We start from the raw sequence: 144,179 nt of genomic DNA on the forward strand, positions 1-144,179 counted from the left end.
TTAGAATAAAGCTTCCACAGATAAAAAAAAATTTCTGTTTTTTGTTGACACTGAACCATTCTCTGACAGTATTACCTGTCTGCATGTTTTATCTCCTCTATCAGAAGTGTAAACTCCTGAAAGCCAAGATAGAATCAAACACAAATTTGTATTCTCTACATTAAATGCATTCTCTACTGCCTTCCATATAATATGTGCTCAGTAAATGCTATTGAATGAATGATGGTAGGATAAGTGAATAGGTGTTGAGATATAGCTTGAAGGAAGAACTGTGTAAGGTAATAAGGACAACCACAAATTGGTATCCATTGGCTCAGTCTGTCTACTGCTAAGATCAGCATTTTAAATCAGATTTTGGAAATCTGGAAAAGGTGAAGAGAAAATGAGGACTGATTTCAACCTTGAGGGAATAGGCCATGTAAGAAGAGGCTCAAGGTAGTAGTCTTACCTAAATCAAACAGATTATTTGAAGAAATAAGGACTACACTCAATTATGTATGAATGTGTGCTATTATCGCCTTTCATAAGGGTAGACAAAATTAAAATTTGGTTTATGGTAAATATTTTTGGAAATATTTGAATTTCATGTCATATATTAACTCAGGCTGAAAATGTGTCACTGAAATCTTATGCTTTCAGTTCACAGCATGCTTTTGTATATTTCATTTGTTCTCATTTTATTCTCAGAAAATATCCAGAGAGGCAGCAGAATAGATATTCTTTTCATTTCAGGGAAAACAAATCTTCAGCTCAGAGAGGTCTAGTACTTTACCCAGTGACTCATGATCAGCAAGGGGCAGATGGAGCCAGGTTTCCTGACTTTCACTGTAGTGGGCCACTCTGCCTAAGAGGTAGGAATGGAGTCACTTCCTGTTTAAAAACTTTAGGTTCTCAAACATTATGTGGTACATCCTTCATGCATAATTAAATGTTATATCTGTATCAGTCTTTTGGATCACATCTGGTTAGTATTAACAATATCTTGTATTTATATAACTACACTAAATGTACAAAACAAGTTTAAAGCCATAATTATGAGATCTCTTAATCTGAATTCATTTTCCTAGAATTCACTTGATTCTGAATTTTTGAGAATAAAGTTGTGACAACAGTCCACATTGCTATGCTGATCGGTTAATTCCCTCTTTCTGCCTTTAAATGCTTTAAATTTGTCAGGAAAGGCACTTTCTCTCGCTGATTTGCCTCCTTACTTCAAAAGAGGAAGCAGGAGCCCCTTGAGAGAAATGGCTTGGGTGCACAGCATGAGCTGTCCGATCTAGCTGGAAGCGGCAGTTCAGGCAAAAAGAAAAACTAAGAATTTCAGTTGCCATCAGGAGCCCCTGAATGGAATTAACAAGAAACAGATAAAAACTATAGATTATAATTATATTCTATCGAAAGGATCTCTAGCAGACGTTTCCTGAAGTTACCATCAAAAGGGAAGGAAATGGCTAAAAGTGTAATTTTCTCCTGTATCATTTTTTGCCACTTTAGTGATTAGAAGAAATTAAGCAAGTAAACAAAGAAAATTACCTACTGGGTCAATGAAAACCAACTTCTTTCCTCAAAGGAGTGGTAATGTAGATGGATTTTCTCCCTTTCTAATTATGAAATAATCTTTAATGAGCATCTTACTAGAATAATTCACATACTTGCACAAGTCAAAAATTCAGTGAATATTTGTGTAGCACAAGGCAGTGATTGGGTGTTCCAGTCCCGTCTCCAAAGAGTTTGCAGTCTAGTGGAGCTTGCACATGATAAATAGCTCTAATGAATGGTAGAAAATGACAATCTTGATTTAAGAAGTACAGGAAAGGAAGGATGGGGATTCAGAAGCAAGAGAGATTATTTCTAGTTGGAAGAAATCAAAAAGAGCTTCTTGGAGGAATTAGATTTTTGCTAAATTCAGAAAATCTCAAAGATTTGAGTATGTGGAGATGGTAGAGGCATTAGTAAAATATTCTAGGTGTAGGAAACAGCGTGAAAAAAAAAGGATCCCATGTGTGGCAAAAAAATTACAGAATGTGTCAGATCACACACAGTTCATTTTAACTAGAACACAGGGCATATGAAGATTAGTGGGGAAATAAGATTCGAAAGTTTGGCTGGAGGCTAAAAGGAAGTTGGATTTATTCTGTGGGCAACAGAAAACTACTCAAGATTCTTGAGCTGGGAATGAAATGATCAGGGCTATGCTTCTGGAAGATTAATCTGGCAGTGAATTGTAATATGTGCTAAAGGGGGAAGAGACTGGGAGGTGGGAATTCTAGTTAAGGAGTATTGCAGTAGCCTAGGAAAGTGATAATGCAGGTCTGATTTTGGAGCGGCAGTAGGAATGGGAAGAAGTGGATGAATAAAATATGCTGTGCTTTCATTCAATTAATATGTACTGGATACCCTGGACTCTACTAGGTTCTGAAATAATCCTGGTGAGCAAAAGAGGAATGGTCTTTGCCTTCATAAGGTATATGATATAGTAGTGGGCAAGAAACTATTCAAATAATTGCATAATTATCTAATTGCAAACACAGGGCTATGAAGGGAATAAACTTGGTGCTGGAAGAGCAAGGAGTAGGAGATCGGACCCAAGCTTGTGAGTCGGTAAGGTTCCCTGAGGAAGTAATGTTAGATATGAAATCAGGATGGGTAAGAATTACATGTAAAAGATGGGGAGGGGGATGGAAGAGTATTCTAGGCAGAAGGACCAGCTTATTCAGAAGCTCAAGGTGAAGGAGAAACTGGTGTTACATTCAGTCAACTGGGCGGAGACACATGAAGTTGAAGCAGAGGAATGGAGAGAGAGCAGTATGAAAGGAGAGCGAGGCCATGAAGTGAGGCCAGATCATTCAAGGTCTCAGAGGTCAGATTAAGCCTTTGTGCTTTAGCCCAAAAACAAAGGATTTAAAGCAGCAGAGAGACATTTGGTTATAATTTAAGGTGAATACTCGGACAGTTACATGGAGAATGATCTTGTGCTGGGCAAAATGGACCTGGGGAAACCGATTAAGAGGCTATTACACTAGTCTGGGTGAGGTGATAGTTTGAGCCAAGTTGGTTTCAGGGGAGAAGAGAGAAGTAAATTATGTAAGACGGATTAATCAACCGTGTGTGGGGTTAGAGAAAGGGAGTTACTTTTGTTGTTGTTGGTTTATGAAGCCATTCAAACCATTGGGGGAAAACTGTGACTTTGGATTTGAGAAAACAACTTAAACGTCCTTTGAGACATCCAAGTGGAGAAATCTAGTAGGCAGCTGGTTATTCAGGCCTAGAGCTGGAAGTAATTTGGGAATCATCGGATGGATTATGACATGAGTTAGAGGAGATCCCCAGAGAGGTCGATAGATACATCCTCTACAGTGAGAGGTGCTAAGCATGGCACTTGAAGATATCCACATTTAGTGGCTAGCATGGGGAGAGGGAGGCCAGTGAGTTAAGACAGAGAAGGCAGGGGCAGAGATTTTTGAAGGAAAATTAAGTGAGGGGTGTCGTGGAAGCCAAGGAAAGAGAATGTTTCTAAAAGGGAGTAACCTGCCGTGACAAGCACTGTTGAGTGTCAGGTAAAAGGAGCCCTCAAAATATCCAGTGAATTTAGTTACTCAGATACCATTGCTGACCTTGGAGGGAGGCTCTTCAGTGGTGTGATTGGGCCACAACAGAGCACAGTCAGATTACAGAGGTTTGAGGAAAAAGGAAATTAGTCAGTGAATATAGAAAATCCTTGGGAGAAGTTTGAGCGTGAAGGAGATGAGATAGGCTGAGAGCTAGAAAGAGAAGTAGAATGGAGAGATTTTTTTTAAAAAATAGTTACTTCCTTTAGAAAATAATTTGTGTCATTTTGTGAAAAATGTTAAATATTTGATGCTGCTAAACATAAAATAAAAAGGTAAAATTTTGTAAAAGCCAACTAAGAAAATAGTCTATTCACGAGGGGTAATTTAGTTAGTATAATTAAAGGTTAAATTTTACGCAGGACTCCCTGGAAGCCTAGGCAAATAGGTAAAGACTGTCTGACATATATACTTCATTATCTGAGCAATAATAAAAACAGCTAATATTAATGAGTGATTTCAATCACACGTGTAGTATCTCATTTAGTCCTCATTAAAGCCCATGAAGTAGTTACTACTATAACATTAATTTTCCACATGCAGACACCTGAGCTAAAGAGGGTACATCTAAACTTCTTCTTTCGGAGAAGAAGACATTCCTTTTGGTACTAAACTAGGAAGGATTGGTCACATGGGGTCTCCTGTAGGGGGCAGTGAACAACTTGCTGGAACATGTCTTTATGCTTTAAGCAGTTATAGTAGCCATTAATTTTTTTGACACTAATGAATGTCGAGGTGGATTGGAACCTTTGACACCTGCTTCCTGGTTCATGCCTGCTGCATGTAATAATAACAGCTGCAGCTCCCCTTTGTCCCGCTGAGGAAATTTGTCCAGGTTCTGCTTCCTGCTCTCAATCTTTAAAGCCCTCACTTACCTGCCTTGTAGAATTTTCATTCTTGTTTCCTATAAATGCTTCCCCTCTGCTGAGCTTCTTAGAATTGCTTACTTTCTGAGATAGTCAGAATGAGGTTTTGTTGTTGTTGTAGTTTTCTTTTGAATTGCAATAATAATATCTGTTTATTATATAAAAGTTGGAGAATTCAGAAAATTATAAAGAAGAATGCAAGGATCACTTGTAATCCCTCTACCCCGACATAACCATTGGTAGCATTAAACATCCTTACTGTCTTTGTTCTTTGGATTTACATATGTTTAACAAATATCATTTGATTTAGGCTCTGTGCTAGATACTTTGTACCAATATTTATACAGGTGAAATAATACTATAAATAACATTTTATAAAATGCCTTTTTTACTTAAATATTTTGAATAATTTCCCATGGCATTGAATATTTCTCTTCGGCATAGCTTAATCGTATTTCATCAAAAGGGTGAATATTTTATATTTACCCAATTCTACATTTTCAGGCATCCAGGTTTTCTTCCCACTGTTTTGACATTATAGGTAATGCTGCTATAAACACTGTATATAAAATTCTGTGCATAAATTGATTTTTTCCCCTAGGAAAATTTCTAGAAGGTAAATTGCTGTGTGAAAAGAAATTTTAAAATGTAATCTGCTTATTTAGGAAAAATTGGCTTTTCTCCAGGGTACTGTGTCTTATTATTATTTTTTTTCTTAAAACCATTTTGTTGAGGTATGGTTGTCATACAAAGCGTTGTACATATTTAATGTTTAATACTTGATGAGTTTGGAGATAAATATACACCCATGAAACTATCATTATCAAGGCCATAAACTTATCCATCACTTCCAAAAATGAGCTCCTGCCCCTGTTATTTATTTTAAAAATATTTTTTTTCTTTTGTGGTAAGATCACTTAGCATAATATTTACCTTCTTAGCGAACTTTTAAGTATACAATACAGTATTGTTAACTATAGGCCCTATGTTGTCCAGAGCTTATTCATTATGTGTTACTGAAACTTTGTAGGGGGTATCATGTCTTAGATTAAATGTGAATGTATATAGTAAATAATATAGTGTTTGTACTTAGTAGTTGCTCAATAAATGATGACTATTATCATTCAAGATAAGCCAACTGCAGTTTGACACTGAGCTTCATTTATAGGGAATATTAGTATGAAATGGGAATTGTTTTTAAATTAACCATTTTACTATCTAATTTTCTTACACAATGTCTATGTTTCTTCATGGTTTTCCCATAAAATAATTATGATGATGATGGAAAACACTTTTTAGGGTTTTGAAATGTAGCAGGTACTGAATGAAGCATTTTATGTGCAACATATCACTAATCTTTACATGCACAGGCACTGTTATTATACCCATTTCACACATAAGGAAGTTGAAACTGGAAGGGGTTATGTGATATGCCCAAAGTTACATAGATTGCAAGTGGTAGAGCCAGGCTTCAAAGCAGGCACTCTAATGCCAGAGTCTGCACATTTCACCACTGCTCTATGAGAGTCGGCAAATAATGTGAAAGTATTACCAGAACCTGCGATTCTCTTTCTTGTTACTAAAAACCTAATGCTGACCTCAAAGTTAGGCAGTAGCAGTTTATCTGTCGCATGTCAGGCAATAATTTTCCTGTATGTTTTCCTCTCTTTTTATGTTTTCCTCTCTCTTTTTTTTTTTTGGTCATTTTTTTTTTTAATTCATCCTCAGGTTTCTCATGTTTGTCCTCCACTACTGCTATTAAAATCTAGTCTTATAAATGGATCTCATAAATCATTTAAGGTTTCTCAGAGTTTGCAGTTGTATTTCAGTAGGAGCTAGCATTTTAATTCAAACTTGTCTAAGTCTAAAGATGGCATTTTCAACCTTAGAAAGCTGGTGGGGTAAGGAAATTTGTGGGGCGAGGAAGCCTTTCTGAAAGGACACAAGGTAGACAGCCACACCCAGTGCCTACTCAAAACGCCAGCCCTTGACCTTGGTCTCTTATTTCTCTCTCTCTTCTTCCCTCTTTCCCTCCTTCCCTGACTTCTTTCCTCAGCTATTTCTTGAGAGCAATTTAGGGAAAGTGTCTTTAGGAAAGCAATAAAAATGAATGCACCAGTGCTTTTGGAAGCAAGCAAAGTGATTGAGAAGTGATGTTTATGTTCATTACTTTCCTTTTTTTCAAACTTATGGCTTTTGACTTCAGAACCTTTGGTCCACAGGAAGAGCATTATGCTAGACTGGTTCAAATGAGGAATAATGGAGACAGACAACAACAGTGGGAGGGCAGGGGTGAAGCAGCTATAGATATTCAGAACCTTCACTGTGTCTTTGTTTTAACTGTCTGTGTGGCTCAGTGTCAAGGATCCTTAATGGAAGGATCTCCTTGAACTAAAGGAAAATGTTTAAGAAAATGATGGATGTACAAGATTTTCTCCCTCCCATCGGCTGTGAAACTGATAAAGCTTTTGCCTTGATTGTTCTTTCAAGGAGAGAAAAATATTTGTAAAAGTGGAAATTATTCGAAGACATCACATTTTTGATTTTCTCATTTCCTTCTCCAGGTGTGGGGAGGATAATTTTGTGAGGTTGGGAGACATGCTAGTAAAGACATAATAGTTGGAATATATATGCAGTGACCCTGATAATATCTAGAAACAGCCAAGGACCATTCAAACCATGTTTTGACTTCTACCTTAACCAACCTCCCAGCCAAGCGGACCAGCGAAGGAACTTCACTGGACAGAGGGGGCAAGTTGACAGTTTTTAAATGTTATCAGTAAAAGTTTTCTACTAGAACTTTTAGACAAATTACTCAGTTACTCTACAGTTATTAGCTTAGGCTCAGCAATATCATAAATATCATGATTTAAGACCACCCCAGAGTTTACCTGGTATACCTTAAGGATTCATCAATCCTTGCCTATATTTTGAGGCCATGGATCTAACCAACTGAGCTAAAAGGCTCAGAATTGTCACTGATTTTTAGTGAAGGAAGGTAGTTGTTAAAGAGATTGAGAATTAAATTCTTCTGTTTTTTCCAAGGCTGCTCTGTTCCACTTTCAGCTCCCTTTTTACATTAGTTTATACAGTATAATAGGAAGAACTGAGGTATAAGTAAGACTTGATTCCTTCCTTCAGCTCCATAACAGACAGACCAGAAGGAAAGAACATAACAGACGGACGAGAAGGAAGAAAGTTCTTTCAGTTTCAACCCTATAGTGTCTATAGTCCCATTTTGAAAACTGGGTTCACTTTTGAACAATTTAAATCAAAAGAAGGAGAGAAGTGATAGGCATCTCTGAAATGTGGATAGAAAAATTTGCTTTTCTGGCCTGTACAAGTGATCTGCCAGTTTGGTTTCCAGGCAGCTTCTTTTTTTTTTTTTTTTTTTTTTTTGCGGTACGCGGGCCTCTCACTGTTGTGGCCTCTCCCATTGCGGAGCACAGGCTCCGGCCGCGCAGGCTCAGCGGCCATGGCTCACGGGCCTAGGCGCTCCGCGGCATGTGGGATCTTCCCGGACCGGGGCACGAACGCGTGTCCCCTGCATCGGCGCCACCAGGGAAGCCCTCCAGGCAGCTTCTAAAGTCTGCCTCCTCCACACACTTTCCCCTCCCAAACCTCTAATTCTAGCTGTACCACAGAAGCACTCCAGCCTTTATCTCACTATCCCGGTGGTGTTGGGACTGATGGTTACACAAAATTGTGAGGTCAAATATGAAACTGAGATGAAAAAAATCTTTTCAGTTCTCTGATATGGCTTTGTTGAGGAAACTTGAAAAAATTGTGAGGAATTCTGAAGATGGATGGGGGAAACAAAGCTTCTAGAACAAAGTATTTGTATGCAAAAAAAAAAAAAAAAACACCAACAGTGTAAACAAAAAAGAATGCAAAATGGTATAGTGGCACAGATCTTCCAAGTTCATTTGGGCTGTTTGGGCCTCTTCTGCTGATGTTTACACAGACTCTTGACCCTTGAATGTGTCCATGCATGTCCTGGTCTGGACACATGGAAACATGTTTATAAATTCTTGACAAGCAGAGGCAGGGGAAGGGAGCCATCTGGCGTGGGAGGCGCATGCTGGTTAACTCTATCCGAAGCAGGTGGCTGAGCTGCAGGAGGTTTCCGGGCTGAGAAGTAGAGAAAGGGCAAACTTCCTTGGTAGGATGGACACTGAGACATCAAAGTAAGAGAAAGACACAGACCTAGGAGAAAAAGTTCAGAAGGAGACACTGCTCCTTTTGCTCTATTTTCACATTGGCTAGCATTCAATTCCATTCCGCAAGCATTTGCTGAGTGCCAACACATACAAGACACTGTGCCTTTTGGGAAATAAATAAGAACTGTCATGGAAGAGAAGGAAGAGAACAATTGTTTAGGGAAGAAACAATTCTACTGGGCTTGATGCCTCATAACTCCCTAAGTGCCTGTGAGACCATAACAGGCACCGTGCAGAATCATTCTGAAGCAGGATTCCTTCTCCTTCAGGAGGTAGCAGTGTAAATACACAATTCAAATAAAACTAAAACCTGGGTTTGTTTTAGAAAGAGGTATTCATTTATCTTAAAAACATATGTATTCTTTCAGGCGTGAATTCTGTGTCTCTCTTTCTCACATATACAATTCTCCTTCTCAAATACAATTTATTTTAACCATTTAAAAATGTGTTACTCTAAGTTTCTGAAAGGTTGGAACGAAGTGAAAGAGATGGGTATTGAAAGGGTTACAGAAATAAGCACAGAACAAATATAAAAAATTATATATACACTACCAAATGTAAAATAGCTAGCTAGTGGGAAGCAGCGGCATAGCACAGGGAGCTCAGCTCGGTGCTTTGTGACCCCCTAGAGGGGTGGGATAGGGAGGGTGGGAGGGAGACGCAAGGGGGAGGGGATATGGGGATATATGTTTACGTATAGCTGATTCACTTTGTTATACAGCAGAAACTAACACACCATTGTAAGGCACTTATACTCCAATAAAGATGTTAAAAAAAAAGAACAAATATAAAAAATTACAAATTTATATATAATTTTATATATTTATATTTTAATAAAATGAATAATAAGCATATTTATATTAGAATAAATGTAATGTTATAATAAAATTATAATCGAAATGATCAATCCCTTCATTGAATAAATTTTTTAAAAGTTCAGAGAAATTGGATGGCTTGCCCTAGGTCATACAACCCATTAGAGGTAAAACTGGTAAAGAAATCAATTCACTTTTTAATCTAGAAGTTATAAAAATGACAATACATTACTTCTTGAATGTGAGAAACCAAAGTACATTTTATTGGAACATGTAGATGAGCTTCATCTCTCACCTTCTTTTCTTTAGTATCATCTGGGAAACTCACTAAGGCTCAACCAATTCCTTTCTTGCCTTGCGTTGTTGCCCTTCTGCAATGTATGTGCTTCTAGTAAATTAAGCTTTATTTTTGGAAATATGTGCAGCTTTTAGTCAATAGTCATTTGATGAAGCTTTAGCATTTTTTTCTTTATTCTTTCACATTCTACTAACAGATTAAACTTTCGATTATTTTCTAAATTAGCTGTCTATTCACGGTTAAGCTTTCTGGAATTGCATTTGGACGGAGGTTGGATCTTTGCACAACATTCTGCCAAAATTTAGCATGATGCCTTAGCCCCAAATCACTAAATTCCTTGGCTACCCCGTACAGTGAGTTGTATTGTCATGGGAAGTGCCACTTCAAAGAAAATCAGAAAGAACCAGAGCATTCTTGATTATGTTTCCCGGTAATGTGGCATAACTTCCTCTGTTTAAATCTAGAAGTCTGTAGTGTAGAATCTTCAAAAAAATTTGCTTTGGTACTTTGTGTGTGGTGAGCTGGGGGAAAATATTAGAAAGAATATTTTTGATATGGTGGAAAGAATGTTAATTCTTGGTTTTAAGGATGAGTATAAAATATGTATTTTTTTCTTGTAATAGTAGAGTTTTTAGCAGGAAAAAAATGACAGAAAAGCTAAGGAGATGGAATCAATGTTTCAGGACAGATTTAATTAGTTATAGCAGAAAAGATCTGTTCTTATTTGTATTTTATTTATAACTTATTCTTACAAAAACACATTACATGAACAATGCTTTCTGGTGATGCACTGGGTAACTGTAATGAAATCATGACTCTATTCTCCTGATAGGCTATAAATGGTCAGTAAGGCCCTGGTGAAATAATGTAGTTTATTTCTGCTGAACCCTTCATGCACTTCTGCTCTGTAGGTTGTACCTTTGATTTGAGTCTACCAACCACAGGTTAGAATTCTTTATACATAGGTGCTTTGGTACTAGACTTGAGGTTTTGAAAACAATTCTTTAAAATATTCTTTATGCCCCTTTAACAGCTAACATTTATTGAATGCCTGTTATATTCAAGGGACCATGCTAAGGACCTTAAAGAATAATACCAGTTATAATCCTCCCAACAACCTTGAAGACTGCTACTTTTATCCCCATTTTACAGATAAGAAACCTAACACTCACAGAGATGAAGTTAATTGCCAAGGTCACCCAAACAGTAAGTGGGACAATTGAGACCTGAGTCCGGTTCTGTTACATTCAGAGGGTATGTTGTCTATCACTGTGCTCTGGTGCCTCAATGCAGATTCAGATGGTTCTGCTCCTTCACTAGTAAACTCCTTCACTAGTAAATAGAGAGTTAGCATGCTCTTTGAGATTGGTTTCTGTCGTCAGTGGGCTTACAAAAATGAGTGTTAAGTAGTGAAATGAAGAAAAGGTAAAATCCACCTAGGCATTAGAAAAGACCTTGAGATCATCTAGTGACTTGTTAAAAGGCCAGCAACATTAGCACCACCTGGAGGCTTGTTAGAAATGTGGACTCTCTGCCACCCTACCCACCCAGCCTCTCAATTAGGATCTAACGATGGTTTTCACATACTTGGACCAAAGAACTTTATAGACTCTGAAAGAGGGTCTGTCAGGGCTGTAGAGAGCCTGAAGTGTTCATTCTGCCCTCTTCAATCAGAGAAGCTCAGGTCTGACTTTTTTCCCCTTTCATTTCAAGCTTCTGTCAAATCTGAGACTCCAGTATTTCATTTGAACAATAAATTTTGCTGCTTTAAAAAAAAGGTTAAAAATCATCGATCTATATGTGACCGTGAAGTTTATACACGAGGAAACTGAAGTTCAACTAATGACTTGCCCCAAACAAATTATTGGCAGATCCAGGACTGGAACCCAGAACCCAGAACCCAGCTGTCCTGCCTTTTGACTAAATATATTTGAGCAGTATGCTATACAGGGATGGTCAATGGTTTTAGAATCAAAAGACCAAGTTTCTGTTCATGGCTCTGTCTAGAGTCAGCAGGATGATCTGGAATAAACAATGTGATTTCTCTCTGACTTAGTTTCTGTGGCTGTAAAAAGGAGAGTATGGTGTTGATAATCTTTATGTTCCTTTCAGGCCTTTATATTTGATGTAAATATCGTCACCCAATTGCTTAAAATGTCTTATGTTTAACAAAAGTTTAAAAATAATACGAAAATAATGCAATGGTAAAAAGAAATCAAGTAGTACACAAGGGTCTAAAGAAAAATTAAGAGTCTCCTTTCTCCCCTGTTCCCACCACTGGTCTGTGTCACACAAACAAGCATTAATGGTTTCTGGTTTTCACTTCTTCCAGTGATTACCATTTAAACAATATACTTGTGGCTTGATTTCTAGTTTCACTACCAGAAAATATTGACTACCTTTATAAAAGATGAAGAATCTATTACATTAATGTCTTATTTTTAGTTTTTCCAGTGGTTACCTTTATGGTTTTAAATAACATACTGTTCATTTATTCATTTACCTACTTTAGAAAATATCTTTTAATATTTTCCATCTCTCCTGTTAAGAACTTTATAATGACTATTAATAACCATACTTTGTAAGTTGATTCTAAAAATTAAAACAAATTAATTTATGGTAATATTATGGTATAAATATTGTTTATACAGGTAGCAGACAGACCCTAGGATGGCCATCATGTTTATGCCCTGTGGCTTTATTCCACACTGTAGACATTTAGCATTTTTAAACTTTTTATTATGGAAATTTTCAAAGATACATAAAAGTAGAGAATATTGTTTAATGAACTCTCATGTACCTACCACCAGCCTCAATAATTTCCATCATTTTGCCAATCTTATTTCAACTGTTATCTACTCTTTTTTTTTTTGCTCAAGTATTTGAAAGCAAATCCCATGTCATTTCACTTAACATGAATCTCTAACCGAAAAAAATATTTTAATATAAGAGCCACCTCATTATAATACCTAATTACCATTCCTTAATATCATTTAATACCCAGTACATATTCAAATTTGCCTAATTATCTCAAAAATATCTTTTAAGAGTTATTTTGTTGGAATCAGGAGCAAAATAAGATCCACCTATTGCATTTGGTTATTATGTCTCTTTGTAAGTTTTATTCTGTGAAAGTGACCCTAACATTTTAAATCTCACTAATTTGTACTGGGGAACATCCCATGTTCTGTATTTGTCTAATTGCTTATTTGGGATATCATTTAACTGGTTCTTCTGTTCATATGTTTCCTATAAGCTCATTGTTAGATTGAGGAGCTTTATTAGATAGAGGTTCTACTTTTTTGCAAGAATATTTTATAGGTGGAGGTGAATATTTCCTAATGTATCATCTCCATATCATGAAGCATATAATGTCCAATCGTCCCATCACTAGTGTCCCACCGTATTTGGAAAGGCTCCATTGAAGAGGTTGCATTCGAATAGAGTCTTGAAAGACTAAAAGAATTAGTTTCTAATTGTCTAAATCACTCTCTCTAAGGAGAGAGGTGATTTCCAGTTGGAGGGAAGGGCTAGCACAGAGGCATAGAATCATCACACATGGGCATGATGTTAAAACTAGCAAGTTTTGTTTTTATTTTTATCTCAGATTTAGAATTGATAATGCCCTTCAATTTTAAGATTGAATTTTAAACTCAATTTCATTCACCATTACTTTTAGGATAATTACTTTTGAGACTGGGACATTCTATACTCTTGCTAAACATAAGTTTTTCTACTTAAGTCACTCTTAACAATCAAATTTTGTCTTTTCTGCCTTAATGGAGAAGGTTTACTATTTTTATCTTGAGAGATATTTTCTGGCCTGCGGTATGGAGGTCAACTCTGAAAAGAGACCTTCTAGTTTAATATAATGGTCTGATCATTTAGTGGCACATAAATAAAGCTCTTAGCAATGGAATTTGCTAAATATTGCTCAATTAAATCTCAGGCTTTCCTTTATGAAGTAATTGATTTCCTTTATGAAGGGGTCAAGAAGATACTTTATTGAATGAAGAACACTGTAGAATTCATCAGGTACATCCTGAGATGATGTTATATCTATTTTATTGAATTAGTGAAATTGACATTTGGTTAACAGGAAACAATAGGACCTATAGGAAATCTAATTACTGGCAGTGATAGGAGAGGCTGTCATTCAATGGATGCTTAGAGTTTAGTCCTATTGATCACTTACACTTGGGAAGACTGAGGACTGAGGGTAGGAGGTCAGTCCATTTTATGTAGAGGAGCTAAGTAGTTTCCTGTGAGAAGAGTTTCTTCCCTGGAATATCTCCTCTTAATTTTGTTGCTGATGACTGAGATTTGACCATTAGTAAACAATTGTCCATCACTAGAATGAAGCTACTCTAATAAGTTTTTCCATAATAAGCTTTACCAGCGTTAGCAACTTAGTATGTATTAGTTTTAGTGGGAGAGTCTGTCCTTGAGAGGATAAGTAGATGTCAATAGAATACTGAGACACAGATGGTCAAAATGGAGCAAAAGGGAACTTCCAAGGGAGGTGAGGCTCAAGAGTGGAATCTGACCAAAGGAGTTGTGCTGTGAGGTCATTGCTTGGGTTGAAGTGAGGTCTGTTAATCCTTGAACAACAGTAAATCAGGATGGGTGTGGTCACAGGTGGGTGTGTTTATTTTTGCGGCTACAATATTTAGTTGACAAAGCTGGCAAAAGGTGAGAGTTGAAAGGATGAGCTTCATATTATCTATTTGATTGATTATTTGTCATGCTGAGAAAGTCTATAGTTAAACGTAATTTATTAGTGCATATAATAATAAATGATTTGTATGGTACATTCCATTGTAGATCAAAATATTGTACAAATTCTTTCTGAAATTTGGGGACAAACCTGATGAAAACTACCCCCTGGGGTGGTATATGGGTCCGAGAGTTCTAGTTTGGGTAGAAACAAAAGTGCTTTGTTTATGGGATCATTTGCTAAAATGGAGAGATGGAGCCATAACAAGAAAATAGCCAAGGTCAGCAAACTAGGATTGACAGGATTGTGTGTCAAACCAAGGTGTCAGCTAGTTCGTGAGAGTCACCCAGGGAGGACGTGGGTCTGGATGCCCCCGTATGTGCTGAGTGGCCAGTGCTCCTGGGACAGGCACACTTGCTATAAGGAGACATCATGGGGAGTGTCCAGTAGTATAAGCAGTGATTTTTCATGTTAGTATTCAGGAGAATCACACACTGGTGTGTTAAATAATAAAACAATGTGAATGTCACCTAGAAAAAACAGATTCACAATGTCATTTAAACACTCAGTTTAAAGTGTAGCTGTGCTTTAAGTAATGACTTACCCTGTGTTCTGTTTTGAATCGGTGTTTGGGGACATAAAACCTCCCAGAAAAATAGCCACAGAACACATTTGGCGGTTGATGAGGAGGAATTATATCTACAGATTGGGATTTGAGCCAATATTTTTCTTAATTATAAACATAAAATGTGACTAGAATATATTCTCAAGCCATTCCACAATCAAATGGGTGCCATGAATTTGTGAGCTTCACGAGTAGATAAGGTAAATGTAATTCTGAATATGCACAACTTTGATATAGAAGGAAAACTGAGCTGCCCGTAGAGCAAATAGGCAAAGAAGGTGAGACCATGGTTGAGGTATGGATGGTCTAGCCTCTAGTAGCACCATTTGAGAAGATACTGTAATAGTTCAAGAAGGAATTTTAGGTTTCTGCAGTGATTAAAATATAAAAAAAATATGAAGTACCTTCAACCTCTTTGCACAAAATGGCTTCTGTTTAGGAATCTCATAAAACTTGAATGGTGGAGACAGTAGCTAAAAGACAAGGGGTTTCTCAGGCTGTATGTGTCTCTGCTCCTTTGCGTGTGGTGGTCACTGACAGATGATATCTTCCATGAGCTAACTTCCTGTGTGTCTGTATCCTGCTTGGTTGTGCTTCCCTCTTACTAAAGAGCTGCATGGTCATTTATTCATTCAATAAACATCTATCGCCCACCTTCTCTGAGTCACATACTGTGTGCTGGCCGGGGATAAAGATATAAAGAAGACACAGACCTTGTTCTCCAGGAGCTCGTGGTCTAGGAGGCTAGTTTATAGTACATTTCTTAGAAGGGCCACTGCTTGATGTTGCCTATTTCAGATAAAAATAGAAAATATGCTATTCCTTCTCTCTCTTTTTCTCTCCTGTCTGCCTGTGATGCCAGCCTTCAATCAGCAATAGTTACATGTTTCCAAGCTTCTATCACAGGCTATTTCTATTTTTATGCTAGCCAAGGCAACCACCCTACTCGGTTCATCCCTTCTCTCTTCCTTTTCCCTCCTAATCATTAGCTCCTAAAGGTAAAGTTTTCTTTACTGAAGTGAGTAGACCACTGATTTCAAAGTTGCTTCTTTCTTCCTACCCTTTCAAACACATTTTTTAATATAATGAACACATTTTATTTAAAAAGCATGATTTTCTAAGTGCTTTTTTTTATCATCCCTATTCACCAGTATAGATCAGGGGTACCTAATTTTCTGAAAAAGACATGTGAGATGTGTAAGCTGTGTACTCTTACTTGATTCAAGCAAAGGAGTCACCATCACATTTAGAAGAGTTTTATAAATTTCTCCTATGGCTGCCTCATTTAAATGAAGGCTGCATTGGCAGAAGGGAAATTCATGTTCTCAGGGATTTGGTGACTTTCTCAAAGGCAAGTGTGTCAAAAACTGAAAAGGAAGCATACGCCATAATCCACACAACTTTCCACAGAGGAAAACAAGATGGATGTGTAGCTACTTCCCTAAAATGGTAGACATCTGCTCACTCAGTCTTAGGTCTATTATTTGTTGTTGGTAAGACATCACCACCCCTGTGCTGAGATTTCAATTGATATTCTCTGAGTGGTGTTACGTTGGAACCTGCTTAATGAAAGCTTTAAGGTTCTTTAGCTTTAACTGTATCTCAGGGAAAACAACTTTAAAATATCCAGTAGAAAATTTATTTTGAAAGGCAAGGGAGCCTAATATTTTCCTTCTTTGAGTGCCTGTACTGTTGTGAATTCTTCATTTACTCTGTTTGGTTGTAATGACCTATGACAAGCTGCCAATGTTTGAATGCCCTGTCCTCAAGTTGGACTGAATATCTACAGTAACCCCCTTTAGGAACTAGTACAGCCTCTCTGGATCCTTTGAACATTTTATTTATGAAAATGTAATTCATTTCCAGTGTATCACTATCATTGAGCTTAATTAGTACATATATCTGAAAGCTTCAATTGAATCAACTGATTCAATGGAAACAAACAAAACCTCCTTACTTCCTGTAAGTTAGGTATGCATAATCTGATATCCTTTCAGTCTTCCCTGCTAACGCAGTAATTCTCTTCTTTTGATGGTGTGACCTTTTCTTTACTCAGTAATCTAGAGGTGATGGAACAGTATTTTAAGAACTATCACTTCTTTTTATATTGTATCCTCCAAAAAATGTGTGTCTTACATGTCCACTTTAGACAGAGAAGGAATTGGTAAAATAGTAAGCCTTCTATTCTTATGTATACTCATGCTCTGCAATTTTAAGAACAACATTCCTCCCTTTTAAAACTTTGACTTGAGAAAAAAATTTTAAATCTGTACTATAAAAGCTTTGTTGAAGTGTGGAAATATTTCAAGCTTAAACAATATACTTTCAAATTAAAGCTTATGAAAAGCTTCGTGGAGTAAAATAACTAGAAGAAAAAGACTTTCAAGTATACTTAGACAGTTTTAGTGGAATGCATATCTGAGAATTATAAAAGAAGCAAGACTAGGAGAGCAACATTAAAATATTTTATTGCAGGTACAAATTAGGACCACTCATGTATGGAAATACAGTCCTTAGGTGGTGAAACAGCACACACATGTGTTTCAATTTGTGGAGTTCCTTTCCTAGAGGAGTGACTCAAAATATTTAGTCTTAGCTAGGGATCCCCAGAAAATAGAGCCCGAGGCAAAACTTTTTGTCTTGGTATCTTACTGGGAAATGTAATCCCAGGTGTCAGTAATGAGGGGAAATGCAAGGAGAGGCAGGGGAGGAGAATCAGTCAATGTGAGATGGTTCATTACCAAACTTGCATGACTCGATGAAAAACCACAGCTATTTGTGGATGAGGTGAACTGTGGAGCCCACTGCACTCCAGAACAGTCTCACAGAGGGAGGAAGGGAGAGGGATCAGTCAGCATCCTCTCATGGTCCTCTCCTGTACTTCCATGTTTTGCCACTTGAAAGATGGATCCTACATCCCATGGCATGGCACTTCATCTGAGTATGGAAGAGTGGAAGAAGCCAAAATCTTGGGTTGGGCTTGGGGCCTGGAGCTGTGGCAACTCCTGCCCCAGTGGGTGTAATAGAGGCTGATATAGCCCAGCCGGCACAGGGCGGGTGGTGGTGGCAGAAGCAGCCATATGATCTTGGACACTGTTTTTTTCTGCAAATCTTTTTTGGCTTCAGAGTCCTTACCTAAAATGAGGGGTACAAATCTTATGAGCTGTCACTAAAGTCATATTATGGTGGCAAGGCATGCCCTCTTTAGGCTCATTACTGCCTTCAGGCTCATTTCTGCAAATTGAAGGAACTGATACAAGGCGGAGAAGGCACTTGGTGGTGAGTGCAGACTGGGGCGTACAGGCAGAAAGTTGGAAACATATTAAAGCAGATACAGATAAAATTAAAAAAAAAACTTTTTGGAATGAATGAATGAAAATTCATGGAATGAATATGATTAAAATAAACACTGCTACATGAAGCTGATAAATATGGACATATACAAGGAACAAGAGTTGAAAGCAACAAGAAACTAGGCTCAATGCAAGGTCTTTTCAATACCACTCATTCTCACTGTCTTTCAGTTAGGTGCTAGAGGCATTAATTCTGAAACTACTTCTCTTATGAGCTGAAGTGTTCGGGGGGTCAACTGAAGGGGGCACCTCTGCCATTGTTTGGCAGCTGAGTGCGTTGGCCTAGAGTCCCTGCAGTCTTTCTCCCTGAACTGCCGCCTCATTATGAAGGAAGCTGTCACTTCAACCCTCAGGTTCTGTTCTTTGAAACAGCCCCTGATGGGACATCATAGGTTTGGCCCATTGCTCATTACATATTGAGGGGAGTCTTCAAACTACCTTTTAGCTTCTCATTATCATTTAGTATTTCCTACTTCCAAGTGAAGTCAGGCTAGAAAGATGGAGAAAAATTATGCAGGGACTCTCTCATCTCTTTCTATTGCTGAAACTCCTTGGATTCATCTTCCAAGCAAGGTGAGTCACAGGAATGATAAAGTAACTGGGCTAAAGTTGTTATAGACATTCTTTCCTCACTTCGATTTCACTGTTTAGGCTTCTAGTTTTTCTAGCTTCTTAGTGAAATAGATACTCTAGCATTAAACCAGACTATTGCTTCTTCTAAACTCTGAATTTGTTTGATTTTTAGTATTTTATACCCATTCTTACAACTCTCAGCTCCTTTGGTTTCTTTCCAGTGATCCACTGAATTTTTTTTTTAAAGTAAGCATATTTTTTAGTTTGTTCTGGTTCCCTGATTGTTCCTTTTTTGTTAAAGCTTATTTTTGACTTATAGGTACAAATTCCTCTGAGGATAATAATTATATATATATATAATTATATAATTTTATATATAATTATATATATAATTATATATAACTATATAATATATGTATCTTATTTTACTGAAATGTCCCTCTTTCTAACAGGGCCTTTGATTCTTTTTGGATCCTGTGATGTGTTGCCCGGATCCCCCTCAAGGAAGAGCTTATTACCCTAATTGTGAGAGTGTTGTCAGCAGGCAGCCTTTCAGCTGTCAGGCCCTGTGATGTTCAACTTTTAAATTATAGTGAGTTTAATTTCACTGATCTGTACTTATGGTAAATATTGGATCCTAAAACCTCCTAAGTTATAAAATCACCTCCTTTGTGATTTTATAATTTTGTTTGCAGTGGATTTCCAGAATGCTAGTACTGCTATGTCTACTACTACCAGCTAACATTTATTAGTCACTTACGTGCTAGAAGCTGTTCAGAGAACTTCATATGCTTCAACTAATTTAATCTACATAATCACTCTACCAGGTAGGTATTATCAGCAGCTCCAGTTTTGTGGATGAGGATACTAGGGCTTAGATAGATTGCGAAATCTGCTCAAAATCACAGGGTCATACATAGTGAGGCTGGGAATCCATCCTAGGACGTCTGACTCTAAGCACGTGTTTTTAGCCATTTCACATTCTGCCTCTTGATACTTAAAGACAGAATTATTTTCCAATGAAAAGTGTTTTTTGTGTGTGTGTGTGTGGGAGGAAGGTTGTGTACTATTTTGATTTATCTATGATTGTGATTTGTTTCATTAATATGAAAAATAAGAACTAATTAAACTAGACATAGAAAACATAGCTACATAATTATGGGAATACCCAGAAAATCTGCTATATTCACAAGAGATAAGTGCTAGAAATAATGTGTTTAAAATTTTACTTTTATCTGTATATAGCTGGGAAGTTACTCTGTGTGTGTGTGTGTTTTAAAGACTAGAAATACCAACTTTTTACTATCTATGGCTGGCTTAAAGAAAAAAAAAAGCCATATATATGGAATCAGTCTTGTTAAAACAAACAAAAATAACACCGTAAGCAATTTTAAGTACTTTATATTTTTAAAGTGCTAGATTCAAATCTGAAACTGAAATAACATTTTTATTAAAAATGTCTTGATGCTTTGTTTTTCATGGTCAAGTGGATGACTGAATTTTCAAGATTTATTTTCTTGTGAGATTCTTGCTATTTAAGGAAATTTTTTTTTTAATTTAAAGAATGTTTGCAGTAGAAGAGATTCTGATTGCTTTGTCCCTATGTGTCCTTTTCTAAACATAATTTTGAATAGCAGATGGTTAGATTCAGACAACATAGGATTTAGTCCATTTCTTTGTCATTACTCATAGCTTGAAATTTAGAAAACTTGAATTCAGGGAAGGAAGGAAGATAATCAGTTTATAGTAAATTTGATCTCACACTTCCCCCTCCATGTGAATAGGATTAACCATATCTTTATAGTGTTGAGATGCATTTTACATCTGTTCTAGGCATATGAAATGTTTTGGATCAGGTTGTTGGCCTGCCCTCAAATTATCACATACTTTCCAAGCTGCTTTGACTTCAGAGGAGCTCAGTGAGCTCTCATTTTTGAAAATGGAAATGAGGCAATGGTTTAAAATATTTAAAATTTCTTGTAGTTTTGTCAATCAATAATACTTATTTCAAAACCACTCTCTTCAAAGAGATTTTCTTGGTAGCATAAAGTATTAAAGGGGGAAAGTAGAACTGTTACTTTCATTTAATGTTGCTGTGATGTATACATGTATGGAGACCTGCTATTATCCAGCATTTTCAGAATGGATTAGAGACAAAGTCAACATCATCTTTTATGACATCTATAAAATCTCACCTCTTCTCTGAATCCTTTTTCCAGTTAAGAAACAGAAGTGATACATTCATTCTTTTTTAAAATTGAGATATAATTGACATATAACATTGTATAAGTTTAGAGTGTACAAAGTACTGATTTGATACATTTATACATTGCAATCTGATTACCACCAAAGCATTACCTAACACCTCTATCACTTACATAATTATCATTTCTTTTTGGATGGGGAGAACAATTAAGAACTATGCTCTTAGCAGTGTGAAGGATACAGTACGGTTGGCTGTAATCACTACACTGTGCATTAGACATCCAGAACTAATTTATCTGTTAGTTGTAAGTTTGTACCCTTAAACAAGATCTCCCCAATCCCCTTTTCTCCCAGCCCCTGGTAATCACCATTCTATCTCTGTTTCTATAAGGTCAGCTTTTTTAGATTCCACATGTAAGTAATATCATACAGTATTTTTCTTTGTCTGGATTATCTCACTTAGCATAATGCCCTCAAGGCCCATCCATATTGTTGCAGGTGGCAGGATTTCCTTCTTTCTCGTGGCTGAATAATATTCCATATTTCCTTCTTTCTCGTGGCATAGAGAGAAGTTGAGCTGTGATGGAGGCCTAATGAGAGCCTCAGCCAATGATAAGGGGAGCTCTGGACTGCAGTGACCCTTCAGAGTTGTCCCAGGTTAGGCCAGATCAAGCCCTCATGAGATGTGGGAAATCCTGGGAAGGGACGTGACCTTGTGGAATGGGGCTCTCTGCAGCTGATGTGGCTGACAGCAGAATACTTTCACAGTTAGGGTAACAAGCTCTTCCTGTATGGGCATGTGGGCGGCACACCACAGTATCCACCATCAAGGCTCAAAAACTCTGTTAGGAAGGGAGACATTTCAGTTAAATAAGAAATACATATAAAAAAATCTAATTATTAACCTCAGAAGAATTGTGCCCATAAATCAAGAATAAACCTGAATGAAAAAGAAAGAACTTAAAATTATGTTTCCTTAAATAAACACCATTCAGTGGATGAATGAGAAATAAAATAGACTTGTGTGAGTACCAAGCTTGTTATTTGGAAGATAAAGTTGAGAACACAGAGCTAGGCAATAAAAAGTTTAAAAAAATGAGAAAAACTAAAATACATGTATGAATATTTTAAGAGATGCAATATTCTTCTAATGTGAAGTTTAAAAATAGGAAATAAAGGGGGAATTCCCTGGCAGTGGTTAGGATTCTGTGCTTCCACTGCAGGGGGCATGGGTTCGATCCCTGGTTGGGGAACTAGGATCCTGCATGCCATGAGGTGCAGCCAAAAAAAAAAATAAATAAAGTCGAGAGAGGAGAGGATACTAATGAGCCATTAAATAGAAAAAACAAAATGCCAACTCAGGTCTGAAGAAATAGTCTTTAAATGGAAAGGGTCTGCCAAATGCTGAGTGTGTTTAATAAAAAGAAAAATAAAAACTGAACAAAACCCCCAAACCACACCTAGATACAATATGGTGAAATTTAAGACCCATATGACAAAGAATATTCTAAAGCCTTTTGGAGAGAAAAAGCAAAAAAACAGGTCACTTCAAGGGGACGAGAACTACTCTGGCATCAATGGATATCAGAAGATCATGGAAGAATTTCTTCAAATTTTTGAGGGTTTTAATCCCAGAATTTTATATCCAGCTAAGTTATCAGAAAAATAAAAAAATTTGGACACAATAGTACTTGGAACATTTACTGTTCATACACTCTACGTGTAAAATATCATTCTCAGGGAGTAAGTCAGTAAAATGACCAAAACAATAAAATGAGTAAAGAAAGATGGAACAGGATACAATAAGTAAAGGTAGGTGATTATATCTAAGAAAAGTGATGAAATTCAGGAAAAAATTAAAAGAGAATTCAGAAGAACTATATGCATGGTTGCTTTTCTTTTAAGGGGAAGAGAATTATAATTATTTCACTTCAGGCCCAGTCTCACTACTTACTATTATCATAAATAGTGGGAAGGTAATGAATAATGTCTCACAATGGTGAATCAAGAATTCGAGGCTTCAGTGTACTTTTTACACGTAAAAGAGAAACCATTAGAAGAACTACATATAATAACATAGTGAAACAAAGTGAAGAGGTGGCAGGAGTGATAAAATATAGTATAAATTTATCTTTAATAAGTATCAACAGATACTATTTATATTTATAAACTATGAAAATAAAAGTTCAATTACATTATTTAGAGTTGTAATGGCAGTTCCCCCAAAAACCAAAAAACAGACAATATAAAGTGGTTACCATTGGGACCTAGAAGTCAAGGAGAAGTGTAAGGGAGATGTTACTTATTTTATATTCTTCTGTGTAGTTATTATTTTTTATATCATATGCAGAAATTATATACATTACATAAAAGCTAGTCTAAAATATATAGATAGTGATTTAGCTAAATAGATTGTAGTATTTATATATATATTTGAATAGTATCCAACAATTGGTTTACAAATATATATGAAGGCAGTAACAAAACAACTGCAGGTCTAAAACCCACAGTGTAAAACATATTAAGTGGATTTAATGTAAAGATGTGGACACTGGCAAAGGTAGATTTTCAAAATACTTATATTTATTATAGAATTATTTAACACAACAAAAATATTATTCAACATAAGATTATCTAATTTATATAAATTTAACCTCTTTTCCCAAAAAGGGGGAGGTAGTATGGGCAGAAGGCCACAGTTCCTTTCTTATGTCAGTTTCCCTGGAAATCAGACTCTGGAACAGAGGTTTACATGCAAGTGATGTATTGGGAGTGCTTTTGGGAAAAACACCTGTGAGGGAGAGAGGGAATATGGACTGGGCAGGGGGAGAAGCTGAATTACCATGCAGTTGCAACACTCAGTGGACCCCATGGGGGTCTCTGGGGCTGGTATGGACTCTCAGAGTTGTCCTGACTTGAGGCAAGGGTATTGGGCTTATGTACCCCACACTGCTCAGTCATTGGATATAGGTTGCCCCTGGGGAGGGCATAAGCTTGGGTGAATCGACTCTCTTTGGTTGAGGGCAATGCTTACTTATAGTGGGACTCAGCTGTGTACCGTTGTTGGTGAACACCCCTGGCAGCTGGAGGAATAAGTGCCTCAGTCCTAAATGGGTGATCTGCATGGGATACCAAAGCATCCCCTCCAGTACCCCAACCTCTGTGTGGTTTCTGTGCTGGTCCCTCAGTCCCGTTGTAGTGTCTCTCCCAGGTGGCTGCCTAGATTATCACTGTAAGGTCCTGCTCCAGGATGTCTGGTCTGAGCAGGGTCCAGACCTATGTCTAGTCTCAACCTTCAGTCTCAGGAGACTGGAAGGGCATCACATAGTCCTACAAGTGTAATGAGTGGTGAATTCTCAGGGTTTTATGCTTAACAAACCCTAATATGTTGGGTCTAGATGTGAATAGTGAACATTAGACTCTGTTACAATCTACAAATTATGACCACAAAGATACTGATATCCAACATATATCTGAAGTTTCAATAAATTTTTTCATGAAATGGGAGAGTGGAAAGAAAGTGGTGATCATAGTAGACATGGTGAGAATCAGATCCTTCATAAACATTTTGAATTTTTATTTTATAGCTTTCCTACTGAATTCAGTATAAGATGGAGAAAAGATGTCAATTTCTCTTGCAAGTAATTAATAAGGACCGTGATATATTGTGTGTAGAATATTCTATTGCATACATGCATTAAAGACCATTAGGTCTGGAAGGACTTGCACAGATCACTGGGTGCTACTTTCTTATTGCAGACCTCTTTTCTTAAGCCAGTGATTCAGAGAGAGGGCCATATGACTCACCCACTGTCACAGAGTGACCTACTGTTTGAGACAGGAATTAAAGTTATGAAAGCTGCCATCACAGCTGGTCCAAATTTGTGTTTAAGTCTTAATATTTATATCAGATCTCTATGTGATTTAAGGAAAGTCACTTGCTCTTCTGGATCTCAATTGCTTATAAAATTAAAGTTGTATGAATTAGATAATCATCAATTATCTAATTATGAATTTGATTGGTCCAAAAAGTGATCCTTTCCTTCATGTATAGTATGTGATAACCATATTTCAGCAGTTCTAAGACTCCTATTTTTTCACAATTAACATCTTTGAAATGAAGATGTGGCATACAGTTGGCGGTGTATCATAGTTTAATGTCCATTATCAGTTTTTAAAATGGTATATAAAATAATTATGTGACATATACTTGATAGTGCCTTACTATGAATGAAATGAAATACAATATAATAGAAGCAGACATTCAGAGTCACGCAAAATTAGTAGCAAAGTATTGGCTTATGTGTGGTGATACTTGAATTCCTGATCTTTTGCCAGGTTGTCCTGTATTGTTTAGCTTCTTCAGACCTTAATTTCTTGAAAATTAAGCACTTTGGCAACTTTATCTCTAACGTTCCTTCTAGTACAAACATTCTATCATTTTAGAGGATGATGATGATGATGACAATGATGATGATGACAATTGACACTATGACTGAAGAAAGGGATGATACACCAGGAAGTTGACACATACAAAACCAGCGAACCATTATTATCCGATTCTATCCTTGAATCTACTCTATTTCAGAAATGATAGGAGATAGTTTAATGTTTGGTTAAAGGCCTATATATTCATGCTACCAAAGAGGAATGATTTCAACATGTACCATGACTCATGGATGGCATTCCAAAAAAGTGTGGTTACCTAAGTTTAGTAAAAATAAAATGTCACTGAATGCTATTTTACATCCTGTAAAGTTAAGTGCATGCATCAGATCAATTATATATTGAATATTATGAAAGACTAGTTTAAATTTCAAACCTCTCTTCTTAAATGTATTTTTAGCTTTCATTATTCCATGCTTTCAAATCCTGTGTGTTAATGTAATTTTGGTTAGATTCTTGATTACTCTTTAGAACTATATCTGGGTTTAGGATTTAAAAACAATAAATTTAATATTCCCAAGGAAACTGCTGAAAGATGCTGTGTATATATAGGATTGGGACGATCTTTTTTTCCTTCGTCTACCACTTGTCATCAATCTTGTGTAAGCAGTAAGTGAAAATGGAAACTGTCATCCAGACCTCAGTGTCTGTTTCAGAGCATTCAGGCAGCACATTTCCATTCACTTTTCTTAAGCACTGAGCTTCTTTCTGTCCTTTCTTTTTTTTTTTTTGCGGTATGCAGGCCTCTCACTGTTGTGACCTCTCCCGTTGCGGAGCACAGGCTCTGGACGTGCAGGCTCAGTGGCCATGGCTCACGGGCCTAGCCGCTCCGCAGCATGTGGGGTCTTCCCGGACTGGGGCACGAACCCGTGTCCCCTGCATCAGCAGGCGGACTCTCAACCACTGCGCCACCAGGGAAGCCCTTTCTGTCCTTTCTTGATAACCAGAACTTGACTTTATCTGTACCTGTCACTCCAGCCAGTACACAGATTTGCTCACTACACTTGTCTTCCATATTATTTAAAAGACTTATCTATGATTGTGGCTTGCTTTCAGAAATACTTCCTTCTGGTCATAGCTCTATATATCTTCTCATGCATAAAAATATGTAGACATGAAGGCCCTATGGCAACAGAAAGAGTTCCTATAAAATGCTGAGGATACAGTCTAGTGTTAATGCACCAACTCAAGGTAATGGAGGTAAACCTAAAATCTCAAGACTACCTTTATGCCCTTGAACCCAGGAATTGAGAAGAGTCTATGTAATGCATGTACAACAATAATTTGTACAGATTATGAAAAATGTGCCTTCTGAGTTTTTCATCCTAATAATAAATGTGATCCAATCAAACCATTAAAATGACTTAAATGCAGCTGAATGTCATTTGTTGCTTGCCATAATATTCTAAGAAAAAATAGTCATTATGAACTCTTAAAAAGGTCTCAATTGCTTTATAATCTATGACAGCTCTAGGTGACTGGCAATAGTTATTTAGCTTTTGTGGAAATTGTGAACTATGAAGGTCTAAATGTCATGTCTGTATGAGGTATAAAAAGTGTTTTTTTACTTTTTCTCCTTTTTTAAAAAAAATATGTTTTTATAATTATCTAGAAAAATCCAAAGAAGTCAGAAGTTGCAACAGCCTAATGACTTGTTTCAGCCAGTATGGTGTCTTATGCTATGACCTAATTTAGGACATTTTAGGTCAGTTATCATTGACCAAATAGATGGAAGTGGTCTTGGCTCTGTTATCTCCTGGGTCAAAAATAGTTTTTATTAAGGAGAAAAGACCCCAGTCTAAAAATGTGCCACTTGTAATTAAAATTTTTATATACTTAAGTTGCAGAATATTGTATTTCATAGGTTAGAAAAGAGAACAGCAGTATAAAATCATGGAAAATATTATGCAGAACAAGTAAATAGAACATCATATCATTAGATGTGTATAATTCAACTCTATAGTGAATAAAAAAGCAGGTTGATTTTCTTTATCATTCATCTGTGCACTGATTCAGCAAATATTTATTGAATTTCTATTATGCTTAAGATGTTAGAATGTATCTTTTGGATGTTTGTGGTAATAATCATTTAGTTTTTGTTTTTTAACTGGCTTACAATTTATAAAATTATACATGGCACCTGGTGTTTTCCTAAGAAGTTTCCCCTCAGAAGAATAGGGGTAGAGCAGACTAAGGTTTTATCTGAGTCTTCTTATTTCAATGAGTGATGAGCAGCAAGCAGCTGACAGAAGGAGGGCACCTGTCTTTCAGCGACTCTCAGTGAGGACAAGACCAGAGGAAAAATGTGATACTTAACTCAGATTAGGAGAGAAGACACCACAGCAGTTTTTCAAATAGAGTTGGGGCAAAAGAAAGTAGCTGACACTGTAAGGACATATATGGCCCTGGAGCCTTGAAATATTATATGTTTCAAAGTAAGCTTTTATCTTAGATTTATAGATCTGTTGATCTTAGGTCTACAACACTGTTAATTTTGTCAAGCAAATAAAATTTTAGTCACCATTATGTTTAGAGGTTTTGCAGTTATAAATCTTGCTCCAAAGTGCAAATAAATCCAAATAAGAACATCAGCAGTGTGTGTGTTGGGGTTCAGAGGAGACCACACGTTCCATGTGTGCTACCAGAAAAAAAAAAACCTGTTGCTCTCATCAACTGAAAACTGACTCTTTATATTATGAAATATAAGTCATGTTCTAACATACAGGCTGGTATAAAGCATATTTCTCCAAGAGAAAAATAAAAACAAAGGAACACAAGTGCTTTGGCATCCCTCAACTGATGATAGGCTTTAGTTGTGACAGTCGAACCCAGCAGTTATCGGTCCTGCTTATTTGCTCATGTCGACTCTTGCCATTTGCTCTGCATTTCTTGGTACTCACATTTCTTACGTTGCTTCAGTTATATAATATTTTATCAAGGACTACTAAGTTCTATGTCTTGGAAGGTATTATTTCAAGTATTTGAAATTGATGTCATTAATGCCTGGACCGTGGTCTGGCATGTTGTAAGCATTCAGGCGTTTGTTGACTCAGTGGATCAAGTCATGTTTGTCGATTCAGTTCTTTCTTTCTCTCTAGCAAACTCCAAGGGACCCTGCCTGCCTCTCCTAAAGTCTCAGACCATTAATTCTCCCTTTTCCCTCTCAATTTCTGCTCCATCACTATATCCCCCTCCCCCTTCTACTTCAGAATTCTCTGCAGAGATAGTCCAGCAAGTCATCAATGTTCCACAGATGGGTAGCATTGATTTAGGCTCCTGGGTAATTGCACATGTATGCTACCCTGCCCTTTGTTTTTTTCAGCGTAGGGTTCTATTGTTTTTCACTTCAAGTAGTTGTGCAAACTGTTGTTTCAATAATGAATTTCATTTTGTCTATTTTTAAGAAAAACTTTTTTTCTTGATTACTGAGGTTACAGCAAATGAAATATTACCTGAGTTTAGTTTGGATTCTTGGATTAAATACAATCTTTGTTAAATTCAAATGTAATTATTGAAATTTACTTTTTCCCCTAATACTAAGATCGAGGATACATATGAAAACTATTTTAATATTTCACTTAACTTCTTCGTTTGCTATGCATATTTTTTTAATAAATTTTATTTATTTGTTTATTTTTAAAATACCACCAATTTATTTTTTCCCCTGCTTCTGTGGATTGGCTGGGAAATCCTAAGCTGGTTTATCTGCCCTTCCTTTTTTTTTTTTAACATCTCTATTGGAGTATGATTGCTTCACAATGTTGTGTTGGTTTTGCTGTATAACAACGTGATTCAACTATATGTATACATATATCCCCATATCCCTTCCCTCTTGCATCTCCCTCCAACATTCCCATTCACATCCCTCTAGGTGGTCACAAAGCACCAAGCTGATCTTCCTGTGCTATGCAGCTGCTTCCCACTAGCTATTTTACATTTGGTAGCGTATATATGTCAGTATTACTCTCTCACTTCGTCCCAGCTTACCCTTCCCCCTCCCCATGTCCTCAAGTCCATTCTCTACTTCTGCATCTTTATTCCTGTCCTGCCCCTAGGTTCATCAGAACCATTTTTTTTTCTTTTAGATTCCATATATACGTGTTAACATACGGTATTTGTTTTTCTCTTTGTGACTTACTTTACTCTGTATGACAGACTTCAGGACCATCCACCTCACTACAAATAACTCAATTTCATTTCCTTTTATGGCTCAGTAATATTCCATTGTATATATGTGCCACATCTTCTTTATCCACTCATCTGTCGATGGGCACCTAGGTTGCTTCCATGTCCTGGCTATTGTAAATAGAGCTGCAATGAGCATTGTGGTAAATGACTCTATTTGAACTACGGTTTTCTCAGGGTATATGCCCACGAGTGGAATTGCTGGGTTGTATGGGAGCTCTAATTTTAGTTTTTTAAGGAACCTCCATTCTGTTCTCCATAGTGGCTGTATCAATTTACATTCCCACCAACAGTGCAAGAGGGTTCCCTTTTCTTCATACTCTCTCCAGCATGTATTGTTTGTAGATTTTTGGATGATGGCCATTCTGACCAGTGTGAGGTGATACCTCATTGTGGTTTTGATTTGCATTTCTCTAATGATTAGTGATGTTGAGCATCCTTTGATGTGTTTGATGGCAATGTGTATAACTTCTTTGGAGAGATGTCTGTATAGGTCTTCTGCCCATCTTTGGATTGGGTTGTTTGCTTTTTCATATTGAGCTGCATGAGGTGCTTGTATATTTTGGAAATTAATCCTTTGTCAGTTTCTTCTTTGCAAAAATTTTCTCCAATTCTAAGGGTTATCTTTCGTCTTGTTTATGGTTTCCTTTGCTGTGCAAAGCTTTTAAGTTTCATTAGATCCCATTTGTTTCTTTTTGTTTTTATTTCCATTTCTCTAGGAGGTGGGTCAAAAAGGATCTTTCTGTGACTGATGTCACAGAGCGTTCTGCCTGTGTCTTCCTCTAAGAGTTTTATAGGGTCTGGCCTTACGTTTAAGTCTTTAATCCACTTGGAGTTTATTTTTGTATATGGTGTTAGGGAGCGTTCTAATTTCATTCTTTCACATGTAGCTGTCCAGTTTTCCAGCAACACTTATTGAAGAGGCTGTCTTTTCTCCATTGTATATTCTTGCCTCCTGTATCAAATATAAGGTGACCATATGTGTGGGGGTTAATCTCTAGGCTTTCTCTCCTGTTCATTGATCTATATTTCTATTATTGTAGCTTTGTAGTATAGTCAGAAGTCAGGGAGCCTGATTCCTCCTGCTCCATTTTTCTTTCTCAAGACTGCTTTGGCTATTTGGGGTCTTTTGCATTTCCATACAAATTGTGAAATATTTTGTTCTAGTTCTGTGAAAAATGCCATTGGTAGTTTGATAGGGATTGCCTTGAATCTGTAGATTGCTTTGGGTAGTATAGTCATTTTCACAATGTTGATTCTTCCAATCCAAGAACATGGTATCTCTTTCCATCTGTTTGTATCATCTTTCATTTCTTTCATCAGTGTCTTATAGTTTTCTGCATACAGGTCTTTTGTCTCCTTAGGTATGTTTATTCCGATGTATTTTATTCTTTTTGTTGCAGTGGTAAATGGGAGTGTTTCCTTAATTTCTCTTTCAGATTTTTCATCATTAGTGTATAGGAATGCAAGAGATTTCTGTGCATTAATTTTGTATTCTGCTACCTTACCAAATTCATTGATTAGCTCTAGTAGTTTTCTGGTAGCATCTTTAGGATTCTCTATGTATAGTATCATGTCATCTGCAAACAGTGACAGCTTTACTTCTTCTTTTCTGCTTTGGATTCCTTTTGTTTCTTTTTCTTCTCTGATTGCTGTGGCTAAAAATTCCAAAACTGTGTTGAATAATAGTGGTAAGAGTGGGCAACCTTGTCTTGTTCCTGATCTTAGTGGAAATGGTTTCAGTTTTTCACCATTGAGAACGATGTTGGCTGTGGGTTTGCCGTTTATGGCCTTTATTATTTTGAGGTAGGTTGCCTCTATACCCACTTTCTGGAGAGTTTTTATCATAATTGGGTGTTGAATTTTGTTGAAAGCTTTTCTGCATGTATTGAGATTATCATATGGTTTTTTTCCTTCAATTTCTTAATATGGTGTATCACATTGATCGATTTACATGTATTGAAGAATCCTTGCATTCCTGGGATAATCCCACTTGATCATGGTGTATGACCCTTTTTAATGTGCTGTTGGATTCTGTTTGCTAGTATTTTATTGAGGATTTTTGCATCTATGCTCATCAGTGATTTGGCCTATAATTTTCTTTTTTTGTGACATCTTTGTCTGGTTTTGGTATCAGGGTGATGGTGGCCTCATAGAATTAGTTTGGGAGTGTTCCTCCCTCTGCTATATTTTGGAAGAATTTGAGAAGGATTCGGGTCAGCTCTTCTCTAAATGTTTGATAGAATTCGCCTGTGAAGGCATCTGGTCCTGGGCTTTTGTTTGTTGGAAGATTTTTAATCACAGTCTCAATTTCAGTTCTTGTGATTGGTCTGTTCATATTTTCTATTTTTTCCTGGTTCAGTCTCAGAACGTTGTTCTTTTCTAAGAATGTGTCCATTTCTTCCAGGTTGTCCATTTTATTGGCATAGAGTTGCTTGTAGTAATCTCTCATGATCCTTTGTATTTCTGCAGTGTCAGTTGTTACTTCTCCTTTTTCATTTCTAATTCTGTTGATTTGAGTCTTCTCCCTTCTTTTCTTGATGAGTCTGGCTAGTGGTTTATCAATTTTGTTTATCTTCTCAAAGAACCAGCTTTTAGCTTTATTGATCTTTGCTATCATTTCCTTCATTTCTTTTGCATTTATTGCTGATCTGATCTTTATGATTTCTTTCCTTCTGCTAACTTTGGGGTTTTTTTGTTGTTGTTCTTCTTCTTTCTCTAGTTGCTTTAGGTGTAAGATTAGGTTGTTTACTTGAGATTTTTCCTATTTCTTGATGTAGGATTGTATTGCTATAAACTTCCCTCTTAGAACTGTTTTTTATTGCATCCCATAGGTTTTGGGTCATCGTGTTTTCATTGTCATTTGTTTCTAGGTACTTTTTGATTTCCTCTTTGATTTCTTCAGTGATCTCTTGGTTATTTAGTAGCATATTGTTTACCCTCCATGTGTTTGTATTTTTACAGTTTTTTTCCTGTAATTTATATCTAGTGTCATAGCATTTTGGTCGGAAAAGATACTTGATATGTTTTCAGTTTTCTTAAATTTACCAAGGCTTGATTTGTGACCCAAGATGTGATCTATCCTGGAGAATGTTCCATGAGTACTTGAGAAGAAAGTGTACTCTGTTGGTTTTGGATGGAATGTCCTATAAATGTCAGTTAAGTCCATCTTGTTTAATGTGTCATTTAAAGCTTGTGTTTCCTTATTTATTTTCATTTTGAATGATCTGTTCTTTGGTATAAGTGGTATGTTAATGTCCCCTACTATTATTGTGTTACTGTAGATTTCCCCTTTTATTGCTGTTACCATTTGCCTTATGTTTTGAGGTGCTCTATGTTGGGTGCATAAATATTTACAATTGTTATATCTTCTTGGATTGATCCCTTGACCATTATGCAGTGTCCTTCTTTGTCTCTTACAACAGTCTTTATTTTAAAGTCTGTGTTGTCTGATATGAGAATTGCTACTCCAGCTTTCTTTTGATTTCCATTTGCATGGAATATCTTTTTCCATCCCCTCACTTTCATTCTGTATGTGTCCCTAGGTATGAAGTGGGTCTCTTGTAGAGAGCATATATGTGTGTCTTGTTTTTGTATCCATTCAGTCAGTCCATGTCTTTTGGTTGGAGCATTTAATCCATTTACATTTAAGGTGATTATCGATACATATGTTCCTGTTACCATTTTCTTAATTGTTTTGAGTTTGTTTTTGTAGGTCTTTTCCTTCACTTGTGTCTCCTGCCTAGAGAAATTCCTTTAGCATTTGTTGTAAAACTGGTTTGGTGGTGCTGAATTCTCTTAGCTTTTGCTTGTCTGTAAAGGTTTTAATTTCTCTGTCAAATCTGAATGAGATCCTTGCTGGGTAGAGTAATCTTTGTTGTAGGTTTTCCCCTTTCATCACTTTAAATATGTCCTGCCACTCTCTTCTGGTTTGCAGAGTTTCTGCTGAAAGATCAGCTTACATGGGGATTCCCTTGTATGTTTTTTGTTGCTTTTCCCTTGCTGCTTTTAATATTTTTCTTTGTATTTAATTTTTGATAGTTTGATTAATATGTGTGTTGGCGTGTTTCTCCTTGGATTTATCCTGTATGGGATTCTGTGCTCTTCCTGGACTTGACTATTTCCTTTCCCATATTAGGGAAATTTTCAACTATAATCTCTTCAAATATTTTCTGAGTCCCTTTCTTTTTCTCCTTTTCGGACCCCTATAATTCAAATGTTGGTGCCTTTTATGTTGTCCAGAAGTCTCTGAGACTGTCCTCATTTCTTTTCATTCTTTTTTCTTTATTCTGCTCTGTGGGAGTTATTTCCACTATTTTATATTCCTGGTCACTTATCCGTTCTTCTGCCTCAGTTATTCTGCTATTGATTCCTTCTAGAGAGCTTTTAATTTCATTTATTGTGTTGTTCATCATTGTTTGTTTGTTCTTTAGTTCTTCCAGGTCCTTGTTAAACGTTTCTTGTATTTTCTCCATTCTATTTCCAAGATTTTGAATCATCTTTACTATCATTACTGTGAATTCTTTTCCAGGTAGACTACCTATTTCCTCTTCATTTGTTTGGTCTGGTGGGTTTTTACCTTGCTCCTTCATTAGCTGCATATATTTCTGTTTTCTCATTTTTTTTTTTAACTTACTGTGTTTGGGGTCTTCTTTTCGCAGGCTGCAGGTTTGTAGTTCCTATTGTTTTTGGTGTCTGCCCCCATTGGGTGTGGTTGCTTCAGTGTTTTGTGTAGGTTTCCTGGTGGAGGGTACTGGTGCCTGTGTTCTGGTGGATGAGGCTGGATCTTGTCTTTCTGGTGGGCAGAGCCTCGTCCAGTGGTGTGTTTTGGGGTGTCTGTGAACTTAGTATGATTTTGGGGAGCCTCTCTGCCAGTGGTTGGGGTTGTGTTCCTTTCTTGCTAGTTGTTTGGCATGTGGTGTCCAGCCCTGGAGTTTGCTGGCCGTTGGGTGGAGCTGAGTCTTAGCATTGAGACAGAGATCTCTGGCAGAGCTCTTGCCGATTGATATTATGTGGGGCCAGGTGATCTGTGGTGGTCTAATATCCTGATCTCCGCTCTCCTATCTCAGAGGCTCAGGCCTGACACCAGGCCAGAGCACCAAAACCCTCTCAGCCACACGGCTCAGAAGAAAAGTGTGGAGAAAAGAAAGAAATAAATAAATGAGTGAAAAAATAAAAATTAAAAAAACTTTTAAAATAAGAAAATAAAAAATCAAGGAGAGCCACCAAACCAATAAACAAATCCACCAATGATAACAAGTGCTAAAAACTGTACTAAGATAAACGTAAAAATCAGAAGCTAGTCAGTCGCATACAGCAAACCCCAAGTCGACGGTTGCTCCCATAGTCCACCTCCTCAATTTTGGGATGATTCGTCGTCTATTCAGGTATTCCACAGATGCAGGGTACCTCAAGTTGATTGTGGAGATTTAATCCACTGCTCCTGAGGCTGCACAGAGAAATTTCCCTTTCTCTTCTGTTTCCACAGCTTCTGGTGTTCAGTTTTGGTTTTGACCCGAGGTCTGCATGTAGGTTGCCCTCTTAAAGCCGCGGCTGATTCGCGGGCTCTTGCTCATTCAGGCTGCAGGGAGGGAGGGGTATGGTAGTTACAATTGGAATGCGGGAAGAGCTTGTAGCGGCAGAGGCTGGTGTGACGTTGCAATAGCCTGAGGCCTGCTGTGTGTCTTCCCAGGGAAGTTGTCCCTGGATCACAGGACCCTGGCAGTAGTGGCGGGCTGCACAGGCTTCCGGGAGGGGTGTGTGGATAGTGACCTGTGCTCGCACACAGGCTTCTTGGTGGCGTAGCAGCAGCAGCCTTAGCGTTTCATGCCCGTGTCTGGGGTCTGAGCTGATAGCCGCAGCTTACGCCCATCTCGAGCTCGTTTAGGCAGTGCTCTGAATCCCCTCTCCTCGCTCACCCCGAAACAGTGGTATCTTATCTCTTAGGCAAGTCCAGACTTTTGCCCCAACTACCTCCCAGCTAGCTGTGGTGCACTAGCCCCCTTCAGGCTGTGTTCACGCAGCCAACCCCAGTCCTCTCCCTGGGATCTGACCTCTGAAGCCCGAACCTCAGCTCCCAGCCCCAACCCGTCCCGGCGGGTGAGTAGACAAGCCTTTTAGGCTGGTGAGTGCAGGTCGGCAACGATCCTCTGTGCAGGAATCTCTCTGCTTTGCCCTCTGCACCCCTGTTGCTGCGCTCTCCTCTGTGGCTCTGAAGCTTCCCCCCCACCACCCCCTGTCTCTGCCAGTGAAGGGGCTTCCTAGTGTGTGGAAAATTTTCCTCCTTCACAGCTCCCTCCCAGAGGGGCAGGTCCTGTCCCTATTCTTTTGTCTCTGTTTTTTTCTTTTGCCCTACCTAGGTACGTGGGGTTTTCTTGCCTTTTGGGAAGTCTGAGGTCTTCTGCCAGCGTTCACTAGGTGTTCTGTAGGAGTTGTTCCACATGTAGATCTATTTTTGATGTATTTGTGGGAAGGAAGGTGATCTCCATGTCTTACTCCTCTGCCATCTTGTAGATCCCTTCTATTTATGTATTTATTTATTTTTTTGGCTGTGTTTGGTTTTGTTGCTGAGCGTGGGCTTCCTGTAGTTGCAGTGAGCGGGGTCTACTCTTCGTTGTGGCACGCAGGCTTCTCATTGCGGTGGCTTCTCTTATTGTGGAGCACAGTCTCTAGGTATGTGGGCTTCAGTAGTTGTGGCATGTGGGCTCAGTAGTTGTGGCTCACAGGCTCTAGAGTGCAGGCTTAGTAGTTGTGGTGAACGGGCTTAGTCGCTCTGCTGCATGTGGGGTCTTTCCAGACCAGGGCTCGAACCTGTGTCCCCTGTTTTGGCAGGCAGATTCTTAAGTACTGCGCCACCAGGGAAGTCCCATGCTATGCGTATCATCTAAAGTAATAGTAGAAAAAAATAAGACTTCTACTCCTATGCATGTTTCACTTCTGTATTAATAACTTATTTTTACATGTTCTGCCAGAGCAAAAACAAAAATACAAATAAGAACATTTTCATAGAACCAGTATTCTAAGCATAGAATTCATTATGGTATCACCAGACCTTTCTCTGGACTCTTCATAACTCATGAGTGGGAGAGCTTAGAATCTCAAACAGAGTTACTTTTTGCTAGTTTATTTAGGAAAAACATGCTATTGGATAATTTTAAAATATGTAACAATTCAGTTAAAAATTTGGAATACATACAAGGTAGGATCCAAGTGCCTCATAGTACAAGACATGTTACAAAGTGCCCTACATGCTAGAAAAACATACATGAAGTAAACAAGGGCAAAGAATGAAGAGAAGAAGGCTCATAAGTTTCTTACTTTTCTCCCCCACCGCCGACCCTGCCCTCATCTGCCAGCAGGCAGGGTGCATCCTAGAAAAGCAAGCTGTGAAATATGAGCTCCACAGCTGCCTACAGGGCCATCAATTAGAGACGCATTTGTTTAAGGAGTACAGTGCTTCTGGAAGATTTACTTTTTCCAGTTTGTAAACCAAAGGTCCCCACTCCATCTTTGCAGAACCCAGATAGAGTATGATTGAAGCTTTAAGCTAGGTTCTTCATGACTTTTTTTTTTCCTTAGGTTATGTATATGTTAACATACGGTATTTGTTTTTCTCTTTCTGACTTACTTCACTCTGTATGACAGAACCTAGGGGTAAGACGGGAATAAAGACACAGACCTGGGGGATTCCCTGGTGGCGCAGTGGTTGAGAGTCCGCCTGCCGATGCAGGGGATACGGGTTTGTGGCCCGGTCCGGGAAGATCCCACATGCCGTGGAGCGGCTAGGCCCGTGAGCCATGGCCGCTGAGCCTGTGTGTCCGGAGCCTGTGCTCTGCAACGGGAGAGGCCACGGCAGTGAGAGGCCAGCGTACCGCAAAAAAAAAAAAAAAAAAAAAAAAAGACACAGACCTACTAGAGAATGGACTTGAGGATATGGGGAGGGGGAAGGGTAAGCTGTGACAAAGTGAGAGAGTGGCATGGACATATATACACTACCAAATACGGATAGGGAGGGTGGGAGGGAGGAAGATGCAAGAGGGAAGAGATATGGGAACATATGTATATGTATAACTGATTCACTTTGTTATAAAGCAGAAACTAAAGCAGAAACTTTACACACCAGTGTAAAGCAATTATACTCCAATAAAGATGTTAAAAAAAAAAAAGATTTAAGCTAAATGAAGCAACTGGGGAGGCATTCCTGACATTAACATTGTCAAGAATCTGTCTTAATTTTGGGCTTTAGCTCTTGCTTGCATGTTCCTTAACTCAACAGGTAGAATTTGATGATGTGAGATCCCAAGTTTTAGTGTATTGTTTTTCATAAAACAGAAGCTCTTTTAATCCCCCCCAAATTATAGACGATTAACTTACTGAACATTCTGTCCGACATATGTGCCACTCTTTGGCTTATAAATTACAAGCCTGAATTTATAGGTCAATATTCCATGCCAGACACAAAGAGGTGGTAGTGGTGGGTTGTAAATTCCTATGATATTTCAGTTCTGTATGAGTGAGATAGCTATGATTCCTGCCCTCAAAGCTTACAGTCTAGCAGGAATATTACATATTAAATATATCTTTATATCAGTGTTTAATTACAACCATGATCTAATGATTATGGACCCATTTACTGATCAGTTATTCTATCTAAACTGTTTAAAGCTACTTGCACTGATCACTTCAGAGAGACGAGATGGACTTATACCAAGGTTTATGTATACTTGTAAGGGATTTCATTGGTCTGTTCACCACTTTTAACATGGCTATACTCATCATACATTTCAGAAGTATAAACTCACTAATGGTCTACATCTGTCAGAACTCTGGTTGAGAGAAACTGTATTTAAGAGGGATTGAGTTAAAAAATATGCTCTTTATCCTCCTTTAGATACTCTGTCCTAGATGAAATCAATACAATAAGTTGCTGCCTGTGTGGACTGCATTTTATTGCTCACCTTCCCCTGTGGAGTTTGTATTGATGTGCATTTCGACACAATGCCATTAACTTATGTTGAAGGATGTTGCAGTAAACAGCCTGATAAAATGAATTGCTATGCATACTATAAGGGCGTTGTCCATTTCTTTTATACCTTGTTCTGTAGGAAAGCCTAGTGGGATTTTCCTTCAGGGTTTACAGACAAGTATATGTGCTTCTTCCTAGCAACTAAGTTGTCTTTATTTCATTATCTATGTGAATTAAACAACTACAACTACTTTCTGTCTTCTCATTTGATGCTTGAAATTTAAAATTTGTGGCTTATGTCCAGCAAATATATAGTATTTCAAGGCATGCATTAAAACAGACACCTCTCTCCTTTTGTTTGTTTTTTCTTTACTTTGTTTCTCCTATCTAAAATTTACCTTATCTTGCTGTTTGATACATATCTTAGTAAGCCATCTTAAACTGTTTACATAACAAAGAGGGGTATTAAAAATAAATCTGATGAACAGCTATTAGCAATTGGCTTAGTAGCATTTATTGTAAAATAATTCCATTCTACACTAATCCATGATGTCTACTTTATCATATATTTAATACTTTACATATACTAACCTCTGTTCTGGGGAGTTCATTTTGTTTTGTTCATTCACAATACCATATTGACTCAGAAATTCTACTGCTTGAAATTCATCCTAGGAAAACAAGGATAAGCACAAAGATTAACTATAAAAATATCCATGGTGTCATTTTTTATAATAGTAAAAATTGGGAAACAACCTAAATATCTAGATATAAAGGGTAAACTGAGCAAACTGAAGTGTAGTACTGTAATGGAATACTTGCAAGCAAGATAACATTATAGTTTATTTATTGACATGTTCACAATTTATTAAATGGGATAAAGCAAAGAGTATGTACATATGATCATATTTATGTAAATACGTATTTAACTGAAATACTCTCCTTAACTGTTTAGGGAGCCAATAATGGCTTTTCAATAAATAGTTCCCAGCATTTACTACATGACCGTGGAGCACCTTCCTACAAAGACTACTAAAATGTTTTTCTCACCTTGGGCTCCTTCCTCATTGATATTTCCAAGAATACCTAGGGCTGTTTTCTCAAGTCGAAAGGACCCATCCTACTTTTCCTAGCCATGTTGCAAGAGCTAGAATTGAAAGCTCTTCCTTGAGGGTGAAGGACTGTACAGTAGCACTGAATGCTGGTTGTTTTACTAGGTTTCCAACAAGGCAGATGTTGCCCGTGTGATTTGTCAGCCTGAAATGATATGGTTAGGGTCAAGCCTGCTCTTTCACTGCCCCCTCTTCTGGTTCACATTCCTGCCCAGCCCAATGATCCTTGGATTGTGAGGGAGGAAAATTCTTCGTTCAGTGTTCTTTTCTTCAACCAGAAATACTAACAGGAAGGTTGGCTGTGCTCACAAACTCATGATTCTTCTAACGTTCACTCATAACCCTGTTTCCAAGGCAAAGTATACGGTAGCTGGGTCCAGAGGGTTTTACAAGTTGTCACAAACCAACCCTAGAATCAGCTCAGCACTCTTGTCCAGGTCTTAATTCCTGTCTCTCAGGAAAAATCATATTTCTTCAAGTGGAAACCACCACTATCTTACCCACACACATACTTAGAAAAAGATGTGGAGTGATATATATCACAATAACATTGTATGATTTCAATCTTACTTTTGCTTATCTATGTATTTTCATTTTTCTACACAATCATACGTTACTAAATAAAATCTCCCAGTACATCTGAATCCATTTGCTTCTTAAAATTTAAAAATCTTTTTATTGTAGAAACTTTCAAAAAAATTGAGAACATAGCACTGTATAATGAACTACAATGTACTCATCACCTGGAGACAAAAATCATCATTTATTTTCATCATTTTTTATCACTACTACCCCCAACATTTTATTTTGCTGAGACATTTTAAAAGCAAATTCAAGATATCATGTCATTTTACCTATAAATACTTTCATATTCATTTGTAACCACAAAGGCACTTTTAACATACTCATTCTGTCATTATCATGCCTTATTGTAATTCCTTAATGTCATCTGATATCCAGTCTATATTCAAATTTTCTTGTTTCTCAAAGATGAATCCTTACAGTTGGTTTATTCAAATCAGGAATCAATTGTGTTTCACATATTGTATTCGTATTTTATGTCTCTTAAGTCCCTTTCATGCTGTAATAGTCTCCTCCCCCACCCTTTTTATTTGTCATTGATTTGTTAGAAACTAGGTCATTTGTCCTTTAGTATGTCCGACATTTTGGAATTTGGTTGATTGCTTCCTTCTTGACTTGTTTAGCTTAAAATTTTTTTTTTTTACTCCATGTATTTCCAATAAACTGGTGGTTAGAATATAAATGTTCAATTACATTTAGGTTCTTTTTAAGGCAAAAATAATTCATAGTCAGTAATTCATTGTTACTGCATCTTATTATGAGACGATACTGTCTAACTGTTGGTAATGCTAAGACTGATCATTGGGTTTGTTTTGCCTTTTTATGAATATATTTAGGTTTTATCACAGTAGTTCATGCACATGATTTAAATATAAAATTGCAGAAAGGCTTATATGGCTCTACCCTCCCTGACTTCTGGTCTACCCTCCACTATTCCCAGTTCCAAATTTCCATTTTTAATCCTTCTTGTCACTACATCTGGCCCTCCAAATAATATGCTTTTACTTTTCTTTCTTGATTTATCAACTTTAGACATAATCTATTCTAGCAGGAGTTCAATAGACAAGGCCTTAAACTCATTCATACCACCTCTCCATCTTATGCCTCCTCTCTTCCTAATATAGTTATTATTTTCAGTTCATCTGTTTTTTTACATTTGTTACTATAAAAAATTCAGTTTCACTCAGTTTTTTTTTTTTTTTTGCTCTATCAATTTTAGATAGAATTTAGAATTACAAGCTCTCTGCATTTAAAGATGAAGCTACTAGCTTACCTCTTCTTTCCTCTATCTCTCCTTTACTCAATGTTCCTTCCTCTTGCACCTTCCTCTTCTGATGGGGAGAAATGACATTTTTCTTGAAATCAGTTAAAATTTGCTTTAGAAAGAAAGTTCTGTGTTCCCAGTCAGTTGTAAAATATCACTATTAAGGCTGTGGAACAGGGTAAAGATGGCTGAGGGAGAGCTGTCCCGGGCATCGTCATGGACAGAAGTGTCCCTCAAAGGAATGGCCAACATCAAGTCTTGGCCTCATTCTCAGCCTAAAGTTCTTTCTTAAGCGATGAAAGAATCTTGTGTTGCACTTAGACTTGGCAGAAGAGTAGGAAACTTGGTCACAGTTACATTTATTTATTTATTTATTCATTAATTCATTCAAACATTGCTGTGGATTCAGCAGCAGTCCATTCAGGAATTTGCTGCTAGTTAGCTATTCTGGGGGCTTGCTTAAAGTTTAATGGAAAAAAAAATAATAACTGATAAAAAAGAAGAATGGAAAGAAATGTCCATTTCACCTTACAGAAGTAGAAAATATCTTCCTAACTGTACCAAAATTCATGATGCCATGAAACTTAAATGTATTTCACTCCTTAAATGTATGAAAAATCTATAACAATATATAGAATGTAACACATGATAGTTAAAATCTTTAGCAATTAAAATTATCCTCTCCCATAAGTAAAAGGTAAATAACAACAAGAAAATAAATGAGTACAGAAGATGAGATTAGAAGATACATGATAGAAGAAATGCAACAGTCTAAAAATCTAAAATTCAGATATTTGTAGATACATGAAAAAATGATTATTTTTAGATTGGAATGGGATTTATTGGTACATATATGAATATTTTTAAATGTAATTTCTTACATTTTAAAGGAGACCAAATTACTCAGTTTTCTCTTTGGGCCATTTTATTAGGAATTCAACTTGACAAAGACTTGAAGACATTTGCTTTAAATCCCTTGCTTTCCTGGCTCCTGTCCTTTACAACCTCAGAGTCTTAAAGCTTCAAGGTATAGTTTTCAGAAACTATTAAATACCTTTATCTTCTAATATTTAACAATTCCCTCTTCTTTCAGTAACAAGTCATCCCCAAACTCAGCAAGCATAAAATAACAACAGTGGAACAGCTAATCTCTGCTTCGTGGTGTCAGGGCCTCAGCTAGAAAGACTGGAAGGATGGGGTTTGAAATCATTAGAAGACATCTTCATTCACATCTGGCAGTTGATGGTGTAGCATGGCTGGGACCTCAACTGGGCTGGGGGCTGGCATTTACGTGTGGGCTTTCCATATGGTGTTTTATGTGGGGCCAGTTTGGGCTTCCACACAGGGATGGCAGCTGGATTCTAAGAGCAAGTATTTTAAGAGGACCAGGTAGAAGCTATATCACATTTTATGACCTAACCTCTGAGGTCATATAGTGTCTCTTCTGCTGTAATTGCAAGGGGAGGAACTACTGACCCTACCTCATTTTTTTGTGTTGTTGTTTTTATTAATTAAAAAAAAAATTAATTAATTTTTATTGGAGTATAGTTGCTTTACAACATTGTGTTAGCTTCTACTGCACAGAAAAAGGAATCAGCCATACATATACATTTATCCCCTCATTTTTGGATTTCCCTCCCATTTAGGACACCACAGTGCATTAAGTAGAGTTCTGTGTGCTATACAGTATGTTCCCCTCAGTTTTCTATTTTATACATAGTATCAATAGTGAATATGTGTCAATCCCAATCTCCCAATTCTTCCCACCCCACCCTTTTCCCCCTTGATATCCGTACATTTGTTCTTTATGTCTGTGTCTCTATTTCTGCTTTGCAAGTAAGGTCATCTATACCATTTTTCTAGATTCTACACATATGTGTTAATATATGATATTTGTTTTTCTCTTTCTGACTTCACTCTATATGCCACTCTCTAGGTCCATGCACACCTCTACAAATGACCCACTTTTGTTCCTTTTTATGGCTGAGTAATATTCCATTGTATGTATGTACCACATCTTCTTTATCCATTCCTCTGTTGATGGACATTTAGGTTGCTTCCATGTCCTAGTGCTTTTATGAACATTGGGGTGCATGTGTCTTTTTGAATTATGGTTTTCTCTGTGTGTATGCCCAGTAAAAATGATGTTTTTAGATCATCACAAAATTGAATTATAGGAAAGATTAAAATCTGCCTAGAAATATGAGAAAATGCCATTCTTTTTTAATGCTAATTAGATCAGCAAATAATCATTACAATAAAAATGCACCTAAATATGACCTAGCAACCTTACCTTGGGAAAGCTGGCAAGTAGAAATAATTTATTGATATACCTGTATTTTTATATAAGAATATATATTTTGCTTCCCTATGTGTTGGATAAAAGAAACCTCAAATAATAACAATATTAACAAGAAGAATGTCCATTAAAAAGGAAAAGATAATCAAGAAGAGGAAAGTACATTTCTGAATGCTGTTGTTCCACACAGAATGTTCTCATTTAGAGCTTCCCCTCCTCAGTGAGTTACTACACATTTCCTGAACTAATAGTGTTGGAGGAGATCAAGAGGATATGACTGCCAGTTCACTGGTGAGCTGGACCCAGACAATATGAGGCTCCTCACCCCTTTCCTTGGAATGTAACTTCTGCCCCACTTTCCCACAGTGGGAGCCATTTTCAGGGACGTAGCCTTGAGATAGCAATGTGATGTTGAGACCATCTGGACTGAATACATGACTGAATCCCATTAAGGGCTCTATATAAACTTTTTAGATTCTTGAGGGCTGGCGTGGAGATGAACTCACCTTGTGGCTGCCCAAGAGAAGCCTCCTAAGTAAGTTCCCTTGCTTATTAAACCCGCCACCTACCAATCTTGTGTGCTCTGCCTCTTTCCTTGGTCTCTCCTTGCCCTTGGTGTTTTGGGGGCTGGTTTCAGATTTCAGTAGGAAAAATCCCAAGTTTGCACACCAAAAAATGGTAATAATTAAACTGTGTTCTCATTTGTCTTGTAAGTTTACATTGATATTTTCTCTGGAAGCTCAGAAAAAAAAAAAGATAATTAAGCACATTCCACAGCAGAAACTGAAGAGTGACTATTCCTTAGATGATATTAAATATGTTGGTGCAGGCAACTGAAAATGCTATTTTGGCTTGGAATGTGAGAATGTTAGGAGTGTGTTGAATTTTGTTAGTCATCACAACCTGGCTGTGCTTGGGAAAAGATACCCATTTCAGTTAGAACTGGCCTGATTGTATCTGGCTAAGAAATATACATATATATATTATAAAGAATATATTCCTTAGGAATGTACCTATATAAACATATATATACATATGTTATATATATGTTTATATATATATATATATATACCCTGTAGCCAAACATGTGTATATATGTGTATTCCTTATATTCATTTATATATATATATATATATATATATATATATATATATATGGTCCATGGCCAAATGCAATCAGGCTGTATGTATATATTTTTTTCTGGCTAGTGTGTAAGAGTGACCATTGCATTGTCAGCATTCTAATTGCCTTTTATTTTTCCCTTCCTTTATCTCAATGTTCTTTAATGTTTACCATGGTAGATATTTTACTATTTTACACATATATTAAAAAAAATTAAGTTCTGACTTCCTCTAACTCCCACTTCCCAACTTACCCTTCTCAACTTTCCTATACAGAGTAACCATGAAAGATTCAAGAATACTGAGATAAAGTCTGGTGGGAAAAGCAAGGCCTGATGTGGTTACGATATTGAGAGTGAATCAGCACCGCAGTGTTTGAATTCTAACGAGGAAAGTCTCGGCTATTGCTCATCTATTTGCCAATATACAGAATGGAATTTTTAAAAAAATGTTCCTTTCTCTATTATGGTCGATTGCATTTATCAAATCACCAATTTGTGGGTAGAATGTGATTAGAATAGCTGTTCTTTCGATTTTTAGCATTTATCACAATTTTCAAGAATATACTTATATATCTTTTCACAGGGGTAAAACTCTCTTGCTGAACAGTGAAGTCCATGAAGGCAGGGTCTAAGTCTGTTTTGTTCATCCATGAATCTATAACACGTGGCATATAAGGGTGTTTTGTCAATATTGACTATTGAATGAATAACAAATGAGAGGGAATACTACTAGTAATTGTAGGTGAAGATTAGTGTCTGTCACCAGCTTCTGATTAAATTCTCAACTTATTCTTCCTGCTTTGATTTCAGAGAAACAGACTGGTAGTTATCAGAGATCAGTGCCCTGCTAAACCTTCTGTCACTTCATTCAGATAGCTTACTAGTAGGAAGAACTAGTAGTGCATTCTTGTAGCTTAAAGGGAAGTAGGGAAAGGGAAGTAAAAGAAATCTGGGGCAGGTAATTGGAATTGCTTTAAACAAAAAACTATTATATACAAAAGATTATGTTAAAAATAGGAAGTTTTTCTGTTTTTAATATGTCTAGAAAATAGTAAAGCAACTATATGATTTGAAAAAATTGTAAAAGTATGGTGTTGATTACACCAAAGATGTGAAGTTTAATAGTAATAATTATTTCAATGTTTCTCAAGACATGATTGCAAGATATGAATGTACCATAGGGCTTGAGAATCACTATTGAGCACACATTTACTTAAAAGTTAAATTTGTCATTTAAAAAATGGAAGTAATGACCTTCAGCATAGTATGATTTTTGCTGGTTTGAAGGTACCATAAAGCCTCATTAATTCAGATTCTATTTAATTTGGAATTTGTGATCATTTGCCAAGGCTGACATTTCCATTTGTGTTATCTTGAGGAGAGTTTTAACTGACTAGATGAATAGCTTAAAGAAGATGGTGGTGTTTAACCTTTATGAAAGAGACAACATAATTTTAGAAGACTCTAGAACATTGTTTATATGCAAATGCATGCTGTTATTTATGAATTGGTTTGTGTCTCTTTATTAAAGCAAGCCTAGAATAATTTGTTTTTACAAATACAGCTTTAGTTACTCTAGCATACATATAATAATTCCAACTAATTATTAAAGACAGTAAACTGGAGATGCTTATTATTCATTTACCTATTAAACAAGTATTTATTGGGTGTAATCATGTGTAAGGCCATTTGAAGGGTATAGAGACAGACATAATCCCTCCTCTTGTGGAGTTTATGGTCTAGTGCAATGTTTTTAAAACTTGTTTGATTGAATAGCTCTCTTAGAAAAATATTTGAGGAGGAACAATTAACATATGTATATTTATTTATAAATTGCATGCATGTACTATTTCACTAATATACTAAATGCATAAAATAATTCAAGAATAAATTTTGATGGGATGAGATTAAAAGAAATGTAAATAACAGTTTTAATAATAGAACCTCAGGTGCATCGCTTGTGTCACCTGCTACCCATGTGGGAAATTCTGCCTAGTAGGTGAGATAGACATCGAATCAATAGAAAGAAAAATGTTTACATACTTATAAATATAACGAATTATGTGAAGAAAAATATAATGTTATGGGAAGAGAAAAAAGGGAGATCTAAATTACACAGCGAGATCGGAAAGACTATTCTGAGGAAGTGGCATTTGAGCAGAGGTCTGAATTAATCAGGTCAAGTACGGTGGGCAGAGCATTCCAGGATGAGAGTAACATAAGCTCAGATTTCTTTTATTAGGAAAGAGTTTAGTACATTTGAGGAGCTGAAAGAAGCCAGTTCGGCTGGAGTGCAAGGACTGAGAGGGTCTATGGCAAATAAATGAGGTTAAAGATACTGGAGGCCCTATAATAAGAAATTCAGATATTTGTCTCAGTTAACAGACAAAATTTTGAAGGATTTTAGGCAGGGGAGTTTCATAATCTTATTTACGTTTTATAAATAGATGTTGGGGTGATTTCTCCTTGAGAAACTGAGTGGTTGGTGCCACATTTATTGAGATGGCAAAGAGTGGGGGAGGAATGTCCTCCGGGAGTATAGTTCTACTTTGCACATGAGATGTTATACTCATTAGACTAATGCTGGCTGTCATAACAACTAAACCCCAAATTTCACTGGCTTAGAAACATAGAAGGTTGGTTTCCTGGTGGCTTTTGTCTGTCCACTGATTCAAGAATTCAGGCTTTTCTTTTCCACTTAGAGGAGAACCTTTAACATTTCTTTTAGGGTAGGTTTAGTATTGATGAACTCTTTTAGATCTTGCTTGTCTGAGAAGTTCTTTATCTCTTCAATTTTAAATAATAATCTTGCTGGGTGGTGTACCCTAAGTTCTTTCCCTTTAAGCACTTTAAATTTATTAAAGTGCTTCAAGTTCTGACCTGCAAAGTTTCTGCAGAAAAAATCAGCTGATAGCCTTATGGAGGGTTCCCTTGTATGTGACTCTTTATTTTTCTCTTGCTGCCTTTAGAATTCTCTATCTTTAACTTTGCTACTTTAATTATGATATGTCTTGGTATGGGTCTGTTTGGGTTCCTCTTGCTTGGGACCCTCTGTGCTTCTTATACTTAGATATCTGTTTCTTTCTTCTGATTCAGAAAGTTTTCAGACATAACTTTCATCAGGTACATTTTCTACCCCTTTCTCTTTGTCTTCTCCTTCTGGGACCCCTATAATTCAATTGTTGGTATGCTTGATGTTGTCCCAGAGGTTCCTTAAACTGTTATTATTTTTTTAATTTGTTTTTCTTTTTGCTGTTCTGGTTCGGTGATTTCCAGCATTCTATCTTCCAGATCACTTATGCATTCTTCTGTATCACCTAGTCTGCGGTTAATTCCTTCTAGTGTGTTTTTCATTTCAGTCATTTTATTCTTCAGCTCTGACTGGTTCTTTTGTATATTTTCTAGTTCCTTGTTACAATTCTCAATGTGTTCATCTTTTCTTTCCCCTAATTAGGTTAGCACTCTTATTACTAATACTTTGAACTCTTATCTGGCAAGTTATTTATTTCTGTTTCATTAGTTTTTTTTCAGGAACTTTCTCTTGTTCTTTGAGTTGAAACAAATTCCTCTGTCTTCTTATTTTGCTTAACTTTCTCTGTCTTTATGAAATCAGTTACCTACTTCAGTCTTGAAGGGATGTCCTTATATGGGAGTGTCCGTATACACTCTGTGTGTGCCCAATGGCTTTGGTGGCAGAGCTCGATCTGATGTGAGCATGAGTCACAACTTTCCCCAGGGTGTGCTGTCAGCTATCACCTTGGCAGGAGGTGGGGCTGGAGATGGAGGAGCTAGAACCAGAGCAATTTGTGACCCAGGGCTTCTCCTCTGCTCAGTGGCCAACACTACCCTATTGGGGGTGGAGTCGGGTCCCAAGTTGCTGGAACAGAAGCCCTGAGGGTCGGGTCCAACTTGGCTCTGTTCCCTCTAAGTGTGTGCTCTTCCGCCTCCCAGCTCCAAAACCCTCACCCCAGAGGGGAGCAGTGCTGGAGCAAGAAGGCCTGCAGTGGGGCTTGATGATAGTTTGGGAGTAAGCTGTGCTGGTTCTGTCTTCAGTCAGAGTCCAGGTCTGCTTCTGATGGACTGCCTCTACCATCGCCAGTAAGGACTGCCCTACTTCCACCCCCATTCAGATGCTATTTCTGGGCTGGACTGGCTCCCATCCCTCTCAGTTGAGCATTCCCCTCACCCATGGCAGCCCTAGTGTAGAGCTGCGTTGAAGAGCAAGGTGGGGCAGAGTGAGCACGTGACTCAGGCTGGGGTGTGCACCAGAGCAGTAATGGGAAACTGTCCAAAGTCCCATGCAGTTTCAGTCTGTTCTCTACACCTTGTTTCAGGAGTAAGCAAGCATCTGTGTGCTCTTCAGGAGTGGAACCTAGGTTACTTACAGCCCTCTTGCTCATCTCACTTGTTTTCTAACCAGCCTAGGGAGACTTGTCTTCCCTGTGTTGGACCCCAAGGCTGGGGTGCTCAATATGTGACTCTAACCGCTCATTCCCCAGGGAGGATCTCCACCTGTGTATTCTCCCCTTTCCTCTAAGTCCCTTCCCAGGGGCACAGGTCCTGACCTAATCTCTCCTCTTCCCTACCTACCCAATTCCGTGTGGATCTTTCTACAGTCTTGGTTGTACAAGAGTCTTTCTACCAGTCTCTTGTTAGTTTTCAGTGAGAACTGCTCCACAAGTAGATGTACTTTTCATGTGTTCATGGAGAGAGGTAAGCTCTGTGCCCTCCTACTCCATCATCTTGGTCAGAATCCTAGTTTATATGTTTTTGAATTCATATTTCTTATTACAGTTTGTCAAAGTGAACATACTTTTCTATATACTATAAAATATCGTTTTTAACTATTATATTAAACATCTTTTAAAGATTTATGTTTTAAAAAGTACCCTGGGGGGAGACCTTCAAGATGGCAGAGGAGTAAGACGTGGATATAACCGTCCTGCCCACAAATACATCAGAAATACATCTACATGTGGAACAACTCCTACAGAACACCTACTGAATGCCTGCAGAAGACCTCAGACTTCCCAAAAGCCATGTGGCTGACAGGGTCCTGGTGCTTTGGCCGGGTGTCAGACCTGTGCCTCTGAGTGGGAGAGCCAAGTTCAGGACACTGCACCAGAGACCTCTCAGCTCCACATAATATCAAACAGCAAAAGCTCTCCCAGAGATCTCCATCTCAATGCTAAGACCCAGCTCCACTCAACCACCAGCAAACTACAGTGCTGTACACCCTATGCCAAACAACTAGCAAGACAGGAACACAACCCCAACCATTAGCAGAGAGGCTGCCTGAAATCATACTAAGTTCACAGACTCCTCAAAACACGCCACTGGATGTGGTCCTGCCCACCAGAAAGACAAGATCCAGCCTCATCCACCAGTAAACAGGCACCAGTCCCCTCCACCAGGAAGACTACACAACACACTGAACCAACCTTAGCCACTGGAGGCAGACACCAAAAACAACGGGAACTACGAACCTGTAGCCAGTGAAAAGGAGACCCCAAACACAGTAAGTTAAACAAAATGAGAACACAGAGAAACACACAGCAGATGAAAGAGCAAGGTAAAAACCCACCAGACCAAACAAATGAAGAGGAAATAGGCAGTCTACCTGAAAAAGAACTCAGACTAATGATAGTAAAGATGATCCAAAATCTTGGAAATAGAGTCGAGAAAATACAAGAAACATTTAACAAGGACTAGAAGACATAAAGAGCAAACAAACAATGATGAACAACAATAAATGATATTAAAAATTCTCTAGGAGGCATCAATAGCCAGAATAACTGAGGCAGAAGAACGGGTAAGTGACCTGGGAGATAAAATAGTGGAAGTAGCTCCCACAGAGCAGAATAAAGAAACAAGAATGAAAAGAATTGAGGACAGTCTCAGAGACTTCTGGGACAACATTAAGGGCACCAACATTTGAATTATAGGGGTCCCAAAAGAAGAAGAGAAAAAGAAAGGGTCTGAGAAAATATATGAAGAGATTATAGTTGAAAACTTCCCTAATATGGGAAAGGAAATAGTCAATCAAGTCCAGGAAGTGCAGAGAGTCCCATAAAGTCCCTAATATGGGAAAGGAAATAGTCAATCAAGTCCAGGAAGTGCAGAGAGTCCCATAAAGTCCCTAATATGGGAAAGAAAATAGTCAATCAAGTCCAGGAAGTGCAGAGAGTCCCATAAAGGATAAATCCAAGGAGAAACACGCCAAGACACATATTAATCAAACTATCAAAAATTAAATAGAAAGAAAAAATATTAAAAAGCAGCAAGGGAAAAACAACAAATAACATACAAGGGAATCCCCATATGGTTAACAACTGATCTTTCAGCAGAAACTCTGTGAGCCAGAAGAGAGTGGCAGGACATATTTAAAGTGATGAAAGGGAAAAACCTACAACCAAGATTACTCTACCCAGCAAGTATCTCATTCAGATTCGACAGAAAAATTAAAACCTTTACAGATAGGCAAAGCTAAGAGAATTCAGCACCACCAAACCAGCTTTACAGCAAATGCTGAAGGAACTTCTCTAGGCAGGAACACAAGAGAAGGAAAAGACCTACAATAACAAACCGAAAACAATTAAGGAAATGGTAATAGGAACATGCATATCGATAATTACCTTCAGTGTAAATGGATTAAATGCTCCAACCAAAGAGATAGCAAAGATCAATAAAACTAAAAGTTGGTTCTCTGAGAAGGTAAACAAAATTGATAAACCATTAGCCAGACTCATAAGAAAAAAAGGGAGAAGACGGAAATCAATAGAATTAGAAATGAAAAAAGGAGAAGTAACAACTGACACTGCAGAAATACAGAGGATCGTGAGAGATTACTACAGGCAACTCTATGCCAATAAAATGGACAACCTGGAACAAATGGACACATTCTTAGAAAAGAAAAACCTTCTGAGACTGAACCAGGAAGAAATAGAAAATATGAACAGACCAATCACAAGCACTGAAATTGAGACTGTGATTAAAAATTTTCCAACAAACAAAAGCCCAGGGCCAGATGGCTTCACAGGCGAATTCTATCAAACATTTAGAGAAGGGCTAACCCTGATCCTTCTCAAACTCTTACAAAGTATAGCAGAGGGAGAAACACTCCCAAACTCATTCTACGAGGCCACCATCACCCTGATACCAAAACCAGACAAAGATGTCACAAAGAAAGAAAACTACAGGGCAATATCACTGATGAACATAGATGCAAAAGTCCTCAACAAAATACTAGCAAACAGAATCCAACAGCACATTAAAAGGATCATACAGCATGATCAAGTAGGGTATACCCCAGGAATGCACGGATTTTTCAATACGCAAATTAATCAATGTGATAAACCATCTTAACAAATTGAAGGAGAAAAACCATATGATGATCTCAATAGATGCAGAAAAAGCTTTCAACAAAATTCAACACCCATTTATGATAAAAACCCTTCAGAAAGTAGGCATACAGGGAACTTACCTCAATATAATATAGGCCATATATGACAAACCCATACCCAACATCGTTCTCAATGGTGAAAAACTGAAACCATTTCCTCTAAGATCAGGAACAAGACAAGGTTGCCCACTCTCACCACTGTTATTCAAAATAATTTTGGAAGTTTTAGGCACAGCAATCATAGAAGAAAAAGAAATAAAAGGAATCTGAATCAGAATAGAAGAAGTAAAGCTGTCACTGTTTGCAGATGACATGATACTATACATAGAGAATCCTAAAGATGCTACCAGAAAACTACTAGAGCTAATCAATGAATTTGGTAAAGTAGCAGAATACAAAATTAATGCACAGAGATCTCTTGCATTCCTATACACTAATGATGAAAAAACTGAAAGGGAAATTAAGGAAACATTCCCATTTACCATTGCAACAAAAAGAATAAAATACCTAGGAATAAACCTACGTAAGGAGACAAAGGACCTGTATGCAGAAAACTATAAGACACTGATGAAAGAAATGAAAGATGATACAAACAGATGGAGAGAGATACCATGTTCTTGGATTGGAAAAATCAACATTGTGAAAATGACTATACTACCCAAAGCAATCTACAGATTCAATGCCATCCCTCTCAAACTACAAATGGCGTTTTTCACAGAAGTAGAACAAAAAATTTCACAATTTGTAGGGAAACACAAAAGACCCCAAATAGCCAAAGCAATCTTGAGAAAGAAAAACGGAGCTGGAGGAATCAGGCTCCCTGACTTCAGACTATACTACAAAGCTACAGTTATCAAGACACTATGGTCCTGGCACAAAAACCGAAATATAGATCAATGAACAGGAGAGAAAGCCCAGAGATAAACCCACACATATATGGTCACCTTATCTTTGATAAAGGAGGCAAGAATATACAGTGGAGAAAAGACAGCCTCTTCAATAAATGGTGCTTGGAAAACTGGACAGCTACATGTAAAAGAATGAAAGTAGAACACTCCCTAACACCATACACAAAAATAAACTCCAAGTGGATTAAAGACCTAAATGTAAGGCTAGACACTATCAAACTCTTAGAGGAAAACATAGGCAGAACACTCTATGACATAAATCACAGCAAGATCCTTTATGACCCACTTCCTAGAGAAATGGAATAAAAACAAAAATAAACAAATGGGACCTAATGAAACTTAAAATCTTTTGCACAGCAAAGGAAACCATAAACAAGATGAAAAGACAACCCTCAGAATGGGAGAAATACTTGCAAATGAAGCAACTGACAAAGGACTAATCTCCAAAATTTACAAGCAGCTCATGCAGCTCAGTATCAAAAAAACAAACAACCCAATCCAAAAATGGTCAGAAGACCTAAATAGACATTTCTCTAAAGAAGATATACAGATTGCCAACAAACACATGAAAGGATGCTCAACATCACTAATCATTAGAGAAATGTAAATCAAAACTACAGTGAGGTATCACCTCACACCAGTCAATGGCCATCATCAAAAAATCTACAAAAAAGTAAATGCTGGAGAGGATGTGGAGAAACGTGAACCCTCTTGCACTGTTGGTGGGAATGTAAATTGATACAGCCACTATGGAGAACAGTATGGTGGTTCTTTCAAAAACTAAAAATAGAATTACCATATGATCCAGCAATCCCACTACTGGGCATATATGCTGAGAAAATCATAATTCAAAAAGATACATGTACCACAATGTTCATTGCAGCACTATTTACAATAGCCAGGACGTGGAAGCAACCTAAGTGTCCATCGACAGATGAATGGATAAAGAAGATGTGGCACATATATATAATGGAATATTACTGAGCCATAAAAGGAAACAAAATTGAGTTATTTGTAGTGAGGTGGATGGACCGAGAGTCTGTCATACATAGTGAAGTAAGTCAGAAAGAGATAAATAAATACCATATGCTAACACATATATATGAATCTAAAAAAAAAAAGAGGTTCTGAAGAACCTAGGGGCAGGACAGGAATAAAGATGCAGAAGTAGAGAATGGACTTGAGGATACGGGGAGGGGGAAGGGTAAGCTGTGAGGAAGTGAGAGAGTGGCATGGACTTATATATACTACTAAATGTAAAATAAATAGCTAGTGGGAAGCAGCTGCATAGCACAGGGAGATCAGCTTGGTGCTTTGTGACCCCCTAGAGGGATGGGATAGGGAGGGTGGGATGGAGACGAAAGAGGGAGGAGATATGGGGATATATGTATAGGTATAGCTGATTCACTTTGTTATACATCAGAAACGAGCACAGCAGTGTAAAACAATTATACTCCAATAAAGATGTTAAGAAAAAAAAAGTACCGTAGCATTCATTGTAGACCATAGGCATTACATTTTAGATTTCATTTTAAAATTAATGAAATTTAAAATTTTAATATTGCAATAATCACCTTGACTTTAGTTATCAATTTCTACCCAAGTTTATGGGATTGTTTTGGGTGCTGAAAAATAAACACAAAGGAAATGTAATCCATAGAGGCATAAGAGATGAATGAAAGTAAATAGATCTTTAATTAAACCATGAATTTAATTGAATTTGGTAGAATATCAATACATTAATTTGTTAAAGTATAGATCATACTGAAATAAATTTAGTGCAGAGGTTAGTAAACTCCAGCCTGTGGGTCAAATTCAGCGTGACACCTCTTTGGACAATTCGCAAGCTAAGAATAATTTTTACCTTTAAAAATAGCTCAAAAAATTTACAAGAAGAATATTTTGACATAAAAATTTTATGAAACTCCAACTTCAGTCTTAATAAATAATGGTTTATTGGAACACAGGTGCTTCATTCAGTTATGTACAGTCCGTGGCTGCTTTTATGCTACGTTGACAGTTAATAGTTGTGACAGAGACAGGCAAAGCCTAAAATATTTACTATCTAGCTCTTCATAGAAAAAAAATTGCCAACCCTTGATTCAGAGTACAGAAGGGAAGACAATTGCTCTTTAAGATGATCTATGTATACACTGTAAACAGAAAAAACACAGAGAAAAGCATTCAAATAAGTATTAGTTCCTTTCCCATCCTTTTTCATGTTTTTTTTGTATAGTCATTTGAGGAGAATTCAGAATATTCAGAGCACATTCTTACTGTTGAACTCAGATACATTTACTTATTAGGTTTACTTGTTAAGATAGTTTTATATATTTAAATTTGCATTAGAACCACATTTTTTGTTAAACATCTTAAGTATACATTAATTGAAGTGTTCTAAGGCAGTTGTAAATTTATAAAATGATTGTAGTAAGCATTTAATAGCAGCATTACATAAAGGTGGCATCTTTAGTTCACAGAATTTCCTTTGCATTAAAATTTTCTATCTTGGAAAATCCAGGTGTTTGAAGCAAATAGGGAAAATCAACTTTGTCTTGTATCTGTTTAATATTTCAAATTGTGGTATGGTGATCAGGTTAGTCAGTAATGCAAATTAAGTCTAAATAAAATTGCTAAACAAGAAAGCATAATAGAATAAATATATAAAATAATAGTCTTCCAGATACTGTAAATCAGAAACTCTGTCTTTTAACTCTTTTGTATTCTCCTTTGAATAGAACAAAACTGTTTCAATTTATATAATGTAACTGGCAGTCAGTTTAAAATTTTTAAGTTGAATTGAGCATCCATTTTTGACAAAATATTGGATCGAGTTTTCCATTTTGACACAATTTATTCCAATTTTTACATATTTAAATTTCATAGAAAATTATGTTACTATAAACTGTAAGACCAGGGACTTGGAATTCTGATTCTAATCATTACCTTGTAATTAAAAATAATTCCTGTCCTGGCAGTCATGTAACTTTTTTCTCTTCTTAAACATTTCATTTTTTCCTTTTTGCATATATCCTGGTTTTTGGGAATTGACCTCTTCATTAGATACCTTGAGATGCACATTCCTTTTAAGGTAGTTTGAAAAATAATATCTAAAATATCATCCAAGAATGAAGGTGTAAAGGAAACAAACTTCTCTGCATTTGTGCATTGTAATGGAAAAAACAAAATCCTCTCCCCCCGGTATTGCCAAAAATATTATTTCCTCTAGAACACCAGTTTTAAATACTGCATGGGAGTACCTCTATGCTGATAGAAGACAAGCGTAACTCATCAATAATTTAAGAAAACTTATTGTGTATATAAAATATATATATATATTATAAATATATACATATGTGCATATGAATATATATATACATATGTACCAGCTTTTATGCCACAGGTGGTAAGATACATAAAGTCAATCTGCTTTACAATATTATATAAATTTTTCCTGAGTGTGGGGATGAGAATATGGTATAGCTATCTCTAAGGATGATGAGAAGGAAAGCATTTCTTTGTTTGCAGAAAGAGTACTGGAGGGGATGTGGTCAAGAGACAGACCTTTAATCATGTCTTGGGTCCTCCATGTGAACAAAAGAGAACATTAATCTTGAATATTGATATAGTTATAAGTCCTGATTTGTCCAGCCTGAAACCTTGAGACAGGCATTTGTTGTCATTAATGAATTTTTTCTTTTCATGTTTGCCCATTGTGAAAAGATGTAAGGGATCTCATCATGTCTTTTTAACCGAGTGTGATGTGACTTTGACCACTATTTTTCTTATTACTTTGAGGTTTGAGACAGATCTAACTATATTTCTCAGATGCAGCTAAGATTTTGTGCTAAGTCATTTGTTACTGACACTGGGTGAGAAGAGATACTAGATATTCCTTAGCTATGAGAGAATAACTGAACAGCCTCAGGAATGTGCAGATTTTACAGTGGCCTCATAAAAGTTAATGTTGATATTTATTTATAACCAGATATATATATTTTAGTTAAAGCAATTACAATTAACCATAATAACAAATGACAAAAGAAAAAGAAAATTTCTGCAAATGGAAACTGTCTCTCTCTAAAAATAACAGTATTTTTCAAAAATTTAATTGATTACCAAATCTGACGGTTGACACTCTCATTCTTCTGAGAGAACTTCTTCTGTCTCCCTGAGATTATTCTCACTCATGAACGTTCATATTTGGACCAAGTAGGTCAGATCTGTTCTTTCTCTTAAAAATAACTTCTTGGTACAAAAACGCTCTCTCTGCACCATTAAACTTTCTTTCTTATTCTTTATAGTCTCAGCCTAGGGCCTTTTCTTTCCTGGTCAACTTTTCTTTCTACAAGACCGGCTCTTGCATTTCACAATATAGCCTCATGTTCCTAAGGCCATGCCATCATTTTTCCCTATAAAGTTCATAAAAATTAATACAGCTTAACAGAAACTGGATTTTCACAAAAATGAATATGTACTTACTGAGTATAAAATAGATTTAGTTGATTCTCATAGAAAGAAAATACCATTGATATATTTAAAGCAATTTAATAGGTTTTGAAATAATATTTTAAAATCTACTTTAATGATTACTCTTATTAATTTTTGAAATCGAGGGTGTCATTCAGTGATCATATTTTCTAAGATAAACCAGTAAATGACCTTCCCCTCCATCAACTGCCCAAATATTTAATTACAGACTTTATTTTTAAAAAATTAATTATTCTTAGTTTCTTTTGTATGTTTTATTAAGAGCAACAATCCTTTTGAAAATGGAAATCTGTATTTTCTGTTTTTCATTTGTAAGTTAAGATGGCTTTTCTTTTTAGTTGCCTCATTTTTATATCTTAGATTTAAAGTCACATATTAACTACAGGTGGCTAAGTATGAAATATAATCTAAAAGAAAACTCCAGGTTCTCATTTTCTGGAGGCTGGAGTATGATATTTATTTCTTTTGTAGCTTCTATCAAAAAATTGAATATTTATAGTTTACATTTCTATACTACTTCAAAAGCAAGTTCCCATAGAAATCCTTTGAGATATATTATTATTTGGTCCAATTTATAGATGAGGAGACAGATTCAGGCACTTTGCAGATAATGTCAGTGCCCCACCCATATCCCTTTGGCATTTCTCATTTCTGTACATGCCAGATTGCTTTCAAATTGACAATAAATGTGACCTTTTACCTTTCCAGCAACCGCAATCAGAGGGACCCACAAAGTGTCTGATTTATCATAATGGAATTCCACATGACATTCCTTGGATCAAGGGAAGCACTCACAGGGTTAGAAGTTCAACAATGAACATATGACCTAGGGACCTATTCTACCATTATATGCATCACCCAGAAACTGCTGGTCTGATGGAATGCTGTGTAATTTAGTTCTTAAAGACATGGTTATGAAGCCAGCTGGGGATGAAGCTTTGAAGAGGTGAGGTGCTGCTTTCAAGAGGTATTATATACTTGAATTGCTTGCCATTTTATGGCTCTGTGTCCCTGATGATAGAAAAGGAACCAAGGGATGGAAGTCAGAGTGGCTATTCTTAACATCAGTTTGATTGGGGGAATTTATGATTCCTCCTTCCACAACTTTAAACTCTGCTGGATTAGAGGTCTTGGGTCCCAGAATGGGAAGTAAATCTTTTGCCAACAGACATGATAAGTGTTCCGTTAAATCTTAGCTAGGACTATCATCTAGTAATTTCATGCTTCTCATAATAGTAGACAAGCAGGCAAAGAAAGACATTACAATACTGGCAGGATAACTGACCCTGATTATCAAGAGGAGATAGAGTTGCTGGTACCTAATGGAGGAAAGAAAGAGCCTGTCTGGAGACCAGGGGATTCAGTGAGGTGCCTCTTGGTGCTTCCACGCCTGATAACTTTGAATTCGCACTGCAGCAGCCGCTTCTGACAAGGGTACAAGAACAAGGACGCAGACCCCTCAGGAATGAGAGGCTGGGGTACCTTAACAGGCAAGCAACTGAGAGAAGCTGAAGCGCTGGTTGAGGAGGAAGAAAAAGCTAGCATGAGTGATAAAGAAAGGACATATCAATTACGGTCTCATAATCAGCTGAAGCAGTGAGGACTGTAGCTTATTCCACTAATATTCCTAAGGTAATTTTACAAAAGAAATTGTGAATTCATGACAGGATGGAAGGACCTTCATGAGGTATGAGTGAATCTGAGTGGTGCAAGGGGAGGAATGTAGCAAGACACTACAAGTGTCCTACTCATAGCCCCTTGATATTTACTATTTCCATGTACCCTGTAAAATCTTCCAACTGATAGGATTTGTGACTCTTTGAGTGCTTATTCTGATCAACAGATCCTGCTCTGTCTGTTCTAAGGGAAGACTAGAATTAATACCTCCTCTCTTCACAAAAAAACTCCTCAACCAATGTCTGATAGAAATTGCTATTTGAATATCCTGTCTCCTTCATCCTGGAGGGGGATAACTTCTAGGGTATCTCCTATACAGTCTCTCAGAGTTCCCAGCAGGATTAAGTTCCAGTTGCTCACAATGGGGCATAATACATCTGTTACTGACTTCTTGCCTTTTTCTATCTCACTTTGCTACTCAATAACTCATGTTTCTTGGAGTCATCATCCATGTCAGCTAATTGTACTTAAATATTTACATTAGGGTCTGCTTCTGGAGAACCCAAACTAAGACAGCAAGTGACTTGTTAAGTGTCATTCAGCCAGCGATAGTGCAGAGTTTAGTTCTAGGTCTTCTAACTCTTAGACTAATGTTCTTTTCACTGCCATATTACAGAAGTGCTCTGTATGCACTAGATCTACATATTGATTAATTCTAGACCTTTATGTAGAAAGGTTACATTAAATACATCATAGAGGTAGGAGTATAGTCAGAAAATATCTCTAAGCTTTTCTGTGCAGGAGATAGTCAAGTAATATGGATTTGAACTTTGTAAAAAATAAGCTACTCACCATATTCATAGTTTTTTCTCACTCCTGTGCCCACTTTAAAGGAGGGAGAATTCTATTCTTCAGTGATGGGTCAGTTCATGGGCTCTCCTTTGTTGTATAGAGTTTGGCTGATGTGCTGATTCTTGTGAGAGAAGCAGATTCACTACACCTCTTTCCTCTGTGCTTTGGAATGTTCGATAAGTGGAGATCTTGAGTTTCTGGGGAAGACATGGTGGATGAAGTGATGACATGAGTATGAAGGAGGGAAATGGGAAAGTAGTGTGTAGACCAAAGGAGCTGCATTCATGAGCTAAAGAAGGAGTGATTTTTAGCCATTAGCATAAGAGAGGAAATATGGAAAGAGAAAATATGGGTTGAGTTTTTGTGAGGATCTCTGCCTGTGTGGAGAGTATTGAGAGTGGCGATGATGGCTAGAAAGGATTTTAAAGATCTTTTACTCTGCCTTTTGGGCTTTCTTAAGGGATGAATGCAGATTTGAAATAATTTTTTATTTACTTTTGTTTGTTTGACTATGTTTCTTTGATTGTGACACCCTGCCAGATTAGATCACAGCAGACCCCTGTAATTTCCAGGTTAGAAGTAATTACAAATACTAGAGCAAATACAGTTCAAATAGCTTTCCTATCAAATGTAGTTTGTGGACCCTCTTTTACCTGTGTGAGAGGCTTGTATTTCTGATGAGGCAGCATGAATGTCCCTGGGATGAGGGGTAAAGGAAGAGCAAAGAGTGAGGAAAGCAAACCACGTTTAATTTACAGGAAATATTAGGAGTAAAGGGCCCAGGACTCCTAAAACAATTTTCAATGCTTCCAATTTTCAATCTGCAGCTAAAAGCTCAGGTGGTTCAGGTGTTGGAGGAGTCAGGGGAAAGCAACAGGTGAGCATTTGTTCAGGCTACTGTGGTCCTTGTGGAAGAGGAAAGCCACAGCAGGTGCCCACCAGGTGATGCTTGCCTGTGACGAGCTCTCAGCGGTGGTCCTCAGCTCAAGCCAAGCCCGTGTCAGTGTTTAGGTGCCCTGCCAATGGGGACTTTCAAAGAGAGGAGTGATAGTGAAAAGATGAGTTAGTATGGAAAAGAGAAACAAAAGAAGGGAGAGGAAAAGGAAAGCAAACTCATCTTGTTAGCTTAGATTTTTTTTTAAAAAATAAGGACTAGTTTGGGGAGGAGCTTGAGAGTAAGCTTGAAAGATGTTGTTCAGGCTCTAAGAGGATGCTGCTGGTGGTACCTTCGAGGGGAGAATCACAGTGAAGGCTTGCCACAGGGGGCTGAGAAGAGTTGTTTAACCAGGGAATGCTGATTAGAAACTCAGTTGGATTGAACACAAGAGACATGTTTGAGATAATTAAAATCCTTGTTAATAGTGAATTTTCTGTAAGCTTCATATTGGTGGGGGAAAAATATGGATCAGACTTTGGAGGATACATGATGGAAGAGAGGCCAGGACTTCAGAAAGATTTTAGTGATTCCTCTGAATAAGCCAAGAATAAAGAATATCACTCAATAAAGTAAAGATCAGAAAAGGTGTGGCTAAGAGACACTGTGACTTTGATAGAGGTAAAAATATAGATGCTATAACAAGTGGAAATATAGAATAGGAAAGTAATAGAATTGAAAAATATAGTCAGAATGGCAGTAGGGCAAGAGAGAAATTCAAAGGATGTCTTGAGTCAACTAACGCACATGTATTTCACAAAATTACAGTGAGAACATACTATAGAGTAGGGTAGCATTGGAACTCTGATTGGCAGAGAAAGATTTAAAGGAATAGCTGAGGGGAATAAAGTCATCTGGGAGGTGGAGGACAAGAGAAAAATTATTGTTTGGTAGAAGCTAGAAAAATAAAGATGGCAATGAGAGAAACCAAAGTTAAGATTTTAGTTCTCTTAAAATATTTGAAAGACCAGAGCAGAGACTCTCTCTTCTCTAGAGAGCAGGGAAAGCCAACCACTGAGGTAAATATAAACAGAGGATTCAGAGGGTGGCCATCTTTCCGTCATTACATTGCCTCATCTGTCCTATGCTAGGCTTCAGAAAGGTGGCATAGAGCTAAGCAAACAAGCAAATAAAAAAATTAGCAACTCCCTGCTCCCCAAAGTGAAGAAACCAATAAGAGAATTGGAAGGTAACTCGAATTGCAAGAGATATTTGCTAGATCCCACAATAAAAACTGAGTCAATATTAAATTATGCTTTTATGTGCCAGTAATTTATTACTTTAGAGCATGAAGGAGTTACATAGCAGTGTCCCAAATGACTATTTTTTGGGCTGTATGAGAGGTGGGGATGTGGGGATACAAGAGGAATAAATGAGAATTATTTTAAGTTCTAACTTCACACATGAAGATATATTTTCTACCAAATCTCATTTATTGCTACAACATACTGAAAACACAACGATTTTGAGCCTTCAGAAAAAGTTGCGGATTTAACATATTCAGATTAGAAAGACAGAACTGTTGCATTTTGGAGTCATTTTGGATTAACACATTCAAAGCATGGGTTTATGTCTAATTTAATTTTTAAACTATTACCATTATGCTTTCCTACTAGTCAATACTTAGGGACCTTCCAAAAAAGGAATATCATATCCATTTGGTCCATGTGTTCTTTGTACTTGTAAGTGCATTTCTTCTTCACTCCAGTTCTTCTTCTAATGGAGTAAGTGTACATCGTATGCCTCCCCTATCCGTTAAAATTCCTTCTTGAAAAGACAGAGCTGAAGATTGGGGAAACTCCTTGTCATGTAGGTATATCAGCATTATGATTTAATGCCCCTTCACTCCAAGTTCTCTGCCCAGGTAACATTAAAGCATGATGATGGCTTAACTGGGCATTGTGGCATCTGAGGCAAAGAAAAACGGATATTTTGAGATATATTTCATAGTTGGAAATAATAGGCATAGATTAATAATAACTAGATTAAATTGGGGGAGGGGAGGAAAGAGGACTCAAGGGTAAGGCTATGTGTTTAGCTTGAATAACAGGAAAGATGATGGTGCCATTTACTGAGATGGGAAGGACTAGAAGAACTGAGGGGGTTATATTAAGAGATTGATTTAGAACATGTCAAGTAGATGCCTATTGGGTATCTAGGTAGAAATACAAGATATATAAGGGAGGAGCTTGGTGATAGAGTTAAGATTTTGGAAGTCAATTGAAAAGCAGCAATTCTATTTAGGGAGCTGGAGGAGATTACAGATGGAGAAACTAAATTCAGAAAGATTAAGATCAAACCTCTCAGGACTGAGCCCCAAGGTTCTCCAATATTTAGATGTTGGAAAAGAGGATGATCCAGCAAAGGAGATAGAGGGTAGAATAAAAGGAAAGCCAAGATTGTGTGGCAACATGGAAGTGGAGGGGAAAATATTTTAAGAAAAAGTGAGTGCTCCGTGAATGCTGTTAAGAGGCTAAGGCAGAGAAGACCAGAGAGATGGGCTTGGATTTGACCAGATGATGGTTTATTGGTTATCATACAAAGAAAACTTGTGATTCAATCATGAAGGAAGCCAGAGTGATTGAAGAATGAATGGAAGTTGAGGAAATGAAGAGGAGAGCAGATTTTTGAGAAGTTTTGCTGTGAAGGGGGATCAGAGGTGGAGTATCAACTACAGGAGGATTTAGGATTGAGGGAGAAGGTTTACTTTTTAAGGAGAGTATATCCTAGAACATGTCAAGAGCAGACGGGAATGACATGATTGAGATGGAATCAGTAACGCAGGAGAGAAAGAGGTGACCATGGAGTAAAAGCCTCCGAGAAGGTGAATGGAAGCAGGATCTGGAGCACAAGTGGAGGGTGGGCAAGTCATGGCTTCCACTATAATGGAGAAGGCAAAGAATAAGGGTAAGGGTAAGGATACAGTTAGAGTCATTGATTTCGTGGTAAGAAGACAAAGCAGTTCCTATTGGGGCAAAGAAGGAATCTGCATGTGACAAAATCTGGCAGAGGTTCCATGCAGGGCCAAGGCAAATGTTATCACCTTGATTACACTGGCCAAGTGAGGTGCCAGTTCCTCAGGGAAGAGGGGGTGTTCTGGAACTGATGTTTACATCTTAGAATAAACTTTATGTAGTTTCCATATGGAGAGTTGATTTAGTCATTGCCAACAAATCCTTTTATTATTGCCAGAAAATCTTTAAATAAAGAACTCTTCTAAGTGTTATTAAAAATAGATCCAGGGATCTGAAGGACCCCATCTTTCCACTGGAGTCACAGTTCTTGTGCCTGGAAGTTGACTTGCCTCAAGGAACTGAGTTACATTTTATATGTGAAGTAATATTAAACTAATGAGAAGGAGGAGAAGGAGAACAGCTTAAGACCTACTACGTACTGGCGCTGTGCAGAGCACTATATATACATCATTATCCTATTTAATTCTCATAACAGATATTATGGGATATTACTTTCTTTTCACATTTGAGGAAACTATGGCTTAGAGAGAGAAGTGTATAGCTAGGGTTTGAACTTACACCAGTATGATTCCAGAAGCAGCAAAGTGTGTGTATGTGTGCGTGTATGTGCACATGTGTTCATAAACTGAGCAGCTTCACAAATGTTGCCAGGTTTGAGACTTACAGAGCAGAATGTTCACAGCTTTTACAGTCTGATTTCTCTAGAGTTCAGACACAAAACAGGAAGAAGTAGACGACAAATAAAGTAGGAGTTCAAGGAAAAAGGAACCAAAAAAGTAATATAATACTGCAGAATTTAGAACTGGAAACTGGGAGAAAAAGTTTGATTCTATTTTTGTCCAAGAAATAGATTGACTGTAACAGGGAAATAGATAGGTATAGATATAGCCTATAGACATAGATATAGTTACTGATTCTTAGAACTACAGAATTTCTAGCACTAACATAACTTCACAGAGCATCCCAATCAGCTTCCTCATTTACAGTGAGGAAAGTGAGGCCCACAGAGGGGCAGTGGTTTGCCTAGAGTCAAAGAGAGAGTTAATATGCCAGGATTAACCCCAGATCTCTTGCCTCTCCAATGCCTTCCCATTGTATCATGGGGCCTCTTGTATGCAGAGACAGAAAAAAGTGAGAGTGTAAATTAAAACATAAATAGTTAAAGGAAATAATATAGTTAAGAAATGGTGAAAAGGCAAAAAAAACCCCACAAACAAACAAGAGTAGGTGCAACTTACATATACTAAAGCATATTCAAGCGAAGACAATTGTGGTCAGATTTAGATGAGTGTAACGAAGAAGAGGGGAAGAATTGAAAATATTTTGTAAAATAAGTTCAGAGATCACTAAGAAAACAGAATTAGGGAAAGAATGCCAAATAGCACATGGAAGTCCAAGAAGTGATAAAGAAACAAAAGCTTTCACAGAAAACTTACAGATGTTATGGTGGGTCAGAGATGTGGTGCTGAATTCTACATGTTTGAAAATGTTCTCATCCAACTCAGACAAAAGTCTTCAATGATGTATGGAAAATGTATGGAAAATGTCAAATGACTACAATATTGAAATAAGGGGGTGGTAATGTTCCTGAAAAAAGAGAATGGTAAGAGAGAGGACCTTGATGTTGGTAAATGTAGTTTTTGAGTTGTCTTTTTTTTTTTTTCCTAGTAATCCTGCTGCAAATGTTCTCATGAATAGTTTATTGGATGACACATGCAGCACAGTGGTATACGATAAATCAGAAGGAAATGATCAGTCAACTTGAAATTGCAAAATATGCTATTTGAGGAAGATAGGGAGAATACTTTCCATTAGAGAGACTGTGTTTTTCTCCTTAGGACCATGCTGAGATACGTGAGGACACTACATTCAAATGATCCTAGTGTTCCCACTCTCAGTAGAGGTGGGAAAAGATCAAATGACAGGTGGAGTGAGGCAAAGTATCTTTATTTTGTGGGTAGCCCTATGTTCCTCCTCATAAGGAGACATGTCAAATTTATACCAAGGTAAGACTACAATTGGAGGCTTCCAAATGAAAAAGAGTTATGATATTGTCTAGGCAGTAGCAGGAGGATGGGTGAGAACACATGGCAAATTGTAGCAATGGGGATAGCATTAAAGATGAAAATTCGCAGAGGAGTACATAACAAATCTTTAAAAAGTACTTTCACTGTTCTTTGTAAGCCTTACAAACTTATGATTCTCTGTAACAACATAGGTTTTGTAGTTGTAATATGGTGCGATAAAACATTGAACTATTGGTTTATGGTGTGTATAATCAGGTTTTTTTAATTTGGAAAAAACTTGAAAAGTACACCATTGATGGCAAGACGCTTTATAATATGCAAAATATTTCTAGTAAAATGTGCTAATTAAAAAAATCATAAAACTGGATTGATAAGCTTGAAGCTAGACGTGGTGCATTCAAAGATTTAAGTTTCTAAGCAAAATAAATAAAACAAGGAAAATAAAAACATAAATAAGGTATACTTATTTTTTATATCATGGGTTATGTTAAGAGAGTTGTTGAAATGTGTTATTTTAATTTTGTTGCATTTTCTGTCATTTCAATAACAATTCTTTTGTTAGAGAATCAATGCTTGTGTTTTGTTCTGTTATAGTCTAATTAAAATTGTCATTCCTACATTCTAAGAACATTTAAATTTTAATCATGGAATTGTATAGGGACTCATAAATTTTTTCTTTTTTTCTCTTTTTTTTTTTTTTTTTTTTTTTTTTGCGGTACGCGGGCCTCTAACTGTTGCGGCCTCTCCCGTTCCGGAGCACAGGTTCCGGACGCGCAGGCTCAGTGGCCATGGCTCACGGGTCTAGCCGCTCTGCGGCATGTGGGATCTTACGGAACGGGGCACGAACCCGTATCCCCTGCATCGGCAGGCGGACTCTCAACCACTGCGCCACCAGGGAAGCCCCGGGACTCATAATTTTAATACTCTAGTTCCTAGGTAACCATGTTTCCCTCATATTGCTATCCTGGTTAAAATACACACACACACACACACATACACACACACACACACACACACACACACACACACGCACCTCTCTTGGATTTTAATTATGAATCCTAGGATATTCCAAGAGGAATATTTTTAAAATATCATCCGTAGTGCCATATTCTAGAACACTGTTTATTCTTTACTTTTAATTACATTCTTACAAGATAAATGGATTGCTAGGGATACTCGGCACTTATTCTTACTTCCTTTTATACTGTTCCCTGTTTTGTAAGCCCAGAATCCTGGGAACTAAATTCCCCAGAATCTTTTGCTGGTATGACTCCAGTTTTCATCAGTGAGAGACATTTGATGAAATTTGAAAGTTGTAAGGAAAGTAGAGAATATTGTTCTTCCTCTGGTAGTGATAAATAAATGTGTTGGCTTCAGCACACGTGACTTTTGAAAAAACTTTTTAATTGGAATAGAACATGTACCCTGTAAAGTACATTAATATTAAATTTATAGCTTGATGAATATTTATGTATGTATTTATCTATGTAATCAACACCCTGTTAAAAAGACACAGAATATTTTCAGCACCCAAGAAGAATCCTTCCTGTTACATGTCAATCAATCTCACCCTCCAACCACAGAGGTAACCACTCTTCTGACTTCTAACACCTTAGATCATCTCTGCTTATTTTTGAAATTCATATAAATTAACGCACACAGTATGTGCTCTCCCCACCCTCAGATTTATTGAAATATAATTGACAAACAGAATTATAATATATTTAAAGTGTATAATGTGATGATTTGATATATGTATACATTGTCATCCATCACCTCACATATTTACTTTTTTTTTTTTTGGTGAAAACGCAAATTCTACTTTCTTAGGAAATTTATACAATACAGTATTATCAGCTGTAGTCACCATGTTATACATTAGATCCTCAAACCTTATTCATTTTATAGCTAAAAGTTTGTAACCTTTTACCAACCTCTCCCTATTACCCCAACCTGCCAGCCCCTGGCAACCACTTTTCTACTCTGTTTCTGTGAGTTCAACTTTTTTTTTAGATTGTACATGTTAGGGAAATCATATACTATTTTTCTTTTTCTTTCTCTGACTTATTTTACTTAGCATAATGCCCTCCATGTTCATCCATGTTGTTGTAAATGGCAGGATTTCCTTCTTTTTTAAGACTGAGTGATATTCCATAGTGCGTGCGTGTGTGTGTGTGTGTGTGTGTGTGTGTGTGTGTGTATCTCACATTTTCTTCATCCATCCATCCGTCAACAGACACTTAGGTTGTTTACATACCTAATATTTGGCTATTGTGAATAGTGCTACAGTGAACATGGGAGTACAGATATCTCTTCAAGATCCTGGTTTCATTTCCTTTGGATAAATACCCAGAACTGGGATAGCTGGATCATATGGTAGTTCTGTTTTAAATTTCTAGAGGAACTTTCTATACTGTTTTCTATAATGGGTATACCAGTTTACATTTCCACTAACAGTATACAAGAATTCCCTTTTCTCTACATCCTCACCAGCACTTGTTATTTCTTATGTTTTTGATAATAGACATCCTAAGAGGTGTGAGGTGATAGCTCATTGTGGTTTAGATTTGCATTTCCCCAGTGGTTTGTGAAGTTGAGCACTCTTCATGTACCTGTTGGCCATTTGTATGTCTTTGAAAAAATGTCTATTCAGCTTCTTTTACTCATTTTTAAATTGAGTTATTTATTTTTTGGCTACTGAGTCATATAAGTTATTTGGAGATTTGGACATTAACCCCTTATCAGATATGAGGTTTGCAAATATTTTCTCCCAGTCTATAAGTTGCCGTTAGGTAGCCATGACCAGTGGAACTGGTTTGTAGCTGTTTCTGACCCGAGCATTAGATTTCCTGAAATCTAGTTGTACACTTGAAATATAGAAGGAAACTTCTCTGACCTTTATTTTTCTTCCTTCCAACATATTTGTAAGTATAGAATTCTCTTTATTCAATCTCATTCTGCTTGAAATACCTAAAATGATTTCTGTTTGGTAACAGAAATAGTTCCAGGATATAGATATAAAGATATAGATATAAACTGTCAAAGATATAAATCTGGGATTATTTATCTCACCTAGAGATTCCAGATAAAATACACAGTGCCCAGTTAAATTTGAATTTCAGATAAACAAGAAATAATATTTTAGTATAAGCACGTCCATTGCAATCTAGGGTTATTTGCTAAACCCTAATAGACCTAGTGAGGATAGAAGCAGTGATGAGTTATCATCAGTAGATACTGCTAGCTCATGGGATGCAGAGGAAATGCAGTCACTTTATTTCTACCTTGTGGTTCCTGGGAGTGAAGCATATATGAAGACAAGGCCTTGGGAGACCAGGTAGGGTTTTAGTGGTTATGTCAAATCTCAATTTTTAATGTAATTGGTATAATTTTGAACAATTAAGAATGCACCCCAGAGGATAAGGTAAAAAAGACACTTTATATCAGTTAAAACTTCCTTTGTTTCTATTGACAGTAAATCCAACCTAAAACAACTTCCTCAGAGATTAAGTTTATTCACACACTGAACTACAGAGTGCTGGGGCAGATCTCACCTTAGGCCCAGCTAGATCCATTGTGCTACACAGACCTGATAATTTCCGGTCTCTACTTGTCTTTTGTTTGTTTAGTTTTGATTTAATTTTAAAACAGTTTATTAATATAAAATTGACATACCATAAAATGTACATATCAAAAATGTCCAGTTTGATATATTTTGACTCATGCAAATACCCAGTAAATATATCTATCATCCCCCAAAGTTTCCTTTTGCTCCTTTGTAATCCTGCCCTTCCCCCTCTATTCCCAGATAACTCCTTTCCTGCTTTCTGTCACTATAGATTAGTTCTCACTGAAAAGGAATTGGACAGTGTGTATTGTCTAGTTCCTTTTACTCAGCATAATTATTTTGAAATTCATCCATACTGTTGTGTGTATCAATTCTTTTTTATTGCTGTAAGTAATCTAATGTATGGATACACCATAATTTGTTTATCCATTTACTTATTGATGGACACTTGGGCGTTACCAGTTTTGGACTCTCACAGAAAAAAAATGCTACTATGAGCATTCATGCACAAGCTTTTGTATGGACATGTGCTTTCATTTCTCTTAGGTAAATGCTTATTAGTGAAATAGCTGGATCATGGGATAGGTATCCTTTTAACTTCTTAATAAACTGCCAAGTTGTTTTCCAAAGTGGTTGTACCAATTTACATTTTCACCAGCAGTGTACTTACCATACTTGGTGTGGTGTTTCTAGTTTTAGTCACTCTAATAGATATGTAGTAGCATCTGATTTTAATTTGAGTTTTTATTTTCATAATGCTTAATGATGTTGATCATATTTTCATATACTTACCTGCCATTGATATATTTTCCTTGGTAAAAATCTCTGTTCAAATTTTTGACCCATTTTTTTAAAAAATTGGGTTGTTTGTTTTCTTATTATTGAGTTTTGAGAGGTCTTTATATATTGTAGATACAAGTCCTTTATCAGATACAGGTTTTTAAATATTTTCTCTTGGTCTGTGATTTGTTTTTACATTCTCATTTCAGTGTCTCTCAAGGAACAGAAGTTTTTAATTTTGAGGCAGTCAAGTTTAACAATTTTTCTTTTCTGGATCATGCTTTTGTTGTTGTATCTAAGAAGTCTCTGCCTAATCTAAGAAAAATATTCTCTTATGTTTTATTCTAGAGTTTTATGGTTTAATGTATTACAGTGAGGCCTATGATCCATTTTTTTTTTTTTTTGACCCATTGATCCTAAAACACCAGTTTTAGGCCATTAAATAGATTATTTATTTAAAAAAATTTTGGCCACACCCCATGGCATATGGGACCTTAGTTCCACGACCAGGGATGGAGCCTGTGCCCCCTGCATTGGAAAGCAGAGTCTTAACCACTGGACCACCAGGGAAGTCCCCTATGATCCATTTTAAGCTAACTTCTGTATACAGTGCAAGGTATAGATCAAAGTTCAATTTTTTTTTATATGGATATCAAATTGTTCTAGCACCATTTGTAGAAATCATTATATTTGTTTAATGACTTGTCTTTAAATGTTTATCCAAAATTAGCTGTTTATATATGTGTGGGTCTATTATAGCATTCTATTCTGTTCTATTCATCTATTTCTCTATCTGTACACTGAATCACACTGCCTTGGTTATTACAGCTTTAAAGTCAGTCTTGAAATTAGCTAGTATTAGTTCTCCAACTTTTCATTATCAAAGTTGTTTTGCTTATTATAAGTCCTTGTGTATTTCTATGTGATTTTAAAATTAGGTTGTCGATTGCTAAAGCAAAGCATGCAGGGATTTAAATTGGGATGGCATCAAATCTACATGTCAATTTGTAGAAAATTGCTGTCTTAGCAATACTGGGTTTTATGATTCATCAACACAGTTTGTCATTCTATTTATTTTGGTCATCTTTGACTTCTCATAGCAGTGTGTTTTAGTTTTCAGCGTGTAAACCAGGCACATCTTTTGTTAGATTCATCCCTAATTATTTCACATTTTTGATTCTACAGTATTGCTTTCCAATTTTAAAATTTTTTCCAAAATGTGTTTCTTTAGTTAAACTATTAAAATAGCTATGTTTATTATTTTGAGTAACATGTATGCTCCAGAAAGAAGCTCATAAATTTTCTGACGGAAAAAACAGTAACTTTCTTGTATCTCTTCCAATTTCAATTTTTGATTGTTCACTGCTAATGTACAATATATTTTTCATATCTATTTTGTATCTTCCAACCTTAGTAAACTCACTTATTAGTTCTTTTTTTTTCTAGACTCTATAGGATTTTTTTACATGGATGATAATGTCATCTGTGAATAAAGGTAGTTTTACTTCTTTCTTTCAAATACGAATACCATTTCTTTCTTTTTCTTGAGAGAGCAGGTATTAAGGAGAAAGCATTTAGTTTTTCACCAGTAAGTATGATGCTACATGTAGGATTACTTGTAGACACTCTTTGTCCATATTGAGGAAGTTCCCTTCTATTCCTAGTTTATTGAAGGATTTTAAAAATGTTGAATGGTGGTTGAATTTTGTTAAATGATTTTTCTGTGTTAATAGAGATGATGATTATGTGATTTTTTTTCTTTTAGTTTTCTATTATAATGGATTATATTTATTGATTTTCAGTTGTTAAACTTTGCATTCTGGTTTACATGCTGGTTGATTAAAATGTATTATCCCTTTTTTTATGTTATTGAGTTTTGTTTGCTAAAATTTTGTTAATAATTTTGCATCTATATTCAGGAGAGGTATTGGTCACTAGTTGTACTTTTGTATAATGCTTTGTTTTGCTTTTAGGTCAACGTTGGCTTTATACAATGAATTGGAAAGTATTCCCTTTGGTTTTCTGAAAACAATCACCAGTAAAGTCACTTGAAATTGGAATTTTCTTTGTAAGAATGTTTTTAACTACAAATTTAATTTTTCTAATAGATTTAGGGATATTCAGGTCCTATTACAGAGCTTTGGTAGTTTGTGTCTTTCAAAGAATTGGTCCAATTTTATCAAAATTGTCAAATTTATTAATATAAAATTATTCATAATGTCCCCTTATTATCCTCTTAATATCCATAGAATATGTAGTGATGCACATCTCTCATTATTAATATTGGTAACTTGTGGCCTTTTTAATTGATCGTTATGGCTAGGGACTTGATTAAATATATTGATCTCAAAGAACTAGCTCTTTGTTTTATTGGTTTTTGTCTATTATTTTTCTATTTTTCATTTCATTGATTTTTTTTGCTTTAATCTTTATTATATCTTTTATTCTGCTTACTTTAGGTTGAGCTCACTCTGCTTTCTTAGTTTTATAAAACAAACCTGAGATTTATTTGAAAGTTTTCACCTATTCTAATAAAGGCAACTTGTTCTGTAAATTTCTTAATCTAGTACTGCTTTATCTTCATCCCACAAATTTTATAGATTTTCATTTTCATTCACTTCAACTATTTATAATTTTCCTTTTGATTTCTTCTTGACTCATGGTTACTTGGATACATTATTTACTTTTTAAAAATTGGTGGTATTTTACAGATATTTTTGTTATTGATTTCTAATTTATTTCCATAGTAATGCTCTTTTTAGAGAATTTTAATTGTGATGTGACTTTCTGTAGTTTTCTTTGTCTCTTATGTACTTGGACCTTGTAGATATTCTGGATGTGTGGGTTTATACATTTAATAAATTTTGGGAATTTTTTATCCAGTATTTTCTCAACTAATTTTCTGCCCTTTATCCTCTCTCTTTACCTTCGGACAATTGAATTATACAGATATTAGGTCACTTGAAATTGTACCACAGGTCACTAATTCTCTCTTCATTTGTTTTTGAGTCATTTTATCTTTTTTTTTTTTCATTTTGGATAGTTTGCATTGCTATTTCTTCTAATTTTTCTTTGCAAAGTTTAGTCTGCTGTTTCTCTCATCCAGTGCATTTTTCATGTCATATGTTGTAGTTTTTACCTCTAGAATTTAATTTGTAATTTTTATGTCTTCTATGTCTCTATTTGAAAAGTTAAATCTCTCTGTAGCTTCTTATCATATGGAATAGAGGGTTTTTTAAATTAATTTATTTTTTGGCTGTGTTGGGTCTTCATTGCTGCATGTGGGCTTTCTGTAATTGCGGCAAGTGGGGGCTACTGTTGATTGTGGTGCACAGGCTTCTTATTGCAGTGGCTTCTCTTGTTGCAGAGCATGGGCTCTAGGCACATAGGGTCTAGAGCACAGGCTCAGTAGTTGTTGCGCATGGGCTTACTTGCTCCGTGGCTTGTGGGATCTTTCCGGACCAGGGATCGAACCTGTGTCCCCTGCCTTGGAGGGCAGATTATTAACCACTGCTCCACCAGAGAAGTCCCTAGAATAGAGTTTTAATACCTCTGTTAATGTTCTTTTCTGTTAATTCTAACATCCATGTCAGTTATGGGTTGATTTTGTAGATTTTGTTTTCATGTTTTTTCCCATACTTTTGCATATCTAGTAAGTTTTTATTGCATGCCAGACCTTGTAATATTATCTATACTGAGTATTTTTGTATCATTATAAATATTCTTGAGCTTTGTTCGAGAATGTAGTTAAGTTACTTGAAAACAGTTTGATTTTTTTGGTTTGCTTTTAAGATTTGTTATGTGAGGTCAAACATTGTTCTAATGAGGCAATACCATTCTAGTAACTCTACCAAATATCCCATGAATTACGAAGTATTCCAACTTGACTTGTAGGAACATTCATTTTTTCTGGCCCTGTCTGAGGTACTTTATTGTTTTCAGATGATTCGTTCTCTAGACTCAGGTAGTTTCTTAGCATACATGATCTGATCAGTACTTTGAATAGTTGAGGGAAACCCTTTTCAGAACTCTGGGGTTCTTCTTCTTTGTAGCTCTCTCATCTCTGGTTCTCTGTCTTGAGAACTCTATCTGCTCTGGTCTCCATGAACTCTCAGCTCTGTCTCTTCAGTTATAGACTCTTCCAGGCTCTGCCTGTGTTCCCCTTCATAGATCACAGCCTGGAATTGTTGTCAAGACAGTGGTTTGGAGCAATAGTAAGGCTTAATTACTTCCTTTGTTTCCTGTCTTTTAGGCATCACTGTCTTTCATTGCCTGCTACCTGTTTTTAATGGTTTCAATTTTTTCACATTCAGTATCTATATTTTCACGTTGGCTATAATTGGAATTCCTGGTCAGTTCTATGATTGCTTTCTAACAAAATATAGATTTAATCCATTTAAAGAAGTTTGGGGTTTCTGATATCAGAGTCTGAATACTTAATCTTTAAGTGGATATATTAAAGAATCATCTATTAATGTTTTAACAGCTGGTCATTTAAAACATGCTAGGTGATGAGTTTGTGTCACAAATCAATATACACTTTCTAAGGTTATGTGGTAAGTTTCTGAGTAGCTGCTACTCAGCTGAATTGACACTGTGGTGAGATAAGGTGAATAAGGAAAGTTTGTAAAAATATCTTGAAAAATAAAATCACGTTATGTAGCCATCTAAAATAAACCAGAAAAAAATGCTAATTGTTTTAGCAACTATCATTCTAAGTCATTATTTTTGTAAATTTAGTCAGAAAGAGTCCTATAATCAAAAACTCTTTTATAACTTTGAAAAGAGTTTTAGGTAGTTTTAAATTTTAAGTAGAGGCAAATCAACACCATCCATTAAGATGAGAAATAAATAATAAAATCACATAGATTGCATTGATGTAGTCCATAGGATGAAAAGGATTATTCAATTTAAGTTGATGAGCTACTATATCATTTTCTTCAAAGAACTAACATTTTAGAAAAATCATAGAGGACAAATGGAAAGCTTAAGCGTATCTGAAATGATGCATTGATGCATGCAAAAAAAAAGTAATTCAAACTTTATATAATTATACTAGCAATTAGGGGTGGTTTGTGAGGAGGAGTAGGCCAGGTGTAGATTAAATGCATCCAGAGAGGTGACCCCAGCTAGCACTTCCTAGTTAGGCATTGCATTATTCTGAAGGGTAGGCAGATATACCTTTACTTATGTCACAAAATTTTGATTTAAAGAACTCTTAGTTCACAGCTTTTGAAAGTTTTAAAATGAATTTTATGCCACTTTAAACAGCTGCAGTTAGGAGACAGAAAGGATTCTAATATAAACTGCTTGATTCCTTGTTACTCATTCATGATAAAAAAAGTGAAAGATATATTGAATAACACTTTTTTTTTTTTTTTTTTTTGCGGTACGTGGGCCTCTCACTGTTGTGGCCTCTCCCGTTGCGGAGCACAGGTTCCAGACACGCAGGCTCAGCGGCCATGGCTCACGGGCCCAGCCGCTTCACGGCATGTGGGGTCTTCCTGTACCGGGGCACGAACCCGTGTCCCCTGCATCGGCAGGCGGACCCTCAACCACTGCACCACCAGGGAAGCCCAACACTTTTTAATTATGTTTTAATGGTGATCCTACTTTTAAAGAAACTCTGGAAAATGTAGAAAAGATCATTGAAAAATAAGTAATATATGCTTTGATGACAATGTTGTTATCTTACTTAGGATATATTTACCTACTCATAAATCATTTATAAATAAAGGGGGAAGAAATGTGTACTTTCGCCTCATTTGCTCTGTTGACAAGAGGCAGTGTGAAATCCACTTGTCAACAAGGGATAGGTGACCTTATTTAAATTAATTTAAGGCGAGATAAATTTTTGAAATCTTTACTAACAATAGCTATATGTTTGCATATTCCTGGTCTTTAGTGTAAAATAAATCATGAAAGTCTTTATTTTACAGAATTGTAAAAATATATCTTGAAAAGTTAAATAATTGACAAAGTGATGTAAAAGTTTACTATAGACTAATGATGAAGGCAAGGCTTCTTATTATTTTCAGTATTTTCTTAGTATTTTCTCTGCACTGGGAATATTTTATTAATAAAAGTGTATTTTGTTTATGATCTTGAACAGAGAGCATTTATAATGAACCAGATAATTAATTTATCTCAGTTGAATTATTATGAAACTATAACTGTTAACAAAATGACTCAGAAGCAAAACAAACCAAAAAAGGAAAACAAAAAGACCTACAACTTTTTAATTGAATGACTAAAGTACGTTTTCTCTACTTACTTTCTCATAATTCTTATAATAAGCGTATAACAGGTGTCATTTTTGGTTTTGTTTTGTTTTGTTCTATTTTTCTCCACTTAGCCGTCCCATCTGCCTTGATTACCTTCTGGGGAGACATTTCTACCTGACTCTCAGCCCATGTAGTGTGGCGCTGTTGAGTGCACCCTGGTCCTAGGCTTGACAGGGATTCAATCCCTGTTCCAAACACAGCGCAGCATCTCCCAAGCCACAGTGATTGCTTCAGGATAGTTACCTGACTAATGCCAAGCCACTCAAGTTCAATCAGGGCCATATTGGGTATCCTTACTTCAGTGACAGGGAAAGGATTTAAGGCTATGAAAAGACCCATTCAAAATTATTAGAGGAAATAGTACCTAATGCTCACTACAGGACTAGGAATAGACCTACGAACCAGACTGGAAAATCTTAGAATTCACAGAGAAGTGGATAGAGTACGCAGAAGTCTTGACTCAATAGAGGGAAATAATTAGCTTTAAAGTAAATATGACTCTAGCTCTTCCTTACAAATATTAAAAAGCAAGACCTGAAAGAATCAAACTGTTGCCCAGCAACTTAACTGCATCAAGGAAAAACCTTAATAATATTTTTATGAATACAAAAATATCCTGCACCCAACAAGTTATGATATCCAATTAACAATTACCAGGCATGCAAAGAAGCAGGAAAACACAACCCATAATGAGAAAAAATTAACAATAGAAACTGATTCAGAAATGACACATGTTAGAATTAGCAGGCAAGGGCACCAAACAATTATAACTGTAGACCTTATCTTCAAAAATTTAAGTAGAAACATGAAGATATTTTTTAAAAGACCCAAATTAAATTTCTGGAGATGAAAACTACAATGTCTGAGATGAAAAATACATTGTATATGATTAAAATACTGAGATAAAAATACACAGATTAGACACTAAAGAAGATAAGATGAATGAATTTGAAGACTTCACAATAGAAACTATACAAAATGAAACCAAGAAAAAGATGGGAAATAAGGAAAGGGCATCAGTGAGCTATGGCATCTACATAAATGTAACTAAAAAGTCACACAAATGTAACTAGTCAACAAGGAGCATGTTCATCAAGGTTACAGAATATGCAACTGATATACAAACATCAATTATGTTTCTATATACTAGCAACAAACAAAGTTGAAATTGGAAAACAATATAATAGCATCAAAATACAAAATACTTAGAGATAAATCTAATAAGAGTTGTACAGTCTGTACACTGAAAACTAAAGGCACTGATGAGAGAAATTAAAGACCTAAAAACTGTAGAGATATAGTGTGTTGATGGGTCAGAAGACACAATATTGTTAAGATGCCAGTTCTACACAAATTGGTGTATAGATCCAATGCAGTCCCAGTCAAAATACCAGCAATCTTTTTTAAAATGACAAGCTAATTCTAAAATTCATTCATATGGAATTACAAAGGACCTAGAATAAGCAAAACAAGTTTGACAGAAAAAATCACAGTTAAAGGGCTAACACTAATTTCAAGCCTGTTGTAAAGCCACAATTATCAAGATGATGTGGCATTTGAATAAAGATAGACAACTAGATTAACGGAAGAGAAGAGAGAGCTGAGAAATAGACCCACACATGTTGGACAACTTATATTTAACAAAGATGCAATGGAGAAAGAAATGGTGCTAGAATAACTGAGTATCCATTTGCAAAGGAAAACACACCTTGCATCCACATGTTATACCATATATAAAAATGAACTTACAATTGATCATATTCTTAAATTTAAAATGTAAATATATAAAACTTCTAGAATAAAGTATAGTAGAAAATAGTGATCTTGGGTTTGGCAAAGATTTTTTTAAACAGGGCACAAAAATCATGAACTATAAAAGAAAGTTACTAAGTTGGACTCTAAATTAAAATGTTTTACTCTTCAAAAGACACTGTTATGAACATGAAGTCAAGCCCTTTCATGAGAAACTGTTTGCCAAACACATATCTGACAAAGGACTTGTATCCTAGAATATGTTCCTAAATATTTCAACTCAGTAATGAGACAAACCACCCGATTAAAATGAAACTTTTGAACAGGGCCAACAATTTGAACAGAAACATCACCAAAGAAGATTTACAGATAGCAAATAAGCACATGAAAAGGTACTCCATATTATTAATCATTAGAGAAATGCAAATTAAAACCACAGTGAGATGAAACTATTTACTAGAATGTTTACTGTAAAAAAGGATCAACAATATCAAGTGTTAGAGACAATAAGAAATGGGAGTCCTCATATATTGCTTGTGAGAATGTAAAGTGGTACATCCAATTTATAAAACAGTTGGGAAGGTTCTTTAAAAGTTTAATATACACCTACCTTATGATCTAGCTATTTCACTCCTAGCTATTTATCCAAGAAAAATGAAAGCATATGTCAGTTAAGTTTTTGTATCTTTATTCATTTATCCTGACAGGAAGCACAAAGTTGCTGGGTCAGAGCAAAGCAATTATTTACTCACGGAGCATCTTAGTGACATTCCTTCATGCCTCAATAATCCACAGTTGACACAGTGAGGGCCTAACGGTCCTGTGCGTGGGGAGGGATTTTCACCACAGGAGAGGAATTCCAAAATTATGAATTTTATATAGAGCAGCTGGCAAATATATCCCTTTTTTCCCTTCCAGAGAGAGAGAGAGAGAGAGCAAGGTTTGAATGTAAGCAAAGTCTCTCTGGGGAGGGGAGAGAAAGTCTCTAGGGTCATTATCCTCTGAAATGTAAATAAATAATGTCTTTAGGGAAAGATAAGACTTCACATCTCTCTGGTTGTCTCTGTCCTTAAGGATACTACTCAGTTATCTCTTAACACAAATGCCAGTGTTCTTTGCTCAGAAAGCTCTGACCCATACAGAAAAGTGAAAATGTTCATTGAACATTGTTTCCCAACAATGTCCGTATACAACTTGTACATGAATGCTCATAGCCCCAAACTGGACACAGTACAAGTGTCCAGCAACAGATCAATGAACAAACAGTTGTGATGTACCCATACAATGGAATACCACTCAATAATAAAAAAGCTATGAACTGCTGAAGTATACAACCACATGGATGAATCTCAAAAAAAAAAAATTGTGCTGAATAAAAAACGCCAGACCAAAAAAAAAATCATACTGGATGATTTCATTTATATATAAGTCTAGAAAATGCAAATTAATTTATAGTAATGAAAAGAAGATCAGTGGAGGCATGGGGAGAGAGACTGGGATGGGTAGGAGGGAAGGATTATGAAAGGATACGAGGTAACTTTTGTGGGTATATATTCATTATTTCGATTGTAGTGATGGTTTCATGGGTTTATCCAAGTGTCAAAACCTATCAAACCATACACTTTAAATGCGTGCAGTTTATTTTATATTACTGTGATACAGCTGATTGAAAAAATTAGAAAAATCAGCCCCTCTAGAAATTATTTCTTTGAATTTCTGGTTTATGATTATATGGGGAGAGAAAAGAACAAAAATAGTTTCTCCTACTGTCAGGGAGATTATAAAGGCCACAGTGGTCAAGTGCCTCAGGATCACACTTAACCTGGGGGTTAGACTTAGGTGATCTCAGTCTGGGGACTGATGGAACCAGAGGAAATTCTTCAATCCATGTGTGAGGCTGCTCCAGTGCTAAAATAACATCTATGGTGTGTGATAAAGCTATGGATAAGTGGCTATATTGGTAGATTTATGAGATGACAACTGATTTTTAAAATGCAGTGGATAGCATTGCTGTGAGGCTGAAATGCTGAAAGCCAAAGAAATTTATGGTCATATTACTCAGGGTCAGGAAAATATTAAATCCTCCTTGGCTAGTTCTGGCTGGCTCACACCTTTCAAAAGGTGATATGGTGTGAAAAATGTTAAACCTGAAGGTGAGGCAAGTTCTGCAGATCAGGATGCTGCCAAAGAATTCAAAAATACCTGTAAAGTGTTACACAGAGAAAGGGTTATGTGGAAGAACAGGTTTTCAGTACAGATGAGACTGGCTTGTTTAACAAGTACATTGGAAAATGAACCTGTATAATGGCAAGGGGTGTTTTGGTTGATGAAAATTTTGTGGCCAGAGACTCATGGGAGTCTAACCTTGTATTTCTCCCTGGAGCAATAGTTCAGCGTTGGTAGCAACCTTATAGAACATAACTACTGCAAATAGCGAGAATCAGCTGTACGTATTTAATCACCTTTGTGTTTTTGTCTCCTACCAAATGGAATTTCTTCGCTACTTTATGTCAGTGAGTAATCCTTTTTATAACTGTTAGATATTTATTTCCCTAAACAAATTTTTGTACAACTCTGGTCTGTTCCATATGTGAACAATCAGAAATAATGGACACTTTCAGACTCTATGCATCAAAAATTAAAATATGCAGACTATAGGTAAAGATTTAAAAATTTCCTCTCTATGGTCACATCACAATCCAACCGGAAAAGTTTCTAGTAAACGCATGAGGCTGGCTTGGGTAGGGGACTGATCTTTGTAGGTGTTTTATTATTTTTATTTATTTTTAGAGGCATAGAACTCTATCATATACCTAGGGGTGGAAGAACCACAGCACTTAACACTACTGTTAGAGGCTTCCTGCATTAGAGTAAGAGTTACACATGTAGGACGTGAGGGACATGATTTAGTAGAACGTATAATAAGGTGATTAGGTTTACTATACTTTTATTTAAAGACTTTATAAGTAAATCAGTGTTATTATTCTTGAGGTAAATTGTTATCGTTGTTTTACTTCCTTTTCTTATATTTAACACGTATTTTCTATAGTCTTGTCTCGTACAGCCATTATGTAAACAATCTATATCATAGAAAGACACAGAGGTTATTAAACAGGTAAATAAGATCACATGGTATATTAAGATGGTAAGAAACTCCATTTCAGTTTTTCAAACTTAGTATTAACCATCTGCCAAGTTATAGCTGCAGAACTAGGCATATGTTTAAATCATTTCTCTTATTCAGTGTACACAGTTTAAAAAAAGTCTTTAGCTGCTATTCTCCAAAAACACTGCGGAATGAATCTCAAGATATTTTCTTATTAACACAGGACAATTATTTTGAAGGAGTTTAGTTACAGTGATTAATAAGGAAATAACTCCTTGTATTACATTGAATACTTTTCAAGTGATGTCATTATATCTGCTTTTAGCTTTTAATTATTCATCGAATTTAGTAAAATTAGAAACTTTACATATATAATATATGTAAAACTGAAGCATACTATTTTCTTTTTCTAAAAGTTTCTTCTAATTATATATTTGGCAAGTACAGGATTTTTCATATTGAACTTGGTAAAGACTGTTAAATTGACTGTTTATACTTTATATGGAAACTTTTATTAGTCTATTGCCAAGAGCATAATGTTTGATTTATTGGCTTCTAGTTTTGCTAACTTCTGATATCATTTATAGCTATGAAGAAAAATAATTAAATTTTTTTCATTTGAGCACACCCCTCTTCATAGCAGCATTATTCACAATAGTCAGAAGGTGGAAGCAACCCAAGTGTCCATCAACAGAGGAGTGGATAAACAAAATGTGGCATGTTCATACAATAGAATATTATTCAGCCTTAAAAAGGAAGGACTTTCTGACACATATTACAACATGGATGAACCTTGAGGACATTATGCTAAGTGAAACAGGCAGTCCCCAAAAGACAAATACTGTCTGGTTCCATGTATATGAGGTGTCTAGAATAGTCAAACTCATAGAAACAAAGTAGAATGGTGGTTATCAGGGGCTGGGGAGAGGGAAAAATGGGGAATTGTTTAATGGGTATAGAGTTTCAGTTTTGCAAGATCAAAAAGTTCTAAAGATTAGAGACTGAAACTACATATGTGGCAGTAGTGGACGTTATAGTATAGGGAAACAAGGACAGGACGTTGATCTGATTTCCTCATAAACTTGCTGAAAACTTCTGGTTGATCAATCTTTGAACCTCAATTTCTTCAGGGGTTTAAGGAGTAGTTTGGACTGGACAATTCTTGAGGCACCTTCTGCCTTTAACATTCTGTGATTTTGATCCGCTGCCCATGCATAGCACAGGAGAAACATGGCTGAATAGCAGTTCATTTGAAAAAGTGACATGACTTCCAAAAATGCAAATGTAAACTTAGATTAATTAATAAAAGCATAGCCCATTAGCAAATGGAGATCTGTTAAGAGGAGAGGGATCTGAGTGGAGAAGGGCCTTGGGGTCCATGGTGGATATAAATGAAGTAAGGAACTGGATGAGAGAAGACTAAAGAGGCATGATGACTCTCAATAAATATTTTAAATGCTATCCCATGGAGGAAGGACTCGTTATCATCTGTGAGTACCACTGGGCAGAGCTAAAAGCCAGGGATTAAGTTCCAGAGAGGCAAGTGCTAGGAAGTATCTAAGATTAAAGAGGCGAAAGCATAGGGAATGTAGCCAATAATATTGCAGTAACTTTGTATGGTGACAGATGGTAACTAGACTTATAGTTGTGATCATTTTGTAATGTATGAAAATATCAAATCACTATGTTGTACACCTGAAACTAATATAATATTCTAAGTCAATTATACTTTAATTAAACAAAAAACTAAATAGGTAAAGGCTAGATAATATGCGTGATGGAGTTCCACATGCAGATTCTATGACTTATATTTGTCTGGAGAATGTCCCTGCAGTAAGGTCCCTGGCTACCTCCTTCTAGATCTTTCCTTCTGGTTTCACTAAGCTCTTCCTCTTTCTTACAGTTTCTCTTGTTTCAGAGTAGGCTTGATGTCTATCCTTAGATTTTTTTTTTAATTTAAAATTAAGGTATAATATATACACAGTGAAATGCACAGACCTTTTTTAAAATTTTTTTTAATTTATTTATTTTTGGCTATGTTGGGTCTTTGTTGCTGCATGTGGGCTTTCTCTAGCTGTGGTGAGCGGGGGCTACTCTTCGTTGCAGGGCACGGGCTGCTCATTCTGGTGACTTCTCTTGTTGCGGAGCACAGGTTCTAGGCATGCGGGCTTCGGTAGTTGTGGCATGCGGGCTCAGTAGTTGTGGCTCACAGGCTCTAGAGCAGAGGCTCAGTAGTTGTGGCGCATGGGCTTAGTTGCTCCGCGGCATGTGGGATAATATTGGACCAGGGCTTGAACCCATGTTCCCTGCATTGGCAGTCAGATTCTTAACCGCTGTGCCACCAGGGAAGCCCTGAAATGCACAGATCTTAAGCATATAGTTTGATGAATTTTGAAAGATATTTAACCTCCATTTAACCCACACCCTACTCAAAATATAAAACATTTTTAACACCTCAGGAAATTCCCTTGGATTGCCTTTCATTCAATCCTTTCCCTAAGAGATAAATACTGTTCTGACTTTTATCCATGGATTATTTTCTATTCTTCATATAAAGGGAATTACATGATATGCACTCCTTTCCGCCTGACTTCTTTTACCCAATGTAGTTTTTTAGGGATCCATATTGTATAAATAGTTTGTTCTTTTTATTGCCGAGTAGTATTCCATTTTATGGCTATAGTACATTTAGTTTATCCATTCTCCTAACAGTGAATATTTGGGCTGTTTTCCACTTTTTGGCCATTTAAAGTAAAACTGTTATGAACATTTTTTAAACAAGTCTATGGACTTACGTTTTCATGTCTCTTCAGTAAATATCAAGGCATGGAATTACTGGGTCATAGTATAGGTGCATGTTTAACTTTATAAGAAATTGCCTAAGAGTTTTCCAAAGTTGTAGTATTTTACACTTCCACCAGCAATGTGGGACAGTTCCAGTTGCTCCACATCCTTACTAAAATTTTGTACTGTTAGTATTTTCAATTTTATCTATTTTAGTAGGTGTGAAATGGTATCTCAGTGTGATATACCATTAGTTTTCACTAAATGAAACTACGTTTTTTGTGAATTTTGAAAATTCTCAGGCAGAGTTTTGACCTCTGCTAACTACAATTGCATAACATTTTGTAAGACCTTGATGGGCTGCAATTACCAGTAAGTTTGACACATAGCAAGAACAGAGAGCACAATTTTATCATAGGAGGGGGTTTGGAGAGAGCCAGGATAAATACAATGGTTTTTGTTTCAATGGATCTATAAAGCCTGTGAAATTCATTGCAGTATTGTGAGGTGTGTCAGTTTCTGTACATGTGTGTCTGTGTATGTCTATGTGTGCGTGTTTGTGACTTTTACTAGGGAGTGAACCATGAAAGTCTAAAAGTGGCCCATGATCTTCAGGAAAAAATAGTTAAGTAGGTAATTGATGCTTGGGAATATTGTTTCCAACTTTTTCTACATATACTGTTAATGTTGGATGAGCAATTTATTAATATTTGCAAGAATTTAAATAACTATAATTTATATTTGTTGTATGTTTCATCTTCTTCTCTTCTCATTTCTCTAGCTCCCTGCAGAACTAAATAAAAACACTGACCCTGCTCATCATCACATAATGTGCTACAAAGCTTGAGATTTGCTCAGCTGCTTTAATGTGTTAGAACATAGGGCCTTGCTTTAAGGGGAGTTTCATCAACTTTTAGAAAGCTTACTGTTCATGTTTGTCTAATCCCATAAGAGTTGAATGGTCTCAGAATTTTCACTCTCCATGAAGAAATAAAAGACGGAAAAGACCGATTTGGCAGCCTGGTCCTGTGCCAATGAAGGATTACCTTCTCAATAGCCCTGGAGATAATTTTCACTTTAGCAATATTAAATTACTAAACTTGAACCGCTTGCCTTAGGAGACCATTTCAGAGAACAAATAACTGCTTGGGCTTATACCAGTTCTATATTTAAATTATAATATAAAGCGTTCTAAGCACTAAAAGCTAGATCAATCCTGATCAATGTCAGTAGCTTAGATTATCTTTGCCAACTATGTGTTACTGATCCTCTTACTCTTCAGATTTTCATTTCAAAAACAGTGAATGTTATCCCTCTCTGTAAGAGGAATCCACAAGTATTTACAGTAAAAGAAAATCTTCTTAACCTTTTAAATTTGGGTTTGAGAGTCTTCCTTGAGTTGACCATAAATTGGTGGCAAAATCTGTACTTGAGTGCAAAACAGGCCACAACAGTCTTGATTTTGTTGCAGTAAAGCAGCAGGAACCTGGCATTGCTATCTACAGTGGATACAGCATTCTCTGTGTTGCCACCTAAACTTTGATCTTTTCTTCTCGGGACTGGTTTGGTGTGAGACACAAGGATTGCAGAGCCACTTTAGTTCTTATTTTATATAATTAGCATTGACCACCATCTTCTTTTTTTGGCCACTACCTTTCTGAAATCTCCTGCTTACCGTCATGTCTGCTGTCACATGACCAAAATGGTTTGCTGTAGATCTGAGAGCAAAATCCCAGATTTATATAGGCTTTCAGATTTGTGTGGATGTGAATCTTACTGTGTCACTTTTCCTTGTGCATTACAAGATTTATATTATTGCCTTTTCTTTGTTTTGCTTTCTCTTAGATTCTCAGCAGTCTAGTTTCTGGTCCATTAAAATCACGTCCTTATTACCAACTCCAAGTGTATAATCTCATTACTTATCCTTCTGGAGTTCATCATTGCCTTTGTTTCTTTTTCCTCCTTGAAATCACACCTCAGGATCTAGAGGAATAGTTTTTTCCTCCATTCTTGTTCTTTTATTTTAGATGGATCTTTTGACCTTTGTCTAAGAGTTTTTTGCTTTAACTTATCCCAGTTACCATCATTCTCTGGGAGATTGTTTTCTTGAGACTGCTACCAATTGCTCTATATTTCCCTCTTTTTATTGGGGTAATTTGTGTTGGAAGAAAGCATGTAATTATAAAAGGTGTGTCTTAGGTATGACTGGTGAACCTGGGACACAGCCTTGTAAAGTTAGAAATCCAATCTCATCTGTACTCCAAAGTGATAAGATGCTGGCATGTTGAATCATGCAAACAGACCTCACAAAAGATGAGTATAAAAACAAGAATGTAGCTTATTAATTTAAAATGAGAAATATAGCTAATAGAAAAATCAGGTATTTCTCTTGGCATGACTTGCCCCCCCCCCTCTCTATAGGCCAACTACTTGGGATTAGTGATGATATAATTAGAGTGAGGGGTATTAGTTAAATGGACTTGATGTGTAATAGCAACCATCTTTAGGAGCTTATGGTGTCCATCTATATAACAGAAATACTCCAGCCAGGTCAGGTCTATGCTTGTGCCTGCCTGGAAAGGTATCTTCTCTCCTGTAAGTGTTTGTATTACCATAGTGGATGTTTACCTCTGTGACAATCTTTTTTTGTGCTCTTACAGCTGCACAATCTTTTTTTGAATGACGTTTTCTTAGCTCAGTTATATCAATAATGTTGATTAGGTTATGGTCAATTCTTGCTGGCCAAAGACCATGTCTTTATATCTACTGTATTTGCTTTCTTAGTTTAATTATTGGAGGAAAATCCCAACTGCCCTTATTTTCCCCTGTGTTCTTTCATGACTTTGATAACCATCCATTTGATTACATACGGATTTGTATTTTTTAAAATGCAGGTCATGCTATATCCAGAGTATTATTTTGATATTTGCTCTGAAAATAATATGGCAAAACAATATGTATGCTTCTAATTCCCCTCCTATCTACTTCTAAGCACCTGGCAAATATCCTTTCTTATTATATTCAACATATTTCTTTCTGGAGGCATATGTATACTCTGTACATTGGGTAAAATAATGTACGTAATATTTGAGCTTTGCAAAAAGCGAGTAGAATTTTCCTGGTCAGGCTGAAGGAGCAGACTGCTCCTGTGTTTGGGGAAGTTGAGTTTGGCTTTAAGTGGAATACAGAGCAAGAGGTGAAGGTGATGAAGGCAGAGAGATCAACAGGTGATTCTGAAGACCTTCTCTATGCTGATGAGGGATCTTGACCTCTTCCTATAGGCAAATTGAAACAATTGCAAATACAGAGCTAGAACTTGAGAGAGAGAGACAGAGCTGGAGACATGGATTTGGGAGAGATCGTAGATCACTGAAGCTGACTGCAATCAGAGACAGCCAGTAGATAAAGAAGAGAAATTAAGAGGTTCAGGAGGGCAAGAATCTGTCCCTTGGTGTGGTCATGGATTCTTGTTTGGGAATAAATTGAGAGACCAAAGATATCTCATGGATATTAGGGAATATCTATGCAAAGCAGATATTCTGAAAATCCCTGAAAGTGTCCTATTGAAAGGTGATTCTTCCAGGCAAGTGAGAACAACCAGTAAAGGGTCTCTCCACCTCCCATCCCACAACCCCTGGGTCGTGTTTGGACTACAGCCTTGCAGACATAAGTCAAGTAGTGTAACGACTTTAGTTGTAAAAATTGTCACAATAGTTATTCATTTATCATACCCTCAAGCCTCTGACACTCATTTCTTTTTATGATTTCTAAACTTTGTCATTTATTTTTGAATTCCATGCCTTGTGTTTCTTAATTTCTTTAGTCAAGTAATAAACTTTCTTTTCCATCAACTTTATTTCTAACTCCTTTGCTTCTTTCTTTTGACACCACGTTGAAAATGATCCTCACCCTTTACAGTTTTCACATGTCCATGTGTTTCTCTTTGCAACAGAGTCCTTTCCTGGTTTCAGAGCACTCTCTCAGTGTCTTTCTGTACATCTTTATATATGCTCTGTCCTTTCCCTTGCCTCCATTCAAATAACCATCCCCTCCTTTTTCTTACTTCATCTAGTAAAGCCTTGTCTAATATTTTTCCCCACTATCCCTTTTCTTAAATAATTTACTGGCCTCTGTCAATCTCTTCTTAAGTTTAAAGCTTGCTTTGAAAGAAGGCCTTCCTTAATTTATCTCATAGCACACCTTCATCAATCTTAGATACTACTTCTGAGAAAGGAACTGTCACATTTGAACAGTTGTCCAGTTTGGGATGTACACTTCTTGAAGGAATGGATTGTTCTTTCATACTCGTATATCTTTCCCATATTTTTGAATTTTTAAAATCTGTTATCTATCATGAATAGAATTCTAATTGAAAAAGATTTGAAACCAATGTTTCTAGAATTTATAGGTCCTGGTACTACACCATGTGTGCACATATATTTATCATGTGGAGAGGGTTCATAATTTTAGCTAATTCTTAAAGGTCTCCAGGATGAAAATAAACATGCTTACTTAAGACTATAAGGGTCAAGATCTTACCTTCAACTTTTGCAAGGAATAAGTTTAATTAGCTTTTTATATGAACTTAAAATAGTTGTGTATAATTGATCTCACTACTTTTCTTTTTTACCCTGTCTGGTTGGTATTAATATTACATTTTATTAACTTACAGATCACTTTCAACAAGATTTTATATTTATGTACTGTCTTCCCACAAAATTAGCTATTTTATAATGATTCTGAATGTAGCTTTACTTCAATTTGTTCTTTGAAAATACTTATTTTTTTCAAAGAACAAAATCAGAAACAGGAAAATGGGAGCTTCTGGCAGCCTAGCAGCAAAGTGTGTAATTTTCTAGCCATTCAGCTGCCACCTGCCCTGCCACCAGAGATTCAGTCTAATTATACTCGCTGATCTGAGCCAGCCACTGAAAGAGATATGATGTATGTGAAAGGGGAGGTTCTTTGAAGAGTTAAAGCAATCTTTCTTTAAAAGCTTGCTCTGTTTTTGCCTTGATGCGTGCTTTCACTGACTCTTCCTGCCCACAATGTAAACCCAGATTCCATACAAGTAGGTGACAGAGCGGAAGCTGAAGGTACTAACATTAATCACAGGAAGTTCAATTTTTCTAGCCTTCAGTTCCACCAAGTGACAGGGTGATTTTTACTTTTCTCTTCTAGAATCCTAATGTGCTGAATGATATTTAGGGTTCACACTCTCCTCAAAGTATCCAGATGTCAATCTGACAAATGACCATGTTTTCTGTAAGATGCCAGGGATTGATTGGATCGTGGACACATCTGGCTTGTTTTCTTTTTTCCAGCAAAGGGGAAGGTTTGGTAAGTTCTCACCTGCCCCGGGGTCAAGGTTCTGGTTGACCCTTTGGAATCAAGTAGTGATTCTCCATTTCTAAATGTGTCAAAGGCTCCCATGGCGATCAGCTTATCTGACATTGATATAGATACTGCATGTTTAGTTTAGTGGCTTTTCACTCAGTATTTTAATTCCTATAACTAGAATATTGGGGGAGTGATGTTACATGTATTTAGATTAAATGCATATTTGTTGGATAATCAGTTATGACTTTTGAAGCTCTATTTTATTCAGAATCTAAGTAAATTTAATTTATAATAGTGCCTCTTCAGATTCATAGAATAGGCCTTTTTAGTAAAACCATAGTATAGACAAGTTCATATCTTAGTTTAATGTCCAAGTTTCTTTTGGGACAAATGATGGTGTTATTGCTTTATAAAATAATGCAAATTTTGTCATCCTTTGGATTAAGTTTTAAAGCTTCCTTATTTTAGGAAAATTTGGTTTATTAGCTAAGTGTCTAATTTTCCTGGAACTTTTAAGTTTAAGGCTCAAATTGTTCCAGTCTAGAAACTTGAGTCAAAACTCACTACTGCTCCTTGTTTCTGCCTCTTTTCATTTTGCTGACTTTAATGTATCATCTTTTTCCTCAAAGTATTTCTCACCTCCTCCCTATGCACTATTTTCCTAAATTACTTTGACTGTATAAATATGACTTGTTATACTTCTTATAAGAATATTTTAATAGTAAAATCAGTGGATGTGGTAGGCAGTGCAGGATGGTGTATTAGTTTTCTAATGCTGTGTAACAAATTACCACAAACTTAGTGGCTTTGACACAATACCCATTTATTAGCTCAGAATTCCATAGGTTAGACCCTCAGCATGGCTGTGCTCAGGGTCTCACAGGCTGAAATCAAGACATCAGCTGAAGTGAGTTCTTGCCTGGAGGGTCTGGGGGAAAATATCTTCCTCCAAGCTCATTCTTCTTGGCAGAATTCAGTTCCTTGAGGTGATAGTCGGAGGTCTCCATGTCCCTGCCTGCTGTCAGCTGGGGGCACTCTAAGCTCCTGAGGTTGCTACCTTCCTTGCCTTGTGACCTTCCCCATCACCCATCCAGGAAAGGTGCCTTGAGCTCTCCTTGGCTTCTTGGCATATTTAAGGGCTATGTGATTAGCTTAAAACCATCCAGATAATCTCCCTTTGTTAAAGACAACTGATTCAGGTCCTTAATTACATCTGCAAAAATCCCTTCATTGCAGTACATATATTAGAGTTTGATTGTGTAACTGAGAGAAGCTGTGTGTACACCAGAGGCTGAGAATTTGGAGGGACATCTTAGAATTCTGCCTGCCACAGATGGCTAACCTATCTGTCACTCCTAATTCCTTTCTGCCATACCATATGCATTATAGAAGCTGGAAAGCCACTGGTTTTCCAGGCTCCCTTCCAGGTAGGATAACTATTTGACCTGGCCAATGAACCATTAAGAGGGAATTCACCAGAAAGCAGCTGAGAAACCTTTGCTTTCCTGATAAACAGGTATTCCCAGAGCTTTTCCTTCCTGTATGGAATATAGGAATGATTCTTTGAGCTACATTGGCCACCTGGTGACCATGAGGTGACAAGCGTATATACCAAGCCATCTGGGTACAAGTATGCACATGTTTCTCTTGACCATCGATTGATGATGTTCTTGTTTGATAAAACAGTGCTAGGGTAGTGGAGAAAAAATATCAACAGTCCTTGAGGGCATTGTTGAGCTACTGTGTCAGGCTTAGATCTTTACACTTCCAGACTTCTTAATTTTGAGCGACAATTAATTGTGTTTACTGACAAAGCTGCTATTAATTCGTGCTCAAAACACTCCTAACGATAAAAGGCAACAGGGTAAATTAATATTTATGAGTAGTTACTAAGTACCAGCCATGGTGCTAGATGTTTTATACATTATTTCACTAATATTCACAGCAATTCTGTTAGAAAGGAATTCGTATTATTCTTGTCCAGAGTTCTGCTGTCACAGAGATAGCATGTGCTGGAGTACAATTTCAAGACAAATCTGCCCGGCTGCAAGTGCCCATATTTATTTCACTAAATCATGCTGCATCTCTTAAAGGTTTAGTTCTGTTCCTGACGGCTTCTTAATCCTGTTCCTTCTTAATGCTTCATCATAATAATTTTGGTATTTTGCATGCTTATAGGTACATGACAGTAGTATAAGTATTTAGAAACTCTATGCTATGGACTGAATTGTGTCCCCCTCAAATTCATGTATTGAAGCCCTAACCCCCAATGTGATGGCATGTGGAGGTGAGGCCTTTGGGAGATAACTAGGTTTAGATGAGGTTATGAGGGTAGGGTCCTCATGATGGGATTAGTACCCTTATAAGAAGAGACACCAGAGTCCCCACCCACTCCCGCCATGTGAGGACACCAGGAGAAGGTGGCTGTCTGCAAGCCAGAATGCAAACTCTCACTCACACCTCACCACGCTGGCACACTGATCTCAACTTCCAGCCTCCATAACTGTGAGAAGTGCATTTCTATTGTTTAAATCACCCAGTCCATGATATTTTGTTATGGCAGCCTGAGCACACTAAGACAGGTGATAACCTGCCAGGTCCCCCTTCTCCTGAATCAACATCCCCAAAGCCTACCCTCCACTTTGGATGTAGTAGATGTTGACTGTACTCTTCAATCCTTGCAAACTATCAGGACTTTTTATCTTTGCTCCATAACCAGATGAATTTAAACCTTTCACTAGGGGCAGAAGAAATTGCTGAAGGCAAGAAAAAGTATTTAGATTATCTATCTTTCCAGAAAATCTATGTCTGCCTAGGGACTCTTCTTCCAAGTTAGTCCCTGGGAGAGGTCTCTAGCCACTGTGGGCATTTTAAATGGGTGTAACTCACTTCTGTAAACACCTGATCTCTGCCCCTTAGACCACTCTATTATTCATGTTTCTTCTAAAGGAAGATCTCTGGGGTCATGAAACTTCAGTCTAAATCTTGAACTTATCATAGCTCTGTCATCCTTGCAGTATATCCTCAGAAGGCACCAAGCAATGTGTATATACATTATCACTAGCTAGAGCATTGAACTCCAACCCCTACCTTATCTTTTACTCCAGTGAAGCTGGTCTAAACCACAAGTGAGCCTCAAGAACATTTTTACCTTCATTCTATAATGGACCAGACTAAAAGGAGAAAAAGGCTTTCTCCTCCCACTAGATACATATATGACTTTGCCCTTAGTTTCCACTCAAAAAACGGGGAGAGAAAATTGGGAAAGAAGAAAAGGGGAACTTCATCTTACATTGGTGGAAGTGCCCCATTTGTGTCTCCTGCCTTTAACACCACTCTGGTCCCATAAGGCTTCCTTATTAAAAGGTATTATTATTCCACCCTCCTCCTTAACTTCCTCAACTCATCTTAAATGGGAGTGAATGGAAAGAGCTCTGTGGAGAAAAATGGAAACAGGTCCCTCCAAAAGAGTGGTTCTATTCAAGTTCAATGTATAATTCCACTTACTAAAATCTGTACCTCCATAGAATCTGGCCTCATGGTCTCCTTAGAACTACATTTTGTTCATCTTTTCAAGAGGAGAAGTTCAGACGTAGAAGTGAGGAGTAAAGAAAAATTTGAGCTCCCACTTCTGCAGTGATTTTCAAAGTCTTTAGCCACATACACTTTATTCTAATAAAACCTTACCTGGACTCCCATTTTTACAACTCTAATAAATTCAGAGTTTCTCTGGTTGAACAAAGGAGTAGGCGGTAGCCTAGGTAGTTGGAGCACTGTTGGAAATAACTGACTTAGAGGTTAGAAGATGTGACCAATATCTCCTGGTCCAGGCCCATACTCCTAACATGCAGGTAGGTCATGGGGATGGAGAGAAGACTGGGCCTGAACTTTAGCAAGTCCACAGCTATCTTTTGTCTTATTCACTTTGACAGTTGGCGTGTACCATGTATAGGCAGAGGCTAAGTCCTGTTGAAACCTTTTTCTGCTGCATAAAATGTCTTCATTCAAGAGGTTTATGGTTTCTAGACAGCAATCCTGACCTGCTTCAGTCAACACAGGAGAAAAAAGATAGGTGCAAGATACTCCGATTAGGCTCCCGTATCTCCTTCGTCTGTACCCTTACACATACTATAAGGAGAACCAAACTCAAGTTATTTTTTAAGAATCAGAATTTCAGAAAGCCTGACTGTGAGTTTCTTAGGGTCACAGAGCTTTCCTGGTGCCCAGGGCAGAGGATGGAGAGACCAGTGTTATCTGCTCAGTCCACTTCCAGGTTTTTTTACAACCTCTGATGATCTGTTGATTTTCTTGCTATCAGGTCTGTTTCTGCACATGAGTAATTGGGGGCAGAGGCTGACCCTGCTGTTGTATAGAAGTAATTGATGACAGTAAATTTATCCCTTTGTGTTGCTCAGGTATAGAGAGTTCTTTATTTCACACTACGTCATAAATTACCCACCTACAGCCAGGTTCTGAAATTGTCTTTCCCAACTTCAGTTAAAGTTCATGGAGTTTGATGTGTGGATTTAGTATAGGATTAATTCCAGAGCCATGACCTTAGACCTTCTTACACATGGATATTTCACGTATGGCATTTCCTATTAAGATAGAATCTGATTAGAACATAGATGTTTCTCCAGAGAAACATTGGAGAAACAATGTTTGGTTGCAGAAGCAATCCTCAAATACATGTCTCAATTACCACTAAGCCCCCTCCTTACAAAGCCCTATTGATGTGGACTGTTTTTGCTTTGTTCTTTTGATTATAATTTATTTAACTTTGATTTTCATGCCACTTTATATTTAACCAGTCATATGTAAAAATATTAAGTTAAAGGAACCATGTGAAAATGTACCCCAAATAAAAGGACAAGCCCACATTTAGAGTTGTGAATTAGAAGAAAGAATACATAGACTGGAACTAGTGAACACTTGAAACAAAACCCTATCCCATGTTTCCCTCTTCCAAGGCCAGATTCATAATTCCTAGGAACCTAGCCTAGTTTTGACCACCCTCAGCTCAGTTTTCCAGTGTTGCCCTTACCACTGCTGCTATTGACACTAAGTATAATCCCTGTCTCTGCTTAGATAATTGGTGTCCCAGTTATTTCTTTGCTCATCATTCTGTTGTTTTTGTGGATACTCTGAAAAGAAGAAACAGTTTAGTCCCAAATATATAATCACAAACATGCTTGTCTCACATAGAATTTAGGTATTTAAATGTTTGTGTATATGCCAGGTATAGGAACCAAAACGAAAAATTAGAATCTTGGAGGTTACCTGGGAAATGTTTCTTTCAATTTGAAATTCTCTGACTCTGATGGGAATGTTGAAGTCCTCAAAACAGAAAGTAAATTCACTAGTAAGTTGGAATTTCCAATTTGTTTGTGAACAATCTAATTTTATGTACTAAAGAGGTTATAAATTTCTTTAGAATGTTCTGTGACATTCAGTAGTCAGTGACAGAGAGCAGTAGACATGAGTAATGGGCAAGGAAAGCATGATTGCCAAGAAGTAACTAAAATAGACAGTAAAAGAAATGTCCATGTTGCAAGGACTTTGGGGCCCGTAGGGAGAGATCTGCAGAACTCTCGTGGTTCAGCAAGGTCTTGACGACCCCGGATGGAAAGGGAGAGTTGAAATAAGATTTATTCTAGATTTCAAGTCCTCTGTGGCATGAGGGAAAGAAGGAGTGAGAAGGAAGCCAAAAGAAAAACTATGAGGTAATTACATACATACCTTAGTGGAATAATTGCTAGAAATGCAAAGGGATTGCCTGTGTGTAGCAAGGTGATGCAGCATTGGGCTTACACTTTAAATAAAACATCTCTGGATCCTATCTCTGTGCCCTTTCCTTTCCAAAAGTCCTTCAACAAGTAGCTTAGCCATTGTAACTATCAGTTTCTTTACCTGTAAAACAGAGGTAAAAATGGTACCTATCTAATAGGGTTATTTAAAGATTAAGTGTTAATGAATATAAAGTGCTGGCCCATGTAAATGTTCTATATATGTGAATTGATACTTATTAATAATTATTGTTCTAATTCTAATTATTCTAATTCACTCCCACATCAAACTTTGGGACCAATCCTATAACAAGGGCTGCCGGGACCCTCTGTCAATAGTCTCAAGTTCAGCACCAGTCTTACTGCAGGTTCTGCTTGAATTACTTTGTCCATTCATGCATTTATTCATTCAACAGATGTTTATTGACTCTCTGCCCCTGAGGGAATTATATTCTAGTAGAGAATATTATTATAAACAAGAAATATATTAACAGGCCAGGTAATTTTGGCAAATGATAAAGACTATGAAGGAAAGTCAAGTGAAGGAACCAAAGGTGGGTGGAGTTGGGGAGACTGCTGGGAAGTATGGTCAGGGAAGGCCTTTCTCAGCAGACGGCATTTGAACAGAGACCTGCATGAGGAGATGGAGACACCACAAGAAGATATTTTAGGAAAAAATTCCAAGTAGAGGAAATGGTAGAAATAAAAGCAGAGAGATGAGAAAGACTTTGGTATATTCGAGTTTCAGAGCTTCAGAATCAATACCGGAGTACCTAGACCACAGGGAACAAGGATGCTTCTGGGATGAGAAGGGGCTGGTGAGGCTGGGAGGGCAGATCGCCAAGGCCCTGAAAGCTGAGGTGAGAGGTTTGGGTGGTTTTATCCAACTGCCTAATTAAGTTGCTGCTTGATCACCGCAAAAGCCACTCAAACTGGGTATTATCTTTAGACAAGCCTTTAACAATATTTTTGGAGGGTGAGAACTGGAATACAAGTGTTGTTTTAATATAGGGCCTTCATCATTTTAGTGCTTTCAATAACCTACCATATAAGAAGGTAGCAAATTTAGGAACATTAAGTTTTTCAGGATCCCTGTTGATCTCTCCTAAGGGGTCCAATGCCTCAGCCACCTTCCTCTGAACGATCAACACCTTTCTCCTGGGCCATAGGAGCTGTCTGCCACTGCCTCTGTTGATTTATCAGATATACAGAAGATCATCTGGGGTTTTCACTCAAGCTGCAGGCATAGACCTGAGTTAACTCCTAATGCCAGAAGGATTTTTGTTGTTAACAAGATACTTGCATTCAGTTTCAGACTTTCCACTGACCTCCCCAAAGTGAATTTAACCTATATATTCTGATCCAAGGATCCAAAACCAAAAAAATTTATCCCGAAGGAACACTTATGTGCTCTAGTAAAGAAGTATAATGATGAAAAAAAACATTATTCTGTAGACCAGAGGAGCCCAAATGTGAACCTAAAATGAGGTCAGTCCCTGCATTCACTTTGTATCCAGAGGCCTGGTGACCCATCCTTTAGAAGTCCTATTCACTGAGATGCAGGATTCACTCCTGGGCCTTCCTAAGGTCCAGTAGTACTTTCTCGTCAAAATTTATGAATCTAGCTTCAAGTTATTCTCATTAGACGTCCAGGATTAGATTTACCCCTTAAATCTGAGAAGCCTGCCTCTAAGCCAAAGACATCATTCCTTCTCATTCAACACAGACTTACGTGGTAGGTACTATGTGCTGTCCTACACAGATGTGTTAGATGTTCAGGTAATAGCACTTAACATTATAGCCCAGACCTGGTCGTCTCTGTGGTAAAGTAAGTGCGGAAGTCCCAAAGCTCCAGAGAGCTGACAGTGCTGTGAGTGCACAGAGCAGCATGTTAACACAGACGGTGGGTCTATGCTGGGAGCTGGGTGAGGAATAGAATTTAGCCACATGTGAGGTGTTGTATTGGGAGGGAGCTGAAACTGCGGGCAGGTTGTATAATTCTGTGGTGATGACAACATGAATCTCTCTGTATATAATTTGAGGAATTACGTTATTTTTAAAAGAAAATTCTTTAGATAAAACAATTTACAAAGTGATTGAGAGGCAACTTCTTTGTCTCCTGTAAAGTTACCCTCAAGATCTCAAAAGGCTTATGGTAGATTGTATTCCTGGCCCCAGGAATCTGTGGCTTTTGCTGTGTGACACTGCTGTCCCTCCCACTAAAGGTAAAGTGAACTCCCACCTTGACTTTCTGCTTACCCTGTGACTTACTTGACCCATGAGCTGTTAGCAGATATGCAAGCAAAAGCTTGAAATGGACTCGCATGATTGAGTTTGCCTTCTTGCACTTTTGCTATCCCCATGAGAAGAACCTCCTCTGGGTAGATGCTGCCTATTCAGTATGGTCCCAGAATGAACATACACAGAGCTGCCCTGATCCAACCTGTAATGAGAAAATAAGCCTAGACCCAAGGAAAACTTAAAGCGGAGCTGACCAGTTTAGCCAGAGCAGATCAGTAAGCCCCTAGCCGAACCACAAATACTTAAGTAAGAGTAAAGATTGCTGTTTTAAGCCAATGAATTTTGAGTGGGTTTTACATAGCATCATGTGGTAATAACTGACTAATGCAGAGCACAACTACTAAAAAGCTCACACCAGTGATAGTCCTGCATTTCTGTGTTAGGATTCCTGACTTACTCTTTTTTCTGTCTGGAGCTACATTTGCTGGTTTGTATCCTGGGTTCCTTATACTTGTGGCTGAACACACCCTATCCCCAGTAAAAATAGCTTCTTTACCTTTTACAATTATCCTTTGCCTGGACAACAGCATGACTGCATAGGCCCCTAAGTCATTGATTAATCCTGTGCCCTCATGCTATTCACATGTCCTCTTTATGACCTCTCCTGCCTATGGATTTGGACTGACCTTCAACTTCCATCTCCGTTTAATTATTCCTAGAAGAAATGATTTGATATCTTTCTTTCAAGTTATGCATTAGAGGTTGTGCTCGTATACTTATAAAAAGAAGCAATTAGGACACAGGGAAAACCATGTGAACACAGTTAGAAGACAGTCATCTAAAAGCCCAGGAGAGCAACCTTAGAAGAAAACAACTCTGCTAATATCTTGATCTCTGACTTCTAGCCTCTAGAACTGTGAGAATATAAATTTTTATTGTTTAAACTGCCCAGTCTGGGGCTTCCCTGGTGGCGCAGTGGTTGAGAGTCCGCCTGCCGATGCAGGGGACACGGGTTCGTGCCCCGGTCTGGGAGGATCCCACGTGCCGCGGAGCGGCTGGGCCCGTGAGCCATGGCCGCTGAGCTTGCGCGTCCGGAGCCTGTGTTCCACAACGGAAGAGGCCACAACAGTGAGAGGCCTGCGTACCACAAAAAAAGAAAAAAAAAAAAAAAAAACTCAATAAACTACCCAGTCTGTGGTACTTTGTTATGCCAGCTCTAGCAAACCAATACACTGAAAAAGGTGATAAACTAGGATGAGCGCATTTTTTTTTTAAAGTACTCAAAGGGCTGCCTGCCAATGCGGGGGATGCAGGTTCGAGCCCTGGTCTGGGAGGATCCCACATGCCGCGGAGCGACTGGGCCCGTGAGCCACAACTACTGAGCCTGCGCGTCTGGAGCTTGTGCTCCGCAACAGGAGAGGCCGCGACAGTGAGAGGCCAGCGCACCGCGATGGGGAGTGGTCCCCGCTCACCGCAACTAGAGAAAGCCCTCGCACAGAAACGAAGACCCAACACACACAAAAATAAAATAAATAAATAAATACAATTTTAAAAAAAGAAGCAAAAAAAAAAGTACTCAAAGCACTATGAAAACACAAAGGAGGTATTTTTAGGAGTTAGGGGAAAGAAGGAAGAAGAGAAATCTATAGAAATGGTAATATTTTGAATTTTAAATGATGAATAAGATGGTATTAAGTAGAAAATATTTCAGGTAGAATGAAAAGCATGCAAATACAGGAAGATATGATGAATCATGGAATATTTAGGTAAATGTAAATTGTTTGGTAAAGCTGGAAATGTAAGGAGATAAGCAAAAATAACTACCACAGACGTCTTATGCAGATAGTTCATACTTAAAGAGAGCATGTGCTCTTTCCCTAGAACATATAAATTATCTACCATATAAAATAATTTTTGTAACAAAGAGTGATTTCTTCACATTCTATTTCAATTGGACCCCTAGTGTCAAATAGCTTGGCAGCTTGATTCCAATATCTAGCTGCAAAGCTTCTGGAGGAAGATTGATATTCCTGAATTTCTATCAATGTATTCTTACCACCACATAATCATTGCACCAAATATTCTTCCGTTTTATAGGCTATCTAACTAGCTCCCAAAGATAAAAGCTCTGAATTAGTTACAGAGGTTGTAACATCAGAAAACTTGGGTACTATTTACCATCAAACTGAGCCAGAGAAATTTTTTTTTTTTTTTTTTTTCCTTTAGAAGGGCTGGGAATCCATGATTGTTTGGGGTTGTACTGATGCAGGTGAAAAGAGTGGCTGAAGCATTGAGCCTGTAGAAGAAGGAAGATGAGTGAATTTCTGTTATTGGGCTTCTCTCCAAGTTGGCAAAATCAAACAGCCATGTGCCAGATGTACACGGCTGCTGTTGGGCCATCTGCAGCTTGCTTTTGTGCCATATGCCACTTTTACATTCTGTTGACTGGGGTATCAGAGGCAGAATTCACAATGCAATTGTTTTTGCATTATTCTTGTAAATTTAATCAGAAAAAAAAAAAGAACTGATACCCAGCTAGGCTAGGGAGTGAGCGTAGCATAGATGGTACAGAGATAAGTACTGCTAGGATTGCTTCAGGGTCTTAACTCAAAAGCCAGGAGCACCCTTTGAGTACACTTTGAGAAAACAAATGACAAAGAGGTGCTGTGATCCTGACTCTTTGGTGGCCTTGTTAACTTTGAGTCCTCTTTGAGGCCATTTTTTACTTTTTCTTTTTTTTCCTCTAATTTGTTCCACTTTACTTTTTCCCTTGTCTATGGATAGCAACCCTACTACATACACTAAATAAAAACCTAGCCAATTATTTCCTCTTTATTGAAAATGGGCTGTAGTTGTGGTTTTATATTTCTGAGTTGTTGTCCTACCTGGCACAGTAGTACAACATTAGCAAAAAAAGATTGCTTTGCAATTTGAATTCAATAGTTAATATAATAATACCACTGACAGGTTATAAGCAAGGAAAGTGGATTATGATATGCTTATATATCATACCCAGAAAATAATTTCTTGGTTTTTTCCCAGACTTTTACAAGACTGTCAGCCATTCGTGACCATATATTAATATGTTTACTTTTTGGCAGCTTGGAATCTAGTTGAGACTGAACTCTAGTCAACACTTTTCTGAATCAAAGCTTAGAGTCTTAATTAAGCTAACAAATGACTACACTTCTTAACTGAAGTGGTCATGACACTCCACTATTTCTAGCAGCTGGTATTCTTATTTCAGATATAGCATGTGTATACACTGTGACAGTATATAAACCAACAGCACACCTAAAATCAAGGAGGCCTGTTCTTTTTTAAAATTTTGTGAATATTGTATTATTATGTTGAAGTATGCATGGAAAAAGTAAACCTCGGAGGCCTCAAAGATATATGAATAGCTGACATAAGGGAAAGAAAGTCAGAGGAAGTAGTATGGAAACTATATTAAATCTATATTGTTTAATTAGAGCTAATTTAATGTTTTAGCTCTATTTTAGGGATTTTTTTTTCTCTGCGTGTTTTAATAAGTGTTCTTGGTGACCAAACTGATTACAGTTTGTAATGTTTAGCATATTCATATCAGTCTAAATTGCCACTGATGTTAGATTATGTTTTAAACTTAAAAATGATCATGAAGAGACACTTTCAGATGTTTGGCATTTAAACTTTGGGTTGAGAGCTATTCTGTGATATCCTGCTGGACTGGTTCTGTTAGAATAATTGCAGGCTTTTATAGACCATAAGCCTAACCTAGGATGGTGATGGAGTTCTTTGTGAGCGACTAAGTTCAGATTCCTCATCTGAAAAATTAGCAGGCTGGAGCAATTTATACCTAAGGTCCAATTCAGCTCTTAGAGTGTATGATTATCACTTGTAGTATTTGGTTTTCCATCCCATGGCTATCTTCACTAACACGGAAAATTGAGAACAGATTATACGTAAAGGTCAGCAGCATCCATGGAAAATTGAGAGGAATATGAGGGAACATTACTGAGGCTTGAATATATTCCAGGAAGTGGCCATAGATGCTCTTCACATATTGTGTCTATAATCCCCTCAGCATACATATTAGAGTTCACTATTAGATTAAACCACATAAAATTGCCTTCTTTATAGATCAAAAACTGTTGAATATCAGCAAATCCATATGGGCCATCCTAAATGTTATTCTCTCTACTTCACAGATCAAAACACTGAGACCTAGAGAAGATAAGTAACTTGCCCAGCTGCACAGCTAGTAAGTGGCCAACCTGGAATTTAAACCCTATCCACATTTTAAAATACTATATAAAACATTGCTTCTAAAAGCTAGATAAATGTAGTTTATTATGAGCTATTTCTATTTGCACGTAAATAATACCCTAAAACCTTTTCAACTTGTATTTTTAATGGGTTAAATGTGCCCCACCACATAATTTTTCTTGCTAGAAAGCCCCCTACTTCTTCTATTCTAATATGCTGTGTATTAACTTTTGACAAGGAACTGTAGAAATACAGCTACTGTATCTCAAATGCCCACAGTTAGCATATTAATAAGGTAGAGTTAACTTTGCATATAAGGTGGCAAAATAAGTACCAGTTCTTTCAATTTATTTGTTTTAGTCTTAAGCTTAAATTTGACCTATGGTCCTTTATTAGAGATTTTGTGTTTGTGTGTGAGGGAGGGTATCATTCTGTTTTTGGAAACATGCATTTTTTTCCTTATAACTAGTTTCTTGTATTATTATTTTTTTAATTTTAGTAAGAACACTTAAGATCTACCATCTTAACAAACTTTTAAGTACATAATACAGTGTTGTTAACCACAAGCGCAGTGTTGTATAGCAGAGCTCTAGAATCGATTCATCCCATATAACCGAAACTATACCCAATAAACAGCAATTCTCTAGTTTCTTACACATGTTTTTTGTTGTTGTTTGTGCATATTTACTGTGACTTATCTATGATTAGCAGATGTTGGGTGCAGTTTCATGGGGTGGGCAAAGCAGGCAGACTCTATATGGCTAAAAATATGCTCATTGGGGCTGTATTTAAAGCCAATGCATGTGTCAGAATTTGAGTTTGGCAGGCTTTCGCATAACAGTCCTAGCCTGCTGTGAGGAAGTAAACAACATAGAAGCCAATGTACACAGGCCATCTTTGGCCCATTTATATAACAGTGTGTTACCCAGGTATGGAGCTGTAGGGAAAGAAAGCATGGTACAGCAGCCACTGATGAAATAGCAGTTGTTGTTCAGCCATCACTGTGTTGCCAGCGCACAAAGGAAAAAGGACACCTCTCAGAAGTCAGGAACCATCCCTTTAGTCGTAGTTTCTTTTCTGCTCTCTTGTGATCCTATGAGATGTGGTCGGTGCCCTTATTTACTCAGCACCAGGTATGTGCCATGCATAGTGCTGTGGACTTGCATAACCAGAACTGTTCTTGGTACATAACAGGTGCCCAACAAATATTTTTTGAATAAATAAATTATCCTTAATATTCACAACCATATTAGAAGGTAGATATTGTTATACTTGTTTCACACATTAGGGGCCCACCTTCCTAAGGCAATTTGAGATACAACAGCTGTATTTCTACAGTTCTTTGTCAAAAGTTAATATATAGCATATTAGAATAGAAAAAGCAGAGGCTTTCTAGTAAGAAAAATTACCTGGTGGGGCACATTTATCCCATTAAAAAGATAATTTGAAAAGGCTTTTAGGGTCTTATTTACATGCAGATAGAAATAGATAACAACAAAGTATGTTTATCTAGTTTATAAAAGCAGTGCTTTATATAGTATTTAAAGTGTGGACTGGTTTAAATTCTAGGTCGGATAAGTTCAATGCCTCTCTGCTGTGGACAGGAGAGCAGTGATACAGAAAGCATGTGGTAGGAAGATGATGTTCCCCTTAAGCTGATGGCAAAAAAGAGGACTGAGGCCTCACATACACAGTCAACTATGCTCCAAACAGCGTCGGGTCTCTGTCCTCACTTCCTCTCATATTCAAGCAGGCAACACTGTGTTGGGGGAAAAATCAAACTACATTTTGGAATCAGACCTGAATTTAAATCTTGATTTGTCACATGGTATAAATAACCTATTGTGTCTTCAGTATGAGAACCTGTAAAATGGGACCAATAATACACATCTCACAGTGTAGCTTTGAGAATAAAATTTAAAAATGTCACTAGAGCATCTAGCAGATGATCCAGCTCGTAGTTAAATGCTCAACAAATGTTAGTTTCCACCCCTACTTTTTGAGGCTACATTTTCTACGTCAAGGCTTCCCCGGATGTTCATTTTACTATAATTTTGCCAGTATAGAAATACTCAGAGTGGAGGTAGTTGAATAAAGTGGTTTGCTTCTCCCTAGCCTCCTTTTCTTTTACCAGGCATAGTCCTAGAAATGGGTTTAACTTTAACATTTCCTCAGAAGCCATAATGTCCAGCAATAAGATGAATTAGAATGCTTGGCTATTCTTCTCATTGAAAAACACAATAGAAGCTGGGAAGAAAAAAAAAGAAAAACTGGCATGGAAGAAGAGAGGTCCGTGCACATGTAGGGACCTAGAAAGTCCCACTCTTTCTTCATGTGACATAAGCAGGCTGTTTTGGGGGTGAGTGAAAAGGCTTGGCACAAGTTGAGGTGCTTCTTCCCAATGAAAATATGCTGCCTTTGAGAAGGTGTCACCAGGTAGAGTTCATGGCTCCAGAAGAATACACACCAGACATCTTTATCCTCTGTTAGAAAGTACTTGTGATACGATTCATATTAATATTTATTTATTCATTTGGAGAAATGTTTTGCTCTTTGTTTTTATATTTCTGGATGCTACATTTATTTTTTTCTCTTTGAAAATTCTAATGACCATCTGCAGCTCTGGGAACTAGAGAAGTTATTATGACAGCTATATTTCAGATTCAGTTAAGATTACTGGTAAAGTGCATGCATTAGCTTTTAAAAATTTGGGGCAGATTCTAACAACTATATACTAGCTTTTAAAACAAAATGTGTCCCTCTTAAATGCTGGAAATTTCTCAAACAAAGGCAAGAATATGAAATCTGTTCAGCATGTTTCTTTGAGAATATTTTTCAGGAAATAAAACCTTAACTTCACTTAATTAACTTTGGTTGGAACAGAACCATGTTTTTTTCTCCAGTAGTTAGCTTTCTTCACTGTTCTACAGCCACTAACACTAATGACCAACTCATTCTTCTGGAAACATTTTTCTTCCCTGATCTGAGTTCTCTATCCTAGAATGACTGTTTTTCTATTCTCTAATTCTTTTTCCCCTGTTTTCTTTGTTGCTTTTTCCTCCTCCAAAAGTGTATCTTCCTGTCTTTAATCCTATTCTCTCCTTTCTATATTCTCTGTTCCTTTGTGAGCTCACATACTCACATGACTTCAATAACTTATCCCTAAGTACATGATTTTCAAATATCACCCTCAAATAACAACCATGCTTTCTAGTTCTAGTCCACATTTCCAATTCTTTGATTGACAGCACCCCAGAAGTTTCAGTGGCACCCTAATGAAATCATTCCCATTTTTTGATACTGGCATTAAGAAATAAAACTAAAAATCTTAGCTCCATGTTTGATTCCTTCTTTTCCCACTCTACTTTTAGTAATTCAGTTATATTCTGTCAAAACTTTTAATCTCTTCTTCCTTTTCATTACAATCATTATATTTCATCAATTCTGACATCCATATTTGTTCAAATGTTAACATCTCTGAAACTAGAGTGTGTCCTACAATTAATGGTGTATTTGGACTTCTGTAGTTTAATTAGCAGTGCTTTCTGTTATTTCAGAATACTACATAAAATAATGATGTATCTTATAAGCGACTTGATGTCCCATTTTTTATAAACTCCTATTTACCACTCTCTTGAATTTTGGTAATTGTTTTCTCAAACTCCAATTATTCTTTTCATCATCAGAATGTTCTTCTTAAAGTGTAATTCTGATCAATCACTCTCTTGGTCAAGAGCTTTTATTTATCCCCATCAGTAATTATAGTATCCATATTCTGTATTTTGGCATTCAAGACCCTCTTGATGTCTTATCTCCCACATCTGTCCTAATAATTTGCCATTCCATATACAAACTGGAGTAGTTGTCAAGTACACGCTGTAATTTCTTATCTCTGTTCCTTTGCTGAAGGCAGTGTTATGCTTCAAATGGTGCATTCTTCCTCCCATCTGTTGATAGCCTACCTGTGAATAAAAGAAGTTTAAATGTCACTAACTCCATGAAGCCTTACTGATTTGCCCAAACATTGTGGTTTCTCCCTCACATGATACTATTATTCCTATCTAATAAAGGAGGAAGTTAAGAAATTAATCAGAGCCAAAGTCCAGAATCTATTTCCTCTTAGAATCTGCGCTACAAAATCTCACCGCAAACCAAGCACCTCATATAAAATCCATCACTCACATACAGTCTCACCACCAGTATAAAAAAACTCAGCTTTCACTTTCAAAATAGCAATTTCATTGATGTATAATTTATGTGAAAAAAGATCCATTGTAAGTGTAGCATTCCATGAGTTTTGACATATATAGCCATCACCACAATCAAGATACAGAAAATTTCCATCATCTCAAAAGGTTTCCTTATGCCCCTTTCCTGTCAATCCTCATCTCCCACCCTGGCCCCTAGCAACCACTATAATTTCTGTCACTATACACTAAATTTCCTGTGTTCAGACTTTCATATAAATGGAATCATATAGTATTCTTTTATATCTGGCTTTTTTGCTCAGCATACTGCTTTTGGGGATTCAATTCTGTTGTTGCACATATCAGTAGCTTGTTTCTTCTTCTCGCTGAGTCCATTGTAGGGATATACCACAATATGCTTACCCATTCGCCTATTGATGGACATTTAGTTTATTCCCATATTTTGGCTATTACACATAAAGCTGCGTAAATATTCTTGAACAAGATTTTTTATGAACATGTGTTTAATTTCTCTTGGGTAAATATCTAGAGATGGAATTTTTGTGTTTTATGGCATGTTTAATTTTATGAGAAACTTCCCAATCTTTTCCAAAGTAGTGTATCATTTTGCACTCCCAGTAACTACATATGAGCTCCTCTTCAAGACTTGGTAGCATCATTCTTTTTAATTTTGGCCATCCTGGTGGATATGTATTGGATTTCATTATAGCTTTATTTTTCATTTCCTTGATGATGTTGAGCATCTTTACTGTGCTTATTGGCTATTTATTTACCTTCTATCAGGTTGTTTTCTTATCAAGTTGTGAAGACAACATGTATTGGGCTGGCCAACAAAGTTCCTTTGGTTTTTAAGTAAAAATAAAAAGCACATTTTTTCATTTTCACCAACAAATTTATTGAACAATGTATTCACCGTTTTGTGTCAGTACCTTCTGCCATTTTTCAGGCAACTTCATAATTCCATCTTCCCCAAAATTTTTATCTTTTTGAGCAAAGAACTGTTCCAGATGCTTTTTACAGTCTTCCAGGGAATTGAAATTTTTTCCATTAAGAGAATTTTGTAAAGACCGAAATAAATGGAAATCCGAAGGTGCAACATCTGGTGAATATGGCGGATGAATCAGAACTTCCCAGCCAAGCTGTAACAGTTTTTGCCTGGTCATCAAAGAAACATAAGGTATTCAGTTATCTTCATGGAAGATTATGCAGTTTCTGTTGACTAATCCTGGATGCTTTTTGTCGAGTGCCGCTTTCAGTTGGTCTACTTGGGAGCAGTACTTGTCGGAATTAATCGTTTGGTTTTCTGGAAGGAGCTCATAATAGAGCTCCTTATACACATATACACAACATCACCTTCTTTGGATGAAGACTGGCTTTTGGTGTGATTGGTGGTGGTTCATTTCATTTGCCCCACGATCTCTTCTGTTCCACATTATTGTACAGTATCCACTTTTCATCACCGTCACAATTTGTTTTTAAAATGGAACATTTTCGTTACCTTTAAGTTAGAGAATCACATGCGGAAGTATGGTCAAGAAGGTTTTTTTCGCTTAGCTTATGTGGACCCAAATATCAAAGCAATTAACATAACCAAGCTGGTGCAAATGATTTTCAGCACTTGATTTGGATATTTTGAGTATGTCAGCGATCTCCGGTGTGGTATAATGTTGATTGTTCTCAATGTCTCGATTTGATCGCTATCAACTTCAACTGGTCTACCCGACCGTGGCGCATCATCCAGCAAAAAATCTCCAGCCTGAAACTTTGCAAACCATTTTTGACACGTTGGATCAGTCACAGCACCTTCTCCATACACTGCACAAATTTTTTGGGTTTCAGTTGCATTTCTACCTTTCTTGAAATAATAAAGCATAATATGCCAACAATGTTGCTTTTTTTCTTCCATCTTCAATATTAAAATGGCTACACAAAAGTTCACCAATTTTGATTCTTTTTTAAATGCACACTGATATGACAGCTGTCACAATACAATCTAACAAAATTGTTTCGAATGAAGTTAAAGACAACCAAGTGCTACAAGAGCCATCGTATGGAAAACACCGAACGAACTTTTTGGCCACCCCAATATTTTCTTTACTCACCACTGAGAATATTTCTGATACCAGATGTGTGGATTTTTCCCCACACTGACCAATTCTCTGACACCTGCTTAGTATCCTAACATTTCAACTCAGTTCTGACACTAATCAGAGTTACTGAATACCCCATAGTTTAAGGGCTCAATCTCACAAGACTGCTCCCCACTTCAGATGCCAATCACAAGTAGTGGGTCCCAGGTTGCCTGCATCTTCTGTCTGGCTTGGCTACAAATCAGAGGTTCCCATGATCCTCTTCTTAGGTTTGATAATTTGCTAGAGTGGCTCATAGAACCCAGGTAAAGAGTTTACTTACTATTGCCAATTTATTACAAAGGATACAAATGAACAGCCAGATGAAGAGATACATAGGAGGAGGTCTGGATGGGTCCTGAATGCTCCGCTTTTGTCTTTGTGGAGTTGGGGTGTGCCACCCTCCTGGCACATGGGTGTGTTCACCAACTCTGTACTTTTGGGATTTTTAATGGAGTCTTCATCATATAGACATGATCAATAATTAACTCAATTTCCAACCCCTCTCCCGTCTCCAGAGAATGGGGTGCAGAGCTGAAAGTTCCAAGCTTCTAATCATGGCTTGGTCTTTCTAAAGCCCCCATCTAGGAGCCCACCTCATTAGAACAAAAGTTGTCTCTATAACCTAGAAATTTCAAGGGATTTAGAAGCTCTGTGTCAAAAACTGGGATCAAAAATCAAATATTAGCAGGAACAGGAGGCAGAGACCAATATATATTTCTTATTATTTCACAAGTTGTAAGAGTTACTAATATATGAGTACAAATCTTTGGTCATGTGTGTGTGTGTGTGTGTGTGTATATATATATATATATATATATATATTTAATAATGTCTTTTGAAAAGCAAAAGTTGTAAATTTCTATATGATCCACTTACCAGTTTTTCTTGTTACCTAAGAAATATATTCCCATCCCTAGAGAACAAAGATTTTTTCTTCTAGAATTTTTTAAAACATAGTTTTTTACATTTATAGCTATTTTAGTTAATTTTCATGTGTGTTGTGAGGTAAGATTGAGGTTTATATTTTCCTATATGGCAATCCAGTTTTCCATTATTATTTGTTAAAAAGTATCCATTCCGGGCTTCCCTGGTGGCGCAGTGGTTGAGAGTCCACCTGCCGATGCAGGGGACACGGGTTCGTGCCCTGGGCCAGGAAGATCCCACATGCCACGGAGTGGCTGGGCCCGTGAGCCATGGCCGCTGAGCCTGCGCGTCCGGAGGATGTGTTCCGCAACGGGAGAGGCCACAACAGTGAGTGGCCCGCATACCGCAAAAAAAAAAAAAAAAAAAAAAGTATCCATTCCCCTATTAAATTACCTTCACCCCTTTATTCCAAATGATTTGGTGTTACATTAATGAATCTATTTCCGTACTCTCTTCCATTATTCTATATGTTTGTTCTTATGCCAATACCACACTGTCTTAATTACTCTACTTTTAAAATAAGTCCTCAACTTCGGGCTTATAGTCCACTAACCTCTCTTTGTGTGTAGACCTGCCACTCTCCAGTCCATTCCCTTCTTGATAACCAGAGTTAACTTTGAACAGGATGTTTGTCTGGCTTTTATAGATCCCTTCTTTACAGTGTAGTTTTAGAATCAGCTTGTCAATTTCTACAAGAAAGCTTTCTGAGGTGCTAATTGAGATTATGTTGAATATATAGACCAATATGAGTAGAAATTACATCTTAACAATATTATGTCTTTCTGATCCATGAATATGGCATACCTTTACATCAGTTTAGATCATTAGTTTTTGTCAATAATGGTTTACAGTATATAGTGTATAGATCTGGCATGTATTTTGATTAAATTTACCCCTAAATGTTTAAATATAGTAAAAATAGTAATAATTAAAATTTCAAGTTCTAGTTTTTCATTGTTAGCATATACAACTGCAATTGATTTTTTATAGTCCCCTTGTATCCTGTGGACTTGCTAATTTGCTTATGAATTATAATATTGGTAATTTTTAGTAGATCCTTAGGATTTTCAATGTACATAATCCGGATTTTGTTGTCTTAGAGTAAGAATGATTTTTTTACATATTTTTACCTCTCTCTATGCCTTTTGTTCCTTTTCTTTTTTTTTTTTATTTTTGCCTTATTGCACTGGATATAACCTCCTTTGCAATGTGGAATAAAAGGGGTATGAGCAAGCATTCCCTTCTTGTTTTAAATATTAGGGAAAAAATTTAATTTCTAATCATTGAAGATATTAGCTAAAGGCTTTTTGTGGACACCATTTATTAGATTAAAGAAGCTCATTTCTATTACTAATTTATAAGTGGATGTCAAATTTTGTTAAATGCTTTTTTTTTTTTTTTTTTAACATCTATTGAGATAATCATGTGGTTTTCCTCCTTTGTTAATAATGATGAATTACATTGACTGATTTTCAAATCTTGAACTAACCTTGCATTCTTGGGGGAAAATGTAGTTGGTCATGGTGTAGTAACCTTTTTAGAGATTGTTGGATTTGTCTTGATAATATTTTGCTGAGGGTTTTTATGTCTATATTCATAAGAGATTCTTGTAATATCTGTGTCTTACCTTGCTATCAAGGCAGAGCTAGCTTTATAAAATAAGTTGGCAAGTGTTTCCATATCTTCTATTTCCTGAAAGAGTTTATGTAGTTTTTGTATTATTTCTTCCTTTAATGATTGACAGAATTCATACTGCAGCCATTTGGGCCTGGGATTTTCTTTATTGTACCTGCAAATTGAAATGCTTTAATAGGTATACAGCTACTCAGAATTTCTGTTTTTTCTTGGATCACTTTGGATAATTTTTTGTCTTCCAAGTAGTTTGCCTGCGTGATTAAGTTGGCAAATCTATTGGCATAAATATAGTCCTAATATCTGTTTATTATTCTTTTGTTATTTCTAGGACCTGTTGTGATGGCTCCTCTTCCATATCCAATAGAGGTAACCTTGTTCTCTCTGTCTCTTCCTCTCTCTCTCTTAAATGTCTCTTAGTATGTCTCATATATCTAGAGTTCCTAAATTTTATTGTTTTTTTAAAAAAAATAGCTTTTGATTTTATGATTTTCCCATTTATTCATTCCTTTTATTTTACTGAATACAAGATTCAAATTATAAAAATACAATGTGATGCAGACAGGATTTCATTGGTAGCAGGAGATTTAAATTTATTTCTCAGAAAAGTGTCAATTAAAAAGATGAAAAATAAGTAGAGGCGTAGAAGAACCAAATAACAATAATTTATGTCTAATTGAGTATAAATAAATAAATATCAAACTCTTCAAAGAAACAGAGCATATACCTTCTTTTAAAGCCTCCTAGTATATTAAAAATATGTATTATGCATGTCAAAAACTCAATACCTTTCTAAAAGTAGAAAGAATAAAGACAACATTTTCTGTTCAATAAAACTAGAAAATAGGGGCTTTTCTGGTGCCACAGTGGCTAAGAATCTGCCCGCCAATGCAGGGGACATGGGTTCGAGCATTGGCAGGCAGATGGGTTCGAGCCCTGGTCTGGGAAGATCCCACATGCCTCAGAGCAACTAAGCCCATGCACCACAACTACTGAGCCTGCGCTCTAGAGCCTGTGAGCCAGAACTACTGAAGCCTGTGCTCCTGGAAGACAATAAATAAATAAAAAGAAGACAGTAAAATAATTATTATCAGTAGCTTATCCAAATACTACATGAGAATAGAGAAATATCCAGGACTTTGGTGGAAATTAGAGTCATAAGAGACTATAATGAGTCAGAGACTCTATTTGAAAATATAAATGGAGGAAAATATACATGTAATTTTTATTTATTTATTTATTTTGTGGTACGCGGGCCTCTCACTGTTGTGGCCTCTCCCCTTGCGGAGCACAGGCTCCGGACGCGCAGGCTCAGCGGCCATGGCTCAGGGGCCCAGCCGCTCCGCGGCATGTGGGATCTTCCTGGACCAGGGCACGAACCCTCATCTCCTGCATCGGCAGGTGGACTCTCAACCACTGTGCCACCAGGGAAGCCCTTAAATGTAATTTATAAGTATAAATTATTGAAAATGAATTTAGAAAGATAGAAATTCTAAAGAAACCAATTACCATAGTAGAGAGAAAGTTATTAAAGAACATCATGACAAAACGCACCAGGACAAGATATAACAGAGGTGAATTCCATTGGATCATTAAATAAAGATAATCTAAAATGCTACAAACTCTTCCTGAGCCTAAAGGAAGAGTTGTAATTGAAGGTTCAGTCACAAAGCAAGTTTACTCTTGTCTGCTGCCGTCCTCTGAAATTTGCTTAATGAGCCTGCTTTTTCTTTTTTAATTTCTGTCCATGGAGCAGTACCATGACTTTTCTGGTCACACTGAAATAATAAAATATTACATTAATTTAGCAATTAGAACGTCCATGCTTAAGTAAAATGGATACTCTGATTTTCTTGTATTCCTCTGTCCTCAAGGAAGAGATTACTGCTGATAGACACTTGTAAGCAATGAGAAGGAGGAGGCTGGTGTCTTTCTACTGTAGCTAGTTCTAGGCTACTAATTTTTTGCAAGTTCTTCTGAGTGTTCTGTCTTACCACGCATTTAGGTAGTTGCTATCTCTCACTTTAGGGCCTTGACCAAAGTGTCTGTTATACTGTGACATAGGAATGATTCAATAAAATTCACTAAATGAATAATTCCAGTAAAAGAAATTATATGATTATTTATAAAGATAATAAAAATGCAGTTGAAAAAAATCAATATTTAATTTTTAAAAATAAAGTAGGATTGGATAGATGATTTCTTAACTTGATAAAATAAATCTATCTCAGCTCCCAAACCAGTGAAATAATTAACATGTCCATTAGTGTAGTGGTAACCACTCTCACCACTATTATTTAACTTAGTCTGAAGGTTTCAAGCTCAACAATTAGGTAAGAGAAAGAAATGAGAGATATAAAACTGGAAAGCAAAAGGTAAAATAATTCCTTTTCTCAATAGATGATGTATCATACCTGAAAAATCCAAAGAATCAAAATAATTTCCAAACAGTAAGAAAACCAGTAATATCGCTGAGGGCTGTTTTTCTATAAAAATAATAACCAAAATTAATAGGATTTTTATGTAGTAACATAAACACCAATTTGAAAATATAATTGAGAAAAAGATTCAGTTACAGAAAAAAACATAATATTTAGTAACAAACTTATAAGGAATATGAAAGATATATGCAAAGAAAGCTCTAATATATTAATAAGATACCAAAATTATAACTGAAAAAAGAAAAGGCATTTTCTATTTTTCTATGCTTGAGTGGGAAGGCATAGAATCACAAGAGTATTATTTTCTCTACCCTAATCTGAAAATGTACTTAATTTTAATAAAATAGTAATAATTATCTTTTTAGAATGCATAATATGATTCTGAACTTTATGTGAAAAAAAGAGTAGTAATGAACTAGCTATGTTACACATAATGGAATAGTATAAATATTACAGAATTTAAAACAGTTGGCAAGGCAAAAAGATCAGTAAGACTAAATAGAGCCCAGAAAAAGATACAATTTCTTAATAAATGATTTTAGCATATGATCAAAATCACATTGTACTCTGATGGTGAACAGATGAATTATTCAGCAAATTAGGCTGGAGCACCTAAGTGGATAACTAAAACAAATTAAAAGATTTAAATATAAAAAGTGAAAGCAGAAATATACTGGAAGAAACATGAAAGACTTTTTAAAAAATCTTGGAAAGAAACAGTTTGTTAGAGATAATATAAAACACTTAAGCTATAAAAGAAAGGATATATAACTACATAAAATAAAATAAATATGAGAAGATTAAATGAATAAAAATAAATACAATTGACAAAGGATGGATTTTCTGAGTACATATAGTTTTCCTAAAAAATAAACTTCAGAAAAAGTAAATGTGAGATAAGACCATGAATAAATAGTATATAGAAGGGGAAATGCGAATTACTCTTAAACATATAAAAAGGGCCTAAATTTCACATACAATAAAAGAAAAGAAAATTGAAACTATAAGGAGAAAATGTTCATGTGTAAGATTGGCAGAGATTTTTGAAAAAAATCTTTTTGAAAAAAATGATACAGTGTAGGTGAGCAGGGAAATGAGCACTTACAGTTATCGGTAGAAATGTAAATTGTGACAGTTCTGTGGAGGGCAATTTTGATATCTATCAAAATGAAAAAAATACACATGCTTTCACCACCAATATTGCCTCTAGAAATTCATCCTCAAGCTATACTCACATGGGTCAAAATAATCTATGCCTAAGGATATTAACCTCAGTGATCTTTATAGCTGCAAAAGGGTGGATGTAAGCTAATTTTCTGATAATAAGGCACTATTTATTTTAATTATGGTATATCCTTGTAGCCATTAAAAAGGATGAGGAAGTTTTATGTATATTGATATAGAATGAGCTCTAGGATAAATTACTATTATATGACCATGTAATATTATTATGACATATTAGCAACTTATTGAACCATGCACATAATGCTACATTATTCATGGTGAATGGGAGATGACTTTTCTCTGTATGCCCTTTTGTACCTTTTGAATTTTGTAGCATTTGAATATTCAGTGCTCACAATGACTGTTTAAGACCATAATACCCATTCTACAGATAAGGCAACTGAGGCTCAGAAAGGCTAATTAATATGCCCAATATCATAGGATTAGTAACCCATTTGCCACCTGGAAACCAGGTCTGTCTAACTTCAAAGTCAATCATAACCAAGGTTTGGCCAAGTTCAACTGAGCATCACATTTAACTAAGTTTAAATAGATGTTAACCATTTCTCCACCTCAGTGAGCTACATAGCACAACTTCTTTTTAAATACCAACTTTGATATAAATTAGCTAACTCTATTACTAGAGTTTGTGATTTTATGTACATGAAATCTCGTTCTCCTGAAAGATCCAATTAAGATTACATGAAGGTTTACAACAGTCCTGCTGTGTAGATGGTTCAATATTCCGACAACAAACTAGATAAACATTTTGCCAATCACTAATTAAAAAGCTGGCTCTAAGTACAATAATCTGGAGTCAGTTTGCATTCACATTTCTATTAAAGGCTAATGAATGCACAGCTAAACTAATTTAGTCAAATTGTTTCTTCATTGTGTTCAAAGTTAAAACTAACAATTCAGCTTTAGCCCTGAGTCTTTTAAATTATTTTTTCCTCCCCTATTGAGTAAAAGTCTAATTAAAAGCTTTTAGTCTTTCACATTGTGCAGGCTGCTAAGTGATATTGTTTAGTCTGCAGGGATTCAATTATTAGTTGGCTTAAAAATATACATTTCCACAAGGATTTTTTTAACCCACTTTGCCTGGAAGGTTTTGTGCTCTAAAATTTAATCTGATAACAAGATTATTAAATTGTGAAACAAAAAAATTATCTTTGGTGTGAGATTTTATTTGTATTTGGTGTGGAATTTTAACTCAGCTCTAAGATTTACTATTTGCTGTGAGGTTCAACTCAGGTGGAGTGGAGGTATAAAAAGTATCCAAAATACTATGTAGTAGATGTGAGTTTAACTCTGCATATTCATGAACAGGACTAGTTATATAATTTGCAGGGCCTAGTACAAAATGAAAATGTGGGGTCCCTTGATCAAAAACCAGGAATTTCAATATGGCAACAACAGATCTCTAAACCAAGCACAAGGCCTTTCTGACCATGGGTCCCTGTGTGTGCCGGTGAAGCCAGCTCTGTTCTCAAGTGCAGAGTGTAGAAATCTCACATTATGTTATTATTACTTTTAAGATGAAGATGATTCCCCCAATCCCATTCTACTAGATGACAGACAAGCCCACATTCTCAAGCACCCCAGCTTAAAGGTCAGAGGCCTCATAGACAGTGAAGGCTCCTGGTCTCTAGTCTGCACTGGTTGCCACTGAAATGTTTCTGGTCCAAGCCCACTGTTCTGTTTCTGTTGCCGAAGATACCTGACTGGCCTGGGAACTTGGTGCCTAGCATTCAACCTTTCTAGCTACACCAAATTTGTAATCAAAATCAATACATTTGAGAGTGAACGGGGGCCCTACTGACTTAACGGACCTATAAGGGGCCTGTCCAGGCGAACCGTACTGTGTAGTCACCCTCATACAGCCATTTACTCCTGAAGTCCAGCCATGTCTCCAGGCACCATGAGGGACTGGGCTGGGACTTCCACACTTAGCTGAACCTCTATACCTCCAGCTTCTCCATGGGCTGAGGGAAACTCTCCTCTCTGCCACCTGATGTGTAAAACCCAGCATACAGAGGACAATCAATTCAAATTAATCTGAACTGCCTATTATTTTCTTCCATTCTCCTTCTAATAAAGTAGTCAGAGATAGTTTCTCACTTGGGTCTTTCTAGCTATTTAACTTCCCAGCAGGACAGTTGGGCTGTAGGTAGCCAGAAATTTTAAATACAGTAAAACCAACCAACCAGCCAAGCAACCAAACAGAAACCCCTAGTATTATTGAAGAATGGAAGTTTTAATTTTTTAATAACAAATGTATAAACTTAAAAAACAAACTAAAAATGTGAAAATATTTTTGTAGAAAATGTTTCTTAAAAACTTAACCATTTCCCTGTTTTCTAAAAGCATGTATACTGTGTATAATAGATTTGTCCTTTGGTTGGGTCATTATATGAATTAGAATAGAGCTGCTAGAAACATATGCTCTGGATCTTGACCGCCTGGATAGGAATCCTAGCTTAGCTGTAAGACCTTGGACGAGTTACTTAAATTCTTTGTGTCTCAGATTCGTCATCTGTCAAATGGGTATAGTAACAGTTCCCATGTCATAGTACTATGGTGAGCATTACCTCATAATTTATATATAAAGTAGTTTGAACAGCACTAGTCAATAAATATGAATAGCTAGAATTAATATACTTGATAAAATAACTCAGAGGCATTTGTGCCTCCAATAAATGATCCCATTCTGCAGTCGTAAGTCTGCTTTAAAATAAAAATAATGTGTCAGTGTTTCAAATATCAGACACCATTTATTACTATCCTTAAAAAATGTGTACATCATAGCAGCATGTTGTTTCTTTGCTGCATAACCCTTCTAGTTGTTTTCTAATCAGGTGTGCCTGATTTTCTTAGAGTTGTGCCCAAAGTAATAATAGGTAGGTTCAGAGTAAAACTGAGGGGCTATCCTAATAGTAGAGTAGATCAAATTTATTAGGTGGCCTTTTCAGACCTTGATTTGAGTTGATTAAAATGTTTTGTTTTGTTTTTTGCTTCTCTCCAGATGCTTGATCATACTCTCAATAATTGAGATGGCTAATTAATGGGCCACTAGTTAAGCGAGCATTATACTATCTCACAGGTTTGTTGTGAAGATGAAATAATATATTGTATATGAAAATTTTTTGTAGACACCATAGTGATACATACGTTCAGGGTTTTATTACTGCTGATTTACATGCTAATATTATTAGATGTAGAACTCAAGGAAATATTAAACTTATATGTAATATTCAATGCAATCCCTATCAAAATTCCAATGGCATTTTTTTCACAGAAATAGAGAAAAATCCTAAGTTTTGTATAGAACCAAAAAAGACCCTGCATAGCCAATGCAGTCTTAAAAAAGAAGAGCAAAGCTGGAGGCATCACACTTCCTGATTTCAAACTATATTACAAAGATGTAGTTTTGTACCATCAAAACAGTAATGGTATTGGCACAAAAATAAGCATATAGATCAATTGAACAGAATAGAGAGCCCAGAAATAAACCCATCAGAATAAGCTCAATTAATTTTTGACAAAGGAGCCAAGAATATACAATGAGGAAAGGATAGTCTCTTCAAAAAATAGTGTTGGGAAAAGTGGACAGTCACACACAGAAGAATGAAACTGGACCACTCACGCACCATGCACAAATTAACTCAAAATGGATTAAAGACTCAAAATAAGACCTGAAACCGTAAAACGTCTAAAAGAAAGCATAGGTAGTAAGTAACTTGACACCCATCTTGGCAATGATTTTCTGCATTTGACACAAAAAGCAAAGACAACAAGCAAAAATAACTTTTTTCCCTTTACTCATTCCACTTCCCTATTCAGTGTCCTTGATCTGGGCTTTCTTTTTCTTAATTAATCTCTTCAATTTTTCTCAAAAATCCGAATTGTATGAAGAAAGCCAGAATTTTTAAAGTTATAATGTGAATACAGTTTACAATCTTATTCGACCACAGGTTACATTAGCATAATGGACCTATGAAGACCTTGTCACCCTTCTACACTCAGATAGTTGCAGAAAACTCACTTCCCCAGCCTGAGAGAAGCCCCTCTCCACTGGAGTTGGCAGGTCCTCAGACAACAACTTATACAACCTTGATTTCAACATCAAGCCTTAATCACTCATGTTTCTCATTTAAAGCTTGTAATGATAGTAATTAGGTAAATGACTATTATTGTGTTTCCCACTCATTACCTTAACCAACTTTTCAAAGAAAAAGAGAAACATAGAGAATCCTGCAATTTACCCTTATGGGAGTTTTTACACAACCTTAGTTTCAGTTTCAATGAGATGAAACATTCAGATAGAAACCTTTAGGGAGTAGTTAATGGCCAAAATGAATTCCCCTTATTACCCCCACTAAGTTGTCAACTTGCTAGCATAAGACTATCTCAATAACAGTTAAATTAAAAGTGTAATTGAATGAGATGTCAGTACAGAAGAACAAACTGGTGAAACTTTCTATTTAAACTCAATTTTCAATAGTCTGTTAAGTTCTTAAGTCTTCGGAGAGCTGTCATTTTGCTGAAAAAAGATCATATTCATGATTGTCTAGTTTTCATTTGTATCACTTCAGTCCCTTAAAAAGAATTTTGTCTTAAACAGTCACTTTCTGTTTTCACAGAAAATCTAGCTTTCTCTGGATTTTTCATAACCGCCTTTTCAAAGTGCATCCCACCCCCACAGGAAGTCATGACACTATTCTGAGATACTTTAAAGTCCATAGTAATGATGTCAGAGGGAAGGACTTCATGAACACAAGAATATTTTTCCAGAGAGGCACTCCCCAACTATCTTCTCTCTCTCTCTTTCTCTTATTAGTTTGAAATCTGGAAGGATCTAGAAAAGTTCTGTCAGCTCACCGAGGGGCCAATGAAACTAATAAAGTTGTTTAAAGCTCTGGTCCCAGCCAGAGGCAGAACTGAAACTAGAATTTAGGCCTCTACCACTCTTTTTGTTACCAGGTCCAGGCTCGCTGTTTGACAGGCCAATAAATAGAGAGACGAGGTGTTGGGGCAATAAATAGCAACTTTATTCAGAAAGCCAGCAGACTGAAAAGATGGTGGACTAGTGTCCCAAAGAGCCACCTTACCTGAGTTAGAATTCAAGCTTCTCTTATACTAAAAGGGAGAGAGGTGTGGAAGGTTGCTGCAAACTTCTTGGTGCTGGAATCCTTTGTTCTTGCATCTGTCCATGTAGGTCTGATCATAATGTTCCTGTAAATCTCCAACAGAACAATTGTTATCTTCTGTTCTGCAACTTTTTATCCTTATATGAATGGAAAAGTGTTATATCTTTAAAGGTCAGAGCCTTGAGAATGGACTATCATGTATATTTCAAGCTATAGGCAGCATTCTTTTACAGAGGTGCAAAGCCAGCATGACTAAGCACAGGCAACAGAGCACAAAGCTCAAGGAATAGATCCAATATGGAGTCAGGTTCATTCTTTGCTGTTACATTTTTATTAAACCACCTGTAAGATGATTTTTTGCTTTTCTCATTGTTCTTTCTCTATGCTTTTGTTCTTTTCTTCTTGAATCAAGACTGATAATTTCTTATTTCATTGACATTTATATTGCTTTATTCTCTTCATGTTTTTCTCTTTCAAGACTTTTTGGATCTTCCATTTCAAAATATCTGTTGAATGAATGAATGAATTGAATGAATTAATACCCAAGAGCAGGGTAGCAGTGGTAGTGCAGTGTCTAGGAATATGTATATAATCCTCTCTTCACTGGTATCTTCTTGCATGGTGCTCAGTTTTACATTATGTGAGGGGTATAAACTCTGAGTGTTTCTTAGCATTTCTTTTATTAAACTAACAGCTTTTTTCAAGTCAAAAAATCAAAATTTGCTCCTGTAACAAATTACCATAAAATTAGTGGCTTAAAACAAATTTATTATCTCACGGTGTGTAAGCCAGATGTCTGAGTGGGTTCAGCTTAGTCCTCTACTCTGGGTCTCACAAAGCTGAAATCAAGGTGTCAGCAGCCTGAGCTCTTATCCAGAGGCTCTGGGAGAGAATCTGCTTTGACTTCTTCAAGTTGTTGGCAGAATTCATGTCTGTGCAACACTGGGACTTAGGTCCCCATTTCCTTGCTGAATTTCAGCTACAGCTTCCCTTACCGCCTTAAGGCTGCCTGCATTCCTTGTCACTCTATCTTCGAGCCAGCATGTTGAGTCCTTGTCACACTTTGAATCTCTCTGACTTTGCTGCTGCATCTCTTCTGCCTCAGCCAGAGAAAATTTTCTGTTTTTAAGGGCTCATGTAATTAGATTGAGGCCAGCGAGATAATACAGGATAATCTACCTATTTTAAATTCTGTAACCTTAATTATATCTAAATCCTTTTTACAATACAAGGTAACATTTCCCGATGTTCCAGGGATCAGGATGTGGACATCTTTGGGGGACATTCTGCCTACCACCACAGCCCCCAAATCTGAATCCTCATAAGGAATACTCATCAATCACTTTTAATTCCCATGTCATTGGGAATAATTAGCAAACCTCTGAAAGTATGGAATTAAAAAAATATTTTCAATAATCCAGAATCTTTATTGAAAATAATATAAATGTGTTTTTAAAATTTGCATATGTTAAGCTTCACCCTTTGTGTGTAAAGTTCTATTGGTTTTGATAAATGCACAATGTCAAATATCCACCATTATGGTATCATGCAGAATACAAGCTTCACCTTTGTGCTTCACCTATTTATCCCTGCCCCCATCCCCCTGAACCACTAGTAACCACTAATCTTTTTACTATCTCTGTAGTTTTGCCTTTTCCAAAATGACATATAGTTGGAATCATATAGTTTGTAGACTTTTCACTTAGCAATATGCACTCAAGTTTTCTCCTCATCTTTTAATTGCTTGATAGTTCATTTCTTTTTATTGCTGAATAATATTCCATTGTATAACTGTACCATAGTTTGTTTATACATTTACCTATTTAAAGACACCTTGGTTGCTTCCAGTTTTTGCTGATTATGAATACAGATGCTATAAACATTTGTGTACAGGTTTTTTTTTGTAAACGTAAGTTTTCAACTCATAGTGTAAATACCTAGGAGCATGATTGTTGGATTGTATGATAAGACTATGTTTAACTTTGTAAGAAACTGCCAGGCTGTCCTCCAAAGTGGTTGTACCAGTTTGTATTCCCACCAGCAGTAAATGGGAGTCTCCATGTCCTTAGTAGGATTCGGTATTGTCAATTTTTGATCTTATCCATTCTAATAGATGTATAGCGATATCTCATTGTTGTTTTAATTTGCATTTCCCTGATGACAAATGATGTTGGTCACCTTTTCATATGTTTATTTTCATCTGAATATCTTCTATGTTGAGGTGTCTATTCAAACCTTTTAGCATTTTCAGTTAGGTTGTTTGTTTTCTTATTGCTGAGTTTTAAGAGTTCTTTGTATATTTTGAGTAGAAGTCCTTTATCAGATAATGTGTTTTGCAAATATTTTCCCCTAGTTTGTGGCTTTTCTTTTCATTCTCTTAACAATGTCTTTTTTCAGAGCAGAAGCTTTTAATTTTAATAATGTCTGACATCAGTTTTTCTTTCAATGGATCCTACTTTTGGCGCTGTATCTACAAACTTATCACTGAACCCAAGGTCACCTAGATTTCTCCTATGTTTTTCTCTAGATGTTTTATAGTTTTAATTTTACGCTTAGGACTATGATCTATTTTCAGTTAATTTATGTGAAAGGTGTAAGGGCTATGTCTAGTGTCTTTTTTGTATATAGGTATCCAGTTGTTCCAGCACCATTTATTGAAAAGACTATCCCTTCTCCATTGAATTTCCTTTGCTCCTTTGTCAGAGATTAGTTGGCTTTAATGGTGTGGGTCTGTTCCTGGACTCTCTATTCTGTTCCACTTTTCAAGATGTCTTTTTTTTTTTTTTTCCTGCCAATACACCAATACCACACTGTCTCAAATATTGTAACTTTATAGTATGTTTTGAAGTCCAGTAATGTCAATTCTCCAACTGTGTTCTTCTTTAGTGTTGTATTGTCTATTCTGTGTTTTTTGCCTTTCCATATAAACTTTATAATCACTTTAGCAATCTTGACAAAATCACTTACTGGGATTTTGACTAGATTGCATTGAATCTATGGATCAAGTTGGAAAGAATGACATCTTAACAGTACTAAGTCTTATAACCGATACACACAGAATATATCTCCATTTATTCAAACCTTCTTCAATTTCATCAGTGTTTTGTAGTTGTGTGCATACAGACCCTGTACATATTTTTTTTAATTTATACATACATAGTTAATCTTTCTGATGCTAATGCAAATGATATTCTTTTAAATTTCAGATTTCAATTATTCATTACTGGTATAAATGAAAGCAGTTGACATTTATGCATTTACCTTGTATTCTGTGACCTTACTAGAATTACTGATTAATTTCAGGATATTTTTGTTGATTCTTTAGAATTTTCTACATAGACAGTCATGCCATTTGTGAACAAAGATAGTTTTATTTCTTCTCAATCCTTATACCTTTTATTTCTTTTTCTTATCCTATTTCACTGTCTAGTACTTCTAATATGATATCAAATCACAGTGGTGTGAGGGATTTCTTTGTGTTTTCCCTAATCTTGTAGTAAAACCATCCAGTTTCTCACAATTGAGTATGTTAACTTTAGTTTTTGGTTTTGATTTTTTGATGTTCTCTATCAAGTTGAAGAAATTCCCCTCCATTCTTAGCTTGCTCATAAAATCATAAATAGGTGTTGGATTTTGTCAAATGCTTTTTCTACATCAATTGGTATACCATGCAGTTTTTCCTCTTTAGCCTGTTGATGTGGTGGATTACACTAATTGATTTTGAAGTGTTGAGCCAGCCTTGCAAATCTGGAATAGATCCCACTTGGTTGCGGTCATAATTCTCTTTATACATTATAGGATTAGATTTGCTATCATATCGTTGAGGGTTTTTGTATCTCTGTTCATAAGAGATATTTGGCTATACTTATCCTTTCATGTAATGTTTTTGGTTTTGGTTTTGCAATAGTACGTTTTCATTGTAGCAAAATATGCATATCATAATATTTATCACATTAACCATTATTAACTGTACATGTCATTGGAATTAAATACATTCATAATGTGTGACCATCACCACTATCTATAAAAATTTTCATCATTCCCAACAAAATCCCTGTACATATTGAACAGTAGTCCTTCCCTATCCTCCTCTCCCCAGTACCTGGTAACCTCTATTCTACTTTCTGTCTCTATAAATTTTCCTGTTATAGGTACCTCATCTGTGTACTCTGTCATTTTACATACAATATTTGTTCTGTTTCTGGCTAATTTTTCTATGCATAATGTTTTCAAAGTCCATCCATGTTATAGCATATATCAAAATTTCCTTTTTTATGGACAAATAATATTTCATTATTCAGTAGTTCATTGCATATTATATGTATATATATGTATATATATACATTTTGTTTATTCATTATATGTTGATGTACGCTTGAGTTGTTTGCACATTTTGACTATTGTGAATAATGCTGCTATGAATATTGGTGTACAAATATTTGTTCAAGACCCCAATTGCAATTCTTTTAGATATCTATCTAGGTGTAGAATTGCTAAGTCATATGGTACTTCTATACTTAACTTTTTTCAAAAAAACACTGGTTTGGATAGAAAGCCCATAAATAGACTCATGTACCTGTGGTCAATTAATCTATGACAAAGGAGTCAATACTATATAATGGAGGAAAGATAGTCTCTTCAATAAATGGTGCTGGGAAAACTGGACAGCTACATGTAAAAGAATGAAATTACAACATTCTATAACACCATACATAAAAATAAACTAAAAATGGATTAAAGACTTAAATATAAGACCAGATACTATAAAACTTTTAGAAGAAAGCATAGGCAGAACACTATTTGACATAAATCGCAGCAATATCTTTTCCAAGCCATCTCCTAGAGTAATGAAAAAAACAAAAATAAACAAATGGGACCTAATTAAACTCAAAAGCCTTTGCACAACAAAGGAACCCATAAATGAAATGAAAAGACAGTGCATAGAAAGGGAGAAAATATTTGCAAACGATGCAACAGATGAGGGATAAGTCTCCAAAATTTACAAACAGCTCATGCAGCTCAATATCAAAAAAAAAACCAAAAAACAATCAACCCAATCCAAAAATAGGCAGAAGACCTAAATAGACATTTCTCCAAAGAAGGCACACAGATGGCCAAGGGGCACATGAAAAGATGCTCAACATTGCTAATTATTAGAGAAATGCAAATCAAAACTACCACGAGGTATCATTTCACACCAGTCAGAATGGCCATCATCAAAAAGTCTCCAAAAAATAAATGCTGGAGAGGGTGTGGAGAAAAGGGAGCCCTCCTACACTGCTGGTGGGAATGTAAATTGGTACAGCCACTATGGAGAACAGTATGGAAGCTCCTTAAGAAACTAAAAATAGAACTACCAAATGATCCAACAATCCCTCTCCTGGGCATATGTCTGGAGAGAAACATGGTTCAAATGCACCCCAGTGTTCACTGCAGTGCTGTTTACAGTAGCCAAGACAAGGAAGCAACCTAAATGTCCATCAACAGATGAATGGATAAAGAAGATGTGGTACATATATACAATGGAATACTACTCAGACATTAAAAAGAATGAAATAATGCTATTTGCAGCAACATGGATGGACCTGGAGATTATCATACTAAGTGAAGTAAGTCAGACAGAGAAAGACAAATATCATATAATATCACTTATATGCAGAATCTTAAAAAAAATACAAATGAACTTATTTAAAAGAGAGAAATGTACTCACAGGCTTAGAGAATGAAGTTATGGTTACCAGGGAGGAAGGGTTGGGGGGAGGGATAGACTGGGAGTTTGGGATTGACATGTACACATTGCTGTATTTAAAATAGATCACCAATAGATAGCACAGGGAATGCTGCTCAATATTCTATTATAACCTAAATGGGAAAAGAATTTGACAAAGAATAGGTACATTTATATGTATAACTGAATCACTTTTCTGTACACCTGAAACTAACACAGCATTGTTAATCAACTATACTCCAATATAAAATAGAAATTTAAAAAAATTTCCAAAGTAAAATAAAAATTTAAAAAACAGTGTTTTTGACAGAGGCTGGAAAGTTTTACATTCCCACCAGCAATGCACAAGGGTTCCAGTTTTTCCACATTCTCACCAACACTTGTTATTTCATGCTTGTTCAATTATAGCTATCCTAGTAGATGTGAAATGGTATCTCATTGTAGTTTTGGTTTGTCTTTCCCTAATAACTAATGTTATATTTTCATGTGCTTATTGGCCATTTGTATATCTTCTTGGGAGAAATGTCTATTCAAATCCTTTGCCCCTTTTTTTAAATTTTTTAATTTAATTTTATTTATTTTTTATACACCAGGTTATTATTAATCATCAATTTTATACACATCAGTGTATACATGTCAATCCCAGTCGCCCAATTCATCACACCACCACCACCAACCCCCGCAGCATTCCCCCCTTGGTGTCCATATGTTTGTTCTCTACAACTGTGTCTCAATTTCTGCCCTGCAAACCGGTTCATCTGTACCATTTTTCTAGGTTCCACATATATGCGTGAATATATGATATTGTTTTTCTCTTTCTGACTTACTTCACACTGTGTGACAGTCTCTGGATCCATCCATGTCTTAACAAATGACTCAATTTCATTCCTTTTTATGGCTCAGTAATAGTCCATTGTATATATGTACCACATCTTCTTTATCCATTTGTCTGTCTATGGGCATTTAGGTTGCTTCCATGACCTGGCTATTGCAAATAGTGCTGCAATGAACACTGAGGTGCATGTATCTTTTTGAATTATGATTTTCTCAGGGTATATGCCCAGTAGTGGGATTGTTGGGTCATATGGTAGTTCTATTTTTAGTTTTGTAAGGAACCTCCATAGTGTTCTTCATAGTGGCTGTATCTATTTACATTCCCACAAAGAGTGCAAGAGGGTTCCTTTTTCTCCACACCCTCTCCAGCATTTGTTGTTTGTAAACTTTCTGATGATGCCCATTCTTACTGGTGTGAGGTGATACCTCATTGCAGTTTTCATTTGCATTTCTCTAATAATTAGCGATGTTGAGCAGTTTTTCATGTGCTTCTTGGCCATCTGTATGTCTTCTTTGGAGAAATGTCTATTTAGGTCTTCTGCCCATTTTTGGATTGGGTTGTTTGTTTCTTTACTACTGAGCTGCATGAGATGTTTATATATTTCAGAGATTAATCCTTTGTCCATTGATTCATTTGCAAATATTTTCTCCCATTCTGAGTGTTGTCTTTTCTTCATGTTTATGGTTTCCTTTGCTGTGCAAAACCTTTTAAGTTTCATTAGGTCTCATTTGTTTATTTTTGTTTTTATATCCATTACTCTAGGAGATGGATCAAAAAAGATCTTGCTGTAATTTATGTCAAAGAGTGTTCTGCCTATGTTTTCCTCTAAGAGTTTTATAGTGTTCGGTCTTACATTTAGGTCTCTAATCCATTTTGAGTTTATTTTTGAGTATGGTGTTTGGGAGTGTTCTAATTTCATTCTTTTACATGTAGCTATCCAGTTTTCCCAGCACCACTTATTGAAGAGACTGTCTTTTCTCCAATGTATATATATCCTTGCCTCCTTTGTCATAGATTAGTTGACCATAGATGCGTGGGTTTATCTCTGGGCTTTCTATCTTCTTCCATTGATCTATGTTTCTTGTTTTTGTGCCAGTACCATATTGTCTTGATTACTGTAGCTTTATAGTAGTCTGAAGACAGGGAGTCTGATTGCTCCAGCTCCATTTTTTCCCTCAAGACTGCTTTAGCTATTCAGGGTCTTTTGTGTCTCCATACAAATTTTAAGATTTTTTGTTCTAGTTCTGTAAAAAATGCCATTGACAATTTGATAGTCATTGCATTGAATCTGTAGATTTTTTTGGGTAGTATAGTCATTTTCACAATATTGATTCTTCCAATCCAAGAACATGGTATATCTCTCCATCTGTTGGTATCATCTTTAATTTCTTTCATCAGTGTCTTTTAATTTTCTGCATACAGGTCTTTTGTCTCCCTAGGTAGGTTTATTCCTAGGTATTTTACTATTTTTGTTGCATTGGTAAATGGGAGTGTTTCCTAAATTTCTCTTTCAGATTTTTCATCATTAGTGTATAGGAATGCAAGAGATTTCTGTGCATTAATTTTGTATCCTGCAACTTTACCAAATTCATTAATTAGCTTCAGTAGTTTTCTGGTAGCATCTTTAGGATTCTCTATGTATATTATCATGTCATCTGCAAACAGTGGCAGTTTAACTTCTTCTTTTCCAATTTGTATTCCTTTTATTTCTTTTTCTTCTCTGATTGACATGGCTAGGACTTCCAAAACTATGTTGGATAATAGTGGTGAGAGTGGACATCCTTGTCTTGTTCCTGATCTTAGAGGCAATGCTTTCAGTTTTTCACCATTGAGAATGACGTTTGCTGTGGGTTTGTCATATTTGGCCTTTATTATGTTGAGGTAGTTTCCCTCTATGCCCACTTTATGGGGAGTTTTTATCATAAATGGGTGTTGAATTTTGTCAAAAGCTTTTTCTGCATCTATTGAGATGATCATATGGTCTTTCTTCTTCAGTTTGTTAATATGGTTTATCACATTGATTGATTTGCATATACTGAAGAATCCTTGCATCCGTGGGATAAATCCCACTTGATCATGGTGTATGATCCTTTTAATGTGTTGTTGGATTCTGATTGCTAGTATTTTGTTGAGGATTTTTGCATCTATATTCATCAGTGATATTGGTCTGTAATTTTCTTTGTGATATCTTTGTCTGGTTTTGGTATCAGGGTGATGGTGGCCTCATAGAATGAGCTTGGGAGTGTTCCTTCCTCGGCAATTTTTTGGAAGAGTTTGAGAAGGATGGGTGTTGGCTCTTCTCTAAATGCTTTATAGAGTTCACCTGTGAAGCCATCTAGTCCTGGACTTTTGCTTGTTGGAAGATCTTTAATCACAGTTTCAATTTCATTACTTGTGATTGGTCTGTTCATATTTTCTATTTCTTCCTGGTTCAGTCTTGGAAGGTTATACCTTTCTAAGAATTTGTCCATTTCTTCCAGGTTGTCCATTTTATTGGCATAGAGTTGCTTGTAGTAGTCTCTTAGGATGCTTTGTATTTCTGCAGTGTCTGTTTTAACTTCTCCTTTTTCATTTCTAATTTTATTGATTTGAGTCCTCTCCCTCTTCTTCTTGAGGAGTCTGGCTAATGGTTTATCAGTTTTCTTTATCTTCTCAAAGAACCAGCTTTTAGTTTTATTGATCTTTGCTATTGTTTTCTTTGTTTCTATTTCATTTATTTCTGCTCTGATCTTTATGATTTCTTTCCTTCTGCTAACTTTGGGTTTTGTTTGTTCTTCTTTCTCTAGTTCCTTTAGGTGCAAGGTTAGATTGTTTACTTGAGATTTTTCTTATTTCTTAAGGTAGGCTTGTATAGCTATAAACTTCCCTCTTAGAACTGCTTTTGCTGCATCCCATAGGTTTTGGATCATCATGTTTTCATTGTCATTTGTCTCTAGGTATTTTTTGATTTCCTCTTTGATTTCTTCAGTGATCTCTTGGTTATTTAGAAACATATTTTTTAGCCTCCATGTGTTTGGGGTTTTTATGTTTTTTTCCCTGTAATTCATTTCTAATCTCATAGTGTTGTGGTCAGAAAAGATGCTTGATATGATTTCAATTTTCTTAAATTTACTGAGACTTGATTTGTGACCCAAGTTGTGATCTGTCCTGCAGAATGTTCCATGCACACTTGAGAAGAAAGTGTAATCTGCTGTTTTTGGATGGAATGTCCTATAAGTATCAGTTAAATTTATCTGGTCTGTTGTGTCATTTAAAGCTTCTTTTTCCTTATTTATTTTCATTTTGGATGATCTGTCCATTGGTGTAAGTGAGGTGTTAAAGTCCCCCACTATTATTGTGTTACTGTTGATTTCCTCTTTTATAGGTGTTAGCACTTGCCTTATGTATTGTGGTGCTCCTATGTTGGGTGCATATATATTTATAATTGTTATATCTTCTTCTTGGATTGATCCCTTGATCATTATGTAGTGTCCTTCCTTGTCTCTTATAATATTCTTTATTTTAAAGTCTGTTTTATTTGATATGAGTATTGCTACTCCAGCTTGCTTTTGGTTTCCATTTGCATGGAATATCTTTTTCCATCCCCTCACTTTCAGTCTGAATATGTCCCTAGGTCTGAAGTAGGTGTCTTGTAGACAGCATATATATGGGTCTTGTTTTTTTATCCATTCAGCAAGCCTGTGTCTTTTGGTTGGAGCATTTAATCCATTCACATTTAAGGTAATTATCGATATGTATGTTCCTATTACCATTTTCTTAATTGTTTTGGGTTTGTTTTTGTAGGTCCTTTTCTTCTCTTGGGTTTCCCAGTTACAGAAGTTCCTTTAGCATTTGTTGTAGGACTGGTTTGGTGGTGCTGAATTCTCTTAGCTTTTGCTTGTCTGTAAAGCTTTTGATTTCTCCATCGAATCTGAATGAGATCCTTGCCAGGTAGAGTAATCTTGGTTGTAGCTTCTTCCCTTTCATCACTTTATCATGCCACTCCCTTCTGGCTTATAGAGTTTCTACTGAGAAATCAGCTGTTAACTTTATGGGAGTTCCCTTGTATGTTATTTGTCTTTTTTCCCTTGCTGCTTTTAATAATTTTTCTTTGCCTTTAATTTTTGCCAATTTGATTACTATGTGTCTCACTGTGTTTCTCCTTGGGTTTATCTTGTATGGGACTCTCTGCACTTCCTGGATTGGGTGGCTATTTCCTTTCCCATGTTAGGGACGTTTTCGACTATAATCTCTTCAAATATTTTCTCGTGTCCTTTCTCTCTCCCTTCTCATTCTGGGACCCCTATAATGCAAATGTTGTTGCGGTTAATGTTGTCCCAGAGGTCTCTTAGGCTGTCTTCATTTATTTTCATTCTTTTTTCTTTATTCTGTTCCATGGCAGTGAATTCCACCATTCTGTTTTCCAGGTCACTTATACGTTCTTCTGCCTCAGTTATTCGGCTATTGATTCCTTCTAGTGTAGTTTTCATTTCAGTTCTTGTATTGTTCATCTCTGTTTGTTTGTTCTTTAATTCTTCTAGGTCTTTGTTAAACATTTCTTGCATCTTCTTGATGTTTGCCTCCATTGTTTTTCCGAGGTCCTGTATCATCTTCACTATCATTATTCTGAATTCTTTTTCTGGAAGGTTGCCTATCTCCACTTCATTTAGTTGTTTTTCTGGGGTTTTATCTTGTACCTTCATCTGGTACATAACCCTCTGCCTTTTCATCTTGTCTGTCTTTCTGTGAATGTGGTTTTTGTTCCACAGGCTACAGGATTGTAGTTCTTCTTGTTTCTGCTGTCTGCCCTCTGGTGGATGAGGCTATCTAAGAGGCTTATGCAAGTTTCCTTGTGGGAGGGACTGGTGGTGGATAGAGCTGACTGTTGCTCTGCTGGGCAGAGCTCAGTATAACTTTAATCCACTTGCCTGCTGATGGGTGGGGCTGCGTTCCCTCCCTGTTGGTTTTTTGGTCTGAGACAACCCAACAGTGGAGCCTACCTGGGCTCTTTGGTGGGGCTAATGGTGGATTCTGGGAAGGCTCATGCCAAGGAGTACTTCCCAGAACTTCTGCTGCCAGTGTCCTTGTCCCCTCAGTGAGCCACAGCTACCCCCTGCCTCTGCAGGAGACCCCCCAACACTAGCAGGTATTTCTGGTTCAGTCTCCCCTGTGGTCACTGTTCCCTTCCCCTGGGTCCTGATGTGCACACTACTTTGTGTGTGCCCTCCAAGAGTGGAGTCTGTGCTTCCTCCAGTTCTGTCAAAGTCCTGCAATCAAATCCCAGTATCCTTCAAAGTTTGATTCTCTAGGAATTCCTCCTCCTGTTGCCGGACCCCCAGGTTGGGAAGCCTGACGTGGGGCTCAGAACCTTCACTCCAGTGGTGGACTTCTGTGGTATAAGTGTGCTCCAGTCTGTGAGTCACCCACCCAGCAGTTATGGGATTTGATTTTACTGTGATTGTGCCTGTCCTACCGTCTCATTGTGGCTTGTCCTTTGTCTTTGGATGTGGGGTATCTTTTTTGGTGAGTTCCAGTGTCTTCCTGTCGATTATTGTCCAGTAGCTAGTAGTGATTCTGGTGTTCTGGCAAGAGGGATTGAGAGCATGTCCTTCTACTCCAACATCTTGGTTCCAATCCCCTTTGTCCATTCTTAACTTGAGTTGTTTGTTCTTTTGTTGTTGAGTTTTAGGAGTCGTTTACATTCCAGATATCAATCTCTTATCAGATACAATTTACACAGTTTTATTTGTATGTATTTTTTACAAATATGACTTACAAATATTTTCTCCCATTCAGTTAGTTGTCTTTCACTTTCCTGGTAGTACCCTTTGACATATAAAAATTCTTAATTTTGATCAAGTTCAGTTTATCTATATTTTCTTTTGTTGCATGCCTGTGCTTTTTGTGTTATATTCTTAAAGTCATTGCCAAATACAACATCATGAATATTTTCTCCAATGTTATAAGAATTTTATAGTTTTAGCTCTTAAGTACAGGTCTTTGATGCAGTTTGAGTTAATTCTTGTAAATGGTGTAAATTAAGGGTCCGATTTCCTTCTTTTGCATGCGGATATCCAGTTTTGCCAGAACCATTTTTTGAAAAGATTTTCCTTTCCTCATTGAATGCTCTTGGCACCCTCGTCAAAATCAATTAACCATATATATAAGGGTTTCTTTCTGGGCTCCCTGTTCAATTCTATATTGGTCCCAGACAGCAGCTCCAGTCCAGTGATGAGAAAGGAAAGCAGGCTACAGACTATGACAGAGTGAGACAGACTGCTCATCACAGACATATAAATGGTTAAGAGAAGGAGAAACTCGGAGTAGTAGCTTTAGAAGAAAGAAAATTGATTCATAATTGTATCTGGTTTATTTTCAGAATCATTACATAATATCTGCCTTTCAGATACATAACATACTGAGCACCAGAATTATAATAAGATGGGTTATTTGGGAGCTTTTAATAGAGGGAGGCATAGCAGAGTCCTGACTCTTAGCAAAGGCAAAAGACTTACAAAATATCTCGTTGTGAATTATGCTATTCATTTCATTTATCATTTGTACGCAATACTGAACTGAAAGAAGCTTTCATAAGCAATTCTATAAGAGTGAAGTTCAGGCGTTTATAGAAAAAAAAAACAGTTTTTAGACAAGAGTATCATTTTTTTATTCCTTGCTGAATGAGGTTTCCACAGCTTGAGGAAAGGGAGTCATGTTTTGGTTAACTCTTTTGGGAAGACAAAAAGTGGTGTTAATGAGAATTCTTTGCATCTCTAAAAACTTTATAACATGTAATACTAATAAAGAGAAGGCAGGCGGTCCAGGGAAAGCACTGAGTAAATTGCATGTTGTGGAGGAGTGCTTGGGGAGTTTTGAGATGGCCAGAAATAGAACTGTTTCTCAAACTTTCTAGCCAGCCCAGGTGCCACCCAATCCAGGACTAGGTTTTCTCTGTGCACAGGTGGCTGTGGGTGGAACAGGTGTACCCACTCAAGCTGTGAATTGAGAACCAATTTCTTTGACTTTGCCTTAGTTAGAAAGTATTCTCTTCCTCGATTCACCCACCACTCAGGCACGGGCACTGGATGTTTTCCATGTCTGGAACCAATGAGGACAGTGAAGGTCCTTTCCATTCCTTTCCACCTGATCCAGCCCCATAGCTACAGTATTTTGCACTTCATTAAACATGTTCGTTTCACCCTGGCAGCAGGAATTCTATCTCTGTTTTACCGAGGGAGGGCACAGAGGCTCAAAGGGGTTGAATGAAATTATCCTGACTGTCGAGAGGTGACAGGGAAGTTCAGCCCATAGGGGAGATTTTGCCCTTTATTCTTTCAATTTGGGAGAGTGTCAGTGGGAATTATTTACTCCTTCATATACCTCCCCTTTTAGTCCTTCTTCCCAGGAAAGAAGAACATGATATTCTGGTCAATGTTTGGTGTGCTCCTTGGTCCTTATATGAATGGTAAGGTCTCTGTGGTCCAGGGGCAGAAACAAGCGGTCCACTTTCCTCTTTGACACCTGGGTTCTTAGGAGGTGGGTCTCTTCTGACTTTGTCTCTTGTCATACATACATCTGGACAAGTGGGGCAGGCCAGTCATTCCCATCTCCCCACTGCAAAGGCTATGTGAGATGGTTAAAGGTGAGTTCTGGAGCTTATAACACCTGGGTTCAAATATCTGCCCTTATTCTTCTACAGTTCCTCTGCTCATGGTTGTGTAGAAAAATCCAGAAAAGAGCCACCACACAGCACAGTGGTCTTCATAGTGGCTATGCTCCCTGGAGTGTGCAAGGACATTCATCAGAGCAGAGAAAAAAGTAAGTAGAGCTTCTCTTTATTACTTTTCAAATAAAAAGTATAACTTTTCTAATAATCCATATATGAGTTAACACTGGATCCCACACCCTTGACATCTCAGCCAGTAACCCAGGCCCTTGAGGCATCCTGAAGGAAAAATGGAAGTTTCTCAACATGGAGGTGTTGACAGGGCTGCCCTCACTCATTTGATTTTACTATCTCGTGACAAAAGTGTAGTTTATTTGCCATATATTGCCACCAAGGTGATTATTTTCATAAAAGCAAGACCTGAAAATATTATAATTTTTAAATGCTTTGCAGTGAGAGGTGGAGTGACTTTGAAAATATGTTCCACACAGAGGTTTGCCATTTATCTTGTGGCAAAATATTTAAAGCAGTTGTTGAAGTGTAGAAGTTCTACAGTTTTATTTTATGAAAAGATAAATATTTTACATTTGCTAAATATTTTTGTGAGGGAAATGGCTCTCAACAGTATGCTCTCTAGGAGATATAAAAAAAAAAAATCCCACCAAATATGTCCCTTTCGAAGGTAAAGATGACATTTAAACAATAAGTGAGAAAGTAAATGCTACTTAAAAAAGAAAATCTCACTACAGTGAGAGTCCTTCAAAAATGAATATTTGCAGATGTTTCCACTGCTGTGTGATTTTATTGCTGAAAATAATGTGTCACCTATAAAAACTCTTGTATTTACAAAGTCTATGTACTTACAAAACAGGGGAACTGAATGCCCTAACCTGTTTTAAAAATCTTCCAAATGAAGTTATTCAGTGAATTTTGAACTGCTTTGTTTTTAAAAGATAAGGAAAAGTGCTTTCCAATTTATATGTAAGAACATCTGATGAAATCAGGGAAGATGGACATTTTGCTCTGAATTTTGGCAAAAAATTTTTGTATACTTGGTAGATGGCAATGAGTTTTGTGATTTTGTAAACACAGCTAGCGATACACTGCTATTTCAAACTATATATTTTTGAGCTATCTTTTCAACTATGATAGCAAATAAAATCAAGGATTCAGATAAACTGGACTTAAAAAACCAGACCTTCAAATAAATGAATCACAAAGTTTAAGCCAATTAAAAAATTGATAAAACATCTTTTGCCACACTTATTATGAGGAGCAAAATATGTTTGTCCCATTAATTAAAAAGAATATTTATAATTATTTTTTATTTATCTTTATGTCATCATTTTAAATTTGTTCTGTGTTAAGAAGAAGATGTAGATCTACACATATTCAGAGTACATGCTCAAAACCTTTCTACCATTGGGCATACCTAACCAGAAACCTGCTCTGTTCTCCTAAGAAAAGATGCAGTCAGGCTCTGGTGGTGGTAGGGGTGCATTCCTGGAAGTGGGAACTCAAATTAGATCCTTTCTCTACAAGGTTACTATAGTGCAGCTCTGCTGAGTCTTGCTCCCGGGAGCTCACATTAGTAATCACTCTTCTCTTCAAATCCCCAACATCCTGATGCACCTCCAACCATACTTTCTTCCAGCTACTGTTGGTGCATTTGTTGGTGTGTCCTCCCCAGTTGCAATAATTACATGGTGCCCTTAGTAAATTAGGCTTCCTCCAATCCCTGAATGCATGTTGATTTTCACTACCTGTTTCTTTGACCTTTCTCTTGAAGATTCTTCAAGCTGTTCTAAAACTTGCATCACAAGTTCTAGTTTGATAATCCTCCCTTGTGTCTACACAGCATTTCTAGCAGTGTTGCTGACACACAGATTACCTGCCTTATTCAATCACAATTGCTTGCCAAAAAAAACAAAATGAAAGACAGGAACAGGGATAACAGCAGAGAAATAATGTCCGTTGTAGAACTCACTCAATTTGGGTTAAGCTGTAGAAAACTCACTGGTGGACCTGTAGCTCAAGAGAGCACAGAACAACCTGTTACTCTAATTCTTGATAACTATAAAAACTCTCTTTATTAACATGAATTCAAAACTAGAAAAGTCAGTGGAACTTGTTCAGCCTGCCACTGAATTGCACTCTTCATACAGAATCCCTTTGATGAAACTATTTCCTGTCCACTCAGAACAGGGGACAAACATTCCTGTAATCAGTAGGAAAACTCTGGATGTAGACAGCTCAGTTAAACTGTAGGTTTCTCTAGGGTGTAGATCATATCTCAGATCACAGTCGTTTTTTTTTTAAATCCATCCCCTACATTCATAGTACAAGGCCAGATGGGCAGTAGAGCTTCAAGAAATACTTGCTAAACTGTGGATTGAAGTCGACTGGTGAAATGGAGCAATGAAGCTTGTAATTGCAAAATCGCAAATTTTGCCTGCCAAATAATTTAATGTTATTTTTGGTTCTGTATATGACTGTATCTGACACTTCTGTAATATATACATTTCAAGAGCATATATTAAATTATTCTGTGAAAACATAATTCAGAGGGAGTTGAAAAACCAACAGCTTCAGTTTCTTACCCTGGTGCTTTTAAGCCTTTAACATCTCTCTTTCCCTCTCAGTGCTGAGGTTGGATTTCTAAAGTTGATGTACTTTGAGCAAAACTCTCCAAATTCTGCCTCAGTTTCCTGATTTCTCTGGAAGGAAAGTCATTTAAGTCTGTCCCTCCTCTTTACTGCCCATTGCTCCCACTCTCCTTTCCAGCAAAGCTGAGCTACTTGGAGGGCTACTGCAAGAATGCTTTTCTTCCCTCCAGGCTCCTGCTGAAAAGCATAAACAAGTACATAAACACCGAAGAAGTCAACAGTGGTTATTAAATATAGACTCCAAAGTTTCAATGTTGCAGCTCCCCTGAATTTAGTTAAGAAAAGACCTGGTAAATCGAAGCTCTGGACCAACATTTTTTTCTTGGCTTCCCCTGGTTACCTTTTGGTTTCAAGCACTAGGCTGAGAGGATTGATTCATAGAAATCCAAGCAACTAAACTGACTAACTCTTGTAGAAGTTGCCAAGGCCCTAGTGCATTTTCTTATACTAACGTAAACCCAACTTAAAAATATATATACATCTTGGTGCTCTTTATTGCTTATCCTCCCATTTTAAAAAGTGGGAAGCTTGTCTTCCCTCCCAGCTCTGTCTTTCCCCTGTAAAGCACCACATTGAAGGAATGATAGAGGTAGCACCTGACACCTTTATTACATTCCGTTTATTGCAAAATATTAATGTTTCTCAAATATTATTTATGTTAAAGAGTATTATTTTCTAGACCAGTTTTTCCCAGTTATTTTCCATTTCTATAGCTAATCTTGGATTTCATTTAAAGAGACGTGAGAAATTGGCATGATTTTAGTTAGTATTCTAAACACGTCAATGTAAGTGAGGTTCAGAGGACCAAAGCATTTATTATGCTTCTTGGGTGGGGAGTTGGTGCTAACGGATTTCAGGCGCTTACGGGAAGAAGGCTGCTTCAGGCATGCACACACAGGCCAGGCGCTGTGAGTCAGTGATGCCAAAATGCACTGCAAAGATTTGATAACATTTTCATTAAAAGCAACAGAAAGAAAGCATGAAAAATATGATATACGGAGTAAGCCCCTTTTTTTTTCTTCTCTTCATAAAAGGCTACCAAAATTGGACTATGTTCATGGTGCAGACTCCAGTCAACTTGACATAAATTATGAGACAACATTAGTTAGGTTCATTTTAACTCTCATCTGAAAATATATTTCTCGTCCTTTATTTTGGCTTCTCTCTATCTCCCTTTTCTCTCTCTGTGAAGTACCATGTTTTCTATGGTTTCTTTGCAAAAACTGATTGGAACATTCTACTAGAAGAACATAAAGTGAGAGTTCACAATAATAAAATTTTAAAAAATTAGTACTCAATTTGAGAGAGTTCAGGGATAATTTCTGAGGAAAGCAAAATCTTTGGAAATTAGGAGAAGAATTTTTGTTTGGCTTAATTAAGACAGATGTTAGTGGGAAGCAGCCGCATAGCATAGTGGGAAGCAGCCACATAGCACAGGGAGATCAGCTCGGTGCTTTGTGACCACCTGGAGGGGTGGGATAGGGAGGGTGGGAGGGAGGGAGACGCAAGAGGGAAGAGATATGGGAACATATGTATATGTATAACTGATTCACTTTGTTATAAAGCAGAAACTAACACACCATTGTAAAGCAATTATACTCCAATAATGATGTAAAAAAAAAAAGATAGATGTGTTTATGGTTCATTCACCATAAAAAAAGTGGTAAAAAAAGTGGTAAAAAGAGTGACATTAGTTAGTCTTCATTTGTTCCATGTGTCTGCATGCATGCGTTATGAGGCATTACTCTGCCCACTATCCTAAATCTTTTTTTTTTTTTTTTTTTTTTTGCGGTACGCGGGCCTCTCACTGCTGTGGCCTCTCCTGCTGCGGAGCACAGGCTCCGGACGCGCAGGCCCAGCGGCCATGGCTCACGGGCCCAGCCGCTCCGCGGCATGCATCCTAAATCTTTAGCTCCCTTGGTCCTCCATAGTCTAAGGGCTACACCAGAGGAGTGTGCTCATTTAGATGTGTTTATCTAATTAGCAATAGGAACCTCCAGATAGATTTTTTCAGTCCTTGAGTATTGAATATTACATTTGTTTGTCTGCTTTACTCAAAATGCATATAATATCTAGTAGCAACATATTGAGGTTTTTTCGAAGCTACAATTATATATCTCTAGTGAAGCAAGGATCAGAAGACCTTCTTCACACAAGTCTCAACAAACTGCTGCCCTTATACCAATTGCTCTCTTTCTTGCACTTGCAGAATCACAGCTGGGTCTCCTTATGAAAAGAGAGCACATAATAATTGCACTAAATATGCACTAAATTACTTTGCAAAATGATAGTGGCATCCATTATAAATCCTGTGTTTGAGGAGTTTAATCAGCTATTTAAATTTTCATCAGAATGCAAGTCAACATGCTACTTCTTGGCCAAAGGCATTCTATTTACCACATAAATATTTTTTGATTAAGAAAAGCACAGGCCCCTACACTTTTCTACAGTTTCAGAGGCACATGAACATATCTCAGGAGCAATAAATAAAACCATGAAATTTTTAAAAATCAAACTTGAATTTTGATACGTTTTTTAGTTGGCAACTACATTTCCTATGAATAATATGCCACTTCACGTGATTTAATATTAATATTCCTCAGGAAATCAGGTTTAGGAGAGTGGAATTAGAGGACATAGAAAATGCTAGTAATTGTATTTTAGAATAACAAAGCTACTAAATGTGAAGCAACCTATTTACTGATTATATCACGAGGTTTTATCTTAGTTTCTTCTGTGTTAAATCTGTGTCCACGAGAGCACTTATAACAAAATGAAAAGGGCTGGAGTATTGGAGGTTATAGTATTTTATTTTCTCATTTCTTTTCACATCTACCTGATCTGAGTTACATTCAGGGTATGGATCTGTATTGATTATCTTCAGAAAACAAAAGGTACATTTTCCATCTGCTGGGCTCCAGGGAAGGGATCAAGGGGAAGGTGACTTCTTGTCCCCATCACAGCAAGTGCTTCATTTATGGAGCCCTGGGTATCACACAAGTGCTGGGAGGAGGAACGAGAGGCAGGGAGGGTGGGAGGGATAGAAAGGAACTGAAATCACCATGAACTTGGCTAGGATTGGCTGGTTCCTAGATAGCTGAGTAAAATTTTTTACACTTTTCCCTAAAATAGTTTATTATTCTGAGGTGAGAGGCAGAGATGGTGATTCTTTATAGAAAATATAATTGGGATTGCCCAGTGAAAACAGAGAAAAAGCACCATATTTGGATATTGTGGTTTTGCTCTTTGAATGGGAGTTTGTAATTAGGGGATGTTTAAATTCTCAGTTGTGATTACACTTCTAATATCTAGCAATTACTCTGACAGGTATAAAATGACAAGGCTAGAAAAGGCAGCAGAAAATCATCTAGGTGAATCTTTCCTTTTGTAAGAGATAGTTTAAACTGTAAATGTGCATCCTCATAAAAGTCATGTGATATTCTGTCTACTCTATTTTATTGTATCCACCAGAATTTAAGTCCAATGATGAAAGGGATTTTTCTATTTTGTCACCTTCCTTATTCCTATAACGTAAGATGGTGTCTGGAACATCATAGACACACAGTGTTTATTGAATGAGAGGGTGAATGAATGAATGAATATATGTGTGCTTAGGAGACTAATGGAATGAAATGAGGGCAAGTGGCATTTTAAACCAGGAAGCAGCGTGCCTTTGCAGGGGCTTCCCCTGAGTAGAGCAAAGCTGCTGAGTTCAATTAGTAGGGCCACTGTTGCTAAGTGAGAGATTTGAGTGAAGACGATAGTACTTATTCAGTTTATGTACCGTTATGTGATACTCTCTCTTCTTTGAAGATGTCACTACCGAGAAGAATGCATATCTATATAATTGAAAGGAGTTTTAAAAAAGTATTGGCAGCCAGCATATATTTCCATTATTCCTGCGTAAAGTCTTGCCCTTGTTTTCTACATGAAAATCTTTACAGGGATTGGCTAGCAAACTGCCTTTAACACCGTGTCACTCAGAGTCTTGGCTCCAAAAGTTTGTAATGTTAGTCAACTCACCATTGCTGACCAGGGCATATGACCTCAGGCAAATAATTTTGTTTCACTGGGCCTCAAATTCTTCATCAAAGGAGGGCAAGTTAGGGTGTTCTGGGAGAGCCCCAAGGTTCCTTCCAGCATAATAGCCTATGAATTTACATTCTAAGTTCTACCTTGACTGCTTCTTGCAGCCTACATTATACAGCTGTGTAACACTTCAGTGCATTTTACCAGTGTGTCTCCTGTTCCCCTTTGCCCTTAGTAACTTACCATTGTCACGCATCTGCCCCTTCCCAATTGGGGAAATGAGGTGAGTGGAGCTTCCGTGTCCACAAGCGGTACTCTGGGCACACATACGTCAATCACTAAGGCCAACTGGTGAGACAACTTAACAATGGGGCTGGTGACTCTGTCTTTTCATTTAGTATCAATAGGGCTCATGAGTAAGTCATGACAGTACTCAAGAATTTGCAAATAAGGTATCTCTAAGTTCATATCTCGAAGCTACATGGAACACAGAGTACTCCTTTTCCTGCTGTGTGTGTGTGTGTGTGTGTGTGTGCGCGTGTGTGCTTGCTGAATGAATGTGAGCATATGAGGTACCACCAGCACAAAAGAAAAGAAGATATGGTCCTGAGATAGAAAACCATCAATTCTTTCAGACACTCTTACAAGCAAAATGAGAGCAAGGGTTTTCAGAACCACAATAGTACCAATTAGTTCACAAAGCATCTCACTAGTTGGGTGGGAAAAGATTAACTTAGAAGTCTAGTCTGTTCTCTGGGGCAATGAAAAGTTTCGTCTATTCACAGTATCTTTAATCCTGCTATCCGCTTCTATATACTTCAGGATAATGGCTCTGCTACCAAAATCTTTCCTGATTTTGAGCCTCATTTCCTTTTTCTTCTTTCCATTCATTTCATCTTAATCATACACTTTTAAAGCCTCTTAAAATTTTCCCTTTTCAATGTGTTTAATCACTTTTTCTATGTGTTTGAAAGATGATTATAAAAATTCTTCTCATTTAAATAATTTTAAGTTAATCATACTGCACCCTTTCTCTCTCTTCATCTCTCTCTCTCATAAGACTGAGAACTGTGAGATTCTCTTGGCAATGACTTAAAGTTTATCTGGTTAATCTGAACAGCTGTGTTTCTGATATTTGGAAGCTCACTGGAGCAATACCCAGTTTTCAAGATAAATAAATTTACCCCTTTCCCTCAAAGTTGTTGAATATTGTGAATTTTCAAAGTCAATGTATTTGCCAACTCTCCCCATCCTGTCTTTTAAACTCACCATCATCTGCAGACTATTATCAATACCCAGTGTGCCAGCCTCCTGGGAAATAAAGGGCAAAGAGATTTAAAACATTGTCTCGGACTTCAGAGGAAAGGGAGTTCATAAACATAAATATATTTTAAAAACTATACACTGGTGGCATATTCTAAATGTTGAATAAATGAGGGGAATAATAATGACTACAGGAGTTCAGAAGTCAAGGCTAGGGCAGGTGGAAAGCTCCATAGGGAGGGAGGGCAATGGTCTTCTAGGCTTCAACCTCATAGCTTGAGACCCAGTTGTTGTGAAAGTGATCCATGTACCACCAAAGGATCCGCAGATGAACTTCAGAAATGACAGGGGTCTTCTGAAATTGCATGGCAATTTTTGTTTCCATGTCCTTATTTTTTGGTGGGGAGTCAACTTCTCAGTGGGCTAAGGAAAACTTTTCTCCGGTGTATGGCTGAGGCTCCCAACTCCCAGTGTAGGATGACTCCTGCCCAAGGCCTTAAGCCATTCTGGTTCGTAGGGTATTTGCCTCCACTCTGGCCTCAGTACCCCACCTGTTACCTGAGTTCCTGTTTTGTGAATCTGGAAGTAAATTCTTATGCCTCAAGTCCCCAATAATAAAGCTTCCACTGGGCTTCTGTGGATGAGTCCCTCCCTACCTGCCACTCCATCCCCGCCCTAGACCTCCAGGAGAATGAGTTTTCTGTTGTTAAACCACCTTCCCAGAGCTGGTTTTCCAATATCTGTTCCCAGATTTTCAAATGCTGGCTACTTGTCTTCCTGCTCTTTTGCTGTCGCCAAACACCCGGCTTGAATGGATATCTTGAATTTCAGGTAAGGTCTAGAACCTTTGACTAGTCATATTTTGGTCCTATCTGTTCTTTCCCCTTGATTAACTCATCTCCAAATTTCATATCTTCCTTTGGACCCACGATCTCATGTTTTAAGTTACTAATGTCCTCAATCCCTGCCATTGTTGTCCAACCTTTCAGGACTCAGCACCTGTCTAACCCTAGACAGGAATTATATGTAATCTTGAGGGTTTTTGTTTTGTTTTTGTTTTGTTTTGTTCAAGACTTGAACAAAGTCTTGAAATTAATATAAAACCTAATGCAAATTGAGGTGGATAATAGGGGGTTATTGAGAAATGGAAAACATACTAGTAAGAGGTAGGGGAAGTAATTTAAGGAAAATTAGATAATACTAGAGCAAGTTTAGGGAGGTCGAAGCAGTTATGTGAAATATTAAATGTCCTTTTTATATAGTGGTTTTGATTGGAATAAAGAGTTGATACTTTTGTTTATAATATCCTCTGAAATGAGCTTCTAGAATTTAAAAATTGGCAAAATCTTTTGGAGATCCTTAGCAATATTGTTTCCCCAGAGTCAATATTTAAAGCTTTTATTGAGTTTCTATTTATAGGTGATTCAAAATTAAGTATAACTTTTATGCAAGTACAATTCTCGTAATGCTTAGCATAGAATTGATTCTTGCACTGTTTTCACCATCATGTTATAATATTTTGGAAGTACCATATAGAGATTGAATGCCAAGATTCCAAACTAAATCTTGTTTCTTAAAATAATACACATTGCTAATAAGCTGTAATCATCATACCGGTAATTTTCTACAATGCCGTAAAGCATTATCACAAAGAACCCATTTTATTTGGCAGTTTTATATTTCTAAAGGTATTTTATTATTTAAAATATGAATATTTCAATTTTGAACTACTGTGCTATGTGATGTTCTCCTTTATAAAATAATTATTAACAGCCCAAGCCCTGACTTTTAAGTTAGGGTGGATACAGCTTGTAATTTTTAAAGCACTTTTATGACTGGAAGCCATTTTTCAGTGATAATTAAAATTATATTAAGTGAATCTTATAAAATGTAACACCATAAACTGTTATGGTGGTGCTAATCTGATAAATCTCAAAAGCAATGAATGTCA

This window comes from Stenella coeruleoalba (genome assembly GCF_951394435.1).
Source record: "Stenella coeruleoalba genome assembly, chromosome: 12".
Classification (NCBI taxonomy): Eukaryota; Metazoa; Chordata; class Mammalia; order Artiodactyla; family Delphinidae; genus Stenella; species Stenella coeruleoalba.